The sequence below is a fragment of the Oncorhynchus nerka genome, linkage group LG4 (genome assembly GCF_034236695.1).
Source record: "Oncorhynchus nerka isolate Pitt River linkage group LG4, Oner_Uvic_2.0, whole genome shotgun sequence".
Classification (NCBI taxonomy): Eukaryota; Metazoa; Chordata; class Actinopteri; order Salmoniformes; family Salmonidae; genus Oncorhynchus; species Oncorhynchus nerka.
Genome location: NC_088399.1, coordinates 28,471,518 through 28,614,338, shown reverse-complemented (window position 1 = coordinate 28,614,338; position 142,821 = coordinate 28,471,518). Strand labels below are relative to the sequence as shown.

The window sequence follows — 142,821 nt, the reverse complement described above, 5'->3', positions numbered from 1 at the left end:
CATATGTTTTGGGGCTGTCATAAACTGTCAGGTTTCTGGGAATTAATATTTAAATGTTTCTCTGATATATATGACACTGTTATAGATCCGTCTCCCCTTACAGCCCTTTTTGGAGTACTGCCCATGGGTACCCCCCTATCAAGAATCCAGTCGGACACTGTTGCTTATACAACTCTTTTAGCTAGACGGCTAATACTACAGAACTGGAAGATGGCAGCTCCCCCATCTTATAAATATTGGGTGAGGGATGTGTTGTGCTCTCTGAAACTAGAAAAATTCAATTCAATTCACGTGGGAACCCCAAACTGTTTGATGAGGCTTGGGCTCCATTCCTGTCTTACTTTAAACAGTCCATCCTCTGATGGCATTCCGATTAATACTAAAATAAGTCTGTGACTTAAGGGTTGGAGGAGCTTCTTTCTGTGTTTTTGCTGGGGGGGGCATTAAGGTCCATGTGCTTATTGATTGTGATTCGCAGATGCCTTGTTCATCTTGCCCAGGCAGAGACTGAAGTGTGAGCTTGTTTTTCCCAGTTATTTTTACATTTTGTTCACGCCTACATGAATAATCATTTTTTTTAAATGTATTTTAAAGCATTGTAAACTTTTTTTCTGTCCAGTGGATGGTCGGTCTGTGGCCATGACTCTCTGTGAGTGGTTGCATTTCTCCACCCTTATCCCTTGACTGTTTACAGGAACAATGGTGAGGTGTTTGCTCTGTCCCTGTACTATAGATTGCCCTTTAACCTCAGTAGCCTTCTGCCTGGTATGTTTAACTTGTCTAAAGTATGGTATCTTTAAAACAATTTTTTTCTTTGTATTTTTCTTTGTATTTTTTTCTAGTTGAGTATATTATTTATATTGCTTTGTCTTGTCTGTGTGTGTGTGTGTGTGTGTGTGTGTGTGTGTGTGTGTGTGTGTGTGTGTGTAAAACTTAAGAAACAGAGTTTAAAAAATAGTGAAACATTAAAAAGGTTATACTTTTCAGATATAATTGTACTAAATATATTCACGTCACCAAATAATTGATTAAAACACATTGTTTTGCAATGAAGGTCTATAGTGGCCTCAACAGCACTCTGTAGGGTAGCACCATGGTGTAACCGGAGGACAGCTAGGAGGCTCATGGTTTCACACCCTTCCATAGACCTGCACAGTAATTATGAGGACGTCCCCCAACCTATCAGAGCTCTTGCAGCATTAACTGACATGTTCTCCAACCAGCCGAAGGATCAGATAATTAATCTAGTACTGAAAGCATATGCTACAGCTAGCTAGCACTGCAGTACATAAACTGTGGTGAGTAGTTGACTAAAAGAGAGATAAATTCAATAGTTGAACAGTATTGAACAAATACATTTCTTTAACAATGAAGGAAAAGAGAGAGAGAACTAGCTATATTTAGTTGTATTTTTTTCACTTTCACTTATGTAGCTAATGCAGATAGCTAGTTTAGCCTGTTCAAACAAAGAGTGATGCCATGTTAGGTAGCTGGCTATGGCTATCCAATACTGGAACTCTTCAAAGTCAAGGTAAGCTTTTGGTTTTATTAATTTATTGCCACCGGAGCCCGCCGTTGTAACTGCTAAACTGCTTGATGACTGTACACTTTACTACATGATTGGAGCATGGTTGTAGCATGGTTTTCTAACGCTTTAATTCTAGTAGCTATGTTGACTATGACGTTAGCTAATATGGTGAGGTTGTACGTAGCGGTTAGCGGTTATGATATGAAGGTTTGGCTTGGAAAGTTTTTTTTGTCTGGTCACAGACAGCTAATGTGTTGTGCACTAAACATGTATGTCCAAAGAAGAATCTAGCATCCTATCGTTTGCAATGGAACAGGTCGGTAAAGTTCACTTCAATCTGAGAATCAATATTGTATGAAAAATACATTTCGGTAGAAAAACAGTGACAGACATGGAATTGGTCACATGGGATAAAGCAATGATCACATCTAAAATGTCCTTCAGGACCAAGGCTTTGTACCTAACTGTAGTTATATAATAGACCTTTCATGACCAGGGCCGGAGTAACAAATGATAGGCACCGGGGCTTTGGATTGTTTTTGGCCACACAGGGTAGTAGGATACACAAGGTGCAATTTTGAAATGTTCTTGTGCATCAGCAGTTTCTCTTGTTATGACAGTCACTCAATTAGCCATGTCAGCAAAAGTGTTTTTATTGGTAAATTCGTCTAGCCAGCTATCTACACTTGTAGTAATTCAACGTGCCCTGACTGTAACGGCCGTCATCGGTGGAAGAAGGTGAGGACCAAGGTGCAGCGTGGTAAGGGTTCATGATTTTTAATATAATCAAAACTGAACACGAAACAAAATAACAACTAGGAAGAACGAACAAACGAAACAGTCCTGTCTAGGTAATGACACACAAAACAGAAAATAAACACCCACGAAATACAGGTGGAAAAAGGATTCCTAAGTATAATTCTCAGAGACAACTAACGACACCTGCCTCTGATTGAGAACCATACCAGGCCAAACTCAAAAACCAACCTAGAAAAACAAACAGACCACCCCACGCCCTGACCATACTAAAACAAAGACAAAACCAAGGAACTAAGGTCAGAACGTGACAGTACACCCCCCAAAGGGGCTGACTCCGGCCACAAAACCTGAACCTATAGGGGAGGGTCTGGATGGGCATCTGTCCGCGGTGGCAGCTCCGGACAGACTGGAGACTCTGGCAGCTCCGGACAGACGGGAGACTCTGGCAGCTCCGGACAGACGGGAGACTCTGGCAGCTCCGGACAGACGGGAGACTCTGGCAGCTCCGGACAGACGGGAGACTCTGGCAGCTCCGGACAGACGGGAGACTCTGTAGGAAGGAGACGGAGAGACATCCTGGTGCGGGGGGCTGCTACCGGAGGGCTGGTGCGTGGAGGTGGCACCGGATAGACCGGACTGTGGAGGCGCACTGGAGATCTCGAGCACCGAGCCTGCCCAACCCTACCTGGCTGAATGCTCCCCGTAGCCAGGCCAGTGCGGCGAGGTGGAATAGCCCGCACTGGGCTGTGCTGGCGAATCGGGGACACCATGCGTAGGGCTGGTGCCATGTACACCGGCCTGAGGAAACGCACTGGAGACCAGATGCGCCGAGCCGGCTTCATAGCACCTGGCTCAATGCCCACTCTAGCCCGGCCAATACGAGGTGCTGCAATGTACCGCACCGGGCTATGCACGTGCACCGGGGACACCGTGCGCCTCACGGCATAACACGATGCCTGCCCGGTCCCTCTCTCTCCACGGTAAGCACGGGGAGTTGGCTCAGGTCTCCTACCTGACTTAGCCACACTCCCCGTGTCCCTCCCCCCAATACATTTTTGGGGCTGCCTCTCGGGCTTCCAACTGCGCTGCCGTGCTGCGACCGCCTCTCGGCTTTCACTGCCTCCAGCTCAGCCTTGGGGCGGCGATATTCTCCAGCCTGGGTCCCTTGCTGTCCAGAATCTCCTCCCATGTCCAGGAGTCCTGCGATCTCTGCTGCCCGTTACCATGCTGCTTGGTCCTTTGGTGGTGGGTGTTTCTGTAATGACCGTCGTCGGTGGAAGAAAATGAGGACCAAGGTGCAGTGTTCATGATTTTTAATATAATCAAAACTGAACACTAAACAAAATAACAACTAGGAAGAACAAAACAGTCCTGTCTAGTGAATGACAAAACAGAAAATAAACACCCACGAAACACAGGTGGAAAAAGGCTACCTAAGTATGATTCTCAGAGACAACTAACGACACCTGCCTCAGAATGAGAACCATACCAGGCCAAACTCAAAAACCAAACCTAGAAAAACAAACAGACTGCCCACCCTAACTCACACCCTGACCATACTAAAACAAAGACAAAACCAAGGAACTAAGGTCAGAACGTGACACTGACCTCCAGGGGCTCCCATTTTTTTTTGTCACAAATATCATTCTATACATTTTGCAATGGGGCATGTTTTATTTTACCCCCTTTTTCTCCCCAATTTCGTGGTATCCAATTGTTAGTAGCTACTATCTTGTCTCATCGCTACAACTCCCGTACGGGCTCGGGAGAGACGAAGGTTGAAAGTCATGCGTCCTCCGATACACAATCCAACCAAGGCGCACTGCTTCTTAACACAGCGCGTATCCAATCTGGAAGCCAGCCGCACCAATGTGTCGGAGGAAACACCGTGCACCTGGCAACCTTGGTTAGCGTGCACTGCGCCCGGCCCGCCACAGGAGCCGCTGGTGCGCGATGAGACATGAGACATTGATGGAAGCAACAGGTTTTCCGCAATATTAGGCAGATCCACCCCTTAAAAAATATATATATATATTTTATATTTTGAGTTTCTTCAAAGTACCCACCCTTTGCCTTGGTGACAGCTTTGCACACTCTTGGCATTCTCTCAACCAGCTTCATGAGTTAGTCACCTGGAATTAATTTCAATGAACAGGTGTGCCATGTGGAATTTCTTTCCTTCTTAATGCATTTGAGACAATCAGTTGTGTTGTGACAAGGTAGGGGTGGTATAAGGTATAGACAACCCTATTAAGTAAAATGTAGATAATAGTAAATATAAAGAAAAATCCTGGAATGAGTAGGTGTCCAAACTTTTTACTGGTGCTGTATAATATCATTACTTATTGTTTTGCCTCTTTGGCCCCCTTTTGGGCCTGTAAGCCCCTGCATTAATCTTTGCTGTTAAATAAATACAAGGGGACAACAGGAGGACAATGTGACATTGAAAATGATAAAAACAGGAATAGTGTGACAAATGTGGGAACAAAAAATTATAATAATAAAACAAGAAAAAAATCATTGTTGAAAAACAAGAAAACAAAACTTTTGAAAGTTCTGTGCTTCAAACTGTTACCACTCTTAAGACCTGAAAGCATAAAATCAAATCAACGTTAATTGGTTGTGAAAACAGTTAAGCAGATGTTATAGAAGCAGCGAAATGCTTGTGTTATTAGTTTCTAACAGTGGAGTAAAATGTCAAACAAGTACATAAAAAATCTAAAACTATGAACAGAAATCAAGAATGTCGTAAAAACATCCAAATAAGACTAATAATACTCTCAGTAATCCAAATGCAATATATGTGTATATAAACCAAAAAGATAAACTAAGATTGATATGTACAGTAGTAGATATATTACAGTGAGCTAGAGTATATCAAGAATCCTGTATATACATTTGTTGTGTATAAACAGTGTAGAGTAATATATACACTACATCACCAAAAGTATGTGGACAACTGCTCGTCAAACATCTCATTCCAAAATCATGGGCATTAATATGGAGTTGGTCCCCCCCTTTGCGGCTATAACAGCCTCCACTCTTCTTTGAAGGCTTTCCACTAGATGTTGGAACATTGCTGCAGGGACTTGCTTCCATTCAGCCACAAGAGGTCGGGCACTGATGTTGGGCGATTAGGCCTGGCTCGCAGTCGGCGTTCCAATTCATCCCAAATGTGTTCAATGGAGTTGAGGTCAGGGCTCTATTCAGGCCAGTCAAGTTCTTCCACACCGATCCCGATAAACAATTTCTCTAAGGACCGCTCTTTGTGCACAAGGGCATTTTCATGCTGAAACAAGAAACTGTTTCCACAAAGTTGGAAGCACAGAATCGTCTAGAATGTCATTGTATGCTGTCGAGTTAAGATTTCCCTTCACTAGAACTAAGGGGCCAAGCCCGAAACATGAAAACAGCCCCAGACATTTTTTCCTCCTCCACCAATCTTTACAGTTGGAACTCTGCATTCTCATGGCATCACCAAACCCAGATTCGTCCGTCAGACTGCCAGATGGTGAAGCGTGATTCATAACTCCAGAGAATATGTTTCCACGGCTTCAGAGTTCAATGGCAGCGAGCTTTACACCACTCCAAACAACGTTTGACATTGCGCATGGTGATCTTAGGCTTGTGTGCGGCTGCTCGACCATGGAAACCCACTTCATGAAGCTCCCAACGAACAGTTCTTGTGCTGAGGTTGCTTCCAGAGGCAGTTTGGAACTCGGTAGTAAGGGTTGCAACTGAGGACACTTGGCAGTCCCATTCTGTGAGCTTGTGTGGCCTACCACTTCGCGGCTGCTCCTAGACGTTTCCACTTCACAATAACAGCACTTACAGTTGACCTGGGCAGCTCTAACTGGGCAGGAATTTGACGAACTGACTAGTTGGAAAGGTGGCACACTATGACGGTGCCACATTGAAATTCACTGAGCTCTTCAGTAAGTCCATTCTTCTGCCAATGTTAATCTATGGAAATTGCATGGCTGCGTGCTTGATTTCATACACCTGTTAGCGACAGGTGTGGCTGAAAAAGCCTAATCCACCAATTTGAAGTAGTGTCCACATACTTTTGTATATATAGTGAAGAGGGCATGACAAAACATATTCCCCCTCAGGAGACTGAAAAGATTTGGCATGGGTCCTCAGATCCTCAAAACGTTTTACAGCTGCACCATCGAGTGCATCCTGTCGGGTTGCATCACTGCCTGGTATGGCAACTGCTCTGCCGCCGACCGCAAGGCACTACAGAGGGTAGTGCATACGGCCCAGTACATCACTGGGGCCCAAGCTTCTTGCCATCCAGGACCTCTATAGCAGGCGGTGTCAGAGGAAGGCCCAAAGAAATTGTCAAAGACTCCAGCCACCCTAGTCATAGACTGTTCTCTCTGCTACCGCATTGCAAGCAGTACCAGAGTGCCAAGTCTAGGTCCAAGGGGCTTCTAAACAGCTTTTACCCCCAAGCCATATAAGACTCCTGAAAAGCATTTCAAATGGCTTCCCATTCTACACTGCTGTTACACTATTATCTATACAGTCACTTTAATAACTCTACCTAAATGTACATATTACCTCAATTACCTCGACACAGGTGCCCCCGCACATTGACTCTGTACTGGTAGAAGGCGAGGAAGGCGAGGTCAGTACAGGTGCATCAAAGCTGGGACCGAGAGACTGAAAAACAGCTTCTATCTCAAGGCCATCAGACTGTTAAACAGCCACCACTAACATTGAGTGGCTGCTGCCAACACACTGTCATTGACACTGACCCAACTCCAGCCACTTTAATAATGGGAATTGATGGGAAATGATGTAAATATATCACTAGCCACTTTAAACAATGCTACCTTATATAATGTTACTTACCCTACATTATTCATCTCATATGCATATGTATATACTGTACTCTAGATCATCGACTGCATTCTTATGTCACTAGCCACTTTAACTATGCCACTTTGTTTACTTTGTCTACATACTCATCTCATATGTATATACTGTACTCGATACCATCTACTGTATGCTGCTCTGTACCATCACTCATTCATATATCCTTATGTACATATTCCTTATCCCCTTACACTGTGTATAAGACAGTAGTTTTGGAATTGTTAGTTAGATTACTTGTTGGTTATCACTGCATTGTCGGAACTAGAAGCACAAGCATTTCGCTACACTCGCATTAACATCTGCTAACCATGTGTATGTGACAAATAAAATTAGATTTGATTTGATTTGATTTGATTGGTACCCCCTGAATATAACCCCGCTATTGTTATTTACTGCTGCTCTTTAATTATTTGTTATTCTTATCTCTTACTTTTTTCCCCGTATTTTCTTAAAACTGCATTGTTGTTTGAGGGCTTGTAAGTAAGCATTTCACTGTAATGCTTGACAGTACACCCCCCCTAGGTGCCACCACCCGGCATCCCACCTGGGCAAGCCCGACGAGCCGGGCTGAGGCGTGGGAGCCCGACGAGCCGGGCTGAGGCGTGGGAGCCCGACGAGCCGGGCTGAGGCGTGGGAGCCCGACGAGCCGGGCTGAGGCGTGGGAGCCCGACGAGCCGGCTGAGGTATGACGGGAGTGTGCCGAGCCAACCGAGGCAAGAAATACTCGAGCCAGCTAAGGCATGGAAGAATGATGAGCCAGCTGAGGCACCCCCGGTTCCTTCGGCAGCGGCACCCGGACCCGACGTCACCAACAAAAAACTCTGATGCTTCCAATATAGTGGTTAAGCATCCTGTGAGGACAGACACTGGGCGACGAGAAGCAAGTACTGCAGCCCTCATCCTCCACATACAACACTCGTTCTGCCAGTCACATTCTGTTAAAGGTTCCCAAAGCACACACATCCCTGGGTCGCTCGTCTTTTCAGGTCACTGCAGCTAGCAACTGGAACAAGCTGCAGCAAACACTCAAACTGGACAGTTTTAATCTACATTTTCTTAATTCAAAGACTCAATCATGGACACTCTTACTGACAGTTGTGGCTGCTTTGCGTGATATATTGTTGTCTCTCCCTTGCACTTTTTGCTGTTGTCTGTGCCCAACGATGTTTGTACCCTGTTTTATGCTGCTAACATGTTGTGCTGTTGCCATGTTGTGTTCCTACCATGTTGTTGCCAGGTTGTGTTGCTACCATGCTGTGTTGTCATGTGTTGCTGCCATGCCATGTTGTCGTCTTAGGTCCCTCTTTATGTAGTGTTTTGTTGTCTCTCTTGTCCTGATGTGTGTTTTGTCCTATATTTTTATTTCATTTATTTTTATTTTTAATCCCAGCCCCCATTCCGCAGGAGGTCTTTTGCCTTTTGGGAGGCCATCATTGTAAATAAGAATTTGTTCTTAACTGACTTGCCTTGTTAAATAAAGGTTAAATAAATAAAAAAAGTACAGGGAGTGAATAATTCATAAATAACCAGCATGAAACAAAACAAGGACAGCGTCTGGACAAGGGGAACAACTATATTGGCGCTGAGACGTGGATGAAACTGAGGAATAGACAGATATAGGGGAGGATATCAATAAGTGAAGGAGTCTAGGTGAGTCCAAGGAAGCGCGTAACGATGGTGACAGGTGTGCATAATGATGAGCTACCTGGCGCCCTCGAGCGCCAGAGAGAGGGAGCGGGAGCAGGCGTGACACTATGTGAAGAATACAGTATATGAACACAGTGTGAAAAACAGTATAAAAGAAATGAGAAGTGTCCTGTGTTTAATGTCTCTATATTCATGGTACAGCCGTGTTGGCTATGTGCATATGTTTGTGAGTGTATATGTGAGTACAGGAGTCTGTGTCTGTGTGAGTACAGGAGTTTGTGAGTGTATATGTGAGTACAGGAGTCTGTGTGTGTGAGTACAGGAGTTTGTGAGTGTATATGTGAGTACAGGAGTCTGTTTGTGTGAGTACAGGAGTTTGTGAGTGTATATGTGAGTACAGGAGTCTGTGTCTGTGTGAGTACAGGAGTTTGTGAGTGTATATGTGAGTACAGGAGTCTGTCTGTGTGAGTACAGGAGTTTGTGAGTGGGAGTACAGGAGTTTGTGTGTATATGTGAGTACAGGAGTCTGTGTGTGGGAGTACAGGAGTTTGTGAGTGTATATGTGAGTACAGGAGTCTGTGTGTGTGAGTACAGGAGTTTGTGAGTGTATATGTGAGTACAGGAGTCTGTCTGTGTGAGTACAGGAGTTTGTGAGTGTATATGTGAGTACAGGAGTCTGTGTGTGTGAGTACAGGAGTTTGTGAGTGTATATGTGAGTACAGGAGTCTGTGTCTGTGTGCGTGCAGATGACCAAGTTACCATCACTCAGTGTCCTCACCTTCCCTGAAAGCTGAAGTACTGTCGTCACCGTTTACGCCCAATGCATTCTATTGTTGATTGACTTTTGACTACTTCATATGTGCACCCATGCTGCGCCACCTACCTGCCAGCCAGTTGGTGATGAAGTGCTGTGGCAGGTACACAGACAATGGCGATAAGGAGGTCACTGAAGGCCAGGGAGCAGATGAAGGTGCTTGGCGACTGCAGGGCCTTCCTCATACACAGCAGTACCAGGACGGTCATGTTTCCCACCACAGCCAGGCGGAAGATCACCAGGTAGAGCAACCTGAACATGGGGCTGCAGCGGGGTGGGCAGCCTAGGCACAGACACCAGAGGAGGGATGGAGAACTGCTGGATGAACTGCCTCAAGGACAGGTAGGTTGGATGCCTCCAGCCACAGGTCCAAGAGATGGGCAGTCAGGTTCAAATTATGAATCAGTTGTGGTTAGTCTTTATTTATACAGGCAATCCTCATTGGAAGAGAGAGAGACCTGGTTTGACCACAGGAAAAAAGGTCTGTAACATAACATATGTGACAAGGTGCAAATACTGCAATGTGGGTTTGATTGAATAGCCCTTCATCTGAGAGAGTTAGGTAACAGATAGGTGATAATGGTACCCTGTGGATAAGCCGCATCAACCTATGTCCTCTCCTCCTATGGCTCCTCTTCTTTTCCTGTTCCTACCCAACGCTGATCTCTCAGGACTTTCAGTTAGTTTCTTCACCAAGTGTGTCACCGCTATTGGAGTGGTTCAGGGATTATGCAGTACAACTGAGTGCCAGAACAGGGTGCTTGATGAGTCTATCGGAGTCCCAAAAGTTGCAAAGTTACAGGGTGTGGTTCTACCTGTGTCCATACAACTCAGCCTCCCACTGCAGGACTTAGTTTAAAAAATAATTCCAATGATCACTGTTCAGATGCAACTATTGCAGAAGTGTTAGTGTCTGTGGGAACATTCAGAACATTCAGGTGTTGCGTGACGTTCACAACCACCGTCTGTCTTGATGCTCTGAAGCAATGTGTTGTTGACTAGACTAGGTCTCGTTAATATTCCTTCCCGTTGATCCACATTTGCATTCTGAAAGATCACAAAGGACAATGGTGAGCCATGTTTCCAACTACACTGCTCTTCCCTACCTGGAGATCATTATCATGTTAATTATAGCAATTATTAAGATTCCCTTTTCACAGTGTACTAACTGCACTATATTTCAGAGCCATATGCAGAGATCTCTATAAATGACCACAGTATCTGAATCGAAATGTAAATGTAGGTAAATTAATGATGGGCCTATTGTGGCAGTCTTTGGTTCAACAAATTATGATATGCTGGCTTAACAGAAGCGCTCAAGTTGATAGGCTCTAACTCAGAGATGGGCAACTGGCGGGGTCTCAATTTACTGTTGAGAGTTAGAATACACAAGGGGCAATTTTGAAATTTGGTTGTGCATCAGCAGTTTTTCTCTTATGTTTTAAATTTGTAAATTAGTCTAGCCAGCTATCATGTCCTGGTACAGCAATTGCTCGGTCTCTTACCGCAAGGCACTACAGAGGGTAGTGATTACGGCCCAGTACATCACTAGGGCTAAGCTGCCTGCCATCCAGGACCTCTACACCAGGCGGTGTCAGAGGAAGGCCCTAAAAATTGTCAAAGACCCCAGCCATAGACTTCTCTCTACTACCGCATGGCAAGCGGTACCGGAGTGCCAAATCTAGGACAAAAAGGCTTCTCAACAGTTTTTACCCCCAAGCCATAAGACTCCTGAAAAGGTCATCAAATGGCTAACCGGACTATTTGCATTGTGTGCTCCCCCCAACCCCTCTTTTTACGCTGCTGCTACTCTCGGTTTATCATATATACATTAATGTACATACTACCTCAATTGGCTATCTAACCAGGCTATCTGCATTGCATCCCACCCACCACACCCTCTTTTACACTACGGCTACTCTGTTCATCATATATGCATAGTCACTTTAACCATATCTACATGTACATACTACCTCAATCAGCCTGACTAACCGGTGTCTGTATATAGCCACATGAATTTTACAGCCTCGCTACTGTATATAGTATTTATTTTTACTGTTGTTTTATTTCTTTACTTATCTATTGTTCACCTAATCCCTTTTTTGCACTATTGGTTAGAGCCTGTAAGTAAGCATTTCACTGTATTCGGTGCACGTGACAAATAAAAGTACAGTATACAACTTTTCCATTGGGTAGAACATGTTCTATTCCACTGTGACCATAGTCTTATCCAAATAACAATATGCACAACATACATCGCCAAGCCCGATGCAATGTTCACTTTTAGAGTGATACATTTGTCTTTAAATTAGAGAACTCACCCAGACCAACTGTTACGGTTTTCTTGTGTCGAAAGAGAGGCGGACCAAAATGCAGCGTGGTTATTTCGATACATGTTTAATAAAAGATAAACACAAACAATACAAAACACAAACAATACAAAACACAAACAATACAAAACACAAACAAAACAATACAAAATACAAAATAATACAAAATACAAAATAATACAAAACATATACAAACAATACAAAATACAAAACAATACAAAATACAAAACAATACAAAATACAAAACAATACAAAATACAAAACAATACAAAATACAAAACAATAAACGTAACATGAAAACCTAACCAGCCTTCTCTGGTGCGAACAATCACCCACAAAACACTCAAAGAATATGGCTGCCTAAATATGGTTCCCAATCAGAGACAACGATAAACACCTGCCTCTGATTGAGAACCACTCCAGGCAGCCATAGACTATTCTAGACAACCCCACTAACCACAATCCCATGACCTACAAAAAAACCTAAAACAAAACACACCACATAAATAACCCATGTCACACCCTGGGGCCTGTTGCACAAAACTAGGATAAGGGATTAAGCCAGGATATCTTGGTGATCCTGGCTCAATGATCTGGCTCAATGATCCGTAATCCGGTTGCACTAAAGATGGATAGGGGGCAGGAGGATATGTTATGGTATAAATTACCATGGAGATTTATTCTGTGGAGCTAGCCTGCTCCAGACCAGGCTAAATTCCAGGATCTATTTAATCTCATCCCTAATGTCAGTCAGCAGTCACCACAAATGGAAACCAATAGTTATTTCACTGCTCACTATACATTGTTATCACATATAACTAGACCCACTGTTATTTTTAAACGTTTGTGATCATTAATTTCAATGATTTTGGATAAAAAATGATTTTTAGATGATGTTGCTATCATTAGATAATTTACAGTTTCCCATAGACTATAAGGCTATGTATAAAATGATAGAATATTAGGGCCACAGAGGGGAAAAAAACACAAGTCATAATATTGTAACCAGTTGTTTTAAAGGAGGACAGTTGTTAAAATGACAGATGTGGGGCATTTCGTGAAATTGTACTTCAGTATGGTTTCATAAACAAAGACATGCTGATGTGCCAGAATATTAAGTATCACATTGTCATAAGTATCAAAACTGTAAAAACAATATGTAGCTTTTCTGCAGAAAGAACCAGCCTCATAAATTTATGACTTTATCCTTTTTCTTCAGTGTGGCCCTAGTACTCTGTCATATAAACAAATACACATTCCATATGAATATAAAAACACAATGTGTAACATTATGTTCCTTTATTGAATAAGGACAAAACAAAGCAGGTAAACCATCAGCTCCTTTCGAAACTGAAGTCACAGTGACTCTACAAGATGGAAAGCACAGAATCCAAGCATATTATACAAAATGATACATACACATTCAAAGGTCTGTATATAATACACCCTGCATGTCTGCACACTAAAATAAATGCAGGACAAATCCATACACATCAACTGAACAGACAAATGAATGGATGCAGTAGCCTCCCTGCAGCCTTGTATTACACACAGTATACCGCACAAACATCATAAGAGGCCAAATTCGTCAAAAAACGAACCCAAAAAAAACCAAATTCCTCTGCCACCGCAGGACATATTTAACCAAAATTGAAAGCACACATACTAAAATAATTCAACACATATTGGTCCCTCAGCAGCCGACCACTGTCGTCATCAGGGAAGATTGCCCCAGTCCATGGCTGGTGGCACTCTGGGGGCCCTCTCCTTCCTCAGGCAGGCCACATTGTGGAGGACAGCACAAGCCACAGTAATATCACATGCCCTAACAGGGCTGACCCTTAATTTGTGAAGGCAGTGAAAGCGTGCCTTCAGGAGGCCAAAGGTCATTTCAACTCTGGCCCTGGTCCTGGCATGGGCATGGTTGTAGGCCTGCTGTGCTTCCTGGGGGTCTGTGAAAGGTGTCAGGAGAAAAGGCTGGCAGCCATACCCCCTGTCTCCCAGCAACACACCAGAGAATTCACCTGTCAACACAAAATCTCATCATTACTACCTCATAAACACAGTGATATTCTTGACACAGCCATGATGGTTATAAATAGGGGTTGTGTGGCTTACCTTGTGATAGGCACTGATAGATTTCAGAGGCCCGAAAGATTCTGGAGTCATGGACTGAGCCAGGCCATTTTGCCACAACATTGCTGATCACACAGTCAGCATTGCAGACCATCTGAAATCATAAGATGAGGAATATTACACCAATCAATGCACATCACTGGCAATGCAGAGTGTTCGTCAATGGACAATATCAAAAAGTTATGTTCACCTGAACATTAATGCTGTGAAAGGATTTCCTATTCACAAAATCGGCCTCATGGGCACCTGAGGGGCTTTTATCCTTATGTGTGTGCAGTCCACTGCACCAATGACATTGGGGAAACCTGTCACACAAAGTAATGAGTATCCTACTATGTGTTAACAGTTGTCCTGTAATTTGTAGATCCTCTTACCTGCAATCCTATAGAACTCCTCTTTGATGTCACAGAGTCTTCTGTGGCCAGGGAAGGAGATGAAGACATCTGCTAATGCTTTGATAGCCAGACACACACTCCTTATTGTGCGGCAAATTGTGGCCTTGTTCAGCTGTTCTGCATCCCCCACTGAGTACAGGAAGGCTCCACTAGCAAAAAAGCGCAAGGCCACACAAACCATTTGCTCCACACTCAGTGCATGGCTCCGTGCAGTGCGGTGCTTAATCCTGGGACCCAGTAGTCTGCATAGATACCTGATGCCATCTGCAGAAAACCTGTATCTTTCATATAGATGGTCATCAGGGAAGGCCAGTGGGTCCAACCGGTCCCTGAAGACCCTTTCTCGCCTGAAGGCTCTCCTCAGCACAAGTGCTTCTTCATCCACCACATCTCGCACGAATGGGCATGCCATTGTCAGAGCAGAAAGGAACACACAATTTTGGGCCTTCATATAGGCTAGTGGCCACACCTGGTGCTGGGGGGTGGGCAAAAGAGGGCGATGCCTTATAACGATGACTTGGTTGTACTGATTGCTGGGAAAATAAAAAAACCTTAGAAAGATGCCACCGTCCTGTGTGCTCACAATAAGAGCTCATATCTCATGGCTCACTTGACTTTACGAGAATATACCTAATTTTTATTTTGAGCTGTGTCATCTTCTTGGAGCTGGGGGAGGAAAGAAAAATAATGATTAATACATTTGTGTTACAGTTAGCATACAGTGTACATTGAAGGCATATCTCACCTCCCTCTCAAGTTTTTTTATTTCAAGGTCCAGTTTCCTAATTGTCCTCTTTTTTATTTCGGACTCCAGTGCAAGATTTTCCATCTTTTTCTTCTTGTACTGAATGTCTATGTCTGCCAGTTCTATTTGGCGCCGGAGGTGGTTGCCATACAACTTTCTGATAGCTTGTGAGCTCTGTGAACACAATACAATTAGCGCAGCTGGAATTTGGCAGGATGTGGTGTCCTTTTATTAATACGCACTAAGTTGCCAGGCTGGTTTTCCCACTGTATAGCATCTGGGTCCTGTAAAAGAAATTAGATTTTTTGATTTTGATGAGGACTCCTCACCATTGTAGAGTAAATAGTACTTTCACAGTCTTAACATGATACCTCATGCCTTCTGGAATCCAGAGAGATGGTCTCCTCCTCATCATCGTCTCCATCATGTGCTGTTGCTGCTGCACTGGGGCCTTCACCCTATCACATTTAATCGGATTCATATTGAAGCTAGTAGACAAGACATGCCAGGCCTACAGTATGCCTTTGATGGAGTACTCACTGGATCAGCATCGTCTGGTGCTTGTGCTGGTGGCTCTAACAGGAACACAGTGCTGCCAGGCACTGCAAGGCAATAGGTAAACCAAAGTCAGACAGTCCAAATTGATTCAATATGAATGTGGTTGTATCCCATGTAGAGATGGAAGGACATACCTTGAATGAAGCGGGTGGCATCTTGGGAGGAACCTATGCTCGTCTCTTTCCCCCCAGGGATCCCCTCTTAAGACGGGCCTGCCTTTATTTAGCTCCAAGGCCATGTCCTCTGCTGGGGTAAGGTCAGCCTTTGGTGACCCACCACCCGTGCCTTGTCTGTGGGTATTCTTTTTCACTGCTAAAACAGTACAGACAATGTGTGAGCAGGCACCTTCTGGATACAATATATGCTTGTGCTTTGTTAAATATTAGTCAGGGACCATACCATTCTGCAGAATGTTCTTGTATTTGATTTTGACCTGCTGCCATGTCCGTTTTGGCCCGTTCATGTTTAATCTACACACACACACACACACACACACACACACACACACACACACACACACACACACACACACACATTTAATGGAGTCACACTGCAAAAAATTACTTGGTATTTTTGTCTTGTTTTCAGTAAAAATATCAAAAAATGTATCATAGCTTTATACAGTGTGATGGAGTTACTTTACACAATTTCACTCATATCTGCAGTGCATTTCAATTAAAAATTTAACCGTTTCATAATTACAGTACAACTGCATTTTTGGAGATGTGAATTAAATATTTGAATTGTAATTGTGATGTTTCAGCGGAGCGGTGAGTGTGTAATTGTGCACTACTTACGCATTCAGGCGGTCTGCAATACTTTGCCACGCTTTTTCTCTTTGCTTTATCACTGTGGCGGTGTTGCCTTTCTTCTTAATTATATCTTTTACCTCCTCGTATGCCTCCATGAGGATTTGTGCTTCCGACGGGGAAAAGTACGCGGCTCTAGTTGCCATGGTAAATCAGTTAATCTGTGATCTGTGGCGGGGTCTATTTGAGTGAGCCGTGAGCGCGCACCTATCCAGGATTGGTTTCACCTGGCTTAATGAATCCGTGTCTGCTCATCCTGGCTTGGTCTTTGTGCAACCAATTAAGCCTGGATGCACATGTTTTGGCTTCATTGAGCTCAGCTGAGTCATTTATCCCGGATGTCTTAATTCTACTTTTGTGCAACAGGCCCCTGGTGTCAGCTGCGATAACAAAATTACACGAGTCCTTTCCATCCTTTACTGTGGCCACCGCCAGCGAAATTATACTTGAAATACAATGGCAAGAGGTAGGCTAGACTCAGTGGTGGAAAAAGTACTAAATTCTCACACTTGAGTAAAAGTAAAAATACCTTAATAGGAAATGACTCAAGTAAGTGAGTCACCCAGTAAAATACTACTTGCGTAAAAGTCTAAAAGTAATGGGTTTTAAATATACTGAAGCATCGAAAGTAAATGTAGTTGCTAAAATATACTTGGGTATCAAAAGTAAAAGTATGAAAAATTAAAAATTCCTTAAATTAAGCAAACCAGACGGCACAATTTGTATTTTATTTTTTATTTATGGATAGCCAGGGTCACACTCCAACACTCAGACATAATTTTAAAACAAAGCATTTGTGTTTAGTAAGTCCGCCAGATCAGAGGCAGTAGGCATGACCAGGTATGTTCTCTTGATAAGTGTGTGAATTGGACAATTTTCTGTCCTACTAAGCATTCAAAAAGTAACGAGTAATTTTGGGTTTCACGGAAAATATATGAATGTAGTGAAGTAAAAGTAAATGTTGTCAAAAAATGTAAATAGTAAATTAAAGTACAGACATCACCTCTTCAGCATTCAACTTATCTTTCAGGCTACACCCCTGTCTGAATGTAAGCAAAATTGTGCTGTGCACTTGAGTTTATTTTGTTCTCCAACATACCATATAATACTGTGATACCATCACAATAATAGTCAAAAGTCACACAAAAAAAGTTTGTGTTTCAGTACATATTATTCAATTACAAACATAAGTGCTTTTTATTTTTCTATTATTTAGCCTTAAACCTAGTCAATCAATCTTTATTTTATTGTTTTGGTAACATGCACATTATCAATGCATTGATTACTTTTAATGTTTCATTATGAATGTGTAGTTATGGATATTATTGAACAGTGTCACAATTCTTATCTTCTTTTGGTGAAGACAGAATAAAAATTGTATATCTATTCCATGAGTTACTCTGTGATGAGTCAAATCAATTACTCAACTATTAATTTGTACAGATAGAACAACATAGTTTACATAAAGATGTTAAACATTGCAATAATACTGTAAATGTATTGTATCTATCCTCATGAACTTCCTCTAACCTTTGCATACAATTGCTGCCTCATGGTCTCTGAGACAGAATGATTTAAGGGATAATTGAGTTGTGCATAGCATGTGCACATACACTATACAGTATATACAAAAGTATGTGGACACCCCCTCAAATTAGTGGATTCGGCTATTTCAGCCACACCCATTGCTGACAGGTGTACAAAATTGAGCACAAAGCCATGCAATCTCCATAGACAAACATTGGCCGTAGAATGGACTTACTGAAGGGCTCAGTGACTTTCAACGTGGCACCATCATAGGATGCCACCTTTCCAACAAGTCAGTTCTTCAAATGTCTGCCCCACTAGAGCTGCCCCGGTCAACTGTAAGTACTGTTATTGTGAAGTGGAAACATCTAGGAGCTGCCCCGGTCAACTGTAACTACTGTTATTGTGAAGTGGAAACATCTAGGAGCTGCCCCGGTCAACTGTAAGTACTGTTATTGTGAAGTGAAAACATCTAGAAGCAGCAAAAGCTCAGCCGCAAAGTGATAGGCCACACAAGCTCACAGAACGGGACTGGCGTGTGCTGAAGCGCTTAGCGTGTAAAAGTAATCTTTCTTTGGTTGCACACTCACTACCGAGTTCCAAACTGCCTCTGGAAGCAACATCAGCACAATAACTGTTTATCGGGAGCATCATGGAGTGGGTTTTCATGGCCGAGAAGCCACACACAAACCTAACATCACCATGCGCAATGTCAAGCGTCAGCTGGCCTCTGGAGTATTGGAAACATTCTCTGAAGTGATGAATCACGGATTTGGCGGATGCCAGGACAACGCTATTTGCTCCAATGCATAGTGCCAACTATAAAGTTTGGTGGAGGAGGAATAATGGTCTGGGGGCTGTTTTTCATGATTCAGGCTCCTACAGCCTACAATGATTTTCTAGCCCATTCTATGCTTCCAACATTGTGGCAACGGTTTGGGGAAGGTCTTTTCCTGTTTCAGCATGACAATGCCCCCGTGGACAAAGCCAGGTCCATACGGAAATGGTTTGTCGAGATCGGTGTGGAAGAACTTGACTGGCCTGCACAGAGCCCTGACCTCAACCCCATCGAACACCTTTGGGATGAATTGTAACACTGAATGCGAGCCAGGCCTAATTGCCCCAACATCAGTGCCCGACCTCGCTAATGCTCTTGTGGCTGAATGGAAGTCCCTGCAGCAATGATCCAACATCTAGTGGAAAGCCTTCCCAGAAGAGTAAAGGCTGTTATAGCAGCAAAGGGGGGGATCAAGCCCATACTAATGCCCATGATTTTGGAATGAGATGTTCGACGAGCAGGTGTCCACATACTTTTGGTATTCATTTAAATCTTTACATCCTTATGCTTTTCTTCAGTTTGACCAGATGAGTGGACTTCTCCAGGGCTTCCATTAAACTTGTCACATTTTTGTAATAACTTGAGGGAGCTAATTGTTTAAATGTATCTTCTGTTTCATTCTAACAACACATCTCTTCAGGGACATGGCTTCTCGACTCACAAGACCCCTGCAAATAAGAAAGCCATCCATGAGTAAAGAATGGCTACGGAGGATTGTCAGGACTTTCCCTCCGCCCCTGAGTTCATCTGCTGTTTTAACTATCAATGCCCCTGAGGTGTCACCTGTCAAACCTGGCTCTTCAGAGGTGTTAATAGCTGTGACATCTGTCTGGTCTGGTTGAGAGGGAATTGGGGTCACGGTGACACGATTATTACTCTCCTTAGGTTTCCAGGTGTGAGGTTTATTGTCTCCTGAGTCCTGTTGGCCCTGGGTGGCCGGAGTCTCATTGTAGATATGCTTTCTCAGGGCCTTGTAACGGTAGTTCCTCCATAAACAGTATGTCACAGATCCCCCACGGTGAATTAGGCCTTGGCAGAGGGTTGTCTTTAGCGTATGTCCATTGGGCTCTGAGCCATCATGTGACTTCAACAAAGTCTGCTGTCCAGTTGGTTGGGTTATAGGCAACTTTTTGTCCAATTGAGAGGCATTGTGGCCCTGAGTTATGACCAGAGCCAGATTCACTGACTGTTTGTCATGGGTTGTGTTTACTTGTATCTCAGAGGATAGCTCTCTTCTCTCTTTATGTGTGTTGATCTCTCTGTCTGATTCGGATGCTGTGGTTGGCTCTAGTATCTCCAACTTGGTTTGACTCTCTGTTCTCTCTGTGTGGACATTCTGAGACATCCCATCAGCATTCATCAGCCTCATTTTGACACTACCTGATGGGTCAGAATGGTAATGATGACCATTGGAAGTATTGCGTTTATGTCTTCTGAGACTTTCCCCAGATGTTAAGTCTCTTTTCTCCTGTGAGATCAAAGAATCAGATATACTTTTGACATTCATTACCCCTTCAGCAATTTTGGAGCTATGGCTGTGGTGTGTATTTAACATATTGTTCACCTTAGGATAGAAGTTATTTCTGACTTTCTTCTGCTTTCCATTAAAGTAGTAAAAATGTTCATCATTGCCATCGCTGGACGGGTTGTTAATGTCTGTAATTGACTCATGCTCCTTGTGATGCTCTTCTCCATCTGTTTGGCTGATTTCACTAGGACCTCCATCCTCTGTCTCGTCCACAGATATGGTTATTGATTCTGGGCCTGTTGTTTCTGGGGCCTCAGTGACTTCTCCTGGTGCAGTGTCTGTAGAGGACTCTTTAGGATTTACGTTATTTTGGATTCTCTTCAGATTTCCATTAGAGTAGTAGAAATGTTCATCTTTGCTGGATGGATGGGACAGGTTGCTGTTGTCTGTACTAGGATCTCCGTCCTCTGTCTCATCCTCACATATGGTCAGTGATTCTGAGCTTGGATCTGTTGTCTCTGGGGTGATTGTGATGTAGAGTAGTTCTCGTGATACATTGTCTGAGGCACTTGTCTCATTTGATTTCTTCCCTGGATTCAAACGCATTCTTTCCCTACAGTGACTTATCACTGCATCAGTTCGATGGACCAATCCTTTGCAAACCGGCAAAACTGGAAAGTCCGTTTCATGTTCTGTCTTCAAGCTTTCTGGTATGGGTAAAGATACGTGAACACTTTCTGTTGGTTGATTATCTGTTTCTTGGGTAGTTTTTGTGGGTGGATTTTCAGTCTCTGGGGTAAATGTAGTAGGTATGTGCTTGTCATGTGTTGTACTTTCTTCTACGGTAGGTGATGGTTCTTCTACATTTTCTGTTGTTGGATTGTCAGTTTCTGCAATGGTAGTTGATGGTTCTTCTACATTTTCTGTTGTTGGATTGTCAGTTTCTGCAATGGTAGTTGATGGTTCTTCTACATTTTCTGTTGTTGGATTGTCAGTTTCTTCAATGGGAGTTGATGGCTCTTCTATGTTTTCTGTTTGCTTTTCTGTCATCTCAGTTTCTGGACATCCATATGTAGAAGGCAGTTCATCTATACTTTCTGTTGGTGGATTTTCAGTTTCATCTGTGCACTCTGTCTGCAAGCTGTCTGTGGTAGCTGAAGGTTCATCTATACTTTCTGTTGGTTCTGTCATGAGTGTAAGTTCTTGATCGTTTATGGTTTCACCTACTGTTTGTGAGATTGTTGTAGATATTAAAGATTCTGATGTGGACTCCGGTTCCTCAGGGTCGTTCCCCCCATTTGTGTTGACTGTCTCTGTTTCATCTGTAAACTTGGTTTGTTGGCTTTCAGTTGTAAGTGTGGGGACTGTAGTAGGGAATTCTTGTTCATCTACCATTTCTGTCATTGCACTCTCAGTTTCATCTATGCACTCTGTCTGCAAGCTATCTGTGGTAACTGAAAGTTCATCTATACTTTCTGTTGGTTCTGTCATGAGTGTAGGTTCTTGATCGTTTATGGTTTCACCTACTGTTTGTGAGATTGTTGTAGATATTAAAGATTCTGATGTGGACTCCGGTTCCTCAGGGTCGTTCCCCCCATTTGTGTTGACTGTCTCTGTTTCATCTGTAAACTTGGTTTGTTGGCTTTCAGTTGTAAGTGTGGGGACTGTAGTAGGGAATTCTTGTTCATCTACCATTTCTGTCATTGCACTCTCAGTTTCATCTATGTACTCTGTCTGCAAGCTATCTGTGGTAACTGAAAGTTCATCTATACTTTCTGTTGGTTCTGTCATGAGTGTAGGTTCTTGATCGTTTATGGTTTCACCTACTGTTTGTGAGATTATTGTAGATATTAAAGGTTCTGATGTGGACTCCAGTTCCTCAGGGTCATTCTCCCCATTTGTATTGACTGTCTCTGTTTCATCCATTAACTTGTTTTTTTGGCTTTCAGTTGTAGGTGTGGGGAGTGTAGTAGGGAATTCTTGTTCATCTACCATTTCTGTCATTGCACTCTCAGTTTCCTCTGTGCGCTCTGTTTTTGGAGGTAATGTGAATATTGGTGTGACTGTTGTAGGTTCTCTTTCTGGTTCCTTCTCTCCACTGTCTTCTACTTCCTCTGTTACATCTGCATACTCTGTTTGAGGTGCATCTGTTGATGGTGTTACATCAGCGTATTTATCTTTGCTATTGCTGTCACCCTCAGTTGTTTCTGTCGGTGGATAGTCTGTCAAAGCGCCATCCTCTTCCTCATCTCCTGAAGGTTCTTTGGGGTGTTCTTTTTGTCCTTCATTGTCCACTCGTTCTCCATTTTTAACTTGACTCCGTCTCACCAGAGCAGGTTGTACCTCACGTTGCGGCTTACTCAGGAAATCTCTATTTTTCCTGAGTAACCCTATGAATCCATTGGTCAGTTTATATTTGGTGTCATCTCCATCAGACACAGCTTTAAACCACAATATCCTTTCTATGCTGCTAAGTGAGGAAGTTGTCAGTGTTGTGAGGGGGGCTGTTGCCCTAGGCCTCTCTGGTGTTGGAACTTCCTGTGACACGTCAGTGATCTCTGCTATGACCACTAGCTCAACATCTGGCCTTCCCTTTGATGAGCCCTCAGTGTGAATTATGTCTATTTGGAAAACATCTTGCTGTTTGATTAGCCTCTCATCTAATGAGTAAGGTCCATCAAACTCCATCTGGACAGAGGCATCAATCTTTACACCCAACTTATTTTTAGGACTGAACTGTGACTCCAGACTCAGTTGTTTTGCTTCTTTGTGAGTCTGCCTGTGTATCCCAGTTTTTCCTTGCTCTCCGAGAGTGATCACACTTGGTTTGAATCTTTGTAGTTCAGGGCGGCTGGGGAATATCCTCACAGGCTCAGCTGTTGAGTATCTCTCAGCCAGTATCTCCTGCAGTTGGACCAAGGTGTGCTGGACCCAGCCCCTGGCCCCTTGGGCTTTCTGAACCATCGCTCCATGGAAGGTCTGTCCTGTGGTGGTAGTATGGTGGTAAGCGATCCAAGCAACGCTAGGTCTGACACCCATGGTATTCCAGGTTAGCTCATGCTCAACTGGGGCCACTCCACTCACGATATGTGTGACAGGATGAGAAATGCCTAAGTCGACCCCTCTATGCATGATGGCAGTCATTTCCCTCAGAAGCAGGGAATCCCCATCCTGTAGTGAAAGGAGATGAAGAGGGATTAGATGTAGAGTATAAAGACGCATGAAGAAAATAGAACTGGACAGTATAGTGCTCATTGACCTATTCATTGATCATCGCTAGACAGCCATTTTCAAGTTTTGCCGTAGATTTTCAAGCCGATTGAACCTTTTACTGCAGTGGGCTAAATCAGGGTCATACTGTACAGAGTGTTTCTTTTAACCTCTCTAGGGTAGGGGGCAGCATTCGGAATTTTGGATGAAAAGCATGCCCAAATTAAACGGCCTGCTACTCGGGCCCAGGAGATATGATATGCATATGGTAGATTTGGATAGAAAACACTCTAAAGTTTCCAAAACTGTTAAAATAGTGTCTGTGAGTATAACAGAACTGATTTGGCAGGTGAAAACCTGAGAACAATCCATTCAGGAAGTTTTTTATTTTTTATTTTTCTATTAAATTCCATTACAGTATCCATTGACTTAGGACTCAATTTGCAGTTCCTATAACTTCCACTAGATGTCAACAGTCTTTAGAAATGGTTTCAGGCTTGTATTCTTATGAATGAGGGAGTCAGACCAGTCTGAATGAGTGGACCCTGACGTGTCACAGAGCTTTTTCATGCGCAATCCCGAGAGAGTGCATTTCTTGTTTACCTTTTATATTGACAACGTTATTGTCCGGTTGAAATATTATAGATAATTTAGGCTAAAAACAACCTGAGGATTGAATTTAATTTGTCAACTGGGCTATGTTCTCAAATAATCGTAAGGTATGCTTTCGCCGTAAAGCATTTTTTTAATCTGACACCGTGGTTGGATTCACAAGAAGTTAATCTTTAAACCTATGTAAAATATGTTTTGTTTTCTGAATTTTTATAATTAGTATTTCTGTATTTGAATTTGGAACTCTGCAATCTCATTGGATGTTGGCCAGATGGAACGCTAGCGTCCCACATACCCTAGAGAGGGTTTTAAGCAAATCTAATTTGAGACAAAAGTATACACCTCACACACATGGTTATGGGCTTTAACTTCTTGGATATATAATTTATGGATTAAAAAAAACTAATGCTACAGGCGAAACCAAGATGAAATTTCATACAGGAAGTGCCCCAGATTTTGAATGCGCTGTGTTCCAATGTCTCCTTATATGGCTGTGTATGGGTCACGAATGAGCTTAGACTTTCTGTCGTTTCCCCAAGGTGTCGACAGCATTGTGAATTATTTGTAGGCAAATCATTGGAAGATTGACCATAAGAGACTACATTTACCACGTGTCCGCCCGGTGTCCTTTGTTGAAATTGTTGCGTAATCTCCAAGCTGCTCGCATTCATCCATGTGATTGAGACAGAGAGGAGACTTCCAGGAATGATATATCATGAAGAGATATGTGAAAAACACATTGAGGATTGATTCTAAACAACGTTTACCATGTTTCAGTCGATATTATGGAGTTAATGTGGAAGAAAGTTTGGTGTTTGGATGAATTAATTTTCGTGTTTTTTTGGTAGCCAAACATGACGCAGAAAACGGACCAATTTCTCCTGCACAAATAATCTTTCAGGAAAAACTGAACATTTGCTATCTAACTGAGAGTCTCCTCATTGAAAACATCCGAAGTTCTTCAAAGGTAAATGATTTTATTTGAATGGTTTTCTGGTTTTTCTGAAAATGTTGCCTGCTGAATGCTAACGCTAAATGCTAACACTAAATGCTAACGCTAGCTATCAATACTGTTACACAAATGCTTGTTTTGCTATGGTTGAGAAGCATATTTTTTAAAATCTGAGATGACAGTGTTGTTAACAAAAGGCTAAGCTTGAGAGCTAGTATATTGATTTCATTTCATTTGCGATTTTCATGAATAGTTAACGTTGTGTTATGCTAATGAGCTTGCTGATAGATTTACACAATCCTGGATACATTTTTTTTTCTTAGCTAAACGTGACGCACAAAATGGAGCGATTTCTCCTAAACAAATAATCTTTCAGGAAAAACTGAACATTTGCTATCTAACTGAGAGTCTCCTCATTGAAAACATCCGAAGTTCTTCAAAGGTAAATTATTTTATTTGAATGGTTTTCTGGTTTTTGTGAAAATGTTGCCTGCTGAATGCTAACGCTAAATGCTATGCTAACTATCAATGCTGTTACACAAATGCTTGTTTTGCTATGGTTGAGAAGCATATTTTTGAAAATCTGAGATGACAGTGTTGTTAACAAAAGGCTAAGCTTGAGAGCTAGCATATTTATTTTATTTCATTTGCGATTTTCATGAATAGTTAACGTTGCGTTATGGTAATGGGCTTGAGGCTGTAGTCACGATCCCGGATCCGGGATGGCTCGACGCAAGAAGTTAAGCACATTTTTACTCCTGAGCTTATTTAGGCTTGCCATAACTAACATCTCTGAAAACATTGTTCCACTTTGCCTTTATGGGGTGTTGTGTGTAGGCCAGTGACACAAAATCTCAATTTAATCCATAATCATCTCAGGCTGTAACACAACATTTGGAAAAATCAAGGGGCGTGAATAGGGACTGTATGGTATGTTAGAACATTAGAATGAAACTCAAGCTTTGAACTCCATTTTTCTCACAACCTTGCTCAACTTTCAAAGTGTCTTTAAAAAATGTATTTGGATTGTATAATTCACATTGGGTCCTGCCCTTGCAGAAATGTCCCTGTGCAGAAAAGTTTCCTCCTTTCGAAAAATAGATAGGATTATTTTATTTATAATTTGTCCATTCCATGCTCACTCACACACTCAACAGAATTCAACAAATATAGGACTGAATAAGTACCTAGAGCGGAGCGGACGAAGGCTTTGAAGTCTGTTTTATGTTGCATGTTAACCTGTGCTAATGCAGGTTAACCATGCTAATACAAATCAAACATGGGCTCATCATAAAGCCAGGCCATTGCAATTCTAGTGCTCATTGCCTGACTGTGTTTCACTTGATCTGTATGGCATTTCAATGTCCTTATTATGAAGCACATGATGACTAAAGCCACTGTCCTTATTATGAAGCACATGATGACTAAAGCCACTGTCCTTATTATGAAGCACATGATGACTAAAGCCACTGTCCTTATTATGAAGCACATGATGACTAAAGCCACTGTCCTTATTATGAAGCACATGATGACTAAAGCCACTGTCCTTATTATGAAGCACATGATGACTAAAGCCACTGTCCTTATTATGAAGCACATGATGACTAAAGCCACTGTCCTTATTATGAAGCACATGATGACTAAAGCCACTGTCCTTATTATGAAGCACATGATGACTAAAGCCACTGTCCTTATTATGAAGCACATGATGACTAAAGCCACTGTCCTTATTATGAAGCACATGATGACTAAAGCCACTGTCCTTATTATGAAGCACATGATGACTAAAGCCACTGTCCTTATTATGAAGCACATGATGACTAAAGCCACTGTCCCTATTATGAAGCACATGATGACTAAAGCCACTGAGGGCAGCCAATGACAAGCCTACATGAAACCTCTCACAGCAACCTAAAACTAAATTATTTGAAAATACTCAAATCTATGTTTTATTCCACCCAAAGGACAAAGGATAATTAACAATTAAAGGGAAACGTGAGCATACCAATGATGGGATGTACAAGCTACCGATCCTATCCAGTAGATCCAGTTGTGAGAAATTGTGCCCGTGGTCATCCAGGATTCTGTAAGCCCAGTAGAGAGGAGTGTGCCTTTGCCTGTGCAGAAAAGCCACATACACACATCTCCTACTGTAGCACTTGCAGACGTGGTCCGTTCTGCTTTTCATCAGCTTCAAACCATCCGGGGCCTGTCCGTTGAGAAGAAGGCTCCTACAAGAACCTAAACTGGTGTTGCCTGTTGGCCAGCCCCCCTGGCCAGACGGGTATAGGGCAAAGACAACCAAAGACACTGGTATCCACCACAGCCTCATTGTGCCAAATGGAAGTGTTCCAAGGCATCCAAAAGCTCCAGAGAATGGTATCAAGAGCTTATCTTTGTTGAATGTTATACCTTTCACTTTGAATATGCACACAATGGGTGTGTCTCAAAATGCATACTACCGTGCTCCGAGCATGCAAATTGAAGCATGGGAGGGTCGGAGTACGAGGCCAAATAAAAGTATGCGAAACAGAGCATGGAAGGTGTTTCTCGAATGCATAGTCCGTTTGTACATATTTTGAAGCATGCATCGACGCAAGCTTCAACGGTAAGTATGAAAATAAATATGACGCAACCACATTTTCTTGAAATCAACGGCGGCCATTACTTGAGCTGAAGCGAGGAAAATACACTCCTTCGGGAATGAAATGTTGCCTATTCACATCTCATATGTTGCCTGACTACGATATTTTATCTTGATACATTAATAAATACATTCTGTGTTCATTTTGGCATGGTTACCTGCCTACAATACCCACTGTAGTGTGCGTAGGTAACAAGCCCATAGTAAGTCAATAGAGCTAACTGGCTAGCTACTACTGTTAGCTAGCCAGATAGCCATGAAGAATTATTAGCTAGCTACCACTGAAGAATTTATATCTACATTGGATAACATTGGTTTTAGGCCATTTTTGCCTGTTTAATTAGCTAGGTGTCTAGCTAGATTACAACGATTCACAAATATCTAGTTGATAATTATTAAGTAAAACATTTGCTTTGTGTATATCTTCTTTCGTCTCTATTGTTGCCATTGTCCTGGCTGGAAGAAGGTTCAGTGAATGGGGAGATGCAGCGTGAGGTACTACAGTAGGAGTAGTGCAAGTGCATCTCAGGTGTAATGTTTAATGCATTCTCCAAAGTCTCGTCCTCACAAGAAGGTACTCAAGAGAAAGTCCTCTGAGAATGCACTTGGAGCATGAGAGTGTGAGCACGGTAAAATGCATATTGAGAAACCCCCTATATAACAAAGCTATAGAGTATGGATAGACTTTTAGTGAAACTATAGAGTATGGATTTCTTTACACTAAGTATATTTTTACTCATTTAATTTTAGATTCTTCAAAGTAGCCACCCTTTGCCTTGATGAAAGCTTTGCGCACTCTTTGCAATCTCTCAAACATCTTCATGAGGAATGCTTTTCCAACAGTCTTGAAGGAGTTCCCACATACGCTGAGCACTTGTTGGCTGCTTTTCCTTGCGGTCCCACTCATCCCAAACCATCTCAGTTGGGTTGAGGTCGGGTGATTGTGGAGGCCAGGTCATCTGATGCAGCACTCCATCACTCTCCTTGGTCAAATAGCCCTTACACAGCCTGGAGGTGTGTTTTTGGTCATTGTCCTGTTGAAAAACAAATGATAGTCCCAATAAGCGCAAAACAGATGGGATGGCAAATCGCTGCAGAAGGCTGTGGTAGCCATGCTGGTTAAGAATGCTTTGAATTCTAAATAAATCACAGACAGTGTCACCAGAAAATCACACTCACAAATTGTTTAACACTTTTTTGCTTACTATATGATTCCATATGTGTTATTTCATCGTTTTGATGTCTTCACTATTATTTTATTATTCTAGAAAATATAAATAAAATAAGAAAAACCCTTGAATGAGTAAGTGTGTCCAAACTTTGACTGGTACTAAATATATATAAACATTGTCCCCTATCTCTAACCACATCACTATTATTATCATTATTATTATTTAATCATTTATTATTATTATTACTGTTATTGTTGATGTCAGTATCTCACTTCACTTTGACAACAGTAGCTTTTTCATTAATGCTTACAAAGCTTATCTGAATCTGAATTTGTAAAGGCCTGGATGTTTCAAGTTCAGTTATTGGTTAGCTCGTAGTAGAGTTAGAGGATCTCTAATGAATCCTTAGAAAAAGCAACCTTCACTTTTAGCTGCCATAAGACAATGGAAAGCCTTTTATGCCTTATTGTGAAGCTCCTGTTCCGAAAGCCTTTTGGTTGAGGAATGATGCTGAAGTTCTCTTGGGAAGTTATCAAAATGTATCAATCTACAGTAAGCAGGACAAACTTTTGTGCATCAGAAGATACGTGCATCTCTACCCTTTAAGTGAGGCATAATTCCTTCAACCACCCAAAATGAAAGACGTCTAGATAGAATGAATGTTTGAGACAATGACAGCCTCAATGAGTGCCTGCGATGGGCCTGAGCTCCCAATGAAGCTACTGCACTTCAATGGGATAAGATAAGCTGTGACGAGGCACTGCACAGGGTAGAATAAAATGCAAATATTATTTTGCGTTGATGGTGAGAGAAGGCCATGCATTATCACATCTACCAGTATATCACTCTGCCCAAGCTTCATTACACCTTAACAAAGTCCAACTTTGAAAAGATACAGTCAGAAAGAGTATTTCCAAGACTCATTAGGATCTTTAGGATATTTCTCATTAAAGGAACATTTCCCCCCAAAATGATATTTTGGTATTTGTTTCATCAGTCCATTGTTGATATAGTCCAAAAATGTTTTGCATGTCATCAAGTTTTCAAGATATATATCTTTCAAAATACAGAAATACAGCTGGTATAATGCATTTTGCGTAATAACCTTGAGAAACGCAGCATCATACCGGCTGTATTTCAGTTCGTTTTTAAAGTTATATACAGTATCTTGACAACTTGATTTTCTCTAAGTGAATATCTAGGCTGAGCTATGGTAGGATAGGAGGTATGATGGAGTGGAAGGAGAGGAGAGTGAAAGGTAAGTGGAGTGAGTGTGTCAATAGCAGAAAGAGATGGCTGTGAAACCGTGCATGAATAGTCCACACTCCACATGTCCGACTGCAATTGACACAACCCTTTCAGAGAAACACTAAGGGGACAATCAAGTGGTCTGAAGGGTTTCTGTCTGTCCTGGAACAGTGTTCAACCACACACTGGCTCCACGTCATTTCACCGCTCAAGAGTGGATCTGCCATCGGGGGACAATAAGAGGGCAGTCTGGGTAGATGATGACAGAACCTTTACATTTATTTATTTTATGGCTGACATTTATTTACATAGACTGACAAGGAATTGAGAGTGGTCCAGAATGCAAGTGTTTTTTGTCTATTGACTATTATTACGCTTTTATGCATTATGCATTTTTGTAAAAAATAGTAAAAGTTGTTGGGTTTTGACTTGATTTTTTACTGGGCCCTGTACATGTTAAGGAAATTGTTAACAGCCAGCACTTGACCATATCAGGTGTGCATTTCTCTTACTTGAGTTAATAAGTGTTGTGTCATTGGTGTGATGATATTTGCATACCATCAGAGGACTTTGGACCAAGTCAGAATGATAGCCTCAGTGTCTGACCAGCATCATCCCTACATAAGTGTTCTTCAGCGTTTCAACAACTCAGCAACTCTCACACTTCAAACTACTACAGATCAAGGTAAGTGTGATATCCCTGAAATAACACATAAAACATGTTAGCATGGTAAGAAGTTACAACAGCTTAAATCATTGATAAATATGGTAAATATGGTGAAGGTATCTTAGCATAAATGAAGTGAATGTATATATTCTTTTTTTTCAAAAGTTCAAAGAAGGTGACCTGAGGTTTGCAAAGATTGATGAAAACAATAAAAAATAAAAATATGGCACAGATTAGATGACAGATATCAGATATTGTCCAGTTCCAGATGATTGAAGGACATGATGAGGTCAAAATAACTGTCACGTCCTGACCTTAGTTCCTTTGTTATGTTTCTTGTTTAGGTTGGTCAGGGCGTGAGTTGGGGTGGGCAATTCTATGTGTTGTTCTAGTTTGGGTTTTGTGTTTGGCCTGGTATGGTTCTCAATCAGAGGCAGCTGTCAATCATTGTCTCTGATTGAGATCCATATTTAGGTAGCCTGTTTTTCCCCACTTGATTTGTGGGTAGTTGTTTTTTTAAATTATGTCACCTTACAGAACTGTTTTGTTTCATACGCCGTTGTTATTTTGTTTAGTGTTCTCTGTTTAATAAATATTAACATGGACACGTACCACGCTGCATAGTGGTCCGATCTCTCCTACTCCTCCTCAGACGTGGACGACGAACGTTACAATAACATTCTCTAATAAGACCTCAACAAAAGAGCATCTTACATTCTCTATTTTGACATTTCCTGTCAACATCAAATGTCATCATGCTCCCATTTTGTCCTTTCAAAGGTGAGAAGAGGACAGAGCAACGAATTGTAGAAATCTAAGGATAATGACAAGTAAGGAAAGGAGAGGTGAGGAGTGACTCAGTGGGAGACCATTTAACTCTCAGATGGAGGACAGGCCTCCCTTTGTCTCGACCGGGAGGGAGGGAGTCCTTCCCCTGGAGAAGAGGAGAGGAAGAAATAACTTTCAATTCATCTCACTGTTCCTCTCATCAGACACAGGGAAAGTGTGACCCATGGTTGAATCTTTCCTGTGCCAGTCAGTGAATTATTGTCCAACGGTCCACATCAAGTCAGCTGAGGGTCAGTCACTTTTGAGGATTCCACTACCGTTAAGTAAACAGGCCATTTGAGTGGGTGTAACGACAACATCTGTTGACATTTAACATGTCATGAGGATATAAAGTTGAAAGTTGAACACACCCCTGGCCTACTCTAACTGCTCCTATCACTCCTCTCTACAGCTGACCAACAGTCGTAGAAAGGGGAACACCAACACTGCCAGCCACCTCAACAACCAGAGCAAGATGAACATCCGTGCTTTCCTGTCCAATGCCAAGCTAGAGATCGATGCCTTCATTGTCTCCAATGCTGCCGCTGGCAGCAGTGACACATTGACCAAGCAACAGCAGCAGCCCGGTGGCAAGAAGTTCAACTTCAGGAAGGACGTGCAGTGTGTCCGTGTGCTGGCCTTGCAGAGTCAAGAGCTGCCTTGGGTGGAGAACAAATTTATCTCTGTCTTTGTGGAGGACGAGAACGATGAAAACATCTGTTCCAGACAGATTGTTCCGTGCATGGCTTTGTCCTCTCTTGTGTCTTTCATCTTATATGATGTATAGCTATAGCAATGATTGATCCCATTGAAACTGTACTCTTTGGTTAATATCATTAGAAAGTGCTCTGACATTCCATTGAAAAAGAAGGCTTTTCAAATAAGTCATTTCAACACAGAACAAACCACAAAACACCTCACGAATGTGAAAATGCGCATTTGTACCTGAACATTTGAATGTTGACTCATCTTTCAGAGAAATGTAACTAAAACTATGTCACTTCTTTAGGGACTTTGGTATCATTGACAGCTTCTGAAAAACCTGTATTCTTCTGTATCCTTCAAATAAAACTGTTATGTGACTTCATGCTCTTGGGGAATTCTTCAGTGTATGAGCACTGTGCTCTTCATTATTGGGTAGTGAAAGAATGTTTTGCACGTCTCTATTTTGTCTCCCAGTTAAAGTGTGTCCTGTTACCCCTGTGTGATAGGCCTTATGTTCCTTCTATGGTCATCTGTTCCAGCTCAGATCAGAGAGTTACGCGCTCCTCTGTCTAACCTTCTCCATGGTCCAGCTCTGTGGCAATTCAGATTACATAGTTTAACTCATTCACACAGACGCCTTTGTGATGCTGCCCCTTCGATCTACAATGACTTGGCAGAAAACATATTATGAAAAATGTTTTTCAATGAAATCCAACATTTGTTTTCCTTGACCCACAAATATCTTTTTAGGAAAGAGGAAGCACTTACAAAGTGATGATCTCCAGGAGTTAGGGGAGGGAAAAGACCGTCTAACTCAATCTTAATTAGTAAGGATCTCAGACACAGATTTTAGGGGAATGTTCCTGCACTGGATGACAAACGAGGAGGGAGCTTTAATTTGTGTTTCTCTGTAACACTGGGGACTGGCTGATAAAACATTTGTGAGAACAGAGAAGGAGGGGAAAGAACAAAAACAAGGGCAAAGAACAATTTCATCAAAGTAGGTAAGTGATGATACTTTCCCTCAATAGTACTACAAAATCAAATGTATATAATGTCATTAACCTTTAACCATGTTTTATGCTGTTTAAGCTGCTATGTCATGCTTACTTATTATGTACTTATACATAATCTTTGCTTTTTCAAGATAAAGTTAATGGTAATCGTTATCCATCCATCCCTCTCTCTCTCTCTCTTTCTCTCTCTCTGTCTCTCTGTCTCTCTGTCACTCTCACTCTCATTCACTCTCTGTCTCACTCGCTCGCTCTCACGCTCTCATTCACTCTCTCTCTCTCTCTCTCTCTCACTGACTCTCTTACACACACACACAACCCCACCACAAACACAAACACACACACAGACAGACATGATCTCCTCCACAGTGTTGTTCTATGGGAACTACGTGCTGTGCCTGTGTCTGGGACTGCTGTGTGTGGTGTTTGTCAGTTACTGGAACATCGAGTGGCGTGGTGGCTTTGCCTGGGATGCGTCCTTTTTGCAGTTCAACTGGCATCCCGTGCTCATGGTGACTGGCCTGGTAGTCCTGTATGGGAACGGTGGGTCACAATAATGATTATGATAATGACCATAATACATTTAATTCAATCACCAGTATTTTCATTTAATGGAACATCTCAGATTGCTTCATACTGTGTGGACAAAAGCAAGAAATTATGGAAATTATAGCAGGGCAGATTGTAAATTAGAAACTGTGAGGACAGACGCTGGGAGACGAGAAGTAAGTACAGGGAGTGAATATTTAATAAATACCAGACATGAAACCGAACACGGACAGCGTCTGGAGGGGGGGAACATAACGACATTAATGCTGACACTGGGATCAAACTGAGTAATAGACAGATATAGAGGGGGCAATCAATAAAGTGATGGAGTCCAATGAAGCGCTGATGCGCATAACGATGTTGACAGGTGTGTGATGATGGGCCGCCTGGCGCCCTCGAGCACCAGAGAGGGGGAGCGGGAGCAGGCGTGACAAAAACAAACCTCCGTTTGGAAAAGTTGTAAATTGTTTTCTCCTTTGAGGGATCTCTCTAAAAACTTGTTTGAATTTGGTTTCTTTCAATTTCTTACGTGTGTACTTGTACTTGATTCCACTGTTTCTATTGTGTCAAGCTAAATCAAACGTGTCTAAAGTATTTTAAAGAAAATAAATAGACCTGGCCTTCTATTTGGATCCAGGTCAGGTATCTCCACAAGGTCTATCACAAAGCCAAGATAATAAAGGCTTTTTAAACTACACCAAAAAACAAAATACTTCCAACAGGAGCGCTTTGACCAACCTGTCAATCTGGTCTCAGAGCATTTCATATTATTCTGTATATAATTCCAACACTCCATTTAGTATGCTCGCTGGCTAACGTTAACTAGGCTAGGGGTTAGGGTTAAGGTTAGGAGTTAGGTTAAAGGGTTAAGGTTAAGGTTAGGGGAAGGGTTAGGTAAAGGGTCAAAGTTAGGGTTATGGAAAGGGTTAGCTAACATACTAAGTAGTTTCAAAGTAGCTAAAAAGTAGTAACTAGTTGAAAAGTTGCTAAATAGCTAAATTGCTACAGTTGTCCGTGATGAGATTTAAACTCACAATCGCTGGTTTGATTGATGTTCGCGTCATACGCCCACTCATCCATCCTACTACCTAATTAGGCTTGCCATATCAAATGGGCTTGAATACTTATTGACTCAAGACATTTCAGCTTTTCGTTTTGTATTAATTTCCAAACATTTCTAGAAACTTAATTTCACTTTGACAGTATGGGTTATTGTGTGTAGGTCAGTGACACAAAATCAAAATGTAATCCATTTTGAATTCATGTTGTAACACAGTTTTTTGTGGAATAAGTCAAGGGGTGTGAATACTTTCTGAAGGCACCATTTGTGCCATGGCAATCTTCCAATCTTCAGTCTCCCTACATCCCCATGTCACTTAGTATACATTAAACAATTAATACACTATACTCTTCCCAAGTCCCCCACTCCCAATCAGTCTTGCTGTATTTACTTTATTAGTGATCTTCAACTGACCTTGCACTGTAGCGTTCCTCAATGATGTGACTGTGTACCAGTACATTATTGTAAGTATCCATATAGGTCTTGGAGTGGTTATAAATACTAAGTGGTTATAAACTGTATGTAATAACATGTTGGAGTGGTCATGTTACATGTGGTAGGACAGGCTAGTGCACCCAGAAGAGACAAACACAGAGTGGAGACAATACATCCCACCATCTGGGAAAGGCTGATCTAAAAGTATTCCCTCTTTCTGTGTGTGTGTGTGTGTGTGTGTGTGTGTGTGTGTGTGTGTGTGTGTGTGTCTGTGTCTGTGTATGTGTGTTGTCTGTAGCGGCTATCCTATACCGCATCCCCTTTACCTGGAGTCAGAGGAAGCAGCACTGGAAGCTGGTGCACGCTGCTCTGCTGCTGTCCTCCCTGATCCTGTCCATCCTTGGGCTGTGTGCTGTGTTTGACTTCCACACAGGCTACCACATCCCCAACCTGTATTCCCTCCACAGCTGGGTGGGCATCTGCACCGTAGTCCTGTTCACTGCCCAGGTAGGAGGGGGAGACGTTGGGCAGGGACCAGGTTTTTTTCCCTGACCCATGTGAACTGACCAGGGAAAACTCTGGGCTCTTAGTAACTTTTTCATGTACATACCCTAATAAAAAAACATTCATATACCTGTGCTCAAGGTTCAAATTGCACATTGGGCAGCTTTTCTACCTCAAGCTCATTTGACGCAACCCATCTTGCTCAACCCTTTTCCTTCCCTTCTCATTGGTCAGTGGCTCCTTGGCCTGGTTGGTTTCCTGTCTCCCTGCTCTCCACTCGGGTTCCGTAAGCTCCTGAAACCAGTTCACGCCTGGATGGGCATGGCCATCTTTATCCTCAGCCTGGCCTCCTGTCTCTCTGGCATCAACGAAAAACTGCTCCTTGCTCTGTGAGTGACTACAAACGCTGATCCTCCACCAATAACAACTAACTACATTGGTCCAACAATCTACACAATGATTTTCTGTATAAAGGCCTATGTGACATTGAAAAGCTTTAGGCTACATGAAATATTCACAGTTATGGATAAATTAAAGAACTTTACATTTTACAGAACAAAATTAGGTTTGACAACTTATAAGAGCATAAAAGCAATTTCATTGTAGTATTTCCTTAGCCTTGGTGCCCCAAAACTCTTGACATTGACGAAAGAGTTGGCCACAGAAACAGATTGGTTCCCAGGTTAGCCTTTCCCTTTAACTTCAGTGACTCCATGAAAGGAGATGTCATTCATTTGAGGGTTTATCTCTCTATTCAGCAACGGCAACAGCAACAGCACCGCAGCCTATTCCTCACATCCTGCAGAGGCCTTGTTTGCTAACTTCCTGGGTGTCCTAATCGTGGCCTTTGGATTGGTGGTCCTTGGAATCCTGTCCAACCAGAGGTGGAATAGGCTGGAGCCAGGGGAGGAGAGCTCTAGAGTGAGTATTTTGCTGTCTGCAGTAATATCGTAGACTGAGTGACAGCCTGTTTCTGGGATAGCCAGGTGTGTTTCAGATACATATTTTCTAAGCAGGTCTGTGCAGATTATCATACCTTTACAATACCTGGACAAGTATTTATTATCTATAGGAACCACATCAACATGATATAATGACTGATTCTATAATCTCTACAGACCTGCACAGAAAATGTGAATCTGAAATGCACCTATTGTGACAATGACAAAGGATTTGTGCAGTTCATGGCAAAATTCAGTCATTTTCCAAAGGACACAAACAGACCTAGCTGGCTTTTGTAATTGAGACTGAGCTTAGTAGACCCTTGGCTTTGCCTTTGAGACTGAGCTAAATGCTTGCAAATGTTGGCCCCCCTATCCATGTAATCGTATTCATTATGTTCACCGATCCTAGATCATCACTCCTACTCTGAGATGCTTTATGAATACCGGCCCTGATGCTTTTTTATTGGCTGTAGCCTACTGTGCTTGGAATTATAGTTGTCATTTTTATGCTTTTACTCCAGTCATTGCTTCCGGAGGACAACTGAAGAAGTAGAAGACCTTGGTGTTCTCTTCTTCTCCCTGCCCTTTTCTATTTTTGGATAATGGATCAATTGGAGACAAAGAACACTCTGATGTTCCCTCCTGTGTCTCAGAACACCAGCTGTGGTAGTAGTTACACGTGACATAATGACATGATGACTGACATGCAATGTTTTTACTCTATACCGTCTATAGTATAAGGGAGACTATGTGCATTGAAGCCTTATTGTGTGGTATAAGCCCTATAGAAAAGTTTGTGGTCATACACACATCCTTAAAAACATAGGTGTTGGGCTAATAAAAAATACTAGTATAGAACAATAATTCACCACTTTATTGACAACCTTTTGATCCAAAACACATTTTTGTCAGGTAAAAAAAAGAGTGCTCACATCCCAAAATATACACATTTCACCTCATATGACCATTGCTGACATGACGCATGGTGGGTGCAAAAGCAATTTGTGTGTCTCTAATAATGTAATAACTATCACATGTCAGGTAAGACCCAGATGCAGACAACGTCGAAGTAACAACAGTTTATTAATCGAACAGGGGCAGGCAATAGGCAGGCAGAGGTCGGTTATCCAGATAGGTGGGGCAAAGGCACAGGACGGGAGGCAGGCTCAGGGCAGGCAGAATAGTCAACACCGGTACAAATACACAGGGGATAATGGGGAAAATGGGCGACACCAGGAGGGGGGTGGAGACAATCACAAAGACAGGTGAAACATCAGGGTGTGACAAATAACAATGAGATGGGTACATGTAGTCGTTCCAGAAAAGAATATATATTTCCAAAATGACTAAGTAGGTGACCTGGAAGGCAAGACTAATTAAAGTGACATATTCATGTAGGAAATTATCTATAGGCCCTATACCATACAATTATTAGGCTGTACAACTGCATAGTCCATTCTTAAAAGTTCTTTTAGGGCTCGGATGCCGCTAGCTGGAGCGTGCCAAATTCAAATGACAAAATTGTAATATTAAACATTCATGAACATACAAGTGTCTTACATCATTTAAAAGCTTAACTTCTCTAGGGTTCTGTTATACTCACAGACATTATTTGAACCATTTTGGAAACGTCAGAGTGTTTTCTATCCAATGCTATAAATGCTACCGGCCTAGCTTCTGGGCCTGAGTAACAGGCAGTTTACTTTGGGCACGTCAGTCATCCGGATATTCAGGATACTGCCCTAAGAGGCTGATTTAATCATGCCTGATCCTACTCTCTCTGTTAAAACTTTATCATAATAATGTACTAAAAACACTATACTCTCTTTGCAATGAAAATTGGTCGTGTTTTGTGAAATGTTTATTAAAGTTGCCATATCCTCCTGAAACCCAGCAAATCATTTTTGTCCACTTTAATGGACATAGTTTTTTATTCATATCTTTGAGGCCATTATACATGCCACTGTGTTAAGTCCTGTTGTACCTTTGAAAGGATAATCAAGAAGGGTGTAATTGCGGCCTGCAATTTGAGGCGTTCCTGCATATGGGCAATCCGTCATCTGCAGGAACCCCTCTTTAGAATGATGTTCATCGACTACAGCTCAGCATTTAACACCATAGTACCCTACAAACTCGTCATCAAGCTCGAGACCCTGGGTCTCGACCCCACCCTGTGCAACTGGGTACTGGACTTCCTGACGGGCCGCCCCCAGGTGGTGAGGGTAGGTAACAACATCTCCACCCTGCTGATCCTCAACACTGGGGCCCCACAAGAATGCGTTCTGAGCCCTCTCCTGGACTCCCTGTTCACCCACGACTGCGTGGCCTTGCACGCCAACAACTCAGTCATCAAGTTTGCGGACGACACTAGAGTTAGGCTTGATTACCAACAATGACAAGACGGCCTACAGGGAGGAGGTGAGGGCCCTCGGAGTGTGGTGTCAGGAAAATAACATCACACTCAACGTCAACAAAACAAAGGAGATGATTGTGGACTTCAGGAAACAGCAGAGGGAGCACCCCACTATTCACATTGACGGGACAGTAGTGGAGAGGGTAGTACGTTTTAAAGTTTTTAAGTGTCTCGGCGTACACATCACGGACAAACTGAATTGGTCCACACACAGACAGCGTTGTGAAGAAGGCGCAGCAGCGCCTCTTCAACCTCAGAAGGCTGAAGAAATTTGGCTTGTCACCAAAAGCACTCACAAACTTCTACAGATGCTCCATCGAGAGCATCCTGTCGGGCTGTATCACCGCCTGGTACGGCAACTGCTCCGCCCACAACCGTAAGTCTCTCCAGAGGGTAGTGAGGTCTGCACAACGCATCACCGGGGGCAAACTACCTGCCCTCCAGGACACCTACACCACCCGATATCACAGGAAGGCCATAAAGATCATCAAGGACAACAACCACCCGAGCCACTGCCTGTTCACCCCGCTATCATCCAGAAGGCGAGGTCAGTACAGGTGCATCAAAGCAGGGACCGAGACTGTTAAACAACCAACACTAACATTGAGTGGCTGCTGCCAACATACTGACTCAACTCCAGCTCACTTTAATGATGGAAATTGATGTAAAAAATGTAACTCTAGCCACTTTAAACAATGCCACGTAACATAATGTTTACATACCCTACATTACTCATCTCATATGTATATACTGTACTCTATATCATCTACTGCATCTTGCCATCTTTATGTAATACATGTATCACTAGCCACTTTAAACTATGCCACTTTTATGTTTACATACCCTACATTACTCATCTCATATATATATATATACTGTACTCAATACCATCTACTGCATCTTGCCTATGCCATTCTGTACCATCCCTCATTCATATATCTTTATGTACATATTCTTTATCCCTTTACACTTGTGTGTATAAGGTAGTAGTTGTGGAATTGTTAGGTTAGATTACTCGTTGGTTATTATTGCATTGTCGGAACTAGAAGCACAAGCATTTCGCTACACTCGCATTAACATCTGCTAACCATGTGTATGTGACAAATAAAATTTGATTTGATGATTTGATTTATACTTCTATTGGTACATTTTTCAGCTAGAACTCCAGTACACAGGCGGGAGGCGGGCGCTCCAGTACTGTAAGTGATGGGAATGCACCATAACGTTGGATGCCAATTGCCAATAAACCCCACATAGGAAAAATAAGAGCTGGTGGCGACAACAGTAGCTAACTAGTTAGGACAACGGTAGACAGTGTCCTTCGCCCCCCCCGCCTGTCGGGCACTGCTTTTCCGCAGTTCTGTTAATGACGGCGAGGGCAGGTGTTAGGCAGGTGTTAGCCCAATAATGGACTAAAGGAGCCTACCATTATTCCTTATAGTCCAAGGACCTTAAATGTTCTGTTTAAAGGTGAATTGGCTCTGGAAGCCAAAACAGCCAAATACTCCATCTAAACCTGAATCGATTCTCAATTGAAGTACGGTTCTAGAACCATAAATCCCTCTACTTTCATATCACATCTAAATAATTTTACACTTATTTCACAAAATACACACTAAAAGTACACAGTTGCAGCCAACAGTATTTTTCAGTGACAACAAGTTTGTGGTGTCCATCTTCCATTTACACACAGGTGTTTGGAGACAGCAATAGCTAATTAGCACAGGTAGTCCACTCTGTCTTCCGTCTGTTTTCCGTAACAAGCAGTGTAACATGGAAGTATGGGCGTCAGTTTTTTAAATTATTTCTCCTGATATACGTTCTTTGTGTTCCTAAATCTGCGCCGCAAGTGATGCTTGTTAACGTTCAGACCAAGAATCGGGGGTCTTAATAATGCAGTGGGCTAAATCAGGGTCACACAGTGTGTTTCTTGGAAGTCTTCAACAAATCTAAGTATACACCTCACATACATGGTTATGGGCTTACAAAAAATCTGTACCATGTCAGATATAGAGTTAAAATGTATTCAATTTTGAGTTTGCATCCCAATATTACACTTTACCATTTGACATAGAAACACGGGATCTTCGGCGTTTAAAAATGACAATGAAAAATATGAATATTGCACCCATGAGGCCACTAGGTCATTTGACTGCAGGAAAGGGCTAACACAATTCCAAATCCCTATCTCCATCCATGTCTAATTTAGGAAAGGGCCAATTTTTTTGCTAGCTAACTAGCTAACCACCGGAGGACAACAACACAACAAGATGCAACAATTCAAGTTTTTCTTTCAGTAAGGTATGCTCTCAATGGGATTTGATAGGAGACAACAGACAGCATCACATAGATGGCCTACACATAGAGACAGAGGGGGCGCTGATTCGCTCGCACGGATGCTTTCTCCTGTGAGATATATTCAGCCTCTTGCGAATTTAAGGAACATTATGAAACACAGAGAGACGAAAGATTTAAAAAAAAAAAAATGTTCTTGGTCCATTTTTTGGGGAAGCCTGGCTTCCCTTGGATCCATGAATACACGTCACTGATTAAATAAGATCTTGTTCATAAATGTCTTCCGTAGTGGACATCAGGATGCGCCATCTGTTTTTTACTTACTGTACCCATTTACTGTCATGTTATATTTGTCATATTTACTTTCAACCGATTCCTTATGTCAACTACATTGCACATACAATCCAAAAATCTCTGTGTTTTCATCAATCTCAGTGGTCTGTAGTCATGCAGAGAGGAAGCCTTGAGGGGTCACAATGGAACACAAGTCTGAGTTTAAATAACCAGTGCGTGCTGCTTACGTATTTTGTTTGACAATAACACTGAGCTAAACTAAACTACGGGTGAAATCCATAGAGATTTGGACAAACAATGGCTTATTCAAAATTGTGAAAACAACTGTGGAGATGCCGGGGATTGAACCCGGGGCCTCATACATGCAAAGCATGCGCTCTACCACTGAGCTACATCCCCCTCTGTACATTTGGAGAAAAAATGCGGTTTTCTAAACAAAGCATTGGAAATGTCATTGAATATATCAATGAAATAAAGTTTTTGCAGTTGCCATTTCTCCAAAAAAGTATACTCCGTTATCGCAGAGAATATACTGTAGTTAAATTGTCTACGGAGGACACCGGGAAGATTGTTCTTCACCTTTACCACAAGATGGCAGTATCTCCATACTACATACTGTATAAACCATGACATCGACCTCAACGTTTGATTTCACCAGAGATTTGATATCACCAAAGGAAAGGCTATATTTGGATATGGTCTTTGGCCATCAAAGATGGTGGTAAATAAACATTAATCAACACATTGAGTCTCCTTAATGTACATGTTGTTATCATGAATTTGACTTGTGCTTTCAACTTGAATGTCTTATTGTGTATGCATTGTAATATCCATGTATTTCAGCATCTTGGACTCCAATACATCCAGTGGCGACCCGTCATTCAGGGCAGGTTGTCGGTTTTGCATTTTATTTTGGCATTAATACATGTCACATATCAGTTTGCAAACAATGTTAAAAAAATATATATATAATATTGAGTTAATAAAGACGCATACAAACATGGGCTCTTTTTTCTTGCCTGAGTAGGCAGCACCAAAATGCAGCTGTTTCCGCCTAGCTCAGTGCTTTCAGTGCAGCCAGCGGAAAATACACAGCGTAGGGTGTCACTCCCTGATCTGTTTCACCTGTTCCTGTGATTGTCTCCACCCCCTCCAGGTGTTGCTTATTTCCCCCTGTGTATTTATTCCTGTGTTTCCTGTCTCTCTGTGCCAGTTCATCTTGTATGTTTAGTCAAGTCAACAAGCATGCTATTTTCCTTTTTCTAGTCCTTCCGGTTTTGACCCTTGCCTGTGTAACAGTATATCTATCGTCCGTCCCCTCGCACGAACCAGGAACCCTCTGCACACACCAACAGCTGACACCCACGAAAAGCCACTGCCCTTGTAGAGCAAGGGGAACAACTACTTCAGGTCTCAGAGGGAGTGATGTCACCGATTGAAACGCTATTAGCGCGCACCACCGCTAACTAGCTAGCCATTTCACATCAGTTACACCTGTTTCTGGACTCTGTGTCCGCATGCCTGACCATTCTACCTGCCTTAACCACGACCATTCTCTTGCCTACCCCTTTAGATTATTAAACATTGTAAGACTCCAACCGTCTCGCCTTGATAGTAGGGGTTGGTAATGTTCTGTAGTTGTGCCATGATTGGCTCAGTGTTCTGTCACTTATGGGGACACTAGTCACTGCAAATTCTAAGGGTAGAGCTAAATAATTCAAGCCCCTTGGGTGCTGCCATAGACTTACATTAGAAGTGCCCATCCAAGAAGGCTCAAGGTCATTGGCCACAGATAAAATTACATCAAATCACGTTATATCTACAGTAGCTTTGATTGGACTGATCTTAGCTAGCAAGCTAGCAGTCATCACCATGAATCAAGTCAACAATCTTATGGCAAATCCTTTTCAATCCTTGTCATATGAAGATAAATTATAAATAAAACATATTGGTGCTCATCAGCCATTGGACATAAACATTATACAACAAATTGGAAATCGCAAATTCAACAATGAGTGGTTTGGAAGGAATCAGTGGCTAAATGCACTGGATGTGTGGTCCCAAGTTTGAGTTTAAGGATATTTTTCAAAGCTTAAAAGGGTAAACATTCAACATTGGCCATGCTGTCAATCCAGCATATCTTCTGCCACGCTCAAACAACTGGAAACTCGGAACTGAGACATCTCAGACTTCAGTGAGTTCAAGACAACTGGAAACTCTGAAAAATATCAGCTCCGACTGGAAAAACTCAACTTCATCCAACTCGGAATTGCAAGTCAGGAACTCAGGCCTCTTTCTAGAGCTCCGACCTGAAGATCACTGACGTCATCATGATTCTACCATGTTTTTTCAGAGTTCCCAGTTGTCTTGAAAGCACCATAAATCCAGAGAATGCCAGACTTTGATGACTAAGTTTAATGACAAATGTTGACCACGAAGAACCGCCGAGCCACCTCACCTCGGTGCCACAGCACAACAAGGTGAGTCCAAAAATGTATTGTATGCTGTTGCATAAATTATGTAATATGCCAGGGAGATATATATACTGTAGCTAAGAAAGTAAGAAAGTAATACTAAGTGTATGTTGTGTAGTAAGCTGTTAGTAGCCCATATGCCTCACCCTAATAATTTGGTCCCTTTTCCCCTCATAATTTTGCCAACTGTTCTGACTTGGTGGAGCACATGTAGCCTATAGCCTGTTTTAGAGAAATGTAATCATTGAATATTGTAAGAGCTTTCATTGTCTGCTTATATGCCCCCTTTATTTATCCTATGGTTCTGACTTGGTATACAGGGGAGAATACTGTAAGAATGGCCAATGTTCTGAATTCTGTCACTGTACATTTCAAAAGTGCTGAACAAATAGTTATATTGACTATGTACATCCTAGCTCGCCCATTAATGTCTTAATCGGAATTACGGATTGCCTTTTATCTGCTTGTCATCCCCTTACAGTATGCCATAGTTTGTACACCTCAATTGTCAGTAGAAACCACATTTGTTTAAGCAAGTCAGCCATATCAGCTATGTTTTTTTACAAGGCAGTAAATGGGGCTGAATGAACTGTTTCACTGCCAGACAAGGCTCCGCTGATAGCCCGGTGTAGCAGTGGTAAGGTGTTGGGACTGCTGTTGGGACTCTGCTGTTGGGACAGCTTTATGTAGGCCCTAACAGTTTGTGGGCACCGTTTGTCACCGTTATAGTGCGAATTTGTGTATCGTGTTGTGTTGTGTAGTGGCTTTGCTGACAAGCATCTTTAAAAAAAATACATGTACAACAAGATTTACATACTAACTTCACCACTGCATACATCAGTCAAATCTTCAAACAGTTGAAAAATATATTGCTTCGCCTCATCCTCGCTGATGATATCAAAGAAGGTGGGAAAGTTTCTTAATGATAGCTATCACTTTTAAGGAATGTAGAAGCTTCATGTTGTTACCTAGGAGACAAGGCATCAAAATCAGTCAGGCATCAAAATATTTGCTGAGATCTAGAAAGAGCGCTGGTGTCATTGGTGGTCAGGAGGAGCAGACGTATTCAAATCAAATATGAACATGGTTGTGCTGCTCTTCACCCTAACAGGTGAAATACTCCAAATAGAAACTATTATACATGAGACATCATGTTATGTGGAATTCTCATGATTACTTGTTTCACTGCTTGGTTTATAATTTTTGCTAAACACCAGACCAGGCCGTGTTTAGGTCAAACCTATAGCCAGCCTTTATAGTTCCCTTGAGGAAAAGCACCTTTAGTAAATCCGCTTTCTCTGTGAGAGCTTCCCATGTCTGGAATACACTGCCATCAGACACACACAACTGCACCACATATCACACTTTCACAAAATGCATGAAGACATGGCTAAAGGTCAATCAGATTTGTGAAAATAATCCCTAGCTGTGTATTGCCGCTTTCCATGTTGTCTGTTGTCTGTAGCTTGTGAGGTGTGGAAACACTTTGTTGCTTTTATGATTTTTGTCTTGCTGCTTTTTGTTCTATGTTTCTCTGTCTGTATGCTACGCCTTGCTTGTCCTATGTTGCTCTGTCTGTATGCATCATCTTGCTTGTCCTATGTTTCTCTGTCTGTATGCATCGTCTTGCTTGTCCTATGTTGCTCTGTCTGTATGCATCGTCTTGCTTGTCCTATGTTGCTCTGTCTGTATGCATCGTCTTGCTTGTCCTATGTTTCTCTGTCTGTATGCTACGTCTTGCTTGTCCTATGTTTCTCTGTCTGTATGCTACGCCTTGCTTGTCCTATGTTGCTCTGTCTGTATGCATCGTCTTGCTTGTCCTATGTTTCTCTGTCTGTATGCTACGTCTTGCTTGTCCTATGTTTCTCTGTCTGTATGCTACGTCTTGCTTGTCCTATGTTTCTCTGTCTGTATGCTACGTCTTGCTTGTCCTATGTTTCTCTGTCTGTATGCTACGTCTTGCTTGTCCTATGTTTCTCTGTCTGTATGCTACGTCTTGCTTGTCCTATGTTTCTCTGTCTGTATGCTACGTCTTGCTTGTCCTATGTTTCTCTGTCTGTATGCTACGTCTTGCTTGTTCTATGTTTCTCTGTCTGTATGCTACGTCTTGCTTGTTCTATGTTTCTCTGTCTGTATGCTACGTCTTGCTTGTCCTATGTTTCTCTGTCTGTATGCTACGTCTTGCTTCTCCTATGTTTCTCTGTCTGTATGCTACGTCTTGCTTGTCCTATGTTTTTCTGTCTGTATGCTACGTCTTGCTTGTCCTATGTTTCTCTGTCTGTATGCTACGTCTTGCTTGTCCTATGTTTCTCTGTCTGTATGCTACGTCTTGCTTGTCCTATGTTTCTCTGTCTGTATGCTACGTCTTGCTTGTCCTATGTTTCTCTGTCTGTATGCATCGTCTTGCTTGTCCTATGTTTCTCTGTCTGTATGCTACGTCATGCTTGTCCTATGTTTCTCTGTCTGTATGCTACGTCTTGCTTGTCCTATGTTTCTCTGTCTGTATGCTACGTCTTGCTTGTCCTATGTTGCTCTGCTTGTGCTCACTGCTCAATGATTGTCTATATTGAAAATTAGCCGGCTGGCTGGCTAAAACCTGCACTTTTACTGAAACGTTGATTAATGTGCACTGTCCCTGTAAAAAATCAAATCAACTCAACTCAAACTCAACCAAACTGTCAGCAGAGCGTTAAAAAAATGGACCTCGCAGAAGAGCTGGGGCAGTTGGACCTGCTGACCACCGATGGACCATTCACCATGAAGGAGATAACACAGGTGCAGACACAGCAGTCACATGCTTCGTAAACAACAGGTGTAGACTGACAGTGAAATAGTTATTTACGGGCCTTTCTCAACAATGCAGAGAGAAAGAAAATAGAGAAATAATAGAAAAGTAAAGAGTCGATGATAACCTGGCTATATACACAGGGTACCAGTACAGAGTCGATGATAACCTGGTTATATACACAGGGTACCAGTACAGAGTCGATGATAACCTGGCTATATACACAGGGTACCAGTACAGAGTTGATGATAACTGCCAGGCTATATACAGGGGTACGAGGTAATTGAGATAGATACACTACATGACCAAAAGTATGTGAACACCTGCAAGTTGAACATTTCATTCCATAATCATGGCCATTAATATGGTGTTGGTCCCCCAGTTGCTGCTATAACAGCCTCCACTCTTCTGGGAAGGCTTTCCACTAGATGCTGGAACATTGCTGCGGGGACTTGCTTCCATTCAGCCACAAGACGATTAGTGAGGTCAGGCACTGATGTTGGGTTGATTAGGCCTGGCTCCCAGTCGTGGGTGAACAGGGAGTACAGAAGTGGACTAAGCACGACCCATGTGTTGAGGGTCAGTGTGGCAGATGTGTTGGTGCCTAACCTCACCACCTAGGGGTGGACCGTCGACCTACACTAGCCTACATGACGACTAGTCTGTTTGTATAATCGTCTTCATAAACACGACTAGATAAATGCTTCACAAATGATTTACAAGCAAAGTACTAAGGATGGATGATATAACAAGTGATCTGATGCTTTGCCAATAGTGGCAACCTTTTAACCAACATTTATAGCATGACAGTTGCTTATTTGTGACTTCTAAAACATTTGTATATGGGTCATATAAAGGGTTTATGAAGGATTCAATACATTTAGTCATTTAAAATGGGGCCATGAATTCAAAAGATTTCTTACCACTCATTAAAAAATGCTGCTCTAAATAGGCCTCACCAGAGCCATAGATAGGCAGTACATGTAACTCTGGTCCAACACTGCTATTCCTCCTCACACTGTTGTTCTCAGATCATCTCTGACCTAAAGAAGGACAACTTCAACCTCAGACTCCGCATCTTCTTCTACGAGGAGCGGCTGCAGCAGAGGTGTGATGACTCTGTTGAGGAAATGTACAAAGCAGTGAGTGATCAGAGACGGATCTCAACAAAGCCATGAACAGCAGTCATGTAACTACATTGAAGGAATACTGTACAGGTAGGCCTACTGTGATTTTGTCTCAACACAGAACATTGACCTGAAGGTAGAGGTTGAAACACTGAAAGAGGAAATGAAGGAGCTGCAGAGGGTCTCTGCCCTTGCACTGTAAGTTTAGCCGATAACCTTTCATTTTGACTGACTAGAAATCATATTTGTTGGTATTGTATCTAATCTAACTGTGTTTTGTATGATCTAGTCAAGATTACCCAGAGCAGATGGAGCAGCTCAGAGAGTACTGCAACACCAAGATCCAGCAGCTAGGGAAGGTATCTGAACAACACATTTAAGCCGAAGATGTATTCCATAACAAGGCACAAGGTACAAATCTGTCGTTCTGCCCCTGAACAGGCAGTTAACCCACTGTTCCTAGGCCGTCATTGAAAATAAGAATTTGTTCTTAACTGACTTGCCTTGTTAAATAAAGGTACAAAAATAACCAAGTGTTCTCCAATGTCTTCCAAGATTTGCTGAATATCATTCCGATTTATTTCCAGGATCTGGATTCATCCAGAGTGGAGGTGGGGAAGCTGACAACCATGTTGGAGCAGGAGAGGGCGCATTGCCTGGAGCTGGAGAAGGAGATTCAGGGGGAGGGTCACTCCCAATCTGACGTACCCACACAGACTGACCATTCCCAGAAGGACACCCCCACCCAGCCTGAACACTCCCAATCTGACGTACCCACACCAGACTGACCATTCCCAGAAGGACACCCCCACCCAGCCTGAACACTCCCAGTCCGATGCACCCACACAGACTGACCCCCTATCCAAGGAACAGGAACCAGACCAGAACCCGGAGAAGTTCCAGGACATACTCAGTCTGCTGGAAGAGAGAGACTGGTAGGAGAGACTGGAGACCTCCTTAGGTTTATCTGTTCCCTCCATGGAATCACAATCAATTAAGTTTGTCCTTACCTGTTACAGGATTGTACTCTCGCTCTCCCTCTAATTATCTCCCTCTTCTTCTTTCATTATCTCTCTCTATGTCCCTCACTTTCTCCCAGGCTGATGCAGGCGTCTGTGAAGCAGCTGCAGGCGTCTGTGAAGTCCCAGGAGGCTCTAATAGACCAGCTGAGATACAGTGGTGCTGGCCAGGGTAGCGGAGACCAGCCATCAGCTGACCCTGACCGCCAGCTGTCATCTCTCATTGCTCAGAGAGAGATGGACCTGCAGGTCTGTGTGTGTGTGTGTGTGTGTGTGTGTGTGTGTGTGTGTGTGTGTGTGTGTGTGTGTGTGCGTGCGTGCGTGTGTGTGTGTGTGTGTGTGTGTGTGTGTGTGTGTGTGTGTGTGTGTGTGTGTGTGTGTGTGTGTGTGTGTGTGTGTGTGTGTGTGTGTGTGTGTGTGTGTGTGTGTGTGTGTGTGTGGTGTTTGTGGGTGTGTCAGTCACTAACCTTTAAAACCTTTATTGGCAGAGAGAAGAGGAAATATGACAGACACCTGAAGGTGGAATGAGACACAAGATCCTAAATTCATGATCAAATCAAGCATCAAATGACATATTAGCCCAATCAAAGACAAAAGTTATCATATACATACACTACATAACCAAAAGTCCACTCTTCTGGGAAGGCTTTCCACTAGAGGTTGGAGAATTGCTGCGGAGTCTTGCTTCCATTCACCACAAGAGCATTAGTGAGGTCGGGCACGAATGTTGGGCGATTAGGCTTGGTTTGCAGACGGCATTCCAATTAATCCGAAAGTTGTTCGATGGGGATGAGGTCAGGGCTCTGTGCAGGCCAGTCAAGTTCTTCCACACCGATCTTGACAAACCATTTCCATATGGACCTGGCTTTGTCCACGGGGGCATTGTCTGAAACAGGAAAGGGCCTTTCCCAAATTGTTGCCACAAAGTTGGAAGCACAGAATCGTTTACAATGTCATTGCATGATGTAGCATTAAGATTTCACTCCATTGGAACTAAGGGGTCTAGCCCGAACCATGAAAAACAGCCCCAGACCACTATTCCTCCTCAACCAAACTTATGTAGCTTTCTACTGGCATCCCAGATTCGTCTGTCGTACTGCCAGATGGTGGAGCGTGATTAATGACTCCAGAGAACTGGTTTCCACTGCTCCAGAGTCCAATGGCGGCGAGCTTTACACCACTCCAGCCAACGCTTGGCATTGCACATGATGATCTTTGGCTTGTGTGCGGTTGTTCGGCCATGGAAACCCATTTCATGAAGCTCCCAACGAATAGTTATTGTGCTGACGTTGCTTCCAAAGGCTGTTTTGAACTGGTAGTGAGTGTTGCAACCGAGGACATTACTCGGCGGTCCCGTTCTGTGAGCTTGTGTGGCCTGGAGGCGACGCTTGTGGGGCCTACCATTTCGCGGCTGAGTCGTTGTTGCTCCTAGGCATTTCCACTTCACAATAACAGCACTTAGGTTGACCGGGGAAGCTCTAGCAGGACAGATATTTGACGAACTGACTTGCTGGAAAGGCTGCATCCTATGATGGTTCCACGTTGAAAGTCACTGAGCTCTTCAGTAAGGCCATTGTACTGCCAATGTTGGTGTATGGAGAATCTTTCATTTTGGCTGTGTGCTTGATTTTATACACTTTTCAGCAATGGGTGTGGCTGAAATAGCCAAATGCACTCATTTGAAGGTGTGTCCACATACTTTTGGATAAATAGTGTAGTACAGTGTGTTTGTTGCAGGAACAGAGAATGACTAAATAGGTCCCAAATCTATAATAATTATGTCATAATGATGATAATAATGGTGCTGATAACTCACTGTTCAGGAGATGCAGGATATGATGGCAGAGAAGAATTTCCAGCTGGCTGAGTATGAGTTTAAAGTCAAGGAGCAGGAAGCCGCCATCCTGAAACTCAACCGCAAAATACATGAGAAAGATAGTGAGAAGAAAAAAGCTGTTCAGGTATGAATATCATCCATTCATAGAGGGGGATGTTGCTCAGTGTAGAGTGCATGCTTTGCATGTATGAGTTTCTGGGTTCACCCCTGGCATCAACATAACTGTTTTGTGGATGACTTTACTTACCTTGGTTGAATGTGCTGACTGCCATTCTGGAGTCTTTCTGGATAAGAGCATCTGCAAAATTAACAAAATGTAAATGAAATGCTGGAGTAATGGAGTAAATTAGGTTACATAATGTCAAGTTGACCCATCTTTAACCTCTGTCCCTTTTCACGTTTAGTCAAGCAATGGAGTGACAGACACGATAGGCCAGCTTCAGGCATGTCTGGGGGAGAAGGAGAAAGAACTGCTGACACTCAACAATCTGCTGTTTAGCCATGAGGATACAATCCATGTAAGAACTTACAGCTGTTCATACGCTGACCAAAACTATTGTTTTGTAGATCCATCCATCTATTGTGTAGCTCTTATTTATCCATCCCTGAGTATGTTGTTGTTGGTTTTTCCCCAGACTCTTGAGAATGAACTGGCCAATGAGAAGATCAAATATGACTCAAAGACCAAGGTAACACAGGCCTTTTCTCTCCAGGTCCTCTGTACTCCAATTATGGTGTTAAATTATCCACTTCTCCTGTGACATGTTTGTGTAATTTTTCACATGTTTTTTTAAATACATGAAATTCAGGAACTGATAAGCGAAGCAGCTTAATTAGCATAGATAAGCAGATCACTATTCTATCTGTTCAAGTACTGTTCCTTTGTCTGTCAGGAGCTCCAGGATGCTTTGGAACAGTCCAATGAAGAGATGGCAGAGAAAGACTTCCTCCTAACAGAGAATGAGATTAATCTGAAGGAGCTGGAAGCTGCCGTAAAGACATTCAACTGCACACTGTATGAAAAAGATAAATTGCTACAGGTATTAGGTCTAGCATCAACTAAGCAAGCACTGTATGAAAAAGCATACCGTATTGCTATCATATCATTTCCATTGACTGTCAATGTGTTCACTGGATAATATACACAGGAGTGTGAAAGGGAACCAATTTTGACATTCTCTTTCTCAGGAGGGCCAGGTGTGCACATGCCCTGACACTACCACTGGTCACCATCAGGGATCAGTGTTACAGCAGCAGATTGAAGAGGTGAAAGAGAATTCTGAGGTGAGATTCACAGTCACACATATCATATTCTTTGGGGCTTTTGCTCATTGTACGTTTCCATACCTTTGTATTTTTTTGTTGTTGAAATAGAGTAGATTGAAAGACTCAACTAGCTATATGTTTTCTGGTGCAGAGAGCCAGGGAAGAGCTGCTGTCTGTGGTAGAGCAGAACAGGGAGATTGAGGGTCTTCAGAAGGCTCTGCTGGACATCCAAACACACCCGCCTGCCCAAGAAGATCTCCTGTCTCACATCCAAGATGCTATGAACATACTGTACCTCAATGCATACTATATAATTGTGGTGATTCCAGTACTTAACCACATATTGATTGCTGTTTAATTGATGAGAGAGAATGCCAAGAGTGTCATGCCCTGGCCATAGAAAGGCTTTTATTCTCTATTTTGGTTAGGCCAGTGTGTGACTAGGGTGGGCATTCTAGTTTCTTTATTTCTATGTTTTGGTCGGGTATGGTTCTCAATCAGGGACAGCTGTCTATCGTTTTCTCTGATTGGGAATTATACTTAGGCAGCCTTTTCCCACCTGTGTTTTGTGGATAGTTGTTTTCTGTGTAGTTTATTGCACCTTACAGAACTGTTTTTTTTCCCACTTTGTTATTTTGTTCAAGTGTTTTGGTTGATAAAGAATCATGAACACGTACGACGCTGCGTTTTGGTCCGATCCTCATTACGACAAGAGCCGTGACAAAGAGTGTGCAAAGCTGTCATCAAGGCAAAGGATGGCTACTTTGAAGAATATCAAATACCCCCCAAAAAATTGGGTTACTACATGATTTCATAGCTTTGATGTCTTCACTATTATTCTACAATGTAGAAAATAGAACAAATTAAGAAAAACCCTTGAATGAGTAGGTGTGTCCAAACTTTGACTGGTACTAAATATATATAAACATTGTCCCCTATCTATAACCACATCACTATTATTATCATTATTATTATTTATTCATTTATTATTATTATTACTGTTATTGTTGATGTCAATATCTCACATCACTTTAACAACAGTAGCTTTTTCATTAATGCTTACAAAGCTTATCTGAATCTGAATTTGTAAAGGCCTGGATGTTTCGAGTTCAGTTATTGGTTAGCTCGTAGTAGAGGTAGAGGATCTCTAATGAATCCTTAGAAAAAGCAACCTTCACTTTTAGCTGCCATAAGACAATGGAAAGCCTTTTATGCCTTATTGTGAAGCTCCTGTTCCGAAAGCCTTTTGGTTGAGGAATGATGCTGAAGTTCTCTTGGGAAGTTATCAAAATGTATCAATCTACAGTAAGCAGGACAAACTTTTGTGCATCAGAAGATACGTGCATCTCTACCCTTTAAGTGAGGCATAATTCCTTCAACCACCCAAAATGAAAGACGTCTAGATAGAATGAATGTTTGAGACAATGACAGCCTCAATGAGTGCCTGCGATGGGCCTGAGCTCCCAATGAAGCTACTGCACTTCAATGGGATAAGATAAGCTGTGACGAGGCACTGCACAGGGTAGAATAAAATGCAAATATTATTTTGCGTTGATGGTGAGAGAAGGCCATGCATTATCACATCTACCAGTATATCACTCTGCCCAAGCTTCATTACACCTTAACAAAGTCCAACTTTGAAAAAGATACAGTCAGAAAGAGTATTTCCAAGACTCATTAGGATCTTTAGGATATTTCTCATTAAAGGAACATTTCCCCCCAAAATGATATTTTGGTATTTGTTTCATCAATCCATTGTTGATATAGTCCAAAAATGTTTTGCATGTCATCAAGTTTTCAAGATATATAGCTTTCAAAATACAGAAATACAGCTGGTATAATGCATTTTGCGTAATAACCTTGAGAAACGCAGCATCATACCGGCTGTATTTCAGTTCGTTTTTAAAGTTATATACAGTATCTTGACAACTTGATTTTCTCTAAGTGAATATCTAGGCTGAGCTATGGTAGGATAGGAGGTATGATGGAGTGGAAGGAGAGGAGAGTGAAAGGTAAGTGGAGTGAGTGTGTCAACAGCAGAAAGAGATGGCTGTGAAACCGTGCATGAATAGTCCACACTCCACATGTCCGACTGCAATTGACACAACCCTTTCAGAGAAACACTAAGGGGACAATCAAGTGGTCTGAAGGGTTTCTGTCTGTCCTGGAACAGTGTTCAACCACACACTGGCTCCACGTCATTTCACCGCTCAAGAGTGGATCTGCCATCGGGGGACAATAAGAGGGCAGTCTGGGTAGATGATGACAGAACCTTTACATTTATTTATTTTATGGCTGACATTTATTTACATAGACTGACAAGGAATTGAGAGTGGTCCAGAATGCAAGTGTTTTTTGTCTATTGACTATTATTACGCTTTTATGCATTATGCATTTTTGTAAAAAATAGTAAAAGTTGTTGGGTTTTGACTTGATTTTTTACTGGGCCCTGTACATGTTAAGGAAATTGTTAACAGCCAGCACTTGACCATATCAGGTGTGCATTTTCTTACTTGAGTTAATAAGTGTTGTGTCATTGGTGTGATGATATTTGCATACCATCAGAGGACTTTGGACCAAGTCAGAATGATAGCCTCAGTGTCTGACCAGCATCATCCCTACATAAGTGTTCTTCAGCGTTTCAACAACTCAGCAACTCTCACACTTCAAACTACTACAGATCAAGGTAAGTGTGATATCCCTGAAATAACACAGAAAAGATGTTAGCATGGTAAGAAGTTACAACAGCTTAAATCATTGATAAATATGGTAAATATGGTGAAGGTATCTTAGCATAAATTGAGGGAGGATGTATTTATATATTTTTCAAACGTTCAAAGAAGGTGACCTGAGGTTTCCAAAGATTGATGAAAACAATCTAAATAAACAGATGGCACAGATTAGATGACAGATATCAGATATTGTCCTGTTCCAGATGATTGAAGGACATGCTGACGTCAACAGATCATTCTCTAATAAGACCTCAACAAAAGAGCATCTTACATTTTCTATTTTGACATTTCCTGTCAATATCAAATGTCATCATGCTCCCATTTTGTCCTTTCAAATGTGAGAAGAGGACAGAGCAACGAATTGTAGAAATCTAAGGATAATGACAAGTAAGGAAAGGAGAGGTGAGGAGTGACTCAGTGGGAGACCATTTAACTCTCAGATGGAGGACAGGCCTCCCTTTGTCTCGACCGGGAGGGAGGGAGTCCTTCCCCTGGAGAAGAGGAGAGGAAGAAATACCTTTCAATTCATCTCACTGTTCCTCTCATCAGACACAGGGAAAGTGTGACCCATGGTTGAATCTTTCCTGTGCTAGTCAGTGAATTATTGTCCAACGGTCCACATCAAGTCAGCTGAGGGTCAGTCACTTTTGAGGATTCCACTACCGTTAAGTAAACAGGCCATTTGAGTGGGTGTAACGACAACATCTGTTGACATTTAACATGTCATGAGGATATAAAGTTGTCATATTATACGAGAGCTCTTCACCAGAGAGAGAAAAATGAAAAATATATAATTGTATTACAGACTGTAGCCGACAACAGGGGCCTGTTAAATTGAGTGCAACGTTACAACACGTCCCGATAGAAATGTATGGTGCAGAACAATTATAATTGTCCATCATGTAGAATAGGGATTTGTGTCAGTTCTGTTCATTACGTTTCTATCTGGAACGCTCCAAACGTATCACATTAATGAACACACCCCTGGCCTACTTTAACTGCTCCTATCACTCCTCTCTACAGCTGACCAACAGTCGCAGAATGGGGAACACCAACACTGCCAGCCACCTCAAAAACCAGAGCAAGATGAACATCCGTGCTTTCCTGTCCAATGCCAAGCTAGAGATCGATGCCTTCATTGTCTCCAATGCTGCCGCTGGCAGCAGTGACACATTGACCAAGCAACAGCAGCAGCCCGGTGGCAAGAAGTTCAACTTCAGGAAGGACGTGCAGTGTGTCCGTGTGCTGGCCTTGCAGAGTCAAGAGCTGCCTTGGGTGGAGAACAAATTTATCTCTGTCTTTGTGGAGGACGAGAACGATGAAAACATCTGTTCCAGACAGATTGTTCCGTGCATGGCTTTGTCCTCTCCTGTGTCTTTCATCTTATATGATGTATAGCTATAGCAATGATTGATCCCATTGAAACTGTACTCTTTGGTTAATATCATTAGAAGGTGCTCTGACCAGTTCCGACATTGGCCATTGTCAGGCATTCATTAAGGTTGTTTCCCTGATTTTGAATCTGTTCATTTGAACAAACATGCCAATGAAAAAGAAGGCTTTTCAAATATGTTTTTTTTTTTACACTTCTCACACATCTTAACAAGCTGTCATACCAACACAGAACACATCGCAAAACACCTCACAAACATGAAAATTCACATTTGTACCTGAACATCTGAATGTTGACTCATCTTTCAGAGAAATGTAACTAAAACTATGTCACTTCTTTAGGGACTTTGGTATCATTGACAGCTTCTGAAAAACCTGTATTCTTCTTTATCCTTCAAATAAAACTGTTAGATGACTTCATGCTCTTGGGGAATTCTTCAGTGTATGAGCACTGTGCTCTTCATTATTGGGTAGTGAAAGAATGTTTTGCATGTCTCTATTTTGTCTCCCAGTTAAAGTGTGTCCTGTTACCCCTGTGTGATAGGCCTTATGTTCCTTCTATGGTCATCTGTTCCAGCTCAGATCAGAGAGTTACGCGCTCCTCTGTCTAACCTTCTCCATGGTCCAGCTCTGTGGCAATTCAGATTACATAGTTTAACTCATTCACACAGACGCCTTTGTGATGCTGCCCCTTCGATCTACAATGACTTGGCAGAAAACATATTATGAAAAATGTTTTTCAATGACATCCAACATTTGTTTTCCTTGACCCACAAATAGCTTTTTAGGAAAGAGGAAGCACTTACAAAGTGATGATCTCCAGGAGTTAGGGGAGGGAAAAGACCGTCTAACTCAATCTTAATTAGTAAGGATCTCAGACACAGATTTTAGCGGAATGTTCCTGCACTGGATGACAAACGAGGAGGGAGCTTTAATTTGTGTTTCTCTGTAACACTGGGGACTGGCTGATAAAACATTTGTGAGAACAGAGAAGGAGGGGAAAGAACAAAAACAAGGGCGAAGAACAACGTTTTAAAATGTTTATTATTTTTTATTGAATATTCGAAACATACAATGAACTTGCAGTGAAGCCACTCAACAACTACAACACCCCAGTCATCCAACAGATTCCCATTCAGAGCGACACACAAAAGCATCCATGGTCAATGCCCTGCTCAAGGGCATGTTGACCGATCTACCACCAGGCCAAAAAACGTGAACCCAAACCCTCCAAGATCCCCCCACAGTTGCCCAATAGCTGTCCCTCAACTATTCGAGACCCCTCCCACAGTCCCCCCCAGGAAGATAAAAAGATAAGATTAAATAAAATAAAAAATACAATTAATTCCATTCCCCACCCATAAATGTCTTCTGTAGTGGACATCATGATGTTACATTTGTCATATTTACTTTCAACCGATTCCTTATGTCAACTACAGTGCACATACAATCCGAAAATCTCTGTGTTTTCATCAATCTCAATGGTCTGTAGTCATGCAGAGAGGAAGCCTTAAGTGGTCACAATGGAACACAAGTCTGAGTTTAAATAAGCAGTGCGTGCTGCTTACGTATTTTGTTTGACAATAACACTGATCTAAACTAAACTACGGGTGAAATCCATAGAGATTTGGACAAACAATGGGTTATTCAAAATTGTAAAAACAACTGTGGAGATGCCGGGGATTGAACCCGGGGCCTCATACATGCAAAGCATGCGCTCTACCACTGAGCTACATCCCCTTCCATACATATCTTGAAAAAATATGCTTTTCTAAACAAAGCATTGGAAATGTAATTGAATATATCATTGAAATAAAGTTTTTGCAGTTGCCATTTCTCCAAGAAAGTATACTCCCGTTATCGCAGAAATATATAGTTAAATTGCCTACGGAGGACACCGGGAAGATTGTTCTTCCCCTTTACCACAAGATGGCAGTATCTCCATACTACATACTGTCACATACTGTGACCTCAGCGTTTTATTTCACCAGAGATTTGATATCACAGAAGAAAGGCTATATTTGAATATGATCTTTGGCCATCAAAGATGGTGGTAAATAAACATTAATCAACACATTGAGTCTCCTTAATGTACATGTTGTTATCATGAATTTTACTTGTGCTTTCAACTTGAATGTCTTATTGTATACGCATTGTAATATCCATGTATTTCAGTATCGTCGACGCCATCCAGTGGCGACCTGTTGCCTGTTTTTTTATTTTTTTTATCTCTCTTCAGGTTGCCTGTTTTGCATGTTATTTTGGCATTACAGTTTTTCTCAGTCGCTTTGGTGCATTTTTCACATCATCCCTAACATGTGCAAACTAATAAGTGCATTTCTCAGAACAATTTGTACAAATTGCAATATACAATAGATATGTTTCTAAAGCTAGTCAGTCACTAAAAATCCTTAGTACATCTCTCAAAAGTAAATATTCATGCCAATGATCATGTCAGTGTCATCAGAATGATAAGTCATTGAGTCATTGTTCACGAACAAGGTCGTCAAAATGTTTAGGCATGTTGTCAATGTAACTGTGTACTTTGACAGTATTACCTGATGTAAACTTAGGCTACAGTTTGGATGACAGCTACTGTATTGAAAATGCACAAGGCTGCACTTCTATGGCATATATCAATTTTAACAGTGCTATTTACTTATTACTGTATGTGGGTTATTGATTGAAAGAGACTGGACAACCCAAGAGGCACAAAGGAAAAAAAAACTAAATTAGAAAGAAACACCGGAAACCACCCTAAGGCACAACTTTGCCCGCAGCACTGTTGTGCTGTCTCTACATCCAGACGTTCCTGTCTGTCGGCCCACATATTCTCATCCACATCACACCGGATATTTTCCCTTCCAATGCAACGTGGAAAGAATCTTTTGGAATGCCTTATCCATCCTCTGCAGGCGTCTACTGTGATGTCCTCACATGCTGCATCCATTGCAGCCAGCAGGGTCATCTGTGTGTGTGGCTAACGATCGTACACCTTCCACCTCCATGCTGAAAATAACTCATCAATTTGCTTAAGGAATGGTGAATAAGGTGGGAGGAATTTTATGAGCATCCTCGGGTGGGTCACAAACCATTGCCTTATGTTTGATCGATGGAAACTCACATTATCACAAATGACCACATACTTTGGCAAATCCTCTCTAAACAGACCCCTCTCATTATCAGGGATGAGAGCCCTGTAGAGAGTCTCTCAAAAAGTTGAGTAGATGCTGGGTGTTGTATGGCCCTATAAGGGGGATATGGGTTAGGACACCATGCTCCGAAATAGCAGCACACATGGTGATATTTGCTGTGATTGATGATATTCCGACCCCGTCTTCTGCATGTGGGAGGGTTAACTTGATTCCAACTCCATTATACGCTATATCCCAGAACACACAGTTGAATTTGTTTTGGTAAGGAAGAGTGACATAACATGTACATATATTGCATGTTCCTTCCACCTTCCACCAGGCTATGAGGGGTGGCCAGTCCTCTTCTGGCTGTGCCGGGTGGAGATTATAAACCTAGAGAGGAACCAGGCTATGTGGGGTGGCTAGTCCTCTTCTGGCTGTGCCAGGTGGAGCCTATGTCCTCTTCTGCCTCTTCCTCTGTTTTGCCTTCCACCATGCATCCTTGCTCCTCTTCTTCCTCCTCCTCTTGGCTGTTGACCCTGTTCATTTCCTGGTCCATCCATTATTGGAAAATTGCAACTCTGTGTTTTTGGTCTGTCTATATATGCTTGCCAATTGATTCTTCATGAGATGCACCTTTGAGAAATTTAGACAACTGGTTGATTGTTGGTTGAACTAACACTTTACATTCCTTCATGAGTGAGGGTCAATTTCACCTGCACGATTCATCAATTCATGTTTTTGTACAAAAGGTCTAATATAAATGTGTAAAACTATGCTTGACAGTTTATGACAAATAGTTCAACAATTTTGCCTGTAATGGCTTATGCAAGGAACTAATGCCTAGATGTTTTGAGGGGTAAGACTATTCAACAGAGAACCATCTACTACATTTTGATCAACATGACATGAGCAATTGATAATGTGGAAAAAGCTGACACTTGTACATTATCAATTGCAATTTGCTCTAAAGGAATAAGAAATTGCTTTAATGATGTGCACAAGTGACTAGATGATTTGGAATTTGTACAAGTAGTTTCAAGAATTGCACTTTTGATCTAAGAAATGCACCAAAGCGACTGAGAAAAACTGTAATACATTTAACATATCAGTTTGCAAACAATGTTAAAAAATAATAATATTAAGTTAATAAAGACGCATACAAACATGGGCTCTTTTTACTTTCCTGAGTAAGGCAGCACCAAAATGCAGATGTTTCCGCCTAGCTCAGTGCTTTCACTGAGCGTAGGTGTTGGAAATGTTCTCTAATTGTGCTATGATTGACTCAGTGTTCCGTCACTCATGGGGACAAGGTGAGTCCAAAAATGTATTGTATGCTGCTGCATAAATTATGTAATATGCCAGGGGAGATATATATACCGTAGCTAAGAAAGTAATACTAAGTGTATGTTGTGTAGTAAGTTGTTAGTAGCCCATAAGTAGCCCATATGCCTCACCCTACTAATTTGGTCCCTTTTCCCCTCATAATTTCACCTACTGTTCTGACTTGGTGGTGCACATATAGCCTATAGCCTGTTTTAGAGAAATGTAATCATTGAATATTGTAAGAGCTTTCATTGTCTGCTTATGCCCCCTTTATTTATCCTATGATTCTGACTTGGTGTACAGAGAGAATACTGTAAGAATGGCCAATGTTCCGAATTATGTCGCTGTACATTTCAAAAGTGCTGAAATAAAAAGTTATATTGACTATGTACAGCCTAGCTTGCTCATTAATGTCTTAATCGAAATTACGGATTGCCTTTAATCTGCTCGTCGTCCCCTTATGCCATAGTTTGTACATCTCAATTGCTAGTAGAAACCACATTTGTTTAAGCAAGTCAGCCATATCAGCTATGTTTTTTTTAAAGGCAGTAAATGAAGCTGAATGAACTGTTTTGCTGCCAGACAAGGCTCCGCTGATAGCCCGGTGTAGCAGTGGGACTGCTGTTGTTACAGCTTTATGTAGGCCCGAACAGTTTGTGGGCACCGTTTGTCACCGTTACAGTGCAATTCATATATTGTGTTGTGTTGTGTAGTGGCTTTACTGACAAGCATCTAAAAAAATACATGTACACCAAGATTTACATACTAACATCACCACTGCATATATCAGTCAAATCTTCAAACAGTTGAAAAATATATTGCTTCGCCTCATCCTCGCTGATGATATCAAAGAAGGTGGGAAAGTTTCTTAATGATAGCTATCACTTTTAAGGAATGTAGAAGCTTCATGTTGTTACCTAGGAGACAATTGTTACATCACATCAGTCAGGCATCAAATTATTTACTGAGTTCTAGAATGTGCATTGGTGTCATTGAAGGTAAGGAGAAGCAGTTCGGTGCAAGACGTATTCAAATATGAACATGGTTTTACTGCTCTAAACAGGTGAAATACAGTACTCTAAATATAAAATATTTTACACGAGATATCATGTTTTGTGGAATTCTCATGGTTACGTGTTTCACTGCTTGGCTTGCTTAAACACCAGACCAGACCGTGTTTAGGTCAAACCAAACTGTCAGCAGAGTGTTAAAAAATGGACCTCGCAGAAGAACTGGGGCAGTTGGACCTGCTGACCACCGATGGACCATTCACCATGAAGGAGATAACACAGGTGCAGACACAGCAGTCACATGCTTCGAAAACAACAGGTGTAGACTGACAGTGAAATGCTTATTTACGGGCCCTTCTCAACAATGCAGAGAGAAAGAAAATAGAGAAATAATAGAAAAGTAAAGAGTCGATGATAACCTGGCTATATACACAGGGTACCAGTACAGAGTCGATGATAACCTGGCTATATACACAGGATACCAGTACAGAGTCGATGATAACCTGGCTATATACACAGGGTACCAGTACAGAGTCTATGATAACCTGGCTATATACACAGGGTACCAGTACAGAGTCAATGATAACCTGGCTATATACACAGGGTACCAGTACAGAGTCGATGATAACTTGGCTATATACACAGAGTACCAGTACAGAGTTGATGTGCAGGGGTACGAGGTAATTGAGTTAGATACACTACATGACCAAAAGTATGTGGACACCTGCTCGTTGAACATTTCATTCCATAATCATGGGCATTAATATGGTGTTGGTCCCCCAGTTGCTGATATAACAGCCTCCACTCTTCTGGGAAGGCTTTCCACTAGATGCTGGAACATTGCTGCGGGGACTTGCTTCCATTCAGCCACAAGATAATTAGTGAGGTCAGGCACTGATGTTGGGTTGATTAGGCCTGGCTCCCAGTCGTGGGTGAACAGGGAGTACAGAAGTGGACTAAGCACGACCCCTGTGTTGAGGGTCAGTGTGGCAGATGTGTTGGTGCCTAACCTCACCACCTAGGGGTGGACCGTCGACCTACACTAGCCTACATGACGACTAGTCTGTTTGTATAATCGTCTTCATAAACACGACTAGATAAATGCTTCACAAATGATTTATAAGCAAAGTACTAAGGATGGATGATATAACAAGTGATCTGGTGTTTTGCCAATAGTGGCAACCTTTTAACCAACATTTATAGCATGACAGTTGCTTATTTGTGACTTCTAAAACATTTGCATATGGGTCATATAAAGGGTTTATGAAGGCTTCAATACATTTAGTCATTTAAAATGGGGCCATGAATTCAAAAGATTTCTTACCACTCATTAAAAAATGCTGCTCTAAATAGGCCTCACCAGAGCCATAGATAGGCAGTACATGTAACTCTGGTCCAACACTGCTATTCCTCCTCACACTGTTGTTCTCAGATCATCTCTGACCTAAAGAAGGACAACTTCAACCTCAGACTCCGCATCTTCTTCTACGAGGAGCGGCTGCAGCAGAGGTGTGATGACTCTGTTGAGGAAATGTACAAAACAGTGAGTGATCAGAGACGGATCTCAACAAAGCCATGAACAGCAGTCATGTAACTACATTGAAGGAATACTGTACAGGTTGGCCTACTGTATAACTACATGTGATTTTGTCTCAACACAGAACATTGACCTGAAGGTAGAGGTTGAAACACTGAAAGAGGAAATGAAGGAGCTGCAGAGGGTCTCTGCCCTTGCACTGTAAGTTTAGCCGATAACCTTTCATTTTGACTGACTAGAAATCATATTTGTTGGTATTGTATCTAATCTAACTGTGTTTTGTATGATCTAGTCAAGATTACCCAGAGCAGATGGAGCAGCTCAGAGAGTACTGCAACACCAAGATCCAGCAGCTAGGGAAGGTATCTGAACAACACATTTAGGCCGAAGATGTATTCCATAAGCAAGTGTTCTCCAATGTCTTCCAAGATTTGCTGAATATCATTCCCATTTATTTCCAGGATCTGGATTCATCGAGAGTGGAGGTGGGGAAGCTGACAACCATGTTGGAGCAGGAGAGGACGCATTGCCTGGAGCTGGAGAAGGAGCTTCAGGGGGAGGGTCACTCCCAATCTGACGTACCCACACAGACTGACCATTCCCAGAAGGACACCCCCACCCAGCCTGAACACTCCCAGTCCGATGCACCCACACAGACTGACCCCCTATCCAAGGAACAGGAACCAGACCAGAACCCGGAGAGGTTCCAGGACCTACTCCGTCTGCTGGAAGAGAGAGACTGGTAGGAGAGACTGGAGACCTCCTTAGGTTTATCTGTTCCCTCCATGGAATCACAATCAATTAAGTTTGTCCTTACCTGTTACAGGATTGTACTCTCGCTCTCCCTCTAATTATCTTCCTCTTCTTCTTTCATTATCTCTCTCTCTATGTCCCCCACTTTCTCCCAGGCTGATAGAGCAGCTGCAGGCGTCTGTGAAGTCCCAGGAGGCTCTAATAGACCAGCTGAGATACAGTGGTGCTGGCCAGGGTAGCGGAGACCAGCCATCAGCTGACCCTGACCGCCAGCTGTCATCTCTCATTGCTCAGAGAGAGATGGACCTGCAGGTCAGTGTGTGTGTGTGTGTGTGTGTGTGTGTGTGTGTGTGTGTGTGTTTTCTGCATGTGTGTGTGTCAGTCACTAACCTTTAAAACCTTTTTTTCTCAGGCTCTGGAACAGGATCATGGCAGAGAGAAGAGGAAATATGACAGACACCTGAAGGTGGAATGGGACACAAGATCCTAAATTCATGATCAAATCAAGCATCAAATTACATATTGGCCTAATGTGAGGTCGGGCACGGATGTTGGGCGATTAGGCTTGGTATGCAGATGGCATTCCAATTAATCCCAAAGTTGTTTGATGGGGATGAGGTCAGGGCTCTGTGCAGGCCAGTCAAGTTCTTCCACACCGATCCTGACAAACCATTTCCGTATGGACCTGGCTTTGTCCACGGGGGCATTGTCTGAAACAGGAAAGGGCCTTTCCCAAATTGTTGCCACAAAGTTGGAAGCACATAATCGTTTACAATGTCATTGCATGATGTAGCATTAAGATTTCACTCCATTGGAACTAAGGGGTCTAGCCCGAACCATGAAAAACAGCCCCAGACCACTATTCCTCCTCAACCAAACTTAGGTAGCATTCTACTGGCATCCCAGATTCGTCTGTCGTACTGCCAGATGGTGAAGCGTGATTAATGACTCCAGAGAACTGGTTTCCACTGCTCCAGAGTCCAATGGCGGCGAGCTTTACACCACTCCAGCCAACGCTTGGCATTGCACATGATGATCTTAGGCTTGTGTGCGGTTGTTCGGCCATGGAAACCCATTTCATGAGGCTCCCAACGAATAGTTATTGTGCTGACGTTGCTTCCAGAGGCTGTTTTGAACTCGGTAGTGAGTGTTGCAACCGAGGACATTACTCGGCGGTCCCGTTCTGTGAGCGTGTGTGGCCTGGAGGCCAAGCTTGTGTGGCCTACCATTTCACCTCTGAGTCGTTGTTGCTCCTAGGCGTTTCCACTTCACAATAACAGCACTTAGGTTGACCGGGGAAGCTCTAGCAGGACAGATATTTGACGAACTGACTTGCTGGAAAGGTGGCATCCTTTGACGGTTCCACGTTGAAAGTCACTGAGCTCTTCAGTAAGGCCATTGTACTGCCAATGTTTGTGTATGGAGAATCTTTCATTTTGGCTGTGTGCTTGATTTTATACACTTTTCAGCAATGGGTGTGGCTGAAATAGCCAAATGCACTCATTTGAAGGTGTGTCCACATACTTTTGGATAAATAGTGTAGTACAGTGTGTTTGTTGCAGGAACAGAGAATGACTAAATAGGTCCCAAATCTATAATAATTATGTCATAATGATGATAATAATGGTGCTGATAATTCACTGTTCAGGAGATGCAGGATATGATGGCAGAGAAGGATTTCCAGCTGGCTGAGTATGAGTTTAAAGTCAAGGAGCAGGAAGCCGCCATCCTGAAACTCAACCGCAAAATACACGAGAAAGATAGTGAGAAGAAAAAAGCTGTTCAGGTATGAATATCATCCATTCATAGAGGGGGATGTTGCTCAGTGTAGAGTGCATGCTTTGCATGTATGAGTTTCTGGGTTCACCCCTGGCATCAACATAACTGTTTTGTGGTTGACTTTACTTACCTTGGTTGAATGTGCTGACTGCCATTCTGGAGTCTTTCTGGATAAGAGCATCTGCAAAATTAACAAAATGTAAATGAAATGAAATGCTGGAGTAATGGAGTAAATTAGGTTACATAATGTCAAGTTGACCCATCTTTAACCTCTGTCCCTTTTCACGTTTAGTCAAGCAATGGAGTGACAGACACGATAGGCCAGCTTCAGGCATGTCTGGGGGAGAAGGAGAAAGAACTGCTGAGTCTCAACAATCTGCTGTTTAGCCATGAGGATACAATCCATGTAAGAACTTACAGCTGTTCATACGCTGACCAAAACTATTGTTTTGTAGATCCATCCATCTATTGTGTAGCTCTTATTTATCCATCCCTGAGTATGTTGTTGTTGGTTTTTCCCCAGACTCTTGAGAATGAACTGGCCAATGAGAAGATCAAATATGACTCAAAGACCAAGGTAACACAGGCCTTTTCTCTCCAGGTCCTCTGTACTCCAATTCTGGTGTTAAATTATCCACTTCTCCTGTGACATGTTTGTGTAATTTTTCACGTTTTTTTAAATACATGAAATTCAGGAACTGATAAGCGAAGCAGCTTAATTAGCATAGATAAGCAGATCACTATTCTATCTGTTAAAGTACTGTTCCTTTGTCTGTCAGGAGCTCCAGGATGCTTTGGAACAGTCCAATGAAGAGATGGCAGAGAAAGACTTCCTCCTAACAGAGAACGAGATTAATCTGAAGGAGCTGGAAGCTGCCGTAAAGACATTCAACTGCACACTGCAGGAAAAAGATAAATTGCTACAGGTATTAGGTCTAGCATCAACTAAGCAAGCACTGTATGAAAAAGATAAATTGCTACAGGTATTAGTTCTAGCATCAACTAAGCAAGCACTGTATGAAAAAGCATACCGTATTGCTATCATATCGTTTCCATTGACTGTCAATGTGTTCACTGGATAATATACACAGGAGTGTGAAAGGAACCAATTTTGACATTCTCTTTCTCAGGAGGGCCATGTGTGCACATGCCCTGACACTACCACTGGTCACCATCAGGAATCAGTGTTACAGCAGCAGATTGAAGAGGTGAAAGAGAATTCTGAGGTGAGATTCACAGTCACACATATCATATTCTTTGGGACTTTTGCTCCTTGTACATTTCCATACCTTTTGTATTATTATTTTTTAAATAGAGTAGATTGAAAGACTCAACTAGCTATATGTTTTCTGGTGCAGAGAGCCAGGGAAGAGCTGCTGTCTGTGGTAGAGCAGAACAGGGAGATTGTGGGTCTTCAGAAGGCTCTGCTGGACATCCAAACACACCCGCCTGCCCAAGAAGATCTCCTGTCTCACATCCAAGATGCTATAAATGTACTTTACCACAATGCATACTATATAATTGTGGTGATTCCAGTACTTAACCACATATTGAATGTGGTTTGTTAATTGATAAGAGAATCCCTATATTTTCCTAGCAAGCCAAGGATGAGATCCTCACTGCCATGGAAGGGAAAGGAAACGCCAGTTCTTCAAACCTGTCTTTACTGATGCAGAAGCTCACCGATCTGCAAGATAGGAACAATCAGCTGTCTTGCTGTCAAGATCTGATAAATGTATGTTTACCTCACTTGCCTACCCCTCTGGTGAAACTATCTCCCCTGTGATATATCACTTTGTTGTATTCATGTCAGTCATCTTAATTTTTGTATGCTGTATGTTACTAATGTTAATAATACAATGTATTGTGCTGAGCAGAGTGTGGATGCTCTGATGCGACAGCGAGACATGGAGATGGCTCAGACCAGGGATGTGTTTAACCGTCTGCAGGGAGCCAAGCAGGAGCTGGAGGAGAGCCTGTGCCAAACACTACAAGTCAAGGACAGGTCCTTTGCACACCTACAGGTCGCTCTGGACAGGAAGAACAAGGACATGGAGGTATAGGAGGACACAATTATGCTTTTGAATGCTATATTCCCCAAAAATGCTACCCAGAAGATTCTGGGCGTTGCTAAATAAACAGATTTAAAAAGCAGATTTAAAAATGGTTTGTAGGAAACAACAACACCCTAGTGAAGTTGAACATGAGCAAAAAAAGTATTATTCAAATGAATCTCATTCAGAGTTTCTGTCATATTGCCGGTAATATCTCTTCAGGTCATGGCTGGTCAGTTCCACAGCCAGATGGAGGAAAGCAACAGGGAGCTAGAACGACTGGAGCAGAGACTGAGAGAGACAACGGACATGTTGGCTCAAACCAATGCAGATAAGCAGAGCCAGCTGACTGACCACCAACTCACAATGGAAGAGATCCAGTCTGCCACCAGCATCAATGCTCAAGTGCTAAAGGTAACAGAAACCTCATTGTTCTGCATTTTAGTACAAATCTACAAGGAATTTATGTCCTTATACAAGAGTCACTTAGACTAGGGGTCTCAAACTTAGGAAGCTGTTATTTTGTAACTCTGTCTATATGAACCTTCAGTGCATAACTCTCAAGTGACTGCAGTGTAGTGGAGACCCGTGTTCTACACATATATGTGACTCATTGAGTTGATAATATAGGTACTCAACCTACTGCAATTCATCTGGTGTTAAGTGATAAACATCAGATATAAACATCAGATATTATTTCAGGATTCTTATTCCTGTCTCTCTCCTGTAGTCTTTAGAGTCAGTGATGAAGGGCTTGGACCAGGAGCTCCAGGAGAAAGACTCTATCATATCCCAGCTACAGGAGGTTGTCAATAGGAACTCAGAGGATCTAGAGGTAGAGTGACAATTCTAAGTAATTATTTGGTCATTCTTATATAATTACCATTTCACAGTGTAATTTCTAGTTGTGGAATGAAAATGGGGAATGTATTGTACCTATTTCTGGACTGTTTGTCTCATCTCATTCCCCAGATCATGGTTGGCCGGTTGCATAGCCAGGCTGAGGGTAGCAACAAAGAGCTGGGGCAACTGGAACAGAAGCTAAAAGAGACAGAAGCCATTTTGTTTCAGACAACCCAGGAAAAGGAGACACAGATGACAGACCATCAACTTGAAATTGAGAAACTGCAGGGTGAAGCTGAAGACAGCAACAGGAAGGCGGAGCAGCTGGAGGAGAAACTCAAGGAAATGGAGGACATTTTGTCTTATACTACTGGCAAATATCTGCAGGACAATCAACTTACAGACAGGAAACTGCAGGGTCAAGCGGAGGACAGAGACAGGAAGTTGGGGCAGCTGGAACAGAGACTCAAGGAGACTGTGGACATTTTGGCACAGATCACTGATGATAAGGACAAACTGTTGCTAGAAAATCAACTGGCAGAACAGAAACTACAGAGCCAGACTGAGGACAGTAGTATGAAGCTGGAGCAACTGGATCAGATGTTGAAAAAGAAGGACATGCTGTTCATGGAGAGCACAGCAGACAAGGAGATACAGCTGACGAACTACAAACTCACAGTAGAGAAGCTAATGTCTTACATCACCATCAATGAACAGATGTTCAAGGTAACGAGAATAGTTTCTACCAGAACTATATATAGGTGTGCATAATACACTACCTTTGGCCAAAAGGTTCTGTCTCCTCTCTTTCCTTTAACCACAGACGTTGAGACAACGCAGCCAGAAACTAATTTATATTTTCTCTTTGAAGGAGTTGAGAGAACATCACAGCCAGATTCTGGCCAAGCATACGCTGGAGCTTGAGGACTATGGGAAGTGGCAGGAGCAGCTATCCACAGCACAGATTCAGATCTCTGCCTCCCTGCAAGAGAAGTGCTCAGAGGTCTCTGAACTGTAGACCATCAGAACTGGGGTCAATTATATTGTAATTCAATCAATTATCTACAGTTCCCATTTCTAATTTTCTACTCTTATCAATCTTACTGTGTGTTTTTGATTAGTGCCTGGAGCATTTTGCAGTCCAAAGGGAAGGGGGGAGAACTAATCCCTGTCAGAGAGAGACTCTGGACCCTGACAACCACACCATCCCAGAGAACAGTGAAGGTAAGTGGTCTGTCTGTGGTCTGTAGCTGAAGTGTCATTATAAAAGACTCATAAAGACTCTTACTCTCTCATTCCCCTTTTCATTTCTTCCTCCCTCTCTTTTATTTTCCATTTCACTCTCTCCTCCGCCCTCTTCCCAGTTCCTGCAACTGAGGCTGGCCCGACCAAGTGTGAGAGGTGTCTCCAACTTTTGCAGAGGGAGAATGGCAGTCTGCTGGACAGACTGAGGGCTAGCAAGCGCCTCAACAAGACCCTGCGCAGCCAGCTGGATCTGTGCAGATCCATTATGGCTCAGAGAGAGGGGGGTGATAAACGATGTTTCTCCCCCTCCAACTCACTCACAGTGGAAGAAAAAATGAAGGAGCAGCTGCAGGAGATCTTGAGGCTGAGACAGAGTCTGAAGGAGAGCATTCAGGCAAACGGGAGGCTCCAGGAGCATCTGAAGAACCATAAGGCCCAGCAGGCAGGGACAGAGATGGGCCAGAACCACCCAGGTCAGTCAGACACAGGGATCATTATTTATTTATTTAGGGGCAAATCATAACTTGAGATGCACACTTATATTGGACGTAAATCATGCATTAATGTAAATTAAAGGTTTACACGAAAACTGGAGTTACACTAAAGTTAATTAGCCAACAAATTATTTTACAATAACTACCTAGTTATTCAAGTGGTGAACACACTTACCTTCACACTTAACTGCGTGACTGTTCAGAGGGAATAGTCAGGGGTGAACTGTTACTGTACATGCTTTTGTTCTGATGTCCAGGCGTGCATGCTGAGTCAGAGAGACTGAAGGCGTCTCTGGTTGAGACAGCCTGTGAGCTCACACAGCTCCAGAGAGAGAGTGACATGCTGAGGGAGGAGAGAGAGAGGCTGACAGAGAGGCTCGCACACTCTGAGGACAACAACAGGAGCCTGGAAGGCTCACTTAGCTCCACACAGGAAGAGATAGACAGGTTGGAGGAAGTAATAATAAGTATAGGAAATAGTAGGAGTCCAATCTCCAGACTCCTTCATCCCAGCCTTGACTGTTAATATTCCATTGAATTATAGCCTGGGGCAGAGTTTCTTTGGCTTGACAACGGTACTGCAGAACAGATGGCTAAAACAGAACTGGCTCTCAGGCTGATCGAGTTAGATGTTGACAGACAAATAGTAGACTTGATGTGAGTTTATTTCACTGTCTAAGGTTGAAGGGAGAACTCGATGCCTATCAAAAACAGCTCACCAACAGCAATGAGCTCCTCAAGTCATTTTGTGAGGAGATGCAGGGGTCCGAGCAGATGAGGACAGCTGCAGTCAACCCCACTGGTAATGTATACAAGAAGGTCCCTCACTTCTTCTCTCCATCTACAGTTATTCTTGCTAGATGTGATGTTGATTCTGTTGAGTTGCTACACTTTCATCCAACATCAGAGTTTGGAGGCGGTCTCCCGGACAACCCCAAGCTAAATCAACTCCTCTCTGAGATCCAGCGAATCAGAGCACAGCTTGCCGATAAGGATACAATACAGACTAAAGCCACAGAGGAGAAACACCCTGAGCATTCTGGTTGGCCAGAGTGCCCTCCAATGATCATCAACATCAACTATGTGGAGTGTGGAGCATCCAGGCATTCAAGCAGGAGCAGTCCTTCAGGTACAAGTAAGAACTGTGAAATGTCTCAGTGATCATTATGTATTGTGATGGTGTCAAAAGAAATGGCAGCATATTTTCAATTGAAGCTTCATTGAAATGGCTTTATGTCCCTCGTATCACCATCAAGACTACACACAGTAAATGTAACACTAGTAATCAAATGAGCTTTCAAAGATAGGTTTCTGCTTAGGAAAATCAACACATTGGTTGACTTGAATAGCAAATTCAACTAAATTCAGTGACTTTATCACAACTGTTTTTATTATTCAGGGAGAAGAGATCATGCCAAGAAGGACAATGACAACCTCTCACAAAGCAGCCTTACCTCCAGCATAGATGACTCGGTCCCATCCTTATTGAACAGTAGCCTATCCCCACTGTGGGCAAATGACAAGAGCCCTAATGTCACTGGCCAGGAAGATAATCGCATCAACATGCAGAGACTGATATCAGAAGGGAAGACAATGACCAATAAGATGAGTAGGCTACTACAGGGGTGCCACAACAACAACTCCAATCCCACGTCACAGTCAGCAGTGAGTCCTTCGGAATTTGAGTGTTTCAATATTATGATTATTCATATTTTCCCCAAACCACATTTGAGAAGTTATGCTCACGTGATTAAAGCAGTGCTCCGTTTTCCTTTCATCATTTTATCTCACACTGGTGCAGTTTGATGTCACTCCGATTCAGGTGGACCAGAAGTACATCAAGCATCTCTCATCTACCATCGGTGCCTGTCATCTTCTGAGGCTCCAAGAGAAGCGTTCTCAGAGTGACTCTGTGAATTTCTCCCAGAGCCAAGAGGTAGAGATCCTCCCCATGTATCACCAGTCAGGGTTTAAATGTGAACACTGCAGCTCACCTCACATGCATTTTCTCTGAGCAACATTTTCAGTGAAAAACATAGATTTTATAACAGCAATGCATATTCTTAACTTGTATTCTCTACATGTTGGTTTTCCCCTCAGAATTTCTACTTGGAAAATCTGAAACTGAAGAATAAAATTGAGATAATGAAGAGGGAGCAATCTCAAAACAAGAAGATGCTTTCTGAGGCTGTCAAACGACTGAGAAGAGTGAACCTGGGGAAAGTAGGGAGAGTGAGTGAATAGCAGCAAATGATCATCATTCCACTAAGCCAATCTTTGTTTCATGGATTCAAATAGAAAGAATTGGAGCTTCCCTCATCAGTCTTAATAAACGTTTGCCATTGCAATGCTGTTGTTTCTCTCAAGTCTGTGTTTTATTTTTGGACAGATTAATCAATGTAGAAATGTGCCATATAAATTTGACGCACATGATAAGCTTATGCACTGATGGCGCATTCACGTGCTAGTCAGAACTAGGAAACTCCTAGTGAACAGCACATGAGCGCGGCATGTAGCGATTGAACTGCTGCTCATTAAAAATATATATTTCAGTCTTGGGGGTGTGGTACGATGTGGGTGTGTTAACCGTAGATGACGGTGTGGTACGATGTGGGTGTGTTAACCGTAGATGACGGTGTGGTACGATGTGTGTGTGTTAACCGTAGATGACGGTGTGGTACGATGTGGGTGTGTTAACCGTAGATGACGGTGTGGTACGATGTGGGTGTGTTAACCGTAGATGACGGTGTGGTACGATGTGGGTGTGTTAACCGTAGATGACGGTGTGGTACGATGTGGGTGTGTTAACCGTAGATGACGGTGTGGTACGATGAGGGTGTGTTAACCGTAGATGAAGGTGTGGTACGATGTGGGTGTTAACCGTAGATGACGGTGTAGTACGATGTGGGTGTGTTAACCGTAGATGACGGTGTGGTACGATGTGGGTGTGTTAACCGTAGATGACGGTGTGGTACGATGTGGGTGTGTTAACCGTAGATGACGGTGTGGTACGATGTGGGTGTGTTAACCGTAGATGACGGTGTGGTACGATGTGGGTGTGTTAACCGTAGATGACGGTGTGGTACGATGTGGGTGTGTTAACCGTAGATGACGGTGTGGTACGATGTGGGTGTGTTAACCGTAGATGACGGTGTGGTACGATGTGGGTGTGTTAACCGTAGATGACGGTGTGGTACGATGTGGGTGTGTTAACCGTAGATGACGGTGTGGAACAGGGCTCCGGGCAGCCGAGCGGAAATGGAGGAAAACTCGCCTCCCTGCGGACCTGGCATCCTTTCACTCCCTCCTCTCTACATTTTCCTCTTCTGTCTCTGCTGCTAAAGCCACTTTCTACCACTCTAAATTCCAAGCATCTGCCTCTAACCCTAGGAAGCTCTTTGCCACCTTCTCCTCCCTCCTGAATCCTCCTCCCCCTCCCCCTCCTCCCTCTCTGCAGATGACTTCGTCAACCATTTTGAAAAGAAGGTCGACGACATCCGATCCTCGTTTGCTAAGTCAAACGACACCGCTGGTTCTGCTCACACTGCCCTACCCTGTGCTCTGACCTCTTTCTCCCCTCTCTCTCCAGATGAAATCTCGCGTCTTGTGACGGCCGGCCGCCCAACAACCTGCCCGCTTGACCCTATCCCCTCCTCTCTTCTCCAGACCATTTCCGGAGACCTTCTCCCTTACCTCACCTCGCTCATCAACTCATCCCTGACCGCTGGCTACGTCCCTTCCGTCTTCAAGAGAGCGAGAGTTGCACCCCTTCTGAAAAAACCTACACTCGATCCCTCCGATGTCAACAACTACAGACCAGTATCCCTTCTTTCTTTTCTCTCCAAAACTCTTGAACGTGCCGTCCTTGGCCAGCTCTCCCGCTATCTCTCTCAGAATGACCTTCTTGATCCAAATCAGTCAGGTTTCAAGACTAGTCATTCAACTGAGACTGCTCTTCTCTGTATCACGGAGGCGCTCCGCACTGCTAAAGCTAACTCTCTCTCCTCTGCTCTCATCCTTCTAGACCTATCGGCTGCCTTCGATACTGTGAACCATCAGATCCTCCTCTCCACCCTCTCCGAGTTGGGCATCTCCGGCGCGGCCCACGCTTGGATTGCGTCCTACCTGACAGGTCGCTCCTACCAGGTGGCGTGGCGAGAATCTGTCTCCTCACCACGTGCTCTCACCACTGGTGTCCCCCAGGGCTCTGTTCTAGGCCCTCTCCTATTCTCGCTATACACCAAGTCACTTGGCTCTGTCATAACCTCACATGGTCTCTCCTATCATTGCTATGCAGACGACACACAATTAATCTTCTCCTTTCCCCCTTCTGATGACCAGGTGGCGAATCGCATCTCTGCATGTCTGGCAGACATATCAGTGTGGATGACGGATCACCACCTCAAGCTGAACCTCGGCAAGACGGAGCTGCTCTTCCTCCCGGGGAAGGACTGCCCGTTCCATGATCTCGCCATCACGGTTGACAACTCCATTGTGTCCTCCTCCCAGAGCGCTAAGAACCTTGGCGTGATCCTGGACAACACCCTGTCATTCTCAAATAACATCAAGGCGGTGGCCCGTTCCTGTAGGTTCATGCTCTGGATTACTGCAACTCGCTGTTGGCTGGGCTCCCTGCCTGTGCCATTAAACCCCTACAACTCATCCAGAACGCCGCAGCCCGTCTGGTGTTCAACCTTCCCAAGTTCTCTCACGTCACCCCGCTCCTCCGCTCTCTCCACTGGCTTCCAGTTGAAGCTCGCATCCGCTACAAGACCATGGTGCTTGCCTACGGAGCTGTGAGGGGAACGGCACCTCAGTACCTCCAGGCTCTGATCAGGCCCTACACCCAAACAAGGGCACTGCGTTCATCCACCTCTGGCCTGCTCGCCTCCCTACCACTGAGGAAGTACAGTTCCCGCTCAGCCCAGTCAAAACTGTTCGCTGCTCTGGCCCCCCAATGGTGGAACAAACTCCCTCACGACGCCAGGACAGCGGAGTCAATCACCACCTTCCGGAGACACCTGAAACCCCACCTCTTTAAGGAATACCTAGGATAGGATAAAGTAATCCTTCTCACCCCCCTTAAAAGATTTAGATGCACTATTGTAAAGTGGCTGTTCCACTGGATGTCATAAGGTGAATGCACCAATTTGTAAGTCGCTCTGGATAAGAGCGTCTGCTAAATGACTTAAATGTAAATGTAAATGTAAATGTAATGTACGATGAGGGTGTGTTAACCGTAGATGACGGTGTGGTACGATGTGGGTGTGTTAACCGTAGATGACGGTGTGGTACAATGAGGGTGTGTTAACCGTAGATGACGGTGTGGTACGATGTGGGTGTGTTAACCGTAGATGACGGTGTGGTACGATGTGGGTGTGTTAACCGTAGATGACTGACAGGAGGAGCCCTTTTGGTACGCCATTGTAAAAGATTTTGAAAGCTATAGAAGAAATGCATTTAATTCATTAATGTCTCATTAAAGTATATTCTATTACAGACACCTAAATGCATAGTTAAATTATATTTTATGAACTGAACATTTAAAAAAATATATATATATAAAAACATATTCCTCAAATAATTATTTTTAAGATAGAACTAATGTTACTAATGTAATGTCCACACTACAACAAAGAAATACTTAAAAACATTCAATTTAGCAGAGATAATTGTTTGTACAGTATGTCGACTTTGGTGTCTATTTCAGATCTTATGGCATTTTCAAGGATGAACATAAGAGCATTGAAAGGGGAGAAGAGTCTGGCCATGTGGAGAAGTGCAGCTATAGTGAGGGCCAACTTACCGGTTTGGTCAGGGCCAGCATGAGGGATAAAGTTTATCCTGTGTTGGTGAGTGTAGCTATTAAGTTAAGTTTGAGCATCTTAGCAATACAATGTGTTATATACAGCTGTCAACATTCGACAAAGAAAGAGCCACTTAATCAATTATCCTGAACAAAAAAACATAAACGCAACATGCAACAATTTCATTGACTTTACTGAGTTACAGTTCATATGAGGAAATCAGTCAATTGGAATACATTAATTAGGCCCTAATCTATGGATTTCACATGACTGGGAATACAGATATGCATTTGTTGGTCACAGATGCCTAATATAAAAAATATATAAAAAATAAATAAAAAATAAGAAATGGGCCTCACAATGGGCCTCAGGATCTCGTTACGGTATTTTTGTGCATTAAAATGCAATTGTGTTCGTTGTCCGTAACTTTTGCCTGCCCATAACCCCACCTCCACCATGGAGCACTCTGTTCACAACGTTGACATCAGCAAACCACTCGCCCACACGACGCCATACACGTGGTCTGCGATTGTGAGGCCGGTTGGGCGTACTGCCAAATTCTCAAAAACGATGTAGGAGGAGGATTATGGTGAAAAATTAACATTCAATTCTCTGGCAACAGCTCTGGTGGACATTCTTGCAGTCAGCATACCAATTGCACGCTCCCTCAACTTGAGACATCTGTGGCATTGTGTTGTGTGACAAAACGGCATATTTTAGAGTGGTCTTTTATTGTCCCCAGCACAAGGTGCACCTGTGTAATGATCATGCTGTTTAATCAGATTCTTCATATTCCACACCTGTCAGGTGGACAGATTATCTTGGTTGGCAAAAGAGAAATGTTCACTAACAGGGTTTTAAACAAATTTGTGCACAGCACTTGTGAGAAATAAGCTTTTTGTGAGTATGGAAAACTTCTGGGATCTTTTATTTCAGTTCATGAAACATGGGACCAAAACTTTACATGTAAGTAAAAATGTTGATGCATCTACAAATTCAATGTTTTACACAATATTGTATCATATTTGATGAGTTACTGACCTGTCCGTCCATAGGCTCGGTGTACTGTACTCTCCACAACTGGACGCTTGCGCTCGGATGACACTCCGCACAGGATGTCCATGCACAGGATGTCCATGCACCGGATGGTCTGAGGGATGCAGGGTTGCCATGTCTGTGACTTTCCAATTAAAATTGGACTACTTGGAAAACTATGTGGCAGGTGAAAATGTATTGGTCACGGGTTGAGGGCATTTTGGGCTACTTCTAAATTGCAACACAATTAAAAATATATATTTCACTCTGACCTGCTGCTGTTGACTATCAGGTAGAGATGCAGAATTGTGCACGGGTCAGCTGTTTGTTCACCTGCACCTGCCAGCAAATCCAAACAGGAAGTGAGAAGTCTGAGGTTGGTCGATTTTCAACCCAAGCCCTATTGAATTCACAGTGGGATATGAATGAAGTTGCACTTCTAAGGGCTTCCACTAGATGTCAACCGTCTTTAGAAACTTGAATGAGGCTTCTACTGTGTTGTGGGCCTGAATAAGAGCTGAATGAGTCAGGTTACTGGCAGAGAGCCATTTCCTGGTCATGCGCATTCCACATGATATCGATTGCTTCTCTAGACACAAAGGAATTCTCCGGTTGGAACTTTACTTTGAATATGTATGATAACAACACCCTAAAGATTGATTTTATACTTAGTTTGACAAGTTTCTTCGACCTGTAATATAACTTTTTGAAGTTTTTGTCCGACGTTCGGCTGGACCTGCACGAGCGTTTGGATATGTGTACCTAACGCACTAACAAAAGTAGTTACTTGGACATAAATAATGGACATTATCGAACAAATCAAGCATTTATTGTAGAACTATGACTCCTGGGCGTGCATTCTGATGAAGATCATCAAAGGTAAGGGAATATTTCAAATGTGATTTCTGGTTTCTGTTGGCTCCAACATGGTGGAAAATTGTATTTATTTTCTGAGTGCCTTCTCAGATTATTGCATGGTTTGCTTTTTCCGTTAAAAAAAATGAAATCTGACACAGCGGTTGCATTAAGGAGAGGTATATCTATAATTCCATGTGTATAACTTGTATTATCATCTACATTTATGATGAATATTTCTGTTGAATCGATGTGGCTATGCAAAATCACTGGATGTTTTTGGAGCTAGTGAACGTAACGCGCCAATGTAAATTCCGATTTTTTTATATAAATATGAACTTTATCAAACAAAACATACATGTATTGTGTAACATGAAGTCCTATGAGTGTCATTTGATGAAGATCATCAAAGGTTAGTGATTAATTTTATCTCTATTTGTGCTTTTTGTGACTCCTCTCTTTGGCTGGAAAAATGGCTGTGTTTTTCTGTGGCTTGCTGGTGACCTAACATAATCATTTGTGATGCTTTCACTGTAAAGCCTATTTGAAATCGGACACAGTGGTGGGATTAATAACAAGGTTACCTTTAAAACGGTATAAGATACATGTATGTTTGAGGAATGTTCATTATGAGATTTCTGTTTGGCGCACTGCACTTTCACTTGCTGTTGTCATCCCGTTAACGGGATTGTAGCCCTAAGAAGTGTTTAAGCAGTTCAGTTTCGTAGGGTGTGTCCTATCCAACTCTACTTACTTCTTATTTGGAGTTCAATGGAAAATTTTAGGTTTCAGGCACCTCCACCATGGCACAGAGGCAGAATATTCTCACTGGGGTGCATCTTGTGGGCTCAATGTTTTTTCCATACAAACCACATAAACTGTTTTGTTCTACGAATGCATCTGTTGTACATGACTCAAATGACCTGTGAAGTCAGTTAGACATGTCAGTCCCTTTCAGACGAATCCTCAACCACTGCTGTTCCTCCTTAGTGATCTCACGGCTCAGAGGGTTTTAACTTTCCTCTTGAGAATCTGAAGTATAGTCGTATGTAGCTCATCGCAAGACTTCACGTCTTTCGGGCAAATAGTACACCAGACTGTCCTGATCATCTAGTTGAGCATTGCAGGAAAATCCTCCATCCTAGCAGGAAGGTCCCATCCACATAGTGAATACTCATATGGTTTTTCAGCTAAGCATTCTTAGGGAAACATTTGCTGCAAGTGGTGTTCTCTGTGTTCCAAGTAAATGGAGTGAGTCAACTCGTTGTCTAGTGAGAGAGGCTTGCCTACATAATGTTGAGTTAGTAGCCTAGTTGTGGTTCACTTCCACTAGAAGGACCTTGTTATTCCCACCAGGTGTTTCTTCAGGCTGTTGAGGATGGGCTCAACATTTTCCCACACAAACGGTTTTGTGCCACTGAGTGCATCTGTTGAACATGACTAATCAAGTGACTGACTTACTTGACTTAAGCTCATGGCTCTTATAAGTGGCATAGGCCAGTTGAGGCCCTTCTCAGTCATTTCTGCCTGTATATCTCTCCATGTGTTTCCAGGTCTCCCTCTGTTCCCTATGGTGCAAGGGACCATACCATTGAGGAGGCATTGAAGTTGAAGGATTTCTATATCCTGGATGAGGGAGGGTCTTAGCAGGTCTATGCTGCCCATCACATTGCTTTCCTGTCTATCTTTAAGGTTTGATGTGTTAACTGGATGGTCATTGACATTACTGACGTACAAATTGCTACTCCAAGTCAGACGTACAGTTGAAGTAGGAAGTTTACATACACTCAGGTTGGAGTTATTAAAACTCGTTTATCAACCACTCCACAAATTTATTGTAAACAAACTATAGTTTTGGCAAGTTGGTTAGGACATCTACTTCGCGCATGACACAAGTAATTTTTCCAACAATTGTTTAAAGACAGATTATTTCACTTATAATTCACTGTATCACAACTCCAGTGGGTGAGAAGTTTACATACACTAAGTTGACTGTGCATTTAAACAGCTTGGAAAATTCCAGAAAAGGATGTCATGGCTTTAGACGCTTCTGATAGGCTATCATTTGAGTCAATTGGAGGTTTACCTGTGGATGTATTTGAAGGCCTACCTTCATACTCAGTGCCTCTTTGCTTGACATCATGGGAAAATCAAAAGAAATCAGCCAAGACCTCAGAAAAACAATTGTAGACCTCCACAAGTCTGGTTCATCCTTGGGAGCAATTTCCAAACGCCTGAAGGTACCACGTTCATCTGTACAATCAATAGTACGCAAGTATAAACACCATGGGACCATGCAGCCATCATACCGCTCAGGAAGGAGACGCGTTCTGTCTCCTAGAAATGAACGTACTTTGGTGCGAAAAGTGTAAATCAATCCCAGAACAACAGCAAAGGACCTTGTGAAGATGGTAGAGGAAACAGGTGCAAAAGTATCTACATCCACAGTAAAACAGGTCCTATATCGACATAACCTGAAAGGCCGCTCAGCAAGGAAAAAGCCACTACTCCAAATCCGCCATAAAAAAAGCCAGACTACGGTTTGCAACTGCACATGGGGACAAAGATCATACTTGTTGGAGAAATGTCCTCTGGTCTGATGAAACAAAAATAGAACCCTTTGGCCATAATGACCATTGTTATGTTTGGAGGAAAAAGGGGGAGGCTTGCAAGCCGAAGAACACCATCCCAACCGTGAAGCACGGGGGTGGTAGCATCATGTTGTGAGGGTGCTTTAATGCAGGAGGGACTGGTGCGCTTCACAAAATAGATGGCATCATGAGGTAGGAAAATGATGTGAATATATTGAAGCAAAATCTCAAGACATCATTTAAAGCTTGGTCGCAAATGGGTCTTCCAAATGGACAATGACCCCAAGCATACTTCCAAAGTTGTGGCAAAATGGATTAAGAACAACAAAGTCAAGGTATTGGAGTGGCCATCACAAAGCCCTGACCTCAATCCCATAGAAAAATATGTAGGCAGAACTGAAAAAGCTTGTGCGAGCAAGGAGGTCTACAAACCTGATTCAGTTACACCAGCTCTGTCAGGAGGAATGGGCCAAAATTCATCCAACTTATTGTGGGAAGCTTGTGGAAAGCTTCCCGAAGCGTTTGACCCAAGTTAAACAATTTAAAGGCAATGCTACCAAATACTTATTGAGTGTATGTAAACTTCTGATCCACTGGGAATGTGATGAAAGAAATTAAAGCTGAAATAAATCCTTCTCTCTGCTATTATTTTGACATTTCACATTCTTAAAATTAAGCGGTGATCCTAACTGTGTCGGACAACATTGAATATATAAAAACAACATTGAAACAACAACCATACACATATACAAGATAATGGGATCAGTACTTTTCTATACTTTTCATATGAGGACTAGTACAGTTTTTCCATAAACTTTTAATTGATACCTTGGGATTTTATCACTGGGAAGGATCATGCAAATTAAGACTGTGTGAATGCATTTAGCTTTAAGACAGTGGTTCACAGCCAGGTACATGTACAGGACCCCTGAGGGTACTTGGCCTATCCACAGGGGGTACTGGTAAAACATGCACATGAGGTAATACTTCAGGGGTGCTCCAGGCAGAGCACAATTCAATAGGTGTTACAGTAACAGATTTTTGGGGGTAGTACTGCTTTATAACAGACCACTCCTAAAAAGTAAATACTGTGATATTTGTCTCTGGATGTCTTAACAATACATGTAAAAACTCTGAATGTGAATATGTCAGTAGATTTTTAGATTAATTCTCATCAATGACAACCTTCTAGAACTGTTATCACTTATCTAAGTCTGATAACCAGGGTAATCTGGTTAATGATTATATCATTGATTATTCCTTGTAGAATGTTGACACCTGTACAGAACACATTGTATTGCTAAAATGCTCAAACTTTACTTAATAGCTACAATCACAGACACAGGATACATTTTATTTCTAATGCTGGCCCTAACCAAACCGGTAAGTTGCCCCTCACTATATACCCGTCGCACGACCCACTGGTTGATGCTTATCTATATTTGAAGTGCTTCTAAAATCTGCAATAGGAAAAATTCGCGGTGAAAAAACGATTGGAACCATTTCCGTGTTTGACCGCTAGGTTTTATGGGCATTATGACGGATCCTCTGTGGGGTTCTATGGTGAAAATGAATGGTGAGTGATTTTGGATAAACGCAGAAAATAAGGTATGTGGCAAAAACAGGCTTGGAAGACCTAAAACGTTTTGTTTTACGAGATAATCTGCATCAGCTAACGTCAGTTTTTGTGAATTCTGAAGAATTTATGTAATAAAAAAAGCACATAGGCTTTATAATTCATAAAGGTTATGTTAACTGACTGCTATTATAGAACAAAACGTATAAGGTCTCCTAAGCCTGTGTTAACATCAGACCTTAGCGTTTATTCGAAAACACTATTCTTTGCCCATTAATTTTCTCCATAGGGATAGCTGAACGAACCAGCGGTATCTCATTTCCGGGGTTTAGGACTACAAACTGGAACGCTCTATACAAAGATGGTTTAAGTATAAAGACGTATAGAAACTACTTCTCCAATAGAAATCACCGATCACGCTTGTAGGCGACCTTGGCTAGCTAAACTCATGCGCAGAAACACGCAACGGTCGTCTCGCGTCGAATTGCGCATGTGCAAGCCGTAAAATCAAAGCACTCCTTCGATATACAGTTGTTTTTGAAGAAAATTTAAACGTGTCAGTTTGTAATTTTCACAAGGCTGGAGTAATGGCATGTTCAGCTACTTATTACATTGGATCGAATCTAGGTAGTGCCTTTAGATTTCAAGAAAATGTACAACTAAGGAATCATTTTTGACTTCTCTCATTGTCTTCTCAAACCCCTAACCCAGGCCTGCTTGGTCTGTTTCGCAAGTGATCTCGCAAGTCTCGCTATGTTGCGCCTCTGGGTTTAGAAACTCTCCATGCTCTTTGTTTATTGTATAAAAAAACGACCGAAAAAAAACTACGCCACGCTCTGTCAACGTAAGCACTTACACGTTCGCCGCCATTGCAAGCAAAACGAGTGCACAGATGACGAACAACACACAACACTTCACAACATGCGATTTGGCTCGCTTGTTTGAACCAAAAATTAACCGATAACTTTACCTGAATGTGTTTCAACAAAAGTTCCAGCTTCAGCAGATAAAATGTCGGCTTTTATTGTAAGTATGTCGATTGATCGGTCACATTTCTAAAGCGTCTCAAGTCTAGTCTTGAAGGCCACATGATGAATGGACAGTCTTTATCTAGCTAAAACGGTAGCTAGCTAGCTGTAACTGCTACACGCATCCAAACTAGCGCCTGTAAAGTTGTTGATTAGCAAGCTATTTAAAGTGTCAACAAGCAGTAGAAACAAAAACAAAGCCGGGTCCCCGCCCCAGTTTCGATAACAAAAACTGAGGGATGGGTCTAGATAAATGTAACCATTCTCAAATGCATAGACGGCTATGAATGCAAGGACTGACGATCCATGATGATATCAAAATGATCGTTTTGGCATTGTTTTGAGGCTATATAGTGATTGTTTAGATTTACTTTGTTTACAAACATTGTAGTAAAAAAGCTTATTTTGAGTTATGATGGGGAACGAAAGTTAAACTAAGCTCATGAGGCATTTCTAAGTTATGTTCTGCAGGAATCAATGGGTACATATAATTAATTTGTCGAAAGATGGATGTAACAACTGCTGATTGCTCCTTTTAATGTCCAAACAAATGCCCTTAAGTAGTCTGCACTGTAGCTAGATAATTATGTTATGTTCAAATGGCTACGATAAAATGGTGTGGAAACTTGACGTGAGGCCTGAGGGGATATGCTCAGTAGTTTATTTCATGCATGGTTTGACCTTCAGTCTAAGGCACCTATTTACCACTAGTTGAAAGCAAATAATCTTGTAGCAGAAATGTATAAACAACTAGAGCACCTAATGGAACATTATTGTTGTCATTCAGCTCAGTATGTAAGTAGTGATTTAAAATAATATAGCTACTAACTACAGTAAATATGTTGTTAAAATGAAAATTGTATGAGGATTAACTTGCAACAGTTATCCTCAGTCTACCTGAATCTCAATACCTTGCTGTTTCAGGCCCACCCTTCGGTGCGGATCAGGGGCACAGAGCACACCTACAACCCAGTGTTGTGTCAGGACGACAACTGCTCAGGCAAGGACAAGGGCACTCATATGCACTGTCCTCTCTGCACTGTGGTCGAGGCCTATCATGACCCTCTTATCCTACGGGCTCATTACCGCATTAAACATGTTGACAAGGGCATCGACTTTGCTGGTGAGAGGCTTTTCAACACGTATACATAAAAGTACACATCAGATGCTAGATTCAGTTGTAGTGTGACTTTGCCAAAAGGTTTCAGTGAGAGATCTTTCATTCAAATCAGTTAAATGTTTAAAGAAATAATAATTTAGAGGAAAAGAAACGCACACCTATTAAGACGAGGTGCTGGCTAGCGGAGTAGAAAACTTGAAAATTAAAGAGAGCCGCACACTCTAGGAGCTCAGATGCAAAAATGTAATTACCAACTTTTCGACAGCCAAGCTGTCTTCATCATGCAGGCTCTTTTATTGATTAATGAAATAATCAGGCAAGCTCTTTTATTGATTGCTGGAAAATACATGGGACCTACAACTTTACAGCAAGCTTTTTGTCTTCCCTTCAGGCCTAAAAGTGCTTCGATGCTGCAACCACTGTGAGATCGTGGGCACCATCAAAGGGGAGAAGAGGTTCAAGGGGGCACACTGGCACTGCTACCGCTGCCGAAACGGCTTCAACCGCCGAGACGAGGCCATCAAACACTATAAGACCCACTTCCGGAACCCCCACACCACCTTCCAGATACAGGTCACACAGGTACTACCACCAAACTACTGTAATAGAACATACATTCACCATTGAACACTGTGAGTATGAAGAGTAAACAGACAGGGCACTTATTCTCCATATATACAAAAAGAGTAGGAGTGCTGATCTGGGATGAATTTTAGCCTTTTAAATCATAGTCAATAAGAGTCCTCAATTCTAATACTTGATTAGCTCGCCCACTCAGAGAATCTTTGTGAATGCTGACCAAGACAGATCTCTCACAATCCCCTCCTTGTGCATTCAGGAGGTGAACAGCCGACAGTATTATGACCAGAGTCCGGAGGCCCACCCTAAAGCCTATGGAGGTCTGGAAGTGTGTACGAGCTCTGGGGTGGAGGGCGGAGACATGGGGACTATCATGGCGCAGCCAATCCTCAACACAGCCAACACGGAGACTCTGCTCACTGTGGAACCCAAGGTTTCATATATGTCTCATGATTTGTGGTGGGTAAATGTGGATAGTAGGGATGTAACAATTCACCGATACGCATCTGTCCCAGGTTCAAATGTTTAAGTTATTAGTGCATAGGTTCTAGGACCCCAAACCGTTCCAAATGAGGCACGCATCGGTCAGAAAATCTATTAAAACGTTACAAATCGCTGGTTCACAAAAATTTTGGAGCTCAAATTACTTTCTACCTTCCAAAAATACCTCATCTTTTGTGACAACTGTGTCCTCTCCTTCAGTGTCGAGCTAAGCATGTCATTGATCTACAAGTAATTTCGCATGCCGAACAACCCCAGGCAATATTAGTAGCCTAGTCAAATCGTGTGCTACTTCGTGCGCTGACAAACCAGAGGTAGACCTATTGCTGATTTTGCACATCACCTTCAGCATTCAAATGTTTGTTTTGTCAAATGTGCTGTTAAATTGTTTTACCGGAATAAAAGTATCCTAAGCTACTACCAGAGACACAGCTCTCATCTGGCTATACATGCTGAACGGGGCTTACATTGGATTAATTTAGATTTCAGGTTCACCATCAGCAAACATTTTACTTGAAACAATCCGTGTATATGTTATTTTTTAGATATACAGGGTAAAGTTGATAATTTCAATACGAGAACAACAATCACTTTTGCTACCCGCACTGCATGGGCGAAGCAAGAGAAGCTCACTCAGTCTGTGAACTTGTAGTTGTGCTATATGTTCATTGGCTATGTCATAGCATAATTGTGTAGATGATAAATTAAAACTCAAACTTTTAATCTGCAAAAGTTATTAATTAATTAGGGAGAGATGGTGATTTCAGATCAGGTGTGGGGGGACACAGATCAAGCTCATGTGCGCCATCAGCAGCAGATTTTAATTTAGAAAAGAAAATGAATGTGTTTTTGCAACAAATATCAGTGCATCGAATTTTATCGCATCAAACCGAATCATTTCAAACTAAAACGTATCGTTCCTGTATCAGCGTCTATCTATAAAATTGTCTTGAAAGGGATAGATGCACATCCGAAGTAGAGAGGGTTGTGGTGGGTTGATATTGTGTATGTGTATATGTCATGTTGTATTGTGTGATCTATACAACATGCCCTGTTGCTTGTGCTATCAAAGTTTATATCGGTGTCGCTGAATCTTCTATAGCGGTAGTGTCACCAGTGTTAAAAAGGTTCATCTCAAGCCCAGCACAGGAGGTGTATATGTCAAGTAACTTGTGTCTGGTCATTGTATGGTGATTGGTGCCTCCTCTGGTTGAAGGACAGCAGCGTGAACAACGGGATCCTAGTGGCGGCCGAAGAGGAGGTGGGGCCTTCCCAGCATACCCTGGACCAGACCCAGACGCTGGTTCTCATGGACCCAGATGGACAGGGAGGCAACCTGATTTACGAGGAGGCGGCCAGTATTATCTCTGAACAGGTGTCTCCATTGAGTTATCTTGCTAATACTGTGCTTTAGTAAGTTCTCACATCCAATGTTTTTCTTACCAATATTAATTACATCCCTCATCAATCTACATACTTTTATGCAAGCAGCCTGCATGCCCTAATGCTAACCTCTGTTACCCCTCTACCCCCCTTCATGTCATGATACTAACCTTGGTGTACCTGTGGTTGTCTATTGCAGGGCGGGGAGAGTCTGGAGCAGGCCCTACATATAGAGAAGCATCTGCTGGAGCTCCACCAGCAAAATGTGACCTTGCGGCAGGAGAAGGACGCCATGGAGAAGAGGCTAAGGGCAGAGATCCACAGACTTAACGAACAGGTACACTAACAGCAGACTTGTGAGCTGAGATACAGACTCAAAGACCAAGTATACTGACCAGCACACAGTATGTAACCTCAAAGAAAGGTTGTCAAAACAAGATATATTTTTTGTGTAGGCTAAGATGCTTTGTATGGTGAACTTTGTGTGAAGGATAGATATTAGATCATTTTTAACATGTTTAGTGGCAGCAGTGGAGGCAAGGCGAGGAGACTGAGGGCGGAGATGCAGCATCTCAAAGACCACCAGGTACAAAAATGGGTAACTTAACGTGATGTCTTTTTGTGAAAGATAAACTTATTTGTATGATGAACTTGTCATAATTTGTGTCTGTGTGAAGAATAGATGTGTTCATTTTTAACATGTTTAGTGGCAGGAGAGGCCGATTGGAGAGGTGGATGGAGGTAGAGATGCCGAGATTCTTTGACCTCGTTCAGGAACAGGTATTTTTGGCACCCAGAAGCAAACCATGCGTGTGCGTGCACTGGCTGGCCAGAGACTTGAGGGTAGACATTGACAGAAGGCTGAAGGCAGAGATGCTTACAATTATAGACTCCAGGCACACAATGTTAGTAAATGGCAAAACACCCATGGTTTTCAACACTCCCCCTTTCCTGGCTTTGCACTGATGTTTACGAGTGTTTAACTGGGGCAAAAAGTGTGGAAATTAAGAGTTGTGGGAGTCACTCATGTGAAAGATGGATTTCAAAATCGTATAGGCCAGAATCATTCAGCAATTGACCGGGGAAAGGATACGCAATCTCGATCAGCAGGCACACTGACCACGGTATGGAGCAGCAGACATGGTTAACTTATCAGGATAACTTTCTTTTTTTTGGCGGAGGAAACTGATTTGTATGTGGATCTTCTAAAAATGTCTATTTGTGTGAAGGATAGATGGGAGTTAAAGCGCTTACCTTATGTCTCGTCTAGTAAGTCCTCCACCTTTTCTGTATTTGACATTCTTGGTGGAATGGAAAACAGACCATTCTGACATGGCCATGTTGTCTCCCCTGTGCCGAGGTGCCCCCAGGTGGCCAGTGTGGTGCAGGCCAACATCAAGATGTTTGAGGAGCTAAAGCTATACCGCTCTGCAGAGAACAGCCAGCAGAGAATCGATCAGCTGGTGAGTGGACCCCTGTAACTGCTACTGTAGTGATGATCCTAAGTGATTCTTAAATGGGGGTTAGAACTGAAATTATTTTCCAATTGTTTCGTTCTGAACAGAACCCCCCCCCCCCCCCCCCCAAAAAAAATTGTTCCGTTCCACTGTTCCGACCAGCAAAATAAACCAAAAAGTACAGTTTTATATCATTCCCTTTTCAACCTATGAAATAAAATTTAAAAAAATATTTAGCTCATTAAATTACATCACCGATCAGTGCGGATAGAGCAGGCAAGCTAGTTGTTTACATGCATGATGGACAGACTAGTGTAGCCTATGGCACACGATGCAACTGAAATATTGCGGTTGGGGAGAGATCGAGAGTGGGTTAAGGAGGAGGCTTGAAGTGCTGGGCATCTTATCACATGCATTATCTGACTTGGGTCCACATAATTATACTTACGGAAGAGTGGCTTCTATGAAGGAACTTTAATGTCCTTTGAGCTAGCTAGCAAGCTAGTGTGTGCAGAGCGGTACCAGAATTAAAGACATGTCTTACCTTTTTGTTGTTAAATACAACGTGATAGGCCTATGGTATCCTTATCTAGCATTGGAAAAGTTCATCCATTCTTTAGGCAGAATTATTTTTTTATTAGCTATCTTCTGAATCACGATTGTAACGTCAGTACAGTAGCCTATGCTCCGTAGGGGCAGGTAGCCTAAACACATACACACTGGCAAAGATTTTCAGTTTGCAGGCAGACACTGGAAAAGTTTCTGAGTGACGGAGTGAGGGTTTGCATAGGTTTTTTTGTGGGACTAGAAAAAATGACTGGAACGTAAAATAATGTTATTAACCAGTTCCCATGCTTTTAAAATAACAGTTCTGTTCCTGAACAGTATGGATCACTTTTGTTTCTGTTCCTTGAAAATGTTCAATATTTTCTGGTTTTCGGTTCTGTTTCTAGTAGGGCTGACCCCATTTAGTCAACTGGTTGATTGTTTGGTCGATAGGCTGTTGGTCGACCGAGATTTCTTTAGTCGAGCAGTAGCAAAAAAATATATAGATCTATCATGGTGTACAAGACACCTGTCTAATTCGTGCTGAGTGGACTGATCCATTGTGGGTATGCACAGTCCATCAGTCTAAGACACGTGCTACTGAAATTGTATATGGTTATATTACATAAGAACAATGGGGCAACACTAATAAAAATAATATTATTTAAAAACAAATGCGCTTTCTTCCTCGTTGGATAGCGGTCGCTGTCCCTGCTTCTGAAACACATTAGTGTACTGTTGAATTGGAGCCTTTTCCTAGACCCTGTTGCTATGTGGATAATAGCAACGTTATCCACCATATTGGTGTTGAGAACAATTTATTTTTTATTTTTATTTCACCTTTATTTAACCAGGTTGGCAAGTTTAGAACAAGTTCTCATTTACAATTGCAACCTGGCCAAGATAAAGCAAAGCAGTTCGACACATACAACGACACAGAGTTACACATGGAGTAAAACAAACATACAGTCAATAATACAGTATAAACAAGTCTATATACGATGTGAGCAAATGAGGTGAGAAGGGAGGTAAAGGCAAAAAAAAAGGCCATGGTGGCAAAGTAAATACAATATAGCAAGTAAAACACTGGAATGGTAGATTTGCAGTGGAAGAATGTGCAAAGTAGAAATAAAAATAATGGGGTGCAAAGGAGCAAAATAAAAAATACAGTAGGGAAAGAGGTAGTTGTTTGGGCTAAATTATAGGTGGGCTATGTACAGGTGCAGTTTTTTATTTTTTATTTTTTATTTTTTAAATTTTATTTCACCTTTATTTAACCAGGTAGGCTAGTTGAGAACAAGTTCTCATTTGCAACTGCGACCTGGCCAAGATAAAGCATATCAGTGTGAACAGACAACACAGAGTTACACATGGAGTAAGCAATTAACAAGTCAATAACACAGTAGAAAAAAAAATGGGCAGTCTATATACAATGTGTGCAAAAGGCATGAGGAGGTAGGTGAATAATACAATTTTGCAGATTAACACTGGGGTGATAAATGATCAGATGGTCATGTACAGGTAGAGATATTGGTGTGCAAAAGAGCAGAAAAGTAAATAAATAAATAAAAAAAACAGTATAAAAACAGTATGGGGATGAGGTAGGTGAAAATGGGTGGGCTATTTACCAATAGACTATGTACAGCTGCAGCGATCGGTTAGCTGCTCGGATAGCTGATGTTTGAAGTTGGTGAGGGAGATAAAAGTCTCCAACTTCAGCGATTTTTGCAGTTCGTTCCAGTCACAGGCAGCAGAGTACTCTAGTAATCTATGAGCTGCTCTGACAGTTGGTGCAATGCCACGGAGGCATCAGCAGAATGAGAAGATGAGAAAACAGCCCATGCCTTGTTATCTAAGAAAAGTGTGGAGAGGGGAAGCCGAAACTTAATTAGGTATATAATCAATAGCCTAACTGTTAAATGTACCTGGCTTTATAAAACCGCACTATATCTACAGAAATAAGACCGTGTTTATTTAATAGCCTACTGATTTCGCCTCAAGCAATGACATGTCAAGTAAGCAATTTCACAATTGGGCTGTTTTTAATCTTTGCTTTACTGTAATAAAGGCTTTACATTTTTGTCGTTGGAACAGCCTCTGGTATTATTTCAAATTTATGTTTACACTGTTGCCTGAAAAATAATATTTATTATAATAATAATGCTCCTTTTTCTCTATCTTCTTATTAGAATAATAAATGTCATTAGTAGGCTTAGTATAGCAGCCTTGTATAACCACCATTGAGCTGTAGGCCTCAGAGCACATCCTGTTTAGTCTTAATACTGTAACTTAGGCCTGTATGTCAATATATAGGCTACTGTATCAATCAACCATTCATTTGTTAATGTCATCACACAGCATATGAGTCATTCATGATTTGAAATGCAATCAAGCATTTTGGTTTTAAAATAAAGCGAGCCCTGAATAATTAGCTTAAGCAATAAATAAACCGTTCCATTTCAGAAATTGCATTCACAAATTAGTGCGAATGTTTTTAGTCTTTGCTGTAATAAAGACTTAACAAAAAATGTTACAACAGGCTCTGGTACTCTTCTACTTTATTTAGTGTTAACATTGTTCCAAACGGTCAGAAATTATATTGCAATCTATACAGCACCTGTTTGGCACACATAATATGCACTCAGCACTTTCTCCTTACCTTATTTTTCTTGATCTCTAGTATTTTCCACAACTAGTCACATTAATTCCACACATCTGACATTTCCTTTAACTCCTGAGCAATCTGTAAATATTCCCCCGTTTTGAGGTTTATTTGTCACATCCTCTGCATCCATTTTGCTGTCGCATGTGTTACGGTTTTGAGATAAAAAAAATATATACTTTTTTGGGGGGGTAGATCAGCTTTAATATTGTAGCTTCCATCAATGTAATTGTCTGCATCACTTCAAATCCCCAATATATATATTTTGCAAATATACATACATATACAGTACCAGTCAAAAGTTTGGACACCTACTCATTCTAGTTTATTTTTTACTAATAACACATGGAATCATGTAGTAACCAATAAAGTGTTAAACAAATCAAAATATATTTGCGATTCTTCAAAGTAGCCACCCTTTGCCTTGACAGCTTTGCACACTATTGGCATTCTCTCAACCAACTATGGCCAGGAAACACAAGCAATCTACATTAGACTGGTGGAAATCTGTCCTTCGTTATGATGAGTCCAAATGTGAGATTTTTTGTTCCAACTGCCGTGTCTTTGAGACACAGGGTAGGTGAACGGATGACCTCCGCATGTGTGGTTCCCACCGTGAAGCATGGAGGAGGTGTGTTTGTGTGTGGAGGGGCTTTGCTGGTGACACTGTCCGTGATTTATTTCTGAGGCTGGTAACTCTGAAATAGTAAAAATAAAGAAAAACCCTGGAATTAATAGGTGTCCAAACTTTTGACTCTATGTGTATATTCCTTTAACTTTCTAACCCTACCTCCCCTAATTGGAGTGAACTAGTGAACAACTATGCTTAGACCTCTACTTACAGCTTATACATTTTATGGACAGTCTATTTTACAGTAGATCTATTTCCTTTGTTTTTACTCCTGTCCTTCCTCAACCTGTCCCATCTATTTCTGATGTCCATCCGGTTTGATTTCTATTTGCCATATCTTTCAAACTGGGCTCTTTCACAGAAGTTTCACAAAAATCTATATACGTTTTTTGGACACCGTATGTTTTACATGAGTTATCTTGTTATTAGTCCCAACCTTCAGCTCCATTCTACCATCTATCTCTTAACACCATCCATATTGGATTTATATTTGACCTATCCTTTTCAACTGTGATGTTTCAGAAAAGTTCTGAACCTTTGTATTCTCATTGTTTCTACATATTGAAAATAAACATTTTTGCAAAGTATTATTATTAGGGTTGCACATTTTGGGTAATATTCAGAGGTGGAAACTTTCTGTGGGAGTATATGGGAATTACTGGAAATATATGCAAATAAATAATGTTTAAATGTAGATGTTTTTTTGCATTGGATATATTTATCATATCATATGGAGACAAACAAACCTTTTTTACCTTATCATAAGTAGACATAACTGCAAGTGATTAAATCCTTCCGATAGAAATTTTAAAACAATTTAGTCACCAAAGTGAACTTTAATTAAATGAGTTGACTCTTCACATGGGATTATTTCACTGAACAACAAAAGGGAATATTGAATGATCCATCGCATCTCCCAAAAACATTTTCAACACATCTGTAAAATTGATAGTCTAGAAACTAAAGCATTGGTTGTCTTCCTCTCAGGCTTCCATGTCTTCTCCCTGGACCTCCTCAATGTCCACCTCTTGAACATCAGACTCTGGGGCCTATTCTTCACTGTCACTTTCCAACCTTGTTGAGGATGGCTCGTTGTCAGGCTCAAATTTGCCCAGATGGACACCAATCTTTCAACCCGTCGTGTATTGTTCAGCCTGTTGCGTGCTTTGGTCTGTGTGTGTTCCCAAACAAGGACCAGTTGTACTCTGAGGTGGCTGATGTTGATGGGATTTGGAGGATGATGGAGGCAACAGGGGAAAGCGCCTCAGATCCACAAAGTCCCTTCCACCAGGTGGCTGATGAGATATGTTGGCACAACTGCCATATTGCATCTCCATCCTAAAGCCCTTGCTTGGAACTGTACTTCGCCAGACCATGGCCTCATCCAGGCCAAGGTGGCGAGACCCGTAGTGATGACACCTTAGGCCCTGTTGCTCTCTGCACCAGACAGGATGCTCTTGCCAGCATACTTGGGATCCTACATGTACGCTGTGGTGTGCATGGGCTTCAGGCAGAAGTCTTCACCCTTTTTGATGTATTTCAGAACTGCAGTTTCCTCTGCTTGGGGCAACAGTGAAGTGGGCAGGACAGTATGGATTTCTTCTCTTACATCTGCAGGCAGAGTCTGAACATCACACAGGATGGCATTGTCTCCCTCAATCCGTGCAATGGCTACCATAGGCCCTGTTGGTTTCAGGCTGCTTACCACTCTCCCACAATACATAATCCAGGAGGATCCTCTTTATGGGGCTGTCCATATTGGCAGACTGTGATATGGCCATTTCTTGGAGAGACTCCTTCCCCTCAAGGAGACTGTCAAGCATGGTGAGAACACCACCCCAACAGGTGTTGCTGGGCAGCTTCAATGTGGTTTTCTTATTTTTCTCACTTTGCTTGGTGAGGTAGATTGCTGCTATAACTTGATAACCCTTCACATACCTAACCATTTCCTTGGCTCTCTTGTAGAGTGTATTGTTTTCAGTGGCATGATGTCCTTGAGCAGATTCAATGCATGTGCAGCACAGCCAATGGGTGTGATGTGAGGGTAGGATTCTTCCACTTTTAGACCAAGCAGCCTTTATGTTCACCGCATTGTATGTCACCTTCTGTGGTCCAGGGTCATTGACTCACTTCAGCTCATCTGCAATGTAGAGACCGGTGAGTCTGTTGATGGGTGGAGATGATGTAGTTAATTATTCCTTGCCCACGAACATTCGACTACCCATCAGAGATGATAGCAATAGTCTGCTTTCTCTATGATTCGCTTGACCTTCACTTGAACTCTGTTGAACTCTGCATCCAGCAAATTAGTAGATAAAGCTAGTTGGAGAGGTGTATGCTGGGCGAAGAACATTCAGAAATCTCTTCCAATACACATTGGCTGTGAGCATCAGATTCTGATGATTCTGCATCTTTGATGCACACTTCACATGATTTGGCACAGTATTTGCAAATGTACACAGCTTTTCCTTCTACATTAGCTGCAGTGAAATGTCTCCACACATCAGATAGTGCCCGTGGAATTTTCCTGTAGAGATTAGGGGGGAAAATGCGTAAAACAAAAACAATTCCATGTATAGATAAATAGGTTAAGCAGTTTGATTAAACAACTCCTTTGTAAGATAAATGTTTTCAAATGAAACATGTATGGAAATAGGTGAATTAACACTCCTCAGTTAGCAGGCTCAAGCAAGCTATAACAAACCAGCAGAAATTGTTAACAAGTTAGAAATTATTTAAAAACACTTTGATGTAGGCTACTATTTACTAGTTAACAAAAAAGATTGTATGTCATATAAAATATATTCACCCCACCCAATATTGTAATCAAAACTTACCAGAAAGCATGTAGTCCTTGGCTCAGACAGTGTAGTAGTGTGGGCTCAATAGTATCTCATTAGCATGCAAGATCTTGAGAATCAGCTGTACATGTGATGGAAGAGTGCAGTGTGCATGCAGACGGTTGCAATTCCATTGAATTGGGGATAGTTTAACCAAAATATGTCACAAGACCTAGAATGGCCTTGTGTATCCAACAAAAAAAGGTGCACTGTTAACTTTTTAAAATAAATTTAAGCAAAATTCCAGGGCTCAACTTCCCATGAGAAATTCTGGAAATTTACAGTCATGTTTCCGATCCTTTGCAACCTTAATTATTTTATTATTGCTCGATCGACTTACTTTTCAGATCACCCAGTCGTGCCATCTATGGTTTTCAGAGTTTGTTTTAACCAATTTATTGATGTGATTATGTAATGTTATAGGTCAGGCCCTATTGTGCAGTATTCGGACAGGAATAGTTTTACTGGGGGAGGTGGGGTTATGTAATTATGTGCACGAGCACAAAACACCATCTGTCATTTTAGTCCCGTCCAAATTGACATCCCCGTGTTGAGAGAAATCTCTGAGTTTGACATGTGTTGCTCGCAGTTTGATAAAGCAATAACTGATCTGATAAATTGAACTAAGTGCTGCGCACAGCCTTTATATGAAGGGCCTACATGTATCAACTTGCATAGTGAATGTTTTGTGTATGAATTGAATATTGCCAAATGCATAATTCAAAAATATTGTGCCTATTTAATGCATCCTTGCTGTTAATAGATCGCAAAGCAGCAGCATAGAACTGACCTAAACATTTGGAAATGATAAGTGACCTTTTTCATCCATAGCCTTAAAATGCATCTCAAGTGCAATTGCATGTTTTAGCTCACATCTGAAGGCTGGAGGGCATTTAGGACGTACTGCGGAACCCTAAAATATTCTAATGATTATAATCACACTTCCTTCATTTAAATATTATGGCAACACTATAGGAAAGATGGTTTAGAAACTTGGGAACCAAGCTTGAGTTATCAGTGTGGCCCTATCACCTGGACATGTTGAAATGCTTTATCTTGTCAATTTATTGGAGTAAAAAGAATAAAGAATTACAGGTTGCAGTTTGGATAAAATGAATCCCGTGGAATAACGGACATTCTGGAGTAATAATTACATAACCAACGTTCTCTAGTAATTAGAGATCAAATTCAACAACATCCGTTGAAATCGGAGCGCGCCAAGTTCAAAATACAAAACCGTAATATTAAACATTCATGAAAATACAAGTGTCATACATGATTCTTTAGCTTAGAAACTTGGTAATCTAACTGCATTGTCAGATTTCAAAAAGGCTTTACGGCAAAAACATAGCATTCGATTGTCGGAGGACAGCGCCCCATGTCAACATATCTTTCAAACCAGCACTGGCGACACAAAATCATAAATGGCGATAAAATAAATCACTTACTTCCTCTGTTTGCAATCCCAAGGATCCCAGATACACAATGAATGGTCATTTTGTTCCTTCTTTATATCCCAAAAACGCAGTTTCGTTGGCGCCATTGAATTCAATAATCCAGTCCTTCAACATGCATACAAAGGATTCCAAAAAGTTACCAGCAAAGTTCATCCAAATGAGTCAAACAATGTTTTTTTAAAATTAATCCTCAGGTTGTCTAATATGTAAATAAACTATAATATGCCTCCTGGGTGGCACAGTGGTCTAAGGCACTGCATCGCTGTGCCACCGGAGACTCTGGGTTCGAGCCTAGGCTCTGTCGCAAACGGCCGCGACCGGGAGTTCCATGGGGCGACGCACAATTGGCCTAGCGTCGTCCGGGTTAGGGAGGGTTTGGCCGGTAGGGATATCCTTGTCTCATCACGCACTAGCGACTCCTGTGGCAGGCCGGGCGCAGTGCACGCTGACTAGGTCGCTAGGTGTACGGTGTTTCCTCCGACACATTGGTGCGGCTGGCTTCCAGGTTGGATGAGCTCTGTGTTAAGAAGCAGTGCGGTTGGGTTGTGTTTCGGAGGACGCATGGCTCTCAACCTTCATCTCTCCCGAGTACGGGAGTTGTAGCGATGAGACAAGACAGTAACCACTAAAATTTTGATACCACGAAATTGGGGAGAAAAAAGGGGTGAAAATAAATTAATGTAAAAAAAATAAACGATAATATTTCAGACTGAGATTACTATGTTCAATAGCAAAGGAAAAGAACGAAGAGCGCGCCCACGTTCACGTGTGCAAAAAGACTACTTTTGCCCTGGCGCTCAACTTGGAATGACTACAAATACTAATTTTTTTAAAACAAGCCTAAAACCTTGTATAAAGACTTGACATCTAGTGGAAGCCATAGGAACTGCAATCTGGGAGGCGGAAATTAGATCTTTCAATAGCATTGCATTGGAAGTCATTCCAAGCTCAAAAAAATAGTAATTCCCGATCGATTTTCCTCCTGTTTTCACCTGCTATATCAGTTCTGTTATACTCAGACATTATTTTAACAGTTTTAGAAACTTCAGTGTTTTCTATCCAATTCTACCAATTATATGCATATCCTACCTTCTGGGCCTGAGTAACAGGCAGTTTACTTTGGGCACGTCAGACAGGCGGAAATTCAGGATACTGCACCGACCCTAGAAAGGTTAATGCTTACATTTTTTTAATGCCATGAATTGACGCCATTAACGCATTTTCTTAGTTTGACCCCCTGACCCATCCATAGTTCAAATTCAAGCCCTGGCAGCCGATGCGCTAGTTTGACAAACACACTTTCCTTGCTAGCTACTTGTATGACTGAATAATGGATAGTGATTTGAAATTGAATTGGCCATTTAAAAGCCCCTTAATGCTAGTAAGGGGCTTTTAAATGGCCAATTCAATTTCAAATCACTCCCAGGTGGCTCTGTGGATAAAACCAAAGTAATTTGCATCTACTGCAAGGCTGAATTTGTTTATCACCAAAATACGAGTCATCGTTTTCATTTACAAGCAAAACCTACTGTTGACGCCGGCAATACAAGTAAAGTTACTAGTAGCAATGGAGAACATCTTCGGCAGGCTAAGCTAGAAGGGTGTGCGCGTGGGAGGCCTGTCGACAAGCAGCAAGCTAACACAAGAAATAGCCAAGTGGATAGCTACAGCTTGCAGGCAAGTCCACATTGTGGAGGACGAAGGCTTGAGGGATAGCATCGAACGACAACGTATGAGTTACCCTCGAAAGCCAACGTTGTTACAAGAATACACAAGCTGTATGAAAGGGAGAGGGCTATGAAAGCGGAGGAGTTGAAACTCAACTCACGGGAGACCACTGGAACTCTGTCAGTAACCACAACTACCTGGGATACTGCTCACCACATCAATGGAAACTGCATTCACACGCTCTGGCTGTAGTGAAGACAGAGGCACTATGCTGAAATGTGCGCCGGGCATTTAGTGGCTCTAGCAAAGCAGTGGAACATTGAAAACAAAGTTACCACAGTTTGCATAGACCGTGCACGGAACATGATTGCAGCTGCCAGACATATGCCTTTTTGAACACCTGCCCTGCATCGCGCACAGTCTCATCAGTGTCCCTACAGAACAGAGGGTTTGACAATGCCATAGCTAAATGGCAAAAAATTGTTGGCCATTTCAAACACAGCCCACCAAATGCTGCAGAGCTAGGACATCAGCAAATGGACTGAAGGAATCACTGGCACACAACAAGATGGAATTGGTAACTCGTGTCCACAGAAGCCAACAACCACTGAGAGATCACCAACAACCAACCGAAAACCATGCCAACCACAGCTGAACTGGAGAAACTGCAGTAGCTGGAGGCACTACTGGAGCCCTGCAGGTACTATTCTTTGTATCACTATTAGTGTTATAATAAGGTGTGTGTGTGTAACGTGTGCGAGAGAGTCTGGGCATAAGTCTCTCACAATTGACAAGTGATTTTGAGTGCTCTTTCACTGCAGATACTTGACTGAACTTCTGGGAGGAGAGATGTGCATTTCCTGCTCAGTGGTGTTGCCTGCTTTGTCATCTGTTGCGGGTGATTGAGAGCTCCAACGATGACCCTGCCTAAATGACAAGATTCATGCTGACATTCACAACTGACCTGGAGAAATGCAAGGAAAACACCAACCTATTATGGCTGAAGCTCGCCACAGCACTTGACCCAAGGTTTAAGGACCTGAAGTACCTTCACTTCAGGTCCTTAAACCTTGGGTCGAGTGCTGAAGGAAGAGAGGCCTGCACAGCAACTGGATAAAGCAACAGAGTTATAGCCACCAAAGAATCTGAGGAGGAATCCATTGAAAATGTGTGGAGTGTTAGAAAGCAGAGCCCAGTATCAACATGGAGGACTGTCCACTACAGTGGTGGTCACAGCATGCAGGGGCACACCAGGCTGGCCTGCATTGCACGAAGGTACCTGGTAATGCCTGTTACATCAGTTCCTTTTGAGAGGTTGTTTTCACACTCTGGGCATATTGTACACAAGAAGAGAGCAGCTTTATCATCTGAAAATGTCAGCGGGCTTGTTTGTCTTTGCAATTGGCTCAGTGAAAAGAAATGGAGGAGGATGACTGAAGTGTATAGTCACAGGTTAATGTTCTGAGGGATTCCTGACATTGTTGTATAGGTTTATGTTCTTTGTATCAATTTTCTTATAGCCAATCCTCCAATCAGTAATTGGGAGAACTATCATTTTGTGTGTACTTACCTACCTACTGGGAGCATTAGTAAGTTCCAGGTCTTTGTATTTGACTTGTTTATGGTGAATATGCCATTAAAAACATTCTGATACTGAAATATTTTTGGTTTCTACATGCCTAACTCAATACACTGCTTTAAAAAAAATAGAATCTTTATTTAGCACCAAATTTGAGAAAATATCAACTTTGCAGAATCGCAGAAATTAATTAATTAATCGCAGAATTTTAATGCAATTTTTATTTTGATCGTTTGACAGGCCTACTAGTAATAATAGTTCTGTGTGAATAGGTCTTTGATCACGTACATGCGATGCATGCATGTGTCACGTAAAAAGAGCAAGGGCTGAGGGAATAGGGAATGTCTTTCCAAAAACAAATGAGGGATTTTGGAAAAATAACTTTTCAGTCAGAGATGGCTGTAATTATGTTGCAGCTTCAGAAACACGGACAGCGCGATAAACACTTTTGATGTTCTGTGGTGGTTGCTGCAGCAGGGAGGAGAGCGAGACAATGGGTGCTAGTCACTGTCACTCCCTGTTTTTTTGTTCTTACACAGCACAGCAAGACTGAACCCGGCCCGGCACAATCAAATAAATTGCTGGTCGGACTCCCTCTAGTCATTTGTGTGTTTTTGATTATTTAATCAAACCGTGTGCTTAAAGCATCAGACAAGCTGAGTGAATATAGTTGATTTGATTAAAATACATAGGATGTGTCAATACATGTTAAAAATGTAGACCAATCGATTGGTCGATAGAACAGAAACTCTTGGTCGACCACTTATTCTTTTGGTCCGGGACAGCCCTAGTTTCCTGGACCGGTTCCAATCCCTGTTATTCAATATTCTCAAGATCACATGCCAGATTAAAAACAACATGTAAAGCCTCTTAGAAGAGCCTGTTGAAAATCTACAGAGCTATGCATATTCTGTATTGTTAGTAAAAATTACTGGGCTTCAATAGTATTCATGAGCTGGAATGTCAAAGGGCCTTATTACCCACTGAAACAAAGTGGTTTCTCGTTTAAAATGCTTGTATACCAATATACATGCAGCTTCCCTGGAACCATCCTTTTATAAATCTACTGAACATCACTGACAGGCCATTCAGTCGTTAGATGGCATAAAGCCCTATTCGGACGGGATTAGTTTTACTGGGGGAGGTTGGGTAATATAATTAAGTGCACGAGCACAATACACCACATCTGTCATTTTAGTCCCTTACGAATCTATGTCAGTAATTTTACATGGCAGAAGAGTAAATATTTGACAGAATAACTTGTTTTTTGGCAAACTCCAAAGTCCTCTTGACAATTAGTTCCCCTGTGCAAATTGACATCCCTGTGTTTTGAGAAATATTTCTGAGTTTGACAGGTGTTGCTCGCGGTTTGAGCAAGTAAACCATAACTGATTCTATAAATTGAACGAAGTGCTGTGGATAGCCTTTATATGAAGGACCTACATGTATCAACTTTCACAGTGAATGCTTTTGTTTGTTTTATGCGAAGGAATTGAACATCGCCAAGTGCGTCATAAAAAACAACATTAAAAGCAACATTGCTGTTAACAGATCGCAAAGCAGCATAAAACTGAGCTAAATGTTTGGAAATTACAAGTTCACTTTCTATTCATAGCCTAACAACACATATCAAGTGCACGTGTGCTGTTTGGCTCACATCTGAAGGCTGGGGGGCATTTAGGATGTCTTCTACTGCGGATTGCTAAAATATCATAATGAATATGATCACACTTCCTCAATTCAAATATTATGGTGACACTATAAAAATGGGAACCAAGCTTGAGTTCTCAGTGTAGCCATGTTATTATGTGGACTTGTTGCAATATCTTCACTCCTAGAAAAAAAAGAATCCAGGCTTCTGTCAACTTTAAAAATATATATATATAATTACAGGGGGCAGTTTGGAAAATGAATTCCATCTGAATCGTCCTCTTGAATAACAGACATTAGGGTAATAAATACATAATCAACGTTCTCTAGCAATACTAGTTCCGTGCAAATAGGGCTTATGAGACTCTTTGATCACTGATGATGCCTGTCTTTCTGTTTGGCAGGTGAAGAGTCTGGAGATGCAACACCGCACTCTCATCCACACCCAGCTAGCCTCCCTGAGGACAGAGCTTCTACGGCAGGCTGAGAGAACAACGCCCGTCAACGGCCACACAGAGCTCACAGTCAGCCTGGTTGGTGAGATAGCCACTCACCCTGGGGAGATGACCCTCTTTGAGGAGGAACAGACTGAAACAAGGATAGAGAGGGAGGAAGAAGCATTGACCATGGTGGTGGTTCAGATGGGCCCTGACCCAGGGGACTTGGTACCAATATCGGGTGATTCATGTTTTGTGGCTGGGAAGAATGAGGAATCATCAGTCCCTGAGCTGGACAGTGTTGACTCTGGGGCAGAGCCCTTCAAGAATGCTACAGAATCCCTTGAAGACAAAGAGGGGGAGGAGAAATCATCAAGGAAGCGCAGCCCCAAAGAGGAACCCAGGGGGGAGAGTGAAGCCAAACTGCAACGTATCTGTTGAGATAATAGATAATGGAGACGGTGGTCTTTATTACTCATCTTTTTTTCCCTTTGTCTCTCTCTCCAGTCTTTTCCTGGCAGTACCTGTGAGTTTCTTTAAGGGGGGGTAACTTTCCCACAAGGGGTTCTAATAGGCTGCTGCAGACTGAGCCAGGCAGAGTACAGCAGTGTGGGAAAACCTCAACTGAGAAACCAGTCCCTAATATGGCTGTGAAAGTCAATGCATCCTCCACTCCCTGCAGTGTGTCAGCTGTACATAATGCTACTCCACTAAACCTACTGACTTACTGTTTACCAGTCTGCTCTGTACATTAGCTCTGTTTTAGAAGCTTCATGAAGGATGACGGTCTGCAGTGAATTAGACCTATTCATGGCAAATAACCAATTCATGTTATTTTGTTCTGATGGAAGTTTTTGCAATGTGTTCCAATTTTTTCAGAAAGCTTGTTTGTTCAACAGTTGGTTCCATTGTTCTACTAAACATGTTTTTTACAGACTGGAAGTAACTAACCATCTGTCTTGATGAGACAACCACTTGTCACACTATGCAATTGTAATTTGTTATACAATGTGTTGCTCATTAACTTGCATAAGATGTATCCAGTACATAGCCTACAAATCATATCGGATACAACAGTACATCTCAAGCCTATGAATTTGCTTTATTTGAGACAATGACTAAACAAAGCTACTATGTAGTTTATTGCTTACAGGTATTCAGGCATTGTTTTTCACCCCAAAGTTGTAGACAAATGAAAAGCAATCCCTTGACATGAATTTGTAGTTACTGAATAAAGAAAACAACAATGTGAAGAAATCTTTGTCATTCTGTCAGGGATCTGAATCCATTCAAACCTATACACCACTTGAACATATTTAATTGGCTGTATTTGTTTTATTCGATGTCTATGCATTTATGAATTTAATGGGGAAGAGGTGGAACTACAATTTGACGTGACACCTGTGTACTACAATACTACCACGAGGGATCTCCCAAAATTGTCCCTCTGCGTTTCCTATAGTCAGCTGATATTGCCAGGTGAAAGTTCAACCGAACTGTTAAGACAAAATGGAAGTAAATCAGGCAAAACAAGAGCATCTACTTGCTTTAAAAGGTATTTTACTGAGTTAAATAAATGGCTTAAGCAATATACTCACTAGGGTTGCGTTAAACATTTAGCTAATGTGGATATCTGAAAAGAGGTTGTTTACATCTGACACTGACAGCTGATAATGGCTACTGGCTTACAAGCTAGCTGCTACGCTAACGTCAAATAAGCTTGCTAACTGAACGATGATGAACGAGCTAGCTCGCTGACTACCTAGTATCGAGTGGTGTTGACCATGTCTTTTTTCTGTTCATTTTCAATAGCTAACATTCTTAGCTAACTAGCTAACAATATTCTGTCAAATCATTTGCCATGTCATTCATTAAACATTTGGGTACTATATCCATAACTCTCTACTATACCCTTCTACTATAACCTATGTATTCTTTATTTAGTTAATGGTGGACTGTTGTCCTAACTGTATAGCTACATATTTAGCCAGCTTCTGCCATCTTGCTAACGTTAGCTAGGTAGCTCAAATGACCGAATTGTTGCTGATCTGATGATGAGTGTTTCTTACCTGTCCACTACTTGACTATTCACTCAAAAAGTTAGTTTCTTTTAGACCTCAACGTAGCTACAGTGTGCTGAATACACAAGTCTCAGACATCTTGATAGACCCATTCAAATAGCTAGCTACCTGGTATGTGTTACGGTATTATGACTGGTTACTTTAAATATTATCACAGATGGAAAGGGGAGTTATCTTTTGGTGTTGTAATAAGCAGCAGCATACTAGAGGACTGGATGTAGCTAGAATTTTTCCTAAATTATTAATCAGAGAATACCTGACAAAGAAAGACTGCTGTGGCAAGGAGGAAATCTAACATTTATTTGGATAGTAACCTTCAGATGGTTTATAGATCCTCAACTAATCTATCAAATAACTGAAACTAACCACTGATTTGAATCATCTAATCGGGAAAACACTAACCCTAGACCCCTTATTTGAACCTAAACCTAATCTTAGTTATAGCCTAACATGCAGTCTATTTACATGCAACATCTTGCATGCAAGTGAGTTACAGTTGTTAGTTTGTTGATAGTTTGACCATCCGAAGGCCATCTAGGCCTATAGGGGACTATCCAAATAAAGTATGGTCTGGAAACAACGCTAAAGGAGGCTGTTCTTATTTGGCAGGCATTAGGATATCTAGGCTGTTTGAGAGAGGTCTAGATTACCCATGGAATTTCCATCTAAAATTGCAAGCAAGTAAACTAGCCTAAGCCTAACTGACCAATCTTTGCTTCCTTGGCTTTCACAGTGATGCGGTTAACAAAACCCACTCTCTTCACTAACATGCCAGTAACATGTGAAGATAGAGACCTCCCAGGTAAGCCTTGATTTATTTTACCCCCAACATGTAGTAGAGTTGTAGAATCTTTATTAGGCCTATCCAATTTGCTTTGCTGCAGTGATTCTAAATACATTACATAGGCTATGCCTATAGATATAAATATACAGTGCCTTGCGAAAGTATTCGGCCCCCTTGAACTTTGCGACCTTTTGCCACATTTCAGGCTTCAAACATAAATATATAAAACTGTATTTTTTTTGTGAAGAATCAACAACAAGTGGGACACAATCATGAAGTGGAACGACATTTATTGGATATTTCAAACTTTTTTAACAAATCAAAAACTGAAAAATTGGGCGTGCAAAATTATTCATCCCCCTTAAGTTAATACTTTGTAGCGCCACCTTTTGCTGCGATTACAGCTGTAAGTCGCTTGGGGTATGTCTCTATCAGTTTTGCACATCGAGAGACTGAAATTTTTTCCCATTCCTCCTTGCAAAACAGCTCGAGCTCAGTGAGGTTGGATGGAGAGCATTTGTGAACAGCAGTTTTCAGTTCTTTCCACAGATTCTCGATTGGATTCAGGTCTGGACTTTGACTTGGCCATTCTAACACCTGGATATGTTTATTTTTGAACCATTCCATTGTAGATTTTGCTTTATGTTTTGGATCATTGTCTTGTTGGAAGACAAATCTCCGTCCCAGTCTCAGGTCTTTTGCAGACTCCATCAGGTTCTTCCAGAATGGTCCTGTATTTGGCTCCATCCATCTTCCCATCCATCTTCCCATAAATTTTAACCATCTTCCCTGTCCCTGCTGAAGAAAAGCAGGCCCAAACCATGATGCTGCCACCACCATGTTTGACAGTGGGGATGGTGTGTTCAGGGTGATGAGCTGTGTTGCTTTTACGCCAAACATAACGTTTTGCATTGTTGCCAAAAAGTTCCATTTTGGTTTCATCTGACCAGAGCACCTTCTTCCGCATGTTTGGTGTGTCTCCCAGGTGGCTTGTGGCAAACTTTAAACGACACTTTTTATGGATATCTTTAAGAAATGGCTTTCTTCTTGCCACTCTTCCATAAAGGCCAGATTTGTGCAATATACGACTGATTGTTGTCCTATGGACAGAGTCTCCCACCTCAGCTGTAGATCTCTGCAGTTCATCCAGAGTGATCATGGGCCTCTTGGCTGCATCTCTGATCAGTTTTCTCCTTGTATGAGCTGAAAGTTTAGAGGGACGGCCAGGTCTTGGTAGATTTGCAGTGGTCTGATACTCCTTCCATTTCAATATTATCGCTTGCACAGTGCTCCTTGGGATGTTTAAAGCTTGGGAAATCTTTTTGTATCCAAATCCGGCTTTAAACTTCTTCACAACAGTATCTCGGACCTGCCTGGTGTGTTCCTTGTTCTTCATGATGCTCTCTGCGCTTTTAACGGACCTCTGAGACTATCACAGTGCAGGTGCATTTATACGGAGACTTGATTACACACAGGTGGATTGTATTTATCACCATTAGTCATTTAGGTCAACATTAGATCATTCAGAGATCCTCACTGAACTTCTGGAGAGAGTTTGCTGCACTGAAAGTAAAGGGGCTGAATAATTTTGCACGCCCAATTTTTCAGTTTTTGATTTGTTAAAAAAGTTTGAAATATCCAATAAATGTCGTTCCACTTCATGATTGTGTCCCACTTGTTGTTGATTCTTCACAAAAAATACAGTTTTATATCTTTATGTTTGAAGCCTGAAATGTGGCAAAAGGTCGCAAAGTTCAAGGGAGCCGAATACTTTCGCAAGGCACTGTAGAACATAGAACTAATAGGCTAGTTCCTATGATTCTGTGTGGCTCCTGTGTTGCTTAGTTGGTAGAGCATGGCATTTGCAATGCCAAGGATCGTGGGTTCGATTCCCTCTGGGGCCACCCATATATTTTTTTAATACATTCATGACTGGAAGTCGCTTTGAATAAAAGTGTCTGCTAAATGGCATATATTATATTTCAAGTCCACAGTAGGCTTACGGTAAAAGTATTGATAGAACTGACTACTTCCATGTAGTGCTGTAAATCCCTGGTCCATAACAACACATTCACATGTCATATTTATCTTTGAAATCAGTATTCCTCAGAGAGAAAAACAGATGCACGATTCTACATTTCACTACCCATGGGAACAGTATTTATTACAATACTGCATGCAATCCTATATTAATTGGACCGATATGTATGAGAATATGTAAATCAGCTAAGCTTTCCTTTACTGGGGTTAAGCCTCCAATTAACATTCTAGGCATGACGACAGTGAAATGAATTGAGCCAATACAATAATTAACCAGGGGAAATTATGTGACGTCGGCGATCAGTAATAAAGCCAGGCAGCCACACCTGTCTGCCTACTCCACTGAATCACTAAGGGATCCCAGGAATGGCTATGTCTAACCAGCTCCCAAATTTAGTCGTGCAGTCCTAAAGAGAATTTACAGTGTTTATTTTTCCTTCTGCCGGAGACCTACCTACTGCAATGTGAGCGCTGTGCTGGTAACCCAACTCCACTGAACCCATAAATCACAGTGACACTTCTGGGTGGGGATGCTATTTATACAGGGGGAGAATAAAGGCATATCTGGCCATAAATCGAAATGAACGACTAGAACACGATATAGGAGCAATAAAAATCATTTGTGAACGTTTTTATGCCACCCAGCTCTCATATCTCCTACGCTGCTCCTCTAAAGGCTGCCTTTCACTCAAATATTTAGAACGTTGTGTCGTAGCAGAATCAGAATTCTCTTGGTAACATTTCTAAATATATATTTTATTGCATGCTTATGTGAGATATTTGTTGTTGACATTGATCATCAATATTAAAGCTACAAAATTTACAGGGCCCATATGAGGAGACTGACTGACTATTAGACCTGGTAGTTACAGTTTCCATAGAGCCATAAAATAAATAATATCTGGAAAAAATGTATAGATATAGTCAAACATTTCTGGCATTGTGTTAAGTTCTTTATGTGCCTCAACAACACTTCGCTAGATGGAGTGCCTTCAGAAAGTATTCTCCAAAATGTGTGTTACAGCCTTAATTGAACATTTATTAAATTGAGATTTTGTGTCACTGATCTACACACAGTACCCCATAATGTCAAAGTGGAATTATGTTTTTAGAAATGTTTACGAATTCATTAAAGATTAAAATAATAAATGTCTTGAGGCAATACGTATTCGACCCTTTTGTTATGGGAAGCCTAAATAAGTCACAATAAGTTGCATTGACACGGGGCCTCCCGGGTGGCGCAGTGGTTAAGGGCGCTGTGCCACCAGAGACTCTGTGTTCGCGCCCAGGCTCTGTCGTAACCGGCCGCGACCGGGAGGTCCGTGGGGCGACGCACAATTGGCCTAGCGTCGTCCGGGTTAGGGAGGGTTTGCCCGGTAGGGATATCCTTGTCTCATCGCGCACCAGACTTGAAAATGGATGTTTAGCAATGATCAACAACCAACTTGATACGGTGCATTCAGAGTATTCAGGCCCCTTGATTTTTTCCCACATTTTGTTACGTTACAGCCTTATTCTACAATGGATTTAAAATTTAAAAAACATTCTCATCAATCTACACACAATACCCCACAATGACAATGCAAAAACAGGTTTATAGACATTTCTGTAAATGTATTAAAAATTAAAAACAGAAATACCTTATTTAACATAAGTATTCAGACCCTTTGTTATGAGACTCGAAATTGAGCTCAGGTGCATCTGGTTTCCATTGATCATCCTTAAGATGTTTCTACAACTTAAATTCAATTGATTGGGCATGATTTGGAAAGGTACACACCTGTCTATATAAGGTTCCAGAGTGGACAGTGCATGTCAGAGCAAAAACCAAGCCATGAGGTCGAAGGAATTGTCCGTAGAGCTCAGAGACAGGATTGTGTCGAGGCATAGATCTGGGGAAGGGTACCAAAAAATGTCTGCAGCATTGAAGGTCCCCAAGGACACAGTGGCCTCCGTCATTCTTCAATGGAAGAAGTTTGGAACCACCAAGACTCTTCCTAGACCTGGCCGCCCGGCCAAACTGAGCAATTGGGGGAAGGGCCTTGGTCAGGGAGGTGACCAAGAACCTGATGGTCACTCTGTCAGAGCTCCAGAGTTCCTCTGTGGAGATGGGAGAACCTCCCAGAAGGACAACTATCTCTGCAGCACTCCACCAATCAGGCCTTTATGGTAGAGTGGCCAGACGAAAGCCACTCCTCAATAGAAGGCACATGACAGCCCGCTTGAAGGTTGTAAAAGGAACATGAAGTACTCTCAGACCATGAGAAACAAGAATCTCTGGTGTGATGAAACCAAGATTGAACTATTTGGCCTGAATGCAAAGCGTCACGTCTGGAGGAAACCTGGCACCATCCCTATGTTGATGCATGGTGTTGGCAGCATCATGGGTTGTTTTTCTGCGGCAGTGACTAGTCAGGATCAAGGGAAATATGAACGGAGCAAAGTACAGAGAGATCCTTGATGAAAACCTGCTCCAGAGCGCTCAGACTTGGAAAAGTTTCACCTTCCAACAGGACAACGACCCTAAGCACACAGCCAAGACAACACAGGAGTGGCTTCGGGACAATTCTCTGAATATCCTTGAGTGACCCAGCCAGAGCCTGAAAATAGCTGTGGAGCAACACTCCCCATCCAACCTGACAGAGCTTGAGAGGATCTGCAGAGAAGAATGGGAGAAACTCCCCAAATACAGGTGTGTCGAGCTTGTAATGTCATACCCAAGAAGACTCGATCGCTGCCAAAGGTGCTTAAACAAAGTCTTGAGTAAAGTGTCTGAATACTTATTTAAATTTAATATTCAGTTTTTTCCCCAAAACAATCTAAAAAACTGTTTTTGCATTGTCATTGAGGTATTCTGTGTAGATTGATGGGGGGGGGGGGGGCAATTAATCAATTTTAGAATAAGGCTGTAGCATAACAACATTTGGAAAAGGTGAAGGGGTCTGAATACTATCCAAATGCGCCGTATATTGTACAATCCAGGTGTGCAAAGCTCTTAGGGACTTACCCAGAAAGACTCACAGCTGTAATCACTGCCAAAGTTGATTTTACCGTGTTGACTCAGGGGGTTGAATGCTTATCTAGTCAAGATATATTAGTTGTTGTTTTTTTCACACTGACAACGTATTTATGTATATTGCTGAGCAAAAATTACAATTATGTACATTTTAATCCCACTTTGTACCACAACAAAATGTGGAACAAGTCAATTGGTGTGAATACTTTCTGAAGGCATTGTATGAGAGTAATTTGTATGTGTGTGTGCATACCTGCGTGCACGTGTGTGTACATGTGCGTGCATTCTACAGGGGATTTGTTTGGTCGGCTAATGAAAGAGGACCCATCCACTATTAAAGGAGCAGAGGCGTTAATGCTGGGAGAGATGCTCACACTACCTCAGAACTTTGGGTAAATAACACTACAGCAACAACCGTTTCAACTCTTTGACATATAGAGCAGGATGAAACATGTAGAGGCACACACAACTAGCATTTAACAATCAGACTGGCAGTTTATATCTTTCATTCCCCCTGGCCGATCATTTCTGTCAGTATCTCTTGATCTGTTTCAGTATAGAATCATCACATTTCTTGCAAGACAACCTTTCACAGGAATACTTAGTCTTGATTTTGACCACTGAAAAGCATTGTCTCGTTTCAGTTCTTCAGTGGGCATGTGAGTCCATTATCTTTGTGTGTGACACTTGCGTAACAATTGTCCTCTGCACAGAAATATTTTCCTTGGCGAGACCTTCTCAAGTTACATTAGTGTGCACAATGACAGCATCCAGGAGGTCAAGGACATACTAGTAAAGGTGCAGTACAGATATACATTAATCCAATGGAAACATGTTTAACCAATCTCTTTCTCATTGATGAATCCACTTGTCCTATTCACACAATTTGAAGTGAAATCCCCATTTTTGTCATGTCTTACAGGCAGACCTTCAGACCAGCTCTCAGAGGCTAAACCTATCAGCGTCCAACAACACAGTCACTGAGCTGAAGCCTGAGTCCTGCATCGATGATGTCATTCACCATGAAGTCAAAGAGATTGGAACTCACATGTATGCTTTCCTTTCTGACGTGGGCTAAATCGGAAATAACATACTTTTGACCATTGCTCTATGTAATACTGGGAAAGGGGTGTCACTCGAGACAACAATGGGGAAGATTTACAGCAACACATCTGCAAAGATGGTTAGGAGTTCATTTGAATGCTAATATTCAAGGAATTTTGGTTTCTCTATTCTAGCTTGGTTTGTGCAGTCAGTTATACCACACAGGCGGGAGAGAAGCTATACTTCAGGAAGTTCTTTAAATTTCAGGTGAGTTTCAAAGCATCCTTTATATAACCTCCCCATGCTCCCTCACAGAGTTATATTAGAAACCAGACCTCAACCCTGAGCAATGTCACAGGTCCATGACAGAGAAAAGGCAATTAGCAGTAGCACACAAGCTTTGGCTTTTGACTACCAAACTATCTCACTACCTACTTACTGTCCTCAGTCTCAGAAAGGATCTGCTCTAAGTCACACAAAGAAACTAAATCCAACTTTTCTTGCAGTAACAATACGTTTTGTATAAGCTATACTGACCGTTTTTAAATCAAATTTCTTGGCTCATGGATTTGAGCTTTTTCAGAGATAAATGGTGTTATTTTCTAATGTTGTGAAGGGAGATTTATTGTCGCTGTTGAATGGAGGAATCTTTTGAGAAATTGGCGTCATTTAGCTTGCAATCTATTCTCAATCAGGTTCTGAAGCCACTCGACGTCAAAACCAAGTTCTACAATGCAGAGGTATGTTTTTTTCCCTCTTTCTCTCAGCTACACTTACCTCACTCTTTTATTACCTGTACCAAAACAATGACAAATACAGTCATCCTACCGACTTATTCAACTTTCCACCTTTGTCAACATGCTAGCTATCTTCACTCATACATAGTCAGATCTTTTTCCATACATTTCCACTATCAATTCAGCCTCTGGTTTTTAGAAGACATCACAAACATAGAGTTTGCTGTATATCATGTTTCATTCCATGGTCAGGCATTTTCCATTGGTGACACATAGTCAAATTAGCTTTTTATTCTCTCATTTGCATATTAGTAGCATTTAATTTGTTAGCGTATGAAACAAGATGTATTGTCACTTTCATTTGGCATGTAACCTTCATTTGTTTATGGTCTCTTGTGTTTTTATTTTCTCCATTAGAGTGACCTCAGTTCCGTGGTAATCGTTTTTCTGTTTTCATTGCTCTTAACTCTCGCTTTCTTAATCCTTTTTGTTGCAGCAACGTCTGTCTGTCTTTCTCTATACCAATGAGCGTGAGCAATGGCAAAATAAGGGAAAAGCATGCAGGGGAAAAAATATGAAGAATACAAACCCATATAGTAAGACTTTACTTCTCACAAAGGAAACAGATGTGTGATGCTGCTTTAGTAAAGGGTGATCAAATGCTTTCCCACTATTTTGCCGTTACTCTGTTTTTTTTCTCTTCGCTGCTTGAGCCCTCTCGCTAACTCATCTCTCACAGGACTTGTGCAATTGGGTAGTAGGTGGGTGTGATGCCAGATTCATGGGGAAATAGAATGGAAGCGCATTGATCAAACAATCCATCCTCATAGGGTGAAATCAACATCATGGGTCTAGGCTAGGGCGGGGTTCTAAATTGCACCCTATTGCCTATATATGTACTGCTTTTGACCAGGGCCCGTAAGGCTCAAAAGTAGTGAACTATATAATGAATAGGGTGCCATTTCAGACAGAGCCTAGGTCTGTATGATTGTATTGGGGTTTCCATTTCTACAGGTCTTTTGAATGATTTGATTCAAGTGTAGATTTGAATTATGGTTTTCAATCTAAATCCAGTACCAATCTCTGATGGGAAGGGATGTTCATTTTAATGATGATTTTAGTGTTAGTGATTATTAATCTGATTTTATGAATTTATATGTTCACTCTTTATCTAAAATAAACTCTTTCAAGAGTCTGAATAAATCAGATCAAGTAAAACATTTTTCAAATAAGGCTCTGGACAAAAGTTATTTGAGATGTGTCTGATCAGTTTTTTGTGTTGGGTTTGATGACAGGTCTGTTTCGGCATGGGAGATGTGGAGTGGTGCTCTGCTCTGTAACAATAACCCCAGTCTGTCCGCCGTCTGGCAGAATGTTTCTCTCCGTGGTCCCTACTTAATAGCCTTTGAATTTCAGGCATGAACTAATCTCTGAGCACTCCTCTGTTCAGTTGAGTACTAATCCACTCCTCAAAGGTAAACTGAGCAGACTTTGCTACTCCATTTTGGCCCTGCTAGTTGATTTTGATAGGACTGACGAAGGTATGAAAACCGTGTCTTACCGGGGTGCTAAAGATGTCTGAATATTTCGGACATGTTCATACATGCCAAAATCTAGTGTAAGTTATACAGGTACTTCATGGTGATTTCTAGAATCTAACTGTATAAATCACATGCTTTCAGATAAATCTGACACACACTAGGCCTAAATGAAATCTACAGTTTCCCCTTGAGGGGCCAATACGTTGTAAAGTACATTGAAAGGAATTGAAGTCAAAGTGCTGCCCAGTTGAGTCCCTTTGAGGAGGTGTTCCTCTAGTTAGCGCTAGCGGCTAATGTTAGCGCTGACCCCTTACCCCCACCCCCAGACAGACGAGGTGTTTCTCGAGGCCCAGATCCAGAACATCACCACGTCGCCCATGTTCATGGAGAAAGTGTCCCTGGAGCCCTCCATGATGTACAATGTCACCGAGCTCAACACCGTGGAGACTGGTGACGAAGGGTAAGGGACACACACACACATTTTAGTGTTATGTTTGGATTGTACAGTAAAAAGGCAGTAATATAATACATGTGAAGAGGAGAAAGCGAATTCGACAAGAGTTTATCTGTATAGATTATTCTAGCATGATATATTGTGTTTTTCTAGTGTACATTTTTTGTGTTATTTTACTGCTTTTTTTGTTGAGACATTTTGACTGTGAAAGCTGTATGACTATTCTGATTGAAGTCTATGCTGCGTATAAGATACAGCATTCACTCGGCCAGGTCTTCTCACTGTAGGTCAAGGCGCCCCTACTATGTCAAAGGTAATAGGTTTTCAGTGTCAGCTCAGACTTCTCCACCCTGACTGTGTTCCAGAACTTCTACATTTGGGAAGATGTCTTACCTGCAGCCCATGGACACGCGCCAGTACCTCTACTGCCTGAAGCCCAAATCGGAGTTTGCAGAGAAGGCGGGCGTCATCAAGGGCGTGACGGTCATCGGTAAACTGGACATCGTGTGGAAGACCAACTTAGGAGAGAAAGGAAGGCTGCAGACAAGCCAGCTACAGAGAATGGTACCAGAGCATTCTCAGTTACATGATATGGTTCTTAGTTAAAGTATATGGTTGTTGCATAACAGGACATTCTCAGTCTCAATGCTGTGGTTGTCTTTGTTGAGTGGTGTTGATGGTCTTGTCAGTCATACCTAGGCTGTGGACAATTACAATGACATAGCTCAAAATGAAGATTATATTCTCAATTGGATAATATAGTCATTCTACAGTTTCCAAATTTGTCAAAATTATGCAAAATGTGATGTCATGAAGCCTGTTGCCCAGAGTTTACCAACCAGACAACCACCCAAAAATACAAAACAGTGCAATCATGGTCCTAGACGATGCGCTTCTTGTGAGCCTAAAATAAAGAAAACCGGTCCAAAATGTATCTGCTATTGCCTGGATCAGACAGTGTAATAATTGCATTTGTGTTGACCCAGTATGAATTGGTTTTCCTCGTCTCCTTATTAAAAAATGTAAAACCTCCAGCATACCGGTAATCTGGATGCTTCCAACAATATAATAGATCTTATTTATCAATGTTTTGGTCTCAGTCGACCTTCAACAGGGTATTGCTTTTCCACTTGTCTCTGACAGGCTCCAGGTTATGGAGACGTCAGACTATCACTGGAGATGATCCCAGACACCGTCAACCTAGAGGAACCCTTTGACATCACCTGTAAAATCACCAACTGCAGGTATAATCATATGGCTGGATGGACCTACAGTACCTGTCAAAAGTTTGGACACACCTACTCATTCAAGGGTTTTTCTTTATTTTTACTATTTTCTACATTGAGAACAAAAGTGAAGACAAAACTATGAAATAACACATATGGAATCATGTAGTAACCAAAAATGTGTTAAACAAATCAAAAGATATGTTATGTTTGAGATTGTTCAAAGTAGCCACCCTTTGCCTTGATGACGGCTTTGCACACTCTTGCCTTTCTCTCAACCAACTGCATGAGGTAGTCACCTGGAATGCATTTCACTTAACAGGTGTGCCTTGTTAAAAGTTAATTGTGGAATTTCTTTCCTTCTTAATGTGTTGTAGCCAATCAGTTGTGTTTTGACAAGGTAGGGGTGGTATACAGAAGATAGCCCTATTTTGTAAAAGACCAAGTCCATATTATGGCAAGAACAGCTCAAATAAGCAAAGAGAAACAACAGTCCATCGTTACTTTAGGACATGAAGGTCAATCAATCTGGAAAATGTCAAGGACTTTAAAAGTTATTTCAAGTGCAGTTGCAAAAACCATCAAGCGCTATAATGAAACTGGCTCTCATGAGGACCTCCACAGGAAAGGAAGACCCAGACTTACCTCTGCTGCAGAGGATAAGTTCATTAGAGTTACCAGCCTCAGAAATTGCTGCCCAAATAAATGCTTCAGAGTTCAAGTAACAGGCACATCTCAACATCAACTGTTCAGAGGACACTGCGTGAATCAGGCCTTCATGGTCGAATTACTGCAAAGAAACCACTACTAAAGGACCAGTAAGAAGAAGAGACTTGCCTGGGCAAAGAAACACGAGCAATGGACATTAGAGCGGTGGAAATCTGTCCTTTGGACTGATGAGTCCAAATTTGAGCTTTTTGGTTCTAATTACCGTGTCTTTGTGAGACGCAGAGTAGGTGAACAGATGATCTCTGCATGTGTGGTTCCCACCGTGAAGCATGGAGGAGGAGGTGTGATGTGTGGGGGTGCTTTGCTGGTGACACTGTCAGTGATTTGTTTAGAATTCAAGGCACACTTAACCAGCACGGCTACCACAGCATTCTGCAGTGATACATTAAACATCTGGTGTGCGCTTAGTGGAACTGTCATTTGATTTTCAAAAGGACAATGACCCAACACACCTCCAGCCTGTGTAAGGGTTATTTGAACAAGAAGGAGAGTGATGGAGTGCTGCATCAGATGACCTGATCTCCACAATCACCCGACCTCAACCCAATTGAGATGGTTTGGGATGAGTTGGACCAACAAGTGCTCAACATATGTGGGAACTCCTTCTAGACTGTTGGAAAAACATTCCAGGTGAAGCTGGTTGAGAGAGTGCCAAGAGTGTGCAAAGCTGTCATCAAGGCAAAGGGTGGCTACTTTGAACAATCTAAAATCTATTTTGATTTGTTTCACACTTTTTTGGTTACTACATGATTCCACATATATGTTATTTCGTAGTTGTGATGTCTTCACTATTATTCTACAATGTAGAAAATAGTAACAATAAAGAAATAACCTTGAAAGAGTAGGTGTGTCCAAACTTTTGACTGGTAGTGTATGCATAATTCAATTAAATGTTTTATTTTACCAGGCACGTCAATTAATAACAAATTCTTATTTACATTGACAGTCTGGCAAGAGGCAAAAGGCCATGTGGGGAAGGGGTGGGGATTAAAAGAAAGTGTTAAGAGAAGATTGACAACATGGACAGAACAGACTTGGCAAAGTACATATACATCAGTAGACAGACAGTGGAAACAAAGCACAACAAGACAAGAGACAAAATCACGCTACACGAAGGGAGACCTATGGCAAGAAGACAATGTGGTACAAGCATTGATAAGAGCAGAGAACAGCACAACATGGTACAATTATTAATAAGGGCAGATAACAAAACATGGTACAAGCATTAATAAGGGCAGATAACAAAACATGGTACAAGCATTAATAAGGGCAGATAACAAAACATGGTACAAGCATTAATAAGGGCAGACAAAGGCATGAGGGACAAAGTAGGCAGAGACGAAGCACATCACGACAAGAAGGGATTTCACAAAACATGGCAGACCACAATACAAGCAGCATAGCACAAATAATAGCTGTGCAAACATACAGTTGTGGCCAAAAGTTTTGAGAATGACACAAATATTAATTTCCACAAAGTTTGCTGCTTCAGTGTCTTTAGATATTTTTGTCAGATGTTACTATGGAATACTGAAGTATAATTACAATCATTTCATAAGTGTCAAAGGCTTTTATTGACAATTACATGAAGTTGATGCAAAGAGTCAATATTTGCAGTGTTGACCCTTCTTTTTCAAGACCTCTGCAATCCGCCCTGGCATGCTGGCAATTAACTTCTGGGCCACATCCTGACTGATGGCAGCCCATTCTTGCATAATCAATGCTTGGAGTTTGTCAGAGTTTGTGGGTTTTTGTCTGTCCACCCGCTTCTTGAGGATTGACCACAAGTTCTCAATGGGATTAAGGTCTGGGGAGTTTCCTGGCCATGGACCCAAAATATCGATGTTCTGTTCCCCGAGGAACTTAGTTATCACTTTGCCTTATGGAAAAGTTTGTCACAACTGTTCCTGGATGGTTGTAGAATTTGCTCTCGGAGGATGTGTTGGTACCATTCTTTATTCATGGCTGTGTTCTTAGGCAAAATTGTGAGTGAGCCCACTCCCTTGGCTGAGAAGCAACCAACACACATGAATGGTCTCAGGATGCTTTACTGTTGGCATGACACTGGACTGATGGTAGCGCTCACCTTGTCTTCTCCTGACAAGCTTTTTTCCGGATGCCCCAAACAATCGGAATGGGGATTCATCAGAGAAAATGACTTTAACCCAGTCCTCAGCAGTCCAATCCCTGTACCTTTTGCAGAATATCAGTCTGTCCCTGATGTTTTTCCTGGAGAGAAGTAGCTTCTTTGCTGCCCTTCTTGACACCAGGTCATCCTCCAAAAGGTCATCAGGTCATCCTCCTTCGCCTCACTGTGCGTGCAGATGAACTCCACCTGCCTGCTGCCATTCCTGAGCAAGCTCTGTACTGGTGGTGCCCCGATCTCGCAGCTAAATCAACTTTAGGAGACGGTTCTGGCGCTTGCTGGACTTTCTTGGGCGCCCTGAAGCCTTTTTCACAACATTTGAACCGCTCTCCTTGAAGTTATTGATGATCCGATAAATGGTTGATTTAGGTGCAATCTTACTGGCAGCAATATCCTTGCCTGTAAAGCCCTTTTTGTGCAAAGCAATGATGACGGCACGTGTTTCCTTGCAGGTAACCATAGTTGACAGAGGAAGAACACTGATTCCAAGCACCACCCTCCTTTTGAAGCTCTAGTCTGTTATTCGAACTCAATCAGCATGACAGAGTGATCTCCAGCCTTGTCCTCTTCAACACTCACACCTGTGTTAACGAGAGAATCACTGACATGATGTCAGCTGGTCCTTTTGTGGCAGGGCTGAAATGCAGTGGAAATGTTTTTGGGGGATTCAGTTCATTTGCATGGCAAAGAGGGACTTTGCAATTAATTGCAATTCATCTGATCACTCTTCATAACATTCTGGAGTATATGCAAATTGCCATCATACAAACTGAGGCAGCAGACTTTGTGAATTAATATTTGTGTCATTCTCAAAACCTTTGGCCTCGACTGTACAGTAAACAGACACCACAATCAGCAGCCTACATTATTTGTTTGTGTAACAGCTACAGCTGTCAGTGAAAATGTCCATGACTGAGTCCTTCAAAGCTGAGACAGAGACATAACTTTCCACCTTAAATGTTTTGAATAAATTGTTCCAGTCGCTAGCTGCAGCTAACTGAAAAGAGGAGTGACCCAAGGATGTGTTTGCTTTGGGGACTGTGAATAGCAGATCATGGGCTGTAATTAGAAGATGAGGGTTGCAATGGGTTTCTCAGCACACCATCTTAAGTCGTGCAGTAGAGTTTAGTCGGCTAGGGGGAGTGAGGCCTAAAAGGGTTTTGTAGATGAGCATCAACCAGTGGATATTGTGTCTTGTGTAAAGAGATGGCCAGTTTACAGAGGAATACAAAGTACCGTGATGTGTTCTTTAAGGAGCATTGGTGGCAAATCTGACGGCCGAGTTGTGTGTGTTGTTGCAGTGAGAGGACCATGGACCTGGTGCTGGAGATGTGTAACACCCGCTCCATCCACTGGTGTGGTGTATCAGGGAGACAGCTGGGCAAAGTCAGCCCCAGTGCCTCGCTCTCTCTGCCCCTCAAACTCCTCTCCTCTGTCCAGGGCCTGCAAGTAGGTGCCCACTTAGAATACATTGTAACACTAAGCATAGCTAAGGCTTATTACAGTATGTTATGCTGTTACTGTTAACATTTGCAATCAACAATCGGTTGATGATTGTAGCTAATCACCATTTGCTTGTGTTTCAGAGTATATCTGGCCTGAGACTGACCGACACATTTCTGAAAAGGACTTATGAATACGATGACATTGCACAGGTGTGTGTGGTCTGTCCATACATGAGCCGTGAGAGCTAAGACTCTTCTAGAACTGAGCACTATACATCTCAATGGACCAACTACCAAATTTGCACCTATATCATCAATACACACCCCAAGCTGATCATGTTTTAACAGATGTTTTTAATGTTTTCTTTGCAAAAAAAATATGATTTTAAATTAATGTGCATGTAAATGTGAATAAAAAATGTTAACTTAATCCCTAGTTTGTTGTGCTTCGCTAAAATCTTTATCATTATTCTGCACTATAAGTACAAATCTGTCTCCAAAGTGATTTAATTATATGGTTTCACTACAAGACTCAGAACTCAACAATGATCAATTTTAAGACATTTTATTTAGACGTATATTTGTTGACCAAACATTATGCTGCTCTGTTTTACACAATATTCATTAGCTTCAATTAAGTGTCTGACAATAAATATCAGATGGAAAAGCATGCAAAATCAATAAGGCTGAATAAGTCCCATACTATCAACATTGTTTCAGTGATGTCAAATGAAATAGAATCCAAAGAGAAATGGCATTGACATATTTGTGTGTTTGCTATGGTTCCAATCATTAGTAAATACAGGGTGAGGGTAGGGGGTGCAGACATGGTCACTATACATACTTTCAAGGACATACTTTCTTTTATCTTCAAATTAGCAGTCTGATAATTTACTATTCAAAGCAATGATAGAGATCCACATGATCAAGGCTTAGGGTCTTTGTTTCATCCAACAGTAACTATAACAAATAATTTGGTACAAAAATAACTGTCTGAACATGATAGGATAGAAACAATGTAACCCTGCTGTCGTGTGTGTGTGTGTGTGTGTGTGTGTGTGTCTGTGTCTGTGTGTGTGTGTGTAACTCATGTAGTCATGAGAAAAAGGAATGTGCTCCCAGTTCAAATACTTCACAGATGCATCCTTTATCCCTTTCACTCCTTCCTGAACAACCACTTCCTCCATTTCTCTCCTTCCTTAATTCATTCCTCCCTTTCACTCCTTCCTTAACTCCCTTTCTGTCCTTCATTAGTCCCTCCCTCCCTTTCTCTCCTTCCTTAATTCCTTCCTCCCTTTCACTCAATGCAATTACTGAAAGCAATTTTAAGTCAAATCCTGGGGTCAGTTCTGAAAGGAGCAATGTTACAGAACGTGAAGATGTATCTGTTATACACAATACAGTTCTAATTGCCTGTCATGTACAGTGCCTGTCCAAAGTTTGGACACCTACTCATTCCAGGATTTTTCTTTATTTTTACTATGTTCTATTATTGTAGAATAATAATGAAGACATCAAAACTATAAAATAACAGATATGGAATCACATATGGAATCATGTAGTAACCAACCAAAATATATTTTATATTTGAGATTCTTCAAAGTAGCAACCCTTTGCCTTGATGACAGCTTTGCACACTCTTGGCGTTTTCTCAACCAGCTTCATGGGGTAGTCACCTGGAATGCATTTCACTTAACAGGTGTGCCTTGTTAAAAGTTCATTTGTGGAATGTATTTCCTTAATGTGTTTTAGCCAATCAGTTGTGTTGTGACAAGGTAGGGGTGACATACAGAAGATAGCCCTATTTCGTAAAAGACCAAGTCCATATTATGCCAAGAACAGCTCAAATAAGCAAAGAGAAATGACAGTCCATCATTATTTCATGAGATGAAGGTAAGTCAATCTGGAAAATTTCAAGAACTTTGAACATTTCTTCAAGTAAGTGCAGTCTCAAAACCCATCAACCTCTATGATGAAACTGGCTCTCATGAGGACCGCCACAGGAAAGAAAGACCCAGAGTAATTTAGAATTCAAGGCACACTTAACCGGCACGGCTACCACAGCATTCTGCAGTGACATGCCATCCCATCTGGTTTGCGCTTAGTTGGACTATCATTTGTTTTTCAACAGAATAATGACCCAACCCACCTCCAGGCTGTGTAACGGCTATCTGACCAAGAACGAGAGTGATGGGGTGCTGCATCAGATGACCTGGCCTCCACAATCACCTGACCTCAACCAAATTGAGATGGTTTGGGATGAGTTGGACCGCAGAGTGAAGGAATAGCAGCCAACAAGTGCTCAACATATGTGGGAACTCCTTCTAGACTTTTGGAAAAGCATTCCAGGTGAAGTTGGTTGAGAGAATGGCAAGAGTGTGCAAAGCTGTCATCAAGGCAAAGGGTGGCTACTTTGAAGAATCTAAAATGTAAAATAGATTTGTATTTGTTTAACAATGTTTTGGTTACTACATGATTCCATATGTGTTATTTCATAGTTTTGATGTCTTCACTACTTTTCTACAAGGTAGAAAATAGTAAAAATAAAGAAAAACCCTTGAATAAGTAGGTGTTTCCAAACTTTTGACTGGTACTGTAGAATAGGGAATCCTATCAGCTCTATTAATTTAATTTCTATCTAAATGTTTCACCTCACTGTATACACCCCTGCATTCTCCTACGTACAATTCTGTTGGATCAGTGAAATCAGTGCGGACCAAAGGATCAACAAAATATACCAAAGTATACGAACACGGAAATGGTTTCCACATTGCTACTACAACACACTATAGAAAAACACAGAAATCCATTTGGAATGGAACATTATTGAGGAAAGATTAAATATTTGCTGTGCACTGGGTTGGATATTTAGAATAATTAGTTGAGACTGTCTCCTGATTGGGTCTCGAACTGAATATTCTTTCTCCTGATTGGTGGGAATGTTTTTGAAACTAATTGGGTGTCTAGAATGTGGTTGATACTCTATTTCCTGTTTGAGTATCTACATAGAATGTGTTGGATACTCTCTCTTCTTATTAGGTATGTAGAAGGTGTAGACTGTTTCTCATCTCTCCCCTCCTCTCTGAAGATACAGTCCCAGTAAAGTGCCATCGTCCCCATCTCCGTCTGTCTCTTCATTCCAGCTCTGCCGGTGATGTGAGTTTAAGGAATGGGTGTAGAGATTGTAATCACGACATATGGTTGCCCTTCCTCTATTGAAATGTACACTGAAGGGAAGAAATATGCATGTTATTCAAACATCCTTTTCACCTTGTGTAACAACATTGTAATAACAGTTTGTCATTCATAACCAGATCCTGATCCATCTATTGCTGGTAAAACAAAAGCACACGTAGAATCAAATGTTAGGTCTCTGCTATTGATTTAACTGGACAGGTAAAAACAAATCCACCGCAATCTCCATGTTGCTTTTCACCATTCCATTAGAGCACATGAAGGGGAGGAAGCCTCTTTCGACTATGGAGATGCACCCTGTAAGAGTGAGCCCTAACCTCTGTGTTCTAGTACACAGACCTGTGTGGATCACGAGTGCTCCTCAGCGCTGCCACTGAAGGAGCGGCTGCGGATGTGGTTCCTCAGCTGTTCGATCAGTTCTGGGTTCTGCTGCTGGATCTGCTGGGCAAACTGCTGACCACTGCAAACAGAGGCCAGCCGAGCTGGCATTTAGGGTTTATCTGCTTTACATACTAGGTTAATGTAGTCCTTGTGTCAAGTAGATTATCATACAGATAGATGAAGCATGCTACTTTGAGTCCCTCACAATTCTGACCAAAATAAATGTTGGACCAAAATGTAGCCTTTACTTTTAGGTAATACTTGATCTGTCTGTTGCTTTTTAAAATGTGTAATTTGAGCCCTAAGGTCAGGAACAGAGAGTCCCTGTGTATGTTACAGTCATGACCCTGTGGTGCTGACGTACGCTTCAATCAGGCTGGAGATGTCAGACAGTCCTCCCACTCCTGCTGCTGGACCCCCGACCGCATTGGACATCATCCCTGACATACTGCCCACAGAGAGAGCGAGGACGAGAGAGAACCCAAGAGTTATAAACGTGTCACACGCCATTTTAACAAAAACATCTGAGCATAATTAAACAGTAATTCCTCAATTCTGACTTAAAGCAATGATTACAGCATTATGAATTAGGGGGATGGAGGGTATTTTTGTAAACTAAAACATCTTGATGGGCTGTGTCTCAATAGTTTCAGTGGGGTGTCTTTCATCTATTTAATAATAACACTTTTGTGGGCACTTACATTTGTCCTATTTTCACACAAGTGTGTATTATGCATGTGTGAGCACATGTGCATGTGTGAATTGGAAATGTGTTCGTTGCATATACCACCTCTGAGACACCCTCAGAGGGTGGGGGTTATTTATCATAATCAGTGCAGATTAAGGAAAAGTTGAGGATGTAGCTTTACACTATTGAGCCACACAGCCCTGGGTATGCTGCTTAAACATGCAGAACACTCACAGCTGTTGTACTTGTTGGTTCTGCATCACACTGGCGGCCTGTGAACGTGCACAAAGCCAGCAGAAAATCACCATGTTGCCCATTTAAATGTGTGAAAAAGACAGTTAACAGTGTTAAAGAGGAATGAGATGCATTCTCTAGTAGCATGGCTACTTAGCAGCACAACAATGTCATAGGTGTCTAGTAAAACTATTCAGGATTCAGCCCAGCTGCTTCCATGAAGGATCGGTATGCTTATAAAGACATGCACTCTGCCTGGCAGGCATTCCTACTGCCAACTGTTCTATCACCCAGTCATGATCAGCCCCTTAAAAGTCCCCAGGCCCCTTGACAATGGCATTGGTGGAAAACCAGGCCAACTGTGTCAGGCATGGGGTCAATTTTAGGAAGCATTCTTCACTAGTAACCATATCACAAACACTCATAAAATAAGTATGAGGAACCAATGTCAAGGATTTGTCTAGGCAAGGGATGGCCTTGGCCCTGGAGGGACTGCAATGTGCATCAAGCCTGGGTCAACTATAGTATTAGTTTTCTTTCAAATACTGCAGGTAAGCTTGATTTAGCTGGCCCACAGTGATGGAACCAATGGAATAGTCCTAAAGTGCATGTGTAACAGTATACATTTCATCCGTCTCTCGCCCCTACCCGGGCTCGAACCAGGGACCCTCTGCACACAGACAACAGTCACCCACGAAGCATCGTTACCCATCGTGCCACAAAAACTGTGGCCCGTGCAGAGCAAAGGGAACCACTACTTCAGGTCTCAGAGCGAGTGACTTCACCCGATTGAAACGCTATTAGCGCGCACCACTGCTAACTAGCTAGCCATTTCACATTGGTTACACATGCCCCCGCCTACCGTAAACTAAATCTATTTCCACCCAGGTATGCTGTGTGCAGTTGTTTATTCTAGCCCATCACTAATCTCAGTCGTACCATGCTGATGAAGGCAGGGTTGTTGATAAGGCTGGCCATGTCAAATCCCAGTCCCGTAGCCATCTGTAACAAGAAAACATTTAAAGGCTTCGTTAAGTTAAATCTGACAAGATAAATCTGTCCATATATATAATATAATTTTGTACCACTGCTCAAAGCAGGAATATTAAATGTGTCTGATATAGCTGTTGACAGTGTTGGGGAAGCTACTCTGAAAATATAGTTTAACAAGCTACTAATTACTTCACACTGGAAGAAGTTAAGCTACACTAAAGCTACCTAAATATAGTTTACTGAACTAAAGTTACTTTTAAATAGTAGTTCACTACATCCATACTACTAAATCTGAAATGTTATAGACTACAAATTGCAAGAACAATTCACTCTGGAGTCAGATGTCAACAGAATGTGCGATTTAGCTTATGAAACACAAAAAATGTTGTTTCAAGTAATAATTAGGCATGTCTGATGCCAAAAAAAGGACATTCTTGCCTACTTCACTCAACAACAAAAAAATCAAGAAAAAAGTAATGTGTAGTTCCAGTGGTTAGCTTACACTGCTCCATGGAACAAAAATAAATGAACTACTAAAAAACACTACCTAGAGTTAAATTTAGTTCAACTACCACCAAACTAATGCTAAATGTAATTAAATTACTAGTTGAACTACGTGTAGTTCACTACTCCCCAACACTGGCTGTTGACACAACTGGGACATCTTGATACACTTGAATACCCGTGGGATATAAGATAAGTGTAATACATGAAGAATCCTTCTTAAAGTTTAGTTCAAATGTAAATAAAGTGTATATTCTTTGTAGGGGAGTAATGACACATTATTACATGCAGTGTTAATGCTAACAATGTGAAATTGAGTTAAAAACTTCAGCAGCACTACTTACAGGACTGGATGCCTCTTTTTGTTTCTGCTCAGCGATCTTCAGGTTGGATTTGTAGGTGTCATTCCCTGGATCTAAAACCAGAGCTTTCTTAAAGTAGGAGATGGCCTCTGGGTACTTATTCATAGCAGTCAATGCCAATCTATAGAATAATGAAATAAGAGACATTGGAGCAGTGCAGTGAGTTTAACTCCTGAGCAAAATAATGACTATTTTCAAGCCATATTCTTGCTCTATCATCTCATACAAACCATACCAGTCAACAGATGCTATTGTACCTTAAACAGTCCCAAAAAGCAATGTCATATTCCTCACAAGATACATGACCACAATGGAAATAAGTCCCAGACTTTGTGTCTGATCTTGGTGATTTTACTCATGTACATGGATGCCTTTTTCAAGTTTTATTTTATGCTTGTTTTTAAAATTGTCAAAATAATAAGCTAAATTAAGACCAGACATTTCCACTCCTCTCCCATGTCTAACTCACCCCATTCTCCCATAGGCTTTACTGTAGCTAGGGTCGATCCCTATGGCCCTTTCACAGTCTCCCGTTGCCTCTGTGTAGTTCCCCAGTTTACTGTGTGCTGCAGCCCTGAGTTGATGATAACAGCAACAGCCAGCCACACAACCAGACGCACTGGTTAATTTATTAGGACTCAGATCAATACGGCATGCAAAGGCTGCAGCAGCTTGGTGTTCCTATAGCCAGTAGTCTAGTTCACCAGACCTACTGTATGTCTGACAAGAGGCATGCAAGGCTGTTGTGTGCCATGTCTTTCAGCTCAAACATACAGCAATTATGAGCGCATTGTGTATGCATGAAACAAGTCTATTGTAAGAGTTATACTCCAACTGTTCACAATAGTGACTCAGACATACATACACTACCGTTCAAAAGTTTGGGGTCACTTAGAAATGTCCTTGTTTTTGAAAGAAAAGCAATTTTTTTGTCCATGAATATAGCATCAAATTGATCACAAATACAGTATAGACATTGTTAATGTTGTAAATTAAAATTGTAACTGGAAACGGCTGGTTTTTATGGAATATCTACATAGGCGTACAGAGGCCCATTATCAGCAACCATCACTCCTGTGTTCCAATGGCACGTTGTGTTAGCTAATCCAAGTTTATCATTTTAAAAGGCAAATTGACCATTAGAAAACCCTTTTGCAATTATGTTTGCACAACTGAAAAATGTAATTATTAAAGAAGCAATAAAACTGGCCTTCTTTAGACTAGTTGAGTATTTGGAGCATCAGCATTTGTGGGTTCGATTACAGGCTCAAAATGGCCAGAAACAAATTACTTTCTTTTGAAACTCGTCAGACTATCTTGTTCTGAGAAATGAAGGCTATCCCAAGCAAGAAATTGCCAAGAAACGGAAGATCTCGTATAACGCTGTGTACTACTCCCTTCACAGAACAGAGCAAACTGGCTCAAACCAGAATAGAAAGAGGAGTGGGAGGCCCCGGTGCACAACTGGAATAGCCTTCATTTCTCAAAACAAGAATAGACTGACAAGTTTCAGAAGAAAGTATTTGTTTCTGGCCATTTTGAGCCTGTAATTGAACCCATAAATGCTAATGCTCCAGATACTCAACTAGTCTAAAGAAGACCAGTTTTATTGCTTCTTTAATCAGACAACAGTTTTTAGCTGTGCTAACATAATTGCAAAAGGGTTTCCTAATGATCAATTAGCCTTTTAAAATGATACACTTGGATTAGGTAACACAACGTGCCATTGGAACACATGAGTGATGGTTGCTGATAATGGGCCTCTGTACACCTATGTAGATATTCCATAAAAAATCTGCTGTTTCCAGCTACAATTGTAATTTACAACATTAACAATGTCTATACTGTATTTCTGATCAATGTAATGTTATGTTAATGAACAAAAAATGTGTTTTTCTTTCAAAAACAAGGACATTTCTAAGTGACCCCAAACCTTTGAACGGTAGTGTATATAATATAGGTGTTACACATGTGTTCTGCATTTCTCATTTGAGTACAGTGTTAAATCTTGAACCATTTCAGAAGTGCTTGTGTGTACCTGTTACAGAAGTAGACAGCGTTTCGGAGGTCTAAATCGATGGCTTTTGTGTAACACTCCACCGCACAGCTGTAGTTCTCCTCTTTCATATGATTGTTCCCTGCGTATGAAATGGAGGTATCGCTTTTTGAGATAATGCCAGTCTGATGACCAGATCACGTCTACTGACAAATGTTACTACAAAATTACCAAACAATGTCACTATGGGAACAAACTGTAGTACAGTTGAACTTATCCAATGTGTATTTATCAGAAGTCTACAATACATATTCAAAGTGTCATATTCAAAGTACCTTCATTCTTCAACTGTTCTGCCCTTTCTGTGTCTTCTGGTGATGGGGATGTCTCTGGTAGCACCAGGTTATTCTGGTCATTCTAATGAAATGCAGTCCCATTTGTCAATCAAGCATAATACACACCTTTCCATTTGTAGTTTACTGCATTTGCGAGGTTACAACTGATTTGAGCATGATTGATTAACTGCACACAGACAGATGAATGTTGTAGATTGGGTAAAAGAGTTTGAAACAAGGTAGTGAATCAGAGAGTAACTTTCCCACCTTGAGGAGAGAGTTGAGGAATATTTCAGTGAGAGGTTGTGGTGCTGCGAGATGACAGTCACTGGAGTTGATCTTGAAGGTTGTCTCCAAACATTGTATGGCAACTCCAATGGCAAAAACAGTGTTGCAATAGCATAATAGTAAACACTGAGTAGCTTCGATGGAACTGTTTATATTATGGTTATAGGTCCATTAGATAACATAGTGCATATGTTATTATAGTCCAAATGTGTTTACAAATCCTTGAATTGGAGAGAGCTGAATGCAGTATTTTATAAGCAGTTTTAGCAAAAACTTTGTGAACAGAGAGTGATCCCACACTGACCTACCTTCAAGGCTTTCCTGCTCATCAGAATTCAAAGCACCACAGTGTGTTTGATCTCGCAGGAACTGCACAATAGAGAATGCCAAGCGCTTCTCCACTGCCATTTTCACTTCAAACAACTGGGCATGAGAGGTTTAGAGATAAAGAGGAATAGAATATAACATTAAGTTTGGGGACACATAGAATAGAATAGTATAGGAAATGTAAGGGATACATACAATATAATAGAATAGAATACCACACAGTAAGAGGCTGCAGAGTTAATTCAAACTAAAGAATGTCATGAATGATTGTTTTATGACAGTTGAACAGTTCTATGGTTACTGGACTCCCTTACTTATGGTATCTCAAGTCACTGTAATGTGGTATGTTGGACCCAAGTTGTTAATACATGGCACCAAATATAGTATGTTACTGCCAGCAGAAAGATGCAAGTCTGTTTCCAAGACAACTCAAGGGAAAATAGTGTGTGTATGAGCCATTCTGTATAAGCAAAACATAGTTCAGTAATCATGAAACCCTCGGTATCATACACACATCACACACTTCATACATTTGATAACTCTTCACTTCACTGTAGATTTCCCAAAATAAGTTACTACTGTTACTTGCGGCTGGACATTCAACAGAATTAAGATTTGATGTGATACACATTCCACGTATAAGTATTTGAATATCTATTTGTCTACTAATTCAATTTTTTGATTGTGAGATATTGTATTACCGTACACTACAGTAATAGAATTACTGCACTGCATAAACTTTTCAGGGGCAACATGTGCCATTATAAATGACACATAACCTACACAACAAGGGGCACATAGGAGAGACGGACCCCATGCTTTCCCATATTATAAGATAGACATGGCTGTGAAATAAAATATGACAGTATACAATCAATGTATGGCAAAAAAACAACAACTTTGATTTCAATTAATTTTCTCTTGTGTGATCAATAGTTTTGCAACCATGCATGATAACCTCACAATGTTGACATTTGAAAAGTCTAAAATTCATAATCATGCTTGTTTGACATTTCAAGAACAGGCAACCTCTGTTCTGTTGACATAGTCCCTTCTAATAACAAAATATGTAGTGTTGACATGGGATGATGTCGTGTAGCTATGTGATGTAATGCCGACTGGGACTTGAGATTTCATCATGTCAACCTAATGCATCATCATCTAAAGTAAATAGCAGTCGTTGATGACAGACATATATTGATTATTTACATAGCGTGTCCAAATACATCATCATCCATGATGATCACCGACAGTGCGCCTCTCTACCCATAGTCTGCAGCCTATAATAATGACTGAGCATCGCTATAATGAAGCAGCCATTCACCGGAGAAAATAAAGGCAGGATGATATCTCTTTTCTATCCAAAATACAGTACTGTAACATTGTAAATAACAACATTGCATTGATTCAAGGGATGTCATTCGACGCCCCCGCCCACCTACCTGAGATATTTTCCAGCAGTCCCCGCTATGGCGTCATGAGAACTTCTGTCAGATTGATCGCATCTCCGGCGCCTGCGCATTTCACAACGGAAGTGAACCGATTCATAATAGCACGACTGAAGCTCATTTTAGTTCAATGCTGGAGCTGTCAAGTACAGCAGAGGTTGGAGGAGATAGGGTTTGCGAATTGCACGCAAAAAAACTGCATGAACTAGCTGCTGGCATGTTTTTGATAAGAATTGTAGTGTGGCGAACTCCTTGCAGGTAGGCTACTGTCAAAGTCGTGCTCGTGTTTGTTAATTCCACATTAATTATTGTTGTTGCTGTGTTACTAGTTGCCATAGCTAAGGGAGGTACTATAATTAACCAAAGGCATGAATCATATGTGGCTTTTATAGGCATACCGTGCAAGCTATGAAACAAGATAACTATGAGCTCTCCAGGTCTTATAAAGATTTAATGCATGGAGAGTATAACATAATTTCGTTGTTGTTAAAGCTAAAGCCGTAAAACTACACCTTACAAGTCCAGTTACATTTACATTTACATGTAAGTCACCATTTTTTTTGAAAGGTTGGACATTGAGTATGTAATTTATGTACGCCAGTCCATTTTAAATTTTATGAGCGCATATCAAGTTTCCGTCTCATTGCTGTTGAGGTCATGCCAAATATTTCGGCTGGCTGGCTGGATGGACATCGTTAGCCAGGAAAAAAATGCACAGCATTTGTCTGTATTGGAGTTGTTGGGTGTTTCAAGTGCCGTGGCTTTGCCTATGACCTTTTAATAATGTATTGTTTGTTTAATTAATCGGTTTCGCAATGACTCAAGGGTATATAGAAGCTATAGGCGCTTACACTTGATAGGATACATGTGCTTGATATTACAAAAACGGTGTTAGAACTACTGTGTAGTACATTGGCAATGTTACATTCTCTTAAACCCACAGAACAGCCCAGAGACAATCTAACAGTAAGTTCGCACACTGCACTGCAACATTATAGAGTTACAGCGTAGCTAAAACAGTTAATAACAGTGTTTCATCATATATAGCTTTTATAACCTTGAGTCATTTGAGGTAAAAAGGAGAGACACCTTTTCTGTGTACTGTAACATTGGCTATGTCACATTGTCTATTCTTTGAATGATCACACACTGCAACAATCTATTGCTATCCCTTTCTGTCTGAAATGACTGCTACAGTAACCTATGGCAACTTAAGCTACATTTAATTCAGTTATGCTTTTATATATTTGTATTTTATTTTAACAGCCAATACAAAAGCACAACAAAGCCTTTTTATGACATAGCCTACAATAATCTCAAGGTTATCTAGGCCTGTAACCATTTTCACTAATATGTGTTTTGGGATCAGTTGTCAGTCATCTGGGTAAATGTATCCAAGTGGTAGTGACGATTGTGCGAAAGTCTTAAAGGCCATTAAATAAAAGCAAATAGCACCTGACATTAAGTATTTACAGACTATCGTCTAACCCAGTGGTCACTTTCTCAGTCAAAAAGCAAGCCAAGATCTACCGCTCAGATTTAAAAAAAACAATGTAACATTAACCTAATAAAAACAGTTCTGTAGGAATGAGGTTTGTTTAGTAGGCCTAATACATTATCACAGCATATTGGCTATATGCCTAGCCTGGCAATTATTCTTTGTTCTTCTCAGACCAAAAATATATATCAAAACTCAAGCTTTGATATTAAAATATATCAGTTGGTGTAGCACTTGCAAGGTACAGCTGAGGGGGACGGGGGATGAGGTCAAATCATGACGTCAGGTGATCTTCAGCTCGGAAAGTCAGAGCTCGATAAAAAATTCCAGTTGTCTTTAATGCACTGAAGTCGGAAGTAGAGGATTTCCGAATTCCCAGTGGTTTTGAACATGGCATTAGTCTCAGCGGAGGGACAGAAAGAGCAGCAGAGGGTCCGCCTCTCACGGTCCCTATTCTATCCTTCCTTTCCTCCGGTGAGACTGACCAGAGAGCGGACACCGTCTTCAACCAGATGGCGAAACTCGAGTCGCACATCATCTGCCTCATGCACAACTTCATGTTATTCCTAAAACCAGAGAAAGTGAAATATTCCTCGATATTAAAATATACATGACGAGCTGCTAATAATAATAAAAACGCAGGGTTTATCGATAAACTTGTCTGCTCATTGATTGCAGCTGCAGCGGGAGTGGACGTAGGGAGACGCGCATTTTATGTTTTGTTGCCAAAAACATTAATGGCCTCTTTAATGTTGAATAAAAACAGTTTTGACAGTGCTGAATAAAAATATGTACTGACTCATAAAAACAGCAACTCTTTCCTTTATTCTTTGACAGTCTCTCTCTGGTCATGGTTTTACAAGTCATGAAATCTCAGGTAGGCTAGTATCAAACTTTGGTATCAAACTTTGATTCGATTTAGCCATAGATCTCCCGGTCCACCCGGTGGCCTGATTTGGTGTTTTCAGACAAATTAAATATTTCCAAATGGGAACACTTTGTCTCACCGGTGTACGGGGCTTCTGAATCAAGTGCATCTACGACCAACAGCGCAAAAAGGAGCGCAAGCCTTTGACGTTGGCTTTTCTACAGAAATATTTGGTGATTGACTGTGAATGCCAGTCGCGATCGGTTGGTGACTACTGTTTTAACCTAACGCAATCGTTGCTTAATATAGACGGGTGCCATTTAGTCTTAAGTATGGGTGTGTGTGAAGATTAGAGTTTAAGATAAATCTTTCCTTGTATTTCTTAGCATTCCAGTATCCTAGAATGTACAGTATTTCAAGTGAATTAAATCACCCTGAGGTTATATGAAATGTACAAAAAGTTGCGAATGTCATGCACATGATTTTGTCGTTTTTTTGTAATGATTTTATTTTCTCCAGAGTGTTTGGTTCTAAACCCGGTGTGAGAATGACCCTGCAGAATGGGCTGGTGTTACCTGCTGCCAAAAACTGTTCCCATGCAGTCGCAGTAGCTAGCACAGCAGACTACAACAACAGGAACACCCTGAGATGGGACCTGACCCCAGACCAGATCAAGAACATGACAGAGAGCCTGGTCCAGAGGATCAAACAGGTCTACGATGACATCGGATCTCTGGATGTAGAACAAGTGTCCATTAAAAACACCTTAAAAGCCCTGGCCAATGCCAAATTAGAATATGCAGGTAAGTTATTGTCTGATCTGGGCCACACTGATCTTAGTTGATTAAAAGGTCACATGTGTTTTTAATGTTGAAACAGTTGAAACAGAAATGTTTTATATGGAGATGTCTCTCGCTTCACATTTTATTATGCAGTAATTACACATTTTTAGACAACACTTCTGCTCCAGTTGTTTGAGCTCAAACCTCTTTTTGTTTCTTCCCTGGACCACTAATCTATAATGTATTTTTATAGTCTACCCTGGACCAGCTGAATATGCCACCTTTATCTTGCCTGCATTTGTTCCCCAGCACAGCGCCATGTTTTGGATTTTCCCCAATACGTGTCTGCTTGTAAGGAGGTGCGCTCAGCGAGCACAGAAGCAGACAAGAAGCTGTCTGACTTTGATGTGGAGACAAGTATGAGGGAAGATGTGTTTCACAGAGTGATTGCCTTGCAGGTACAACTAACTAATTAACTACCTATTAACTAACTAATGAAGGTACAATATATACATACACATATGGCCAAAATAATTTATGACTAAGTATGGAGGGAGGCAAATAATATTTATTTCAAGGTCATTTTAAGGTGTTATGTAATTAAATTGTTGGCTTTGGCTGGTTGGTAGCGTAGCATACTGAGAGTTAATTTGTTCTAAATGTTCCCTCATTTGATACCATTGGTTCATATTTAGCCTACAGTAATTTGATCCCGATAACGGTCTGGCACCAGCTGATGCCAAGTGGCTTGATCCCGCTAAAAAACACTGTTAGTCCACTGACCATCATTTTCACATATCATAGATAGTGAACTGGTCAATCCACACATTGACACATTATTTCATAATCAATCAATCAATTGATTTGGATCAATAATCTGGAAGAGGTTTGTACTCCCAAAACACTGAGATGAGACAGTGTTCTCTTCCAGACTATTTATTGCCCTTTGTAATGAAGTTGTATCCATGGCCACAGCTATTTCATTGAGAAACCAGATTAAGTCCTCACTGTCATTGGGGTCCTGGAAGCAGTCAAGGGACCGACAGACATGTGACGGTGGAGACCGCTCCAAGCCCTGCCAGGTGGAGGCCTGGCGGACTGACAGAACCACACAAACACACACACCACACACAGACAGACACATAAATCACACCATAGGTAATCAATGGGATATATGGGTGATATTAAATGCTCTGCCAACATGGCACAAGTGCATCCTCAGAGAGTGGTCTGATTTCTTTCTTGCAGGAGAAGCAACTGGACAATCTAACGCCTGAGGCCAAGAGATTCTTAGACCGTCTTATCACATTAGGGAAGAGGAATGGATTGCACTTGTCAAAGGATATACAGGAGGTAATACAAACTTTGGAGTTTCATGCACATAAGGGAAAGGATTCCTCAGTGGCGCTTAAGTTCTGAAAACAACATTACATTTGTTTGAAGATTTGATATGAGGCTGTTATGTGATTTGTAGCACTGAAAGTCAAACAGTCTATACTTTCGACATTGTAGAGTTCTCACAACAATGTGGTAATTTCTTCTCTCTAGGAAGTCAAAAGATTGTCAAAACTCATCAATGAACTCTCAATCGACTTCAACCAAAATCTAAATGAGGAAAACACGTATCTAATATTCAGTGAAAATGAACTAAGTAAGCAGCACCAGCACTAAAAGAAATGAAACGACTATCTATGATTGTCCTTGACCCCTTTACTTTTTCCACATCTTATTACAATACAGCCTTATTCTAAAATGTATTAAATTAGTGGTTTTCCTCATCAATCTACACACAACACCCCATAATGACGAAGCGAAAACACGTTTTTTGACATTTTTGCAAATGTATATATTATGAAACAGAAATGTACATTACTATTGCATAAGTATTCAGTCCCTTTGCTATTAGACTGGAAATTGAGCTCAGGTGCATCCTGTTTCCATTGATCATTCTTGAGATGTTTCTACAACTTGATTGGAGTCCACCTTTGGTAAATTCAATTGATTGGACATGATTTGGAAAGGCACACACCTGTCTGTATAAGGTCCCACAGTTGACAGTGCATGTCAGAGCAAAATCCAAGTCATGAGGTCAAAGGAATTGTCCGTAGAGCTCCGAGACAGGATTGTGTCGAGGCACAGATCTGGGGAAGGGTACCAAAACATTTCTGCAGCTTTGAAGGTCCCTAAGGACACAGTAGCCTCTATCATTATTAAATGGAAGAAGTTTGGAATCACCAAGACTCTTCCTAGAGCAGCAGGGACTGGGAGCCTAGTCAGGATCGAGGGAAAGATGACCGGAGCAAAGTACAGAGAGATACTTGATGAAAACCTGCCACAGGGCTCTTAGGACCTCAGACTGGGGCAAAGGTTCTCCTTCCAACAGGACAACGACCCTAAGCACACAGCCAAGACAATGCAGGAGTGGCTTCGGGACAAGTCTCTGAATGTCCTTGAGTGGCCCAGCCAGAGCCCAGACTTGGACCCGATTTAAACATCTCTGGGGAGACCTAAAAATAGCTGTGCAGCAACGCTCTCCATCCAACCTGACAGCGCTTGAGAGGATCTGCAGGGAAAAATGGGAGAAACTCCCCAAATACAGGTGTGCGAAGCTTGTAGCGTCATACCGAAAAGACTCAAGGCTGTAATCGCTGTCAATGGTGCTTCAACAAAGTACTGAGTAAAGGGTTTGACAACTTATGTAAATGTAATATTTCTGTTTTAGATTTCTTTTATAAGTTTGCAAAAATTTCTAAAAACCTGTTTTTGCTTTGTAATTATGGGGTTTTGAGTTAAGATCAATGAGGGAGTAAAAACAGTTTAATCAATTTTAGAATAAGGCTGTAGCGTAACAAAATGTGGAAAGTCAAGGGGTCTGAAAACTTTCCGAAGGCACTGTGTATTCTTGTCGTAATATGTCCTTCATATATCCTTGATATATCATTACCATGTTTCTTCGAATATTTGGGTGTTGACTCCTGCTTTTTACCTCAAAGGTGGCCTAGCGGATAGCTATCTGAATGGTCTGGAGAAGACTGAGGACAGGCGGTACAAGGTATCCTTGGCATACCCTCACTACTACCCTCTGATGAAGAGGTGCCACATGGCTGAGACCAGGAGGAAGATGGAGACTGCTTTCCATAGCAGATGTAAGGAGGTAAAACCACCTACATATATTTTTAAAGACTTATACAAATCAAATGTGTAATGGATTAATGTATTGTTTGTTTGGTTGGTTGGTTGGTTGATCAATTGATTGATTTTTTTTCATCAGCAATGTTGGTTTGCCACTTGGCATCAATAACAACGTTTGGAATTATAAGGGTGCCAAGGGGTGCAGTTCCTTCAGAAATCAAGGCACCCTAAAAAATGCAATATTATAATAAGTTTAGCCAACTTTTTCAGGGCATTCTCAAGACCAGTTCACTTAATGACAGAGTTCAGAGAGTTCCATGAAAGTCAACATACAGTGTTTATGACCACGTGTGTCAGACTTCCTGAAAGTTCTCTATTTCTAGGTAAAATATTGTCTTGTTGCAGGTAAACACAGTCATTCTGGAGAAGCTGATTGAGCTGAGGTCAAAGGTGGCACAGCTACTGGGTTTCAGTACCCACGCCAACTGTGTGCTTGAGATGAACATGGCCAAGAATACCAACAATGTGGCATGCTTTCTAGGTATGACCTCTTACTTGACTCAACAACTTGACCCCCCCACTGTGTGTCAATATGGCAAAAACTCTTACTGCTCAACAATAACCTCAGAGATGGAAACGTATTATATAATTTTTCTGTATGCCTGACAAATATCAATGTAGAACTTTATTACACAGTATTCAGATATGTAACAAACAGGTAATGCCTTACCAATAGTCATATTCGAAAAATGTTGGTCAGTCAGCTGCCTCAGTTATTTAAATTGTGTGCTTCATTAACTTCTCTAGCACTGATAACAAAAACACAAAAAACACTTTTTGAAATTGAGGTATCATTCACTCAATTTTGATATATTTTACATGTCCCCTACTTCACAGATGAGTTCTATGCTAAACTGAAGCCGGTGGGAATCAAGGAAAGGAAGTATATCCTGGCCCTGAAGAAGAGGGACTGTGCCATGCGGGGAAAGGCCTTCGATGGACAGATCAACGCCTGGGACCTGCCCTACTACATGAACCAGGTGGAGCAGGTGAAGTTTGCTGTAGACAAGGACAAGCTGATTGAGTACTTCTCTCTGGAGGTGGTGACAGAGGGGTTGCTCAGTATCTACCAGGAACTGCTTGGCCTTAACTTTAAGCAGGTAACCAGCGCCCACGTGTGGCACGACAACGTCAGCCTCTACTCTGTACTGGACACGGCCACTGGGGAGGAGATCGGCCGGTTCTACTTGGACCTGCATCCCAGGTGAAAGGCCAGGGAAATATGAACATAAGTAGGACTGTGGGGTGCTATCGGGGCTATAGTTGTATACTCCTGGTAGGGATACAGGGTTAGTTGCTCTCGTTGAAGCTACCATAGCACACTATTGTGGCTAAATTTAAGGTTCAGAGTGTGATTCACACTGCTTGACGTTGAGTCATTTACCTTGTGTCCTCTCTCCAGAGAAGGGAAGTACGGTCATGCTGCCTGCTTTGGGCTCCAACCGGGCTGCCTGGGGCCTGATGGGAAACGTATGCTGCCGGTTGCGGCCATGGTGGCCAACTTCACCAAGCCTACGAAAGGTTGGCCCTCTCTGCTGCAGCACCACGAGGTGGAGACCTTCTTCCATGAGTTTGGCCACGTCATGCACGAGCTCTGCTCTAGGGTAGGCTTTTCTGCTGGGGGGTGATATTCAGTAGCATACCAGTAGCATATATTATGAAGTCAAGCACACATGGGGTGCACACGAAACGCTATCCTCGATTAAATTATCACCAGCATGGTCCTGATGTGATACAGTGTATTATGATCTCCACGGCCCTCCCTAGACGACGTTCTCAGAGTTCAGTGGGACCCTGGTGGAGACAGACTTTGTGGAGGTGCCATCTCAGATGCTGGAGAACTGGGTATGGGAGAAGGAGCCCCTGAGGAGGATGTCTCGCCACTACAAAGACGGCAGCCCCATCCCCGACAACCTGCTCAACAAACTCATCGCCTCCAGAGTCGCCAACACAGGTCAGGGATCACACATACACTGTAATAAGGTAACTAAGAAGTGAGTAGTGCATTTATCCCATTCAATCTATCCTACTGGATATACAGTGCATTCTGAAGGTATTCAGACCCCTTGACTTTTTTCACATTTTGTTACGTTACAGCCTTATTCAAACATGTTTTAAAAAAATGTTTTATTCCTTCATTAATTTACACACAATACCGTTGCTGCACAGTTATTTTCAGGTCTCTCTCGAGTTGTTTGATCGGGTTCAAGTCCGAGCTCTGGCTGGGACATTCAAGGACATTCAGAGACTTGCCCCGAAGCCACTCCTGCGTTGTCTTGGCTGTGTGCTTAGGGTCATTGCCCTGTTGGAAGGTGAACCTTCGCCCCAGTCTGAGGTCCTGAGCTCTGGAACAGGTTTTCATCAAGGATCTCTGTACTTTGCTCCTTTCATATTTCCCTTGATCCTGACTAGTCTCCCAGTCCCTGCCTCTGAAAAACATATCCACAGCATAATGCTGCCACCACCATGCTTCACAGTAGGGATGGTGCCAGGTTTCCTCCAGACGTGACACTTGGCATCCAGAGCACTCAGGAACTCAGACTGGGGCGATGTTTCACCTTCCAACAGGACAACGACCCTAAGCACACAGCCAAGAAAATGCAGGAGTGGCTTCGGGACAAGCCTCTGAATGTCCTTGAGTGGCCCAGCCAGAGCCTGGACTTGAACCCAATCGAACATCTCTTGAGAGACTTAAAAATAGCTGTGCAGCGACGCTCACCATCCAACCTGACAAAGCTTGAGAGGATCTGCAGAGACAAATGGGAGAGACTCACCAAATACAGGTGTTCCATGCTTGTAGCGTCATACCCAAGAAGACTCGAAGCTGTAATCGCTGCCAATGGTACATCAACAAAGTACTGAGTAAAGGGTCTGAATACTTATGTAAATGTGATATTTCAGTTTTTATTTTTTGTAAATTTGCAAAAATATCTAAAAACCTCTTTTTGCTTTGTCATTGTGGGGTATTGTGTGTAGATTGATGGGGGAAAAAACTATTTAATCAATTTTAGAACAAGGCTGTAAAGTAACAAAATGTGAAAAAAGTCAAGGGGTCTGAGTACTTTCCAAATGGATAGTATCCATAGTCTTTGGTACATGCATTTCTGTTCCCTTCAAATCCAAAATATTTGTTAAAATACCATTAAAATAACTTGACATCCAATAGACTCCCACTCATGTGCCTGTCTTGTTCAGGTCTGATGAACCTGCGTCAGGTAGTGCTCAGTAAAGTGGACCAGTCTCTGCACACCAAGTCCCATGCCGACACTGCCGAGGTGTTCGCCAAGCACTGCCAAGACATCCTGGGGATCCCCGCTACTCCAGGTCTCACACCAGTGATAATATAATGGCATTTAATTAGAATATGAATGTACATTACAATTCAAATATTAAAACAATGTTCCTCCCGTAAGGATTTATTATTCTCAAAGAATACAACATGATTCTTTTTTACTCCAGGTACAAATATGACAGCTAGTTTTAGTCACTTGGCTGGGGGCTACGATGGCCAGTACTATGGCTACCTGTGGAGCGAGGTCTATTCCATGGACCTCTTCTTCAGTCGTTTCAAAAAGGAAGGAATCATGAACCCCAAGGTGTGGCAAAATCAATCCACTCCCCATTCATCTTGAATTAACATATTTAAAAATGGGTATGCATCTATATTTTTCATAAATAAAGAATTTAAGCCTTCAAGTTCCATTTGATTGGCAAGCATATTTGAGTGCTACCTTGTGTGTGAGTAATATTACACCATTTATCATACTCTACTCTTATGTACCCAAAATGTACTTAAATTTAAGCCTTGAAGTTTGACTGACATGTTTTGTATGCCCATCTTATCATCAGGTGGGGAAGGAGTACAGGAGGGTGATTCTGGAGGCTGGTGGTTCTGTGGATGGAAGGGACATGCTGAAGACCTTCCTGGGTCGTGAACCTTGCCAGGATGCCTTCTTTCAATGCAAGGGATTGGCCAAAGCTGAGGGAACACTGAATGGTCATCACTGACTCCCTCTCACTCCACATTAAAGGGATATTTGGGGATTTGGGCAAAGAGGCTCTATCTACTTCCTCAAAGTCAGATGAACTTGTGGATACCATTTTTATGTCCCAGTATGAAGGAAGTTGGAGGTAGTTTTGCGAGCCAATGCTAACGAGCGTTAGTACAATAACTGGAAGTCTATGGGTATTTGCTAGCATGTGAGATCTGTGGCCTCCCGGGTGGCGCAGTGGTTAAGGGCGCTGTACCGCAGCGCTAGCTGTGCCACCAGAGACTTTGGCTTCGCGCACGCTGTGTTAAGAAGCAGTGCGGCTTGGTTGGGTTGTGTATCGGAGGACGCATGACTTTCAACCTTCGTCTCTCCCGAGCCCGTTTGGGAGTTGTAGCGATGAGACAAGATAGTAGCTACTAACAATTGGATACCATGAAATTGGGGAGAAAAAGGGGTAAAAAAAAAAGAGATTACATCTGTTGTTCATGCTAGCAGATACCCATAGACTTCCAGTCATTGTGCTAAAGCTAGTTAGCAGTGGCTTGCGAAACTACTTCAAACTGACAATATGATGACAATATTTTTTGCTTTTTGTACAGTTTATGCCTTCACTTGACTTTTTCCAAATGTTGTTGTGCCTGAATTTAAAATGGATTCAATTTTGATTTTATGGCACTGGCCTACACACAATACCCCATAATGTCAAAGTGGAATTCAGTTTTTCTATTAATTAAAAATTATGAAATGTCTTGATTCAATAAGTATTCAACCTCAAGAGTAAAAATGTGCTTAATAAGTAACAAAATAAGTTGCATGACTACCTCATCTCTGTACCCCACACATACAATTACCTTTAAGGTCCCTCAGTCGAGCAGTGCATTTCAAACACAGATTCAACCACAAAGACCAGGGAGGTTTTCCAATGCCTCAAAAAGAAGGGCACCTATTGGTAAAGGGGTAAAAATAAAAGCAGACATTGAATATCCCTTTGAGCATGGTGAAGTTATTAATTACACTTTGGATGGTGTAACTTTTTTTCCTGAATACAAAGTGTTATGTTTTGGGGAAATCCAATACAACATGTTACTGAGTACCACTGTCCATATTTTCAAGCATAGTGGTGGCTGAATGTTATGAGTATGCTTATAATCGTTAATGACTGGGGAGTTTTTCAGGATAAAAAATAAACAGAATGGAGCCAAGCACTGGCAAAGCACTGGTAAAACCTTGTTCAGTCTGCTTTCCACCAGACACTGGGAGATTAATCATTTTTTACTTCAGTTTATTTTAGTGAATACACTTTTTCTTCTTAAAACCTCATTGTTGTTAAGGGCTTGTAAGCAATTTCACTGTAAGGTCTACACCTGCTGTATTCGGCGCATGTCACAAATAACATTTGATTTTATTTAAGACACAAGGCCAAATCTACACTGGAGTTACTTACCAAAAAGACAGTGAATGTTCCTGATGAACTGTTTTGACTTAAATTTACTTGAAAATATATGGCAAGACCTGAAAATATTTGTCTAGCAATGATCAACAACCAATTTGACATTGCTTGACGAATTTTGAAAATAATAATGGTCAAATGGTGCACAATCTAGGTGTGGAAATCTCTTAGGGACTTACCCAGAAAGACTCACAACTGTAATCGTTGCCAAAGGTGCTTCTACAAAATATTGAATACTTATGTAAATGAGATATTTCGGTATTTCATATTCAATAAATATGAATACATTTCTAAAAACATGTTTTCACATTGTCATTATGGGGCCTTGTGTGTAGATGGGTGATTTTTTTATTTATTTAATCCATTTTCAATTCATGCTGTAACACAACAAAATGGGGAATAAATCAAGGGGTATCAATACTTTCTGAAGGCACAGTATCGGTTGTTATTGTATTGGAGTTGCCATGTTTCATTTTAGCTCCCGAGTGGTGTGCGGTCTAAGGCACTGCATCTCAGTGCTAGAGGCATCACTACAGTCCCTGGTTAGATCCCAGGCTGTATCACAACTGGCCGCGATTGGGAATCCCATAGAGCGGCACACAATTGTCCCAGTGTCGTCCGGGTTAGGGGAGGGTTTGGCTGGGTAGGCCGTCATTGTAAATAAGCATTTGTTCTTAACTGACTTCCCTAGTTAAATAAAGATTCAATTCAAAATTAAAAAATAATAATTCTGTTAATTGTTTGAGTGCCATACAAGATGGTGCCGAAAGAGATGGCAGCTTCGATTCAAGTCCTTAGGAAAATGTGTAGTATTTAGTTTTTTAAATGTATTATTTATTACATTGTTAGCCCA

The 142,821-nt window shown here is 41.7% G+C and overlaps 7 protein-coding genes, 1 long non-coding RNA gene and 2 other non-coding genes across 19 annotated transcripts; 6 read left to right on the top strand and 4 right to left on the bottom strand.

Moving 5' to 3' along the window:
* Positions 1 to 13,225: 13,225 nt before the first annotated feature.
* LOC135571387 (putative nuclease HARBI1) lies at positions 13,226 to 16,993 on the bottom strand. Of its 4 annotated transcripts, none has more exons than XM_065017430.1 (9): positions 16,196 to 16,992; positions 15,931 to 16,108; positions 15,779 to 15,840; positions 15,610 to 15,696; positions 15,239 to 15,522; positions 15,124 to 15,159; positions 14,473 to 15,026; positions 14,081 to 14,192; positions 13,226 to 13,986 (listed from the first exon to the last, which is right to left on the bottom strand). In XM_065017430.1, exons 7-9 carry the CDS (start codon positions 14,539 to 14,541, stop codon positions 13,679 to 13,681), a joined length of 489 nt encoding a protein of 162 aa, XP_064873502.1. In that variant the 5' UTR covers positions 14,542 to 15,026; positions 15,124 to 15,159; positions 15,239 to 15,522; positions 15,610 to 15,696; positions 15,779 to 15,840; positions 15,931 to 16,108; positions 16,196 to 16,992; the 3' UTR covers positions 13,226 to 13,678. The 4 variants fall into 4 exon arrangements, with proteins under 4 accessions (XP_064873502.1, XP_064873499.1, XP_064873500.1 ...); XM_065017427.1 differs by lacking the exon at positions 13,226 to 13,986 and having other exon boundaries at positions 14,110 to 14,192; positions 15,239 to 15,412; positions 15,481 to 15,522; positions 16,196 to 16,993; XM_065017428.1 differs by lacking the exons at positions 13,226 to 13,986; positions 15,610 to 15,696; positions 15,779 to 15,840; positions 15,931 to 16,108; positions 16,196 to 16,992 and having other exon boundaries at positions 14,110 to 14,192; positions 15,239 to 15,601.
* A 13,868-nt stretch (positions 16,994 to 30,861) lies between these two features.
* Positions 30,862 to 32,858, top strand: LOC115128877 (uncharacterized). 2 transcript variants are annotated; one of them, XR_003863562.2, is made up of 3 exons: positions 30,862 to 30,961; positions 31,724 to 32,022; positions 32,184 to 32,858. It is a non-coding gene; the product is annotated as an uncharacterized LOC115128877 (long non-coding RNA). The 2 variants fall into 2 exon arrangements; XR_010463759.1 differs by lacking the exon at positions 31,724 to 32,022.
* Positions 32,859 to 33,221: 363 nt separating this feature from the next.
* On the top strand, positions 33,222 to 40,491 carry LOC115128876 (lysosomal membrane ascorbate-dependent ferrireductase CYB561A3-like). 2 transcript variants are annotated; one of them, XM_029659006.2, is made up of 6 exons: positions 33,222 to 33,476; positions 33,837 to 34,032; positions 35,832 to 36,040; positions 36,272 to 36,426; positions 36,796 to 36,958; positions 37,503 to 40,491. In XM_029659006.2, exons 2-6 carry the CDS (start codon positions 33,843 to 33,845, stop codon positions 37,524 to 37,526), a joined length of 741 nt encoding a protein of 246 aa, XP_029514866.1. In that variant the 5' UTR covers positions 33,222 to 33,476; positions 33,837 to 33,842; the 3' UTR covers positions 37,527 to 40,491. The 2 variants fall into 2 exon arrangements, with proteins under 2 accessions (XP_029514866.1, XP_029514865.1); XM_029659005.2 differs by having other exon boundaries at positions 33,222 to 33,480.
* Positions 40,492 to 42,310: 1,819 nt separating this feature from the next.
* trnaa-ugc (transfer RNA alanine (anticodon UGC)) lies at positions 42,311 to 42,382 on the bottom strand. Its single transcript has one exon. It is a non-coding gene; the product is annotated as a tRNA-Ala (tRNA).
* Positions 42,383 to 58,283: 15,901 nt separating this feature from the next.
* Positions 58,284 to 58,355, bottom strand: trnaa-ugc (transfer RNA alanine (anticodon UGC)). The gene has a single exon. It is a non-coding gene; the product is annotated as a tRNA-Ala (tRNA).
* A 12,557-nt stretch (positions 58,356 to 70,912) lies between these two features.
* On the top strand, positions 70,913 to 73,103 carry LOC115128875 (uncharacterized). Its single transcript, XM_029659004.1, has 4 exons — positions 70,913 to 71,919; positions 72,190 to 72,455; positions 72,592 to 72,726; positions 72,891 to 73,103. Exons 1-4 carry the CDS (start codon positions 71,547 to 71,549, stop codon positions 73,032 to 73,034), a joined length of 918 nt encoding a protein of 305 aa, XP_029514864.1. The 5' UTR covers positions 70,913 to 71,546; the 3' UTR covers positions 73,035 to 73,103.
* Positions 73,104 to 83,462: 10,359 nt separating this feature from the next.
* Positions 83,463 to 103,449, top strand: zgc:193801 (uncharacterized protein LOC564476 homolog). 3 transcript variants are annotated; one of them, XM_029650712.2, is made up of 8 exons: positions 83,463 to 83,680; positions 84,607 to 84,805; positions 85,194 to 85,384; positions 85,641 to 85,814; positions 87,099 to 87,257; positions 87,465 to 87,602; positions 88,636 to 88,728; positions 102,160 to 103,449. In XM_029650712.2, the coding sequence occupies exons 1-8, from the start codon at positions 83,666 to 83,668 to the stop codon at positions 102,631 to 102,633; spliced, it is 1,443 nt and encodes a 480-aa protein (XP_029506572.1). In that variant the 5' UTR covers positions 83,463 to 83,665; the 3' UTR covers positions 102,634 to 103,449. The 3 variants fall into 3 exon arrangements, with proteins under 3 accessions (XP_029506572.1, XP_029506565.1, XP_029506560.1); XM_029650705.2 differs by having other exon boundaries at positions 83,464 to 83,680; positions 85,641 to 85,840; positions 87,107 to 87,257; XM_029650700.2 differs by having other exon boundaries at positions 83,469 to 83,680; positions 85,641 to 85,840; positions 87,104 to 87,257.
* Positions 103,450 to 103,638: 189 nt separating this feature from the next.
* Positions 103,639 to 119,865, top strand: LOC115121574 (trafficking protein particle complex subunit 13). 2 transcript variants are annotated; one of them, XM_029650683.2, is made up of 13 exons: positions 103,639 to 103,747; positions 105,007 to 105,075; positions 110,406 to 110,505; positions 110,827 to 110,911; positions 111,036 to 111,163; positions 111,352 to 111,424; positions 111,853 to 111,897; positions 112,312 to 112,329; positions 113,762 to 113,895; positions 114,255 to 114,453; positions 115,033 to 115,133; positions 119,292 to 119,439; positions 119,577 to 119,865. In XM_029650683.2, the coding sequence occupies exons 1-13, from the start codon at positions 103,702 to 103,704 to the stop codon at positions 119,682 to 119,684; spliced, it is 1,254 nt and encodes a 417-aa protein (XP_029506543.1). In that variant the 5' UTR covers positions 103,639 to 103,701; the 3' UTR covers positions 119,685 to 119,865. The 2 variants fall into 2 exon arrangements, with proteins under 2 accessions (XP_029506543.1, XP_029506552.1); XM_029650692.2 differs by lacking the exon at positions 112,312 to 112,329.
* A 126-nt stretch (positions 119,866 to 119,991) lies between these two features.
* Positions 119,992 to 129,180, bottom strand: LOC115121563 (small glutamine rich tetratricopeptide repeat co-chaperone beta). The gene is made up of 11 exons (XM_029650671.2): positions 128,720 to 129,180; positions 128,391 to 128,494; positions 128,124 to 128,205; positions 127,831 to 127,930; positions 126,262 to 126,366; positions 125,775 to 125,913; positions 124,873 to 124,935; positions 123,934 to 123,971; positions 123,376 to 123,459; positions 122,970 to 123,090; positions 119,992 to 122,662 (listed from the first exon to the last, which is right to left on the bottom strand). The coding sequence occupies exons 1-10, from the start codon at positions 128,817 to 128,819 to the stop codon at positions 122,979 to 122,981; spliced, it is 927 nt and encodes a 308-aa protein (XP_029506531.1). The 5' UTR covers positions 128,820 to 129,180; the 3' UTR covers positions 119,992 to 122,662; positions 122,970 to 122,978.
* A 1,102-nt stretch (positions 129,181 to 130,282) lies between these two features.
* nln (neurolysin (metallopeptidase M3 family)) lies at positions 130,283 to 141,720 on the top strand. Of its 2 annotated transcripts, none has more exons than XM_029650660.2 (13): positions 130,283 to 130,343; positions 133,072 to 133,355; positions 133,644 to 133,792; positions 134,583 to 134,687; positions 134,883 to 134,985; positions 136,328 to 136,488; positions 136,872 to 137,007; positions 137,364 to 137,730; positions 137,929 to 138,130; positions 138,294 to 138,480; positions 139,722 to 139,850; positions 139,986 to 140,122; positions 140,376 to 141,720. In XM_029650660.2, the coding sequence occupies exons 2-13, from the start codon at positions 133,100 to 133,102 to the stop codon at positions 140,532 to 140,534; spliced, it is 2,091 nt and encodes a 696-aa protein (XP_029506520.1). In that variant the 5' UTR covers positions 130,283 to 130,343; positions 133,072 to 133,099; the 3' UTR covers positions 140,535 to 141,720. The 2 variants fall into 2 exon arrangements, with proteins under 2 accessions (XP_029506520.1, XP_029506513.1); XM_029650653.2 differs by having other exon boundaries at positions 130,288 to 130,444.
* The last annotated feature ends 1,101 nt before the right edge of the window (positions 141,721 to 142,821 follow it).

Excerpts from the sequence above, each read along its gene's own strand:
- LOC135571387 (XM_065017427.1), bottom strand. The coding sequence starts at position 15,149 with ATGACACAGCTCAAAATAAAAATTAG. Across the intron at positions 15,027-15,123 it reads CAGCTCAAAATAAAAATTAG|CAATCAGTACAACCAAGTCA; the intron begins GTATATTCTCGT and ends TTATTTTCCCAG.
- LOC115128876 (XM_029659006.2), top strand. The coding sequence starts at position 33,843 with ATGATCTCCTCCACAGTGTTGTTCTATGGGAACTACGTGCTGTGCCTG. Across the intron at positions 36,041-36,271 it reads TAGTCCTGTTCACTGCCCAG|TGGCTCCTTGGCCTGGTTGG; the intron begins GTAGGAGGGGGA and ends CTCATTGGTCAG. Across the intron at positions 36,427-36,795 it reads GAAAAACTGCTCCTTGCTCT|CAACGGCAACAGCAACAGCA; the intron begins GTGAGTGACTAC and ends CTCTCTATTCAG.
- LOC115128875 (XM_029659004.1), top strand. The coding sequence starts at position 71,547 with ATGCAGGGGTCCGAGCAGATGAGGACAGCTGCAGTCAACCCCACTGGT. Across the intron at positions 71,920-72,189 it reads AAGCAGGAGCAGTCCTTCAG|GGAGAAGAGATCATGCCAAG; the intron begins GTACAAGTAAGA and ends TTTATTATTCAG. Across the intron at positions 72,456-72,591 it reads ATCCCACGTCACAGTCAGCA|TTTGATGTCACTCCGATTCA; the intron begins GTGAGTCCTTCG and ends ACACTGGTGCAG.
- zgc:193801 (XM_029650700.2), top strand. Across the intron at positions 87,258-87,464 it reads CCAGTATTATCTCTGAACAG|GGCGGGGAGAGTCTGGAGCA; the intron begins GTGTCTCCATTG and ends TGTCTATTGCAG. Across the intron at positions 88,729-102,159 it reads AGCAGAGAATCGATCAGCTG|GTGAAGAGTCTGGAGATGCA; the intron begins GTGAGTGGACCC and ends TCTGTTTGGCAG.
- LOC115121574 (XM_029650683.2), top strand. The coding sequence starts at position 103,702 with ATGGAAGTAAATCAGGCAAAACAAGAGCATCTACTTGCTTTAAAAG. Across the intron at positions 105,076-110,405 it reads TGAAGATAGAGACCTCCCAG|GGGATTTGTTTGGTCGGCTA; the intron begins GTAAGCCTTGAT and ends TGCATTCTACAG. Across the intron at positions 110,506-110,826 it reads ACACTACCTCAGAACTTTGG|AAATATTTTCCTTGGCGAGA; the intron begins GTAAATAACACT and ends TCCTCTGCACAG.
- LOC115121563 (XM_029650671.2), bottom strand. The coding sequence starts at position 128,819 with ATGGCAGTGGAGAAGCGCTTGGCATTCTCTATTGTGCAGTTCCTGCGA. Across the intron at positions 123,972-124,872 it reads ACCCTGCCTTCATCAGCATG|GCCGCCAGTGTGATGCAGAA; the intron begins GTACGACTGAGA and ends GCACGTTCACAG. Across the intron at positions 123,460-123,933 it reads AACCAACAAGTACAACAGCT|TATGTCAGGGATGATGTCCA; the intron begins GTGAGTGTTCTG and ends CTCTGTGGGCAG.
- nln (XM_029650653.2), top strand. The coding sequence starts at position 130,317 with ATGCTGGAGCTGTCAAGTACAGCAGAGGTTGGAGGAGATAGGGTTTGC. Across the intron at positions 133,356-133,643 it reads TGCCAAATTAGAATATGCAG|CACAGCGCCATGTTTTGGAT; the intron begins GTAAGTTATTGT and ends TTTGTTCCCCAG. Across the intron at positions 134,986-136,327 it reads ATTCAGTGAAAATGAACTAA|GTGGCCTAGCGGATAGCTAT; the intron begins GTAAGCAGCACC and ends TTTACCTCAAAG.